Raw genomic sequence first — 141479 nt, forward strand, 5'->3', positions numbered from 1 at the left:
CCTGGCAGGAGGAAGACCTCTCTAATTTATTCTCTCAGTTCTGCATCCTGACTCACTTGGGGCAGGTCTCCATCACAGTCTCAGTCAAGTGAGTGAGGAAAGTAGCTTCAAGCAAATTGGAAACCATTTGGGAGAAGAGCTGGTAGGCAAAGAGGTTGAGCACATACCCAAACTGTGGCAACAAACCAAAATCAGAGGAAAACCCCACAAAACATCAAACTAGTTGTCAAATTATTTGCCAACGGCTAGTTTGTGCTGCATAATAAAGCTGGGCTATTTCCAAGCATTTTGAGGGGAGAGGGGGTCAAAACTGGCCGATCTCTTTGAACAAATGACTGATTCTAAGGCCTGGGCAGGAAATGCTCAGAATAAGTCTAGAGAACCGTGTAGTGCCAGAAAGCAGGAAAGTGCTCAAAGATCAAAAGGATGGGGCGTGTGAAAGGGACCCAGGAAGCACCTGGAAGCACTCCTGATGGCCAAGGCTGAAACAATTGGAGCAAAAGAGTAAGCAATACAAAGTGTAAAATAAGTATCTGTGAATGAATCCATATTGATACAAAGAAATGATTGGTGTAAGGAATGAATGAATAAAGGAGGAGTCAAATCTCCCACACAGATAATCCAAATAATTTATGTAGACATTCTCCCCTCAAGGAAGTGGAGCCTCAAACCCTTCCCCTTGAATGTGAGCTGCACTTCATGACTCGCTTCCAAGGGTACAGTGTGGGCAGGACAGTAGGAGAGAGTTACTCTGCAGGGCAGAAACCTGGCTGACACAACCTCAGTGGGGTGATCAGGATCAAGGTCACCAGGGGGAAGTTATGTTAATATCGTGGCCTCCTGATTTGCTGTGGTGAGAACACTTATCTCTGCAATCTTCCGCCCCAAAACCCATCGCCATGAGGAAGACATCGGACAAACCCAGTTGAGTTGCAGTCTACAAAATACCTGACCAGTATTTCTCAGAACTGTCAAGGACATCAAAAACAAGGAAAGTCTTGAGAAATTGTCACACTTCAGAGAGCCTAGGGAGACATGAGGAGTAAATGTAACGTATGCCCCATCCTTTTGATCTTTGAGCACTTTCCTGCTCTCTGGCACTCCACGGTACTCTAGACTTATTTTGAGCATTTCCTGCCCACACCTTAGAATCAGCCATTTGTTCGAAATAAATAAAAAGGACATTAGGGAAAAACTGTGGAATTAGAATCAAGTATGAGGTTGAATTAATTGTAATATACCAATCCAATTTCTGAGTTGTGACAAAATGGTATCATAGTAATGTGAGATGTTAACAATAGGGGAAATTGAGTGCAGGGTGTATGGGAACTGGCTGCACTGTATTGTAACTTCACATAATGTAAAACTATCCTGAAAGGAAGAGGTTTTTGTTTTGTTTTTTAAGTTAGTCTGACTTGGGTCTTAGAATCGCAGAATTTAGTGGTTCTGAACAGGGGAAAGGATACTAGCAAAGGAACCCCAGGGGCCTCCAGAGAGACTGCTGAGATTCATTTGGTGAGTTGATCAGGCAGAGTAAAATACTTTGGTTTTCAAGTCTCTTCATGGTCCATATAGAGTGAATTTAAAGCAGCTTGCGAGTTGCCCAAATAAAAAACAGTGGCATCCCCAAATTCCTTGTCGTGTAAATTTTTAGTTGCTTCGAAAGAAAGTGCATTTAAAAATGTGGTGATCCCTTTTACAGAAAATTCAAAAGCAGACAAAAGTAATCCCAGGTGTAAGGAGTCAGGAAAATGGTTAGTTACCATGACTGGGGGGTGACTGGGAGGGAAAGAGGAAGGGAGTTTCTAAGTACCAGTGATGTTCTTGTTTTTGACCTGTGAGCTGGTGATAGTTGATGAAGGTGTATGCTTATGATCCATGCACTTTTCTTTTTATGTAAATTATATGTCAAGAAAGGGTTTATAAATCAAAAAGTAAGTTGATTTTAAGCATTAAACTTTTTAAAAAAGATTATTACTATTTAATTCATTTATTTTTGGCTGTGCTGAGTCCTCATCGCTGGGAGGGCTCGTCTCTAGTTGTGGAGAGCAGGGCCTCCTCTCCAGTTGTGGCACGTGGGCTCAGTAGTGGCTCCCAGGCTCTAGAGCACAAACAGTTCCGGCGCACAGGCTTAGTTGCTCCACGACAGGTGGGATCGTCCCGGATCAGGGATCGAACCCCTGTCTCCTGCAAGGGGATTCTTAACCACTGAGCCACCAGGGAAGCCCCAAACTTTAAACTTTAATGCTGGGAGAGACCAACAGCCTTCTCGCCACCCTCCAGGAAGCACAATCTAGAAAGTCAAATAGTTAGCTGAAGGGCAGACGCAGCATGCCCTCCCAGAGCCCGGGTGTGTGGATGCCTGCTAACCAGGGCTTTCCTGCTGGACTGCTCTGCAGGGCAGCACAACCCCTTTAACCAGAGCACAGGGCTGGGCACAAGCACTTCTGTGGGGAGGGCACTGCAAGGAAGGGCAGCCCCAGCACCAACCCTGGGTGACCTTGACCAAACTTTTATTCCTCTGTGCCTCAGCTTACCTACTGTTCAAGAGGATCTCCCACTGCTGCATCTGTAGATCAGGCAAAAATGTTGCTCTGTCGGAATTCTCTGACCATCCAGGGGTTAGGACTCCCCTCTTCCACTGCAGGAGGCACTGGTTCCATCCCCAGTTGGGAAACTAGGATCCGCCATGCCCTGCAGCGTGGCCAAAAAAAAAAAAAAAAAAATGTTGCCCTGTCACTAAGTTAGACTAGTCTTGTTCCATCAGCTCCTTCAGATCCCACTCTGTGCTTAGATCCCTGGAAATTTTGTGCCTGGAAAATAGGGGCATGGCAGAAATGCTGGTGACTGTAGCTATGTCTCAGGGTGACGAAGGGGAGAGAGGCTGGACCAGAGCTGAATGCTCCGCTTGGAAAAGCTAATAGAATCTGAGGTTGTGTTAATAAACCTCTGGGCTTCCCTGGTGGCTCAGACGGTAAGGAATCCACCTGCAATATGGGAGACCTGGGTTCAGTCCCTGGGTTGGAAAAATCCCCTGTAGAAGGAAATGGCAACCCACTCCAGTATTCTTGCCTGGAGAATCCCATGAACAGAGAAGCCTGGCGGGCTACAGTCCACAAAGAGTCAGACGTGACTGAGCGACTAACACTTTCACTTTTGTGATGATAAAAGGGAGATGATAGTTCTGGTATATTATGGTGCTAATTGGAGAACTTTGTCCATTCATTCATTCACTCAGCATTCATGTGTGGGACTTTTCAGACCCAAAATGCTGTGATCTGGGTACCAACTTTCAATAGGAATGTTAACCAACTGAGAGCCTCCAGAGCACTGCTACAGGATGGTTAGGGATCAGAAATCCTGTTCTGGGTGAATAGCCCAAAAGAACAGGGCATGTTTAGTTACTAGGAGAGGAGGTGAAGGAAAACATGGTAAAATCGTCAAGAAGAGCTGGCATGTAGAGGGAGGTTACATTTGTTACGTGACTGCTAAAGCTAGGAGTTGCATGGATGAGGGGAAGTTATAAGAAGGCAAACCAGTTCAGTTTAGCGTCAGCCTTTTAACTAGAAAGTTTACCAAGAGAAGAGCAGGTTTCCTTGAAAACAGGGAATTCACAGTCTTGAACACCTTCAAACAGGCCGGATGATCTGATCTCCTATTGATCATTTCTAATGTTCTTCCTAATCCTGGGTCTATAATTCCTGAGGAATTAAAGGAAAGAGATTTTCCAGCATCTCTTATTTCAGGATGTAAAATTCCTTCTTTAACTACAAACGAAGTCATCTACCTCTTAGTATAGGAGGTTTTTTTAATCTATGACTCAACTTAAATAACACTGATGATTATTATTTTACAGCTAACACGGAGCTACATGTCAGAGATTTTCTAAATGTTTTGCTACATATACTAAAAAAGTATTAATTTATTTAATTCAGAATGATCCTTGATGAAGTTGCCATGATCATCCTCCCTATTTTACAGATGTGAACACTGAGGCACATTGCTAGTAAGGGGCAAAGCCGAGATTTGAACCCAGGTAATTTGATTCTAGATCACAGAAAAAGCAAGAAAGTACCAGAAAAACATCTATTTCTGCTTTATTGACTATGCCAAAGCCTTTGACTGTATGGATCACAATAAACTGTGGAAAATTCTGAAAGAGATGGGAATACCAGACCACCTAACCTGCCTCTTGAGAAACCTATATGCAGGTTAGGAAGCAACAGTTAGAACTGGACATGGAACAACAGACTGGTTCCAAATAGGAAAGGGAGTACGTCAAGGCTGTATATTGTCACCCTGCTTATTTAACTTATATGCAGAGTACATCATGAGAAATGCTGGGCTGGAAGAAACACAAGCTGGAATCAAGATTGCTGGGAGAAATATCAATAACCTCAGATATGCAGATGACACCACCCTTATGGCAGAAAGTGAAGAGGAACTAAAAAGCCTCTTGATGAAAGTGAAAGAGAAGAGTGAAAAAGTTGGCTTAAAGCTCAACATTCAGATAACGAAGATCATGGCATCTGGTCCCATCACTTCATGGCAAATAGATGGGGAAACAGTGGAAACAGTGTCAGACTTTATTTTGGGGGGCTCCGAAATCACTGCAGATGGTGACTGCAGCCATGAAATTAAAAGACGCTTACTCCTTGAAAGGAAAGTTATGACCAACCTAGATAGCATATTCAAAAGCAGAAACATTACTTTGCCAACAAAGGTCTGTCTAGTCAAGGCTATGGTTTTTCCAGTGGTCATGTATGGATGTGAGAATTGGACTGTGAAGAAAGTTGAGCGCTGAAGAATTGATGCTTTTGAACTGTGGCATTGGAGAAGACTCTTGAGAGTCCTTCGGACTGCAAGGAGATCCAACCAGTCCATCCTAAAGGAGATCAGCCCTGGGTGTTCTTTGGAAGCAATGATGCTAAAGCTGAAATTCCAGTACTTTGGCCACCTGATGCGAAGAGTTGACTCATTGGAAAAGACTCTGATGCTGGGAGGGATTGGGGGCAGGAGGAGAAGGGGACGACTGAGGATGAGATGGCTGGATGGCATCACGGACTCGATGGACGTGAGTCTGAGTGAACTCTGGGAGTTGGTGATGGACAGGGAGGCCTGGCGTGCTGCGATTCATGGGGTCGCAAAAAGTCGGACACGACTGAGCGACTGAACTGAACTGAACTGAACTGAATTTGATTCCAGAGTTTGTGCTTCTAATTTATTTATTTGACTGCACACTCAGGATCTTCGATTTTTGTTGTTGCATATGGGATCTAGTTCCCTGACCAGGGACAGAACCCCCCACCCCCTGCTTTGGGAGCACAGAGTCTTAGCCACTGGACCACCAGGAGAGGCCCAAGTTCGTGTTTCTAATTGTTACTTCTCATGCCATACGTTTTTTATATTTTAATTGAAGGATAATTGCTTTACAGAATTGTGTTGGTTTCTGACAAACATCAGGCTTCCCTTGTGGCTCAGCCTGCAATGCAAGAGGCCTGGATTTGATCCCTGAGTTGGGAAGATCCCCTGGAGAAGGGAAAGGCTACCCACTCCAGTATTCTGGCCTGGAGAATTCCATGGACTGTATAGTCGATGGGGTCACAAAAGTCGGACATGGCTGAGGGACTTTCACTTTTCTGCCAAACACCAGCGTGAATCAGCCATAGGTATGTATATGTATGCTGTCTGTTTTGACAGCTGAGGAGATGGTACCCGGTGGGATTTAGTGAGGTGCTCATGATCACAGGGCTACGTGGTGGATCTGGATGGAACCCCAGAGTGCTCAGTATGGAAGGTGTTTTCTCACCTGTGACCCACACATCTGATTAGAGTCCTGGACAATTCACTGCGCTGAACGAGAGGAGTCCGCCTTCAAGACTGAAGCAAATGCTTTGCTAACATGGTGAAGTGCTTGCTTGTCCTTACTTCCCAGCGTCTGAAATACCTGCCACACTTCCTCCCTATCTATAGAAACCCTACCATTCAACACCTGGTTATTGGCCATGAAACTTGCCGAGTCCTAAACTCCACCGGTACTTCTGCTCATATCCCTTCCAGAACATACGTCTCACCTGTAAGAGTGAGTTCATGGCAGTTTGGGCCAGCAAAGATTTGAGTATGTTTATGTTGAATAAATTTATCAATCTTTTAAGGTTAGATTTAGAAGACTTTTCCTTACTCTGAAATTTTTAGAGTTTCCCCTTGTGTTTTTCTAATATTATGGCTTTAGTTTTTATGTTGAAATCTTTGATCCATCTGGAGTTTCCTTTATTATATGAAGTGAATAACTGGTGTTTTTTGTTTTGCATGTCCCCATTGAGTTGTCCCAATGTTATTTATTGGATATTCATTTTCTTTCAAGTGATTTGAAGTACTGCCTTTATGTTTAACTAAACCCCATATATATATTTGAAATAATTCAGAGAATGTTCTCTGACTGCTATGAAATTAAGTTGTAAAAAGGGAGCTAGAAAGTCCCCCAAATATTTGGAAACTAGGCAACACACTTCTAAAATAAACTATGGGTCAAATGGAAAGTAGACAATATTTTTAACTAAATGACAATGAAAATACATCAAAGCTTATAGGCTGTAGCTAAAATTATACTGAAAGAAATGTATAGTTTTTATGCAGGTGTTATAAAAGAAGGAAGGCTAAAAAATCAATGATCTAAGTATCTAATTCAGTTAGGGGGAAAGAAGCATATCTGAAGTCCAAAGAGAAAAAGAACAACAGAACTCAGAACTCAGAAATTAACAGAATAGAAAACAAACATATAATATAAAAACTTATCAAAGCCATAAGTAGATTCTTTGAAAAGAAATATATTTAAACTGCTTTCTGACCTCTCCATTCTGTTGCATGGATCTATTTATGCATGTGTCAGTAAAAACCTGTTTTAATTACTAAAGCTTTATAGTATCTTCTTAATATTTAGTTGGGCTAGTCCCGATCCCTCTTCTTTTTCAAATTTTACCTAGCATTTGCTTTTCATTTGAACTTTGCTCTTAGTTTTATTAGCTTGGCCAGTTCCCCTGCACATCTTTAGCTTAAACCCTATTGACATTTCTATTGGGATTAAGTTAAATTATACATTAATCTGAAAAGGATTGACATCTTTTAACACTGCCCTCCTATCTAAGAACAGGGTGTATGTTTTCATTCAGGCAGGTCTTCTTTAGTGTTTGAAAAATGCCTTCCTGTAGATCATGCGTTATTTGTGGAATGCTTTCCCTAAGTATTTTTTGTTTGTTTATTTGGTTGGTTTGTTTGCATTGAAAATGGGAGCTTTTCTTCCATTATATTTTGTCCTTTAGGTTATCAACTTCTAATACTTCTATTTAACATATAATGAAGATTCTATTTTGGACATTTTAGCTAAACTCATGTGAATCATACTTGTCAACAACATCCTTCTCAAATATGAAATATACATTTGACCTTATGTTTCGATTTCTGACATATCATCTTTCAGCAACTGCTTTGTATAATCCCCCAAATTTCAACAAAACTGCTACTGATACCCCGAAGCAATAAAGTATTTGTCACCACAGTTACATAATCACAGATATTTATCGCAAGTGTCTCCACTGTGCCGTGAGTATTTTGTAGACAATATACATTACAGACCTGACTCATCTTCCAGGAGAGCTTTTTGGAAGTCTCCCCTATGGAACACCGCGTGGGTCACTCTCTGCCTGAGCATGAGACACATCTGCAAGCTCTATAGTCCTTTTAATATTGAATCACCATTTTTCTGAAATATAAAAGTAATTAATACGTACTCACCAAGGAACATTAGGAAACATGAAGAAGAACATAAAAATGTGCCTGTAATCCCTACCACCCAGAGGTAACCAACGGTTTGTTTCCTTATGACCTTTTTCCTTTTTCATATAGTGGTATCGTATTCCAAGATTGCGATCACTTTGGGCAGATGGTTTTGAGTCCTGTTTCTCATGAATATTTTGCCATGTCATTACATATTCTTCAAAAGCAAGCTTTTTATTGGCGGCATGGTGTTTCCTAACACAGATATTTTATAATCTGTTTGCTCATTCTGCTATTATTTCGCCCTTGGACTGTCTCCAGCTGTTCCAAAATAAGACTTAAGTCAACACCCTTATACAAACATCTTTGCCCTCTTCTCTTATTATGTCCTTTGAATACATTCTTAGATGGATTACTGGGTCAGAAATGGAAACACTTTTTAAAACTTGTGGTAAAATATACGTTACCTAAAATTTACCATTTAAACTATTTTTACATGTACTGTTTAGTGGCATTAAGTGTGTTCACATCGTTGTGGGACCATCGCCACCATCCACCTCCATGACTTTTTTCATCTTGCAGAATTAAAACTCCATACCCATTAAATACTAACTCCTCATTCCCGCTGCCCCCTGAGCCTGTTGCAGCCTCTGCTCTTTCTGTTTCTATAAATTTGACTACCCTAGATACCTCATGCATGTCTCACTTAGCATGTCCTCAAGTTTCATCCATGTTGTAGTATATGTCAGAATTTCCTTCGTTTTCAAGGCTGAATAATATTCCATTGTATTTCATTATGGTATTCCATACCACATTTTGTTTATCCACAGAAATATCTTTAAGGCTCTTGGTCAAACTCTCTACTGCTGGCCAGAAAGATCATACCAATTTATGCCAGGAATGCATAAAATTAAAATTCTGAAGTTTGCACAGGTGACTGTATCATAGTTAACAAAAGGTAAGTGTAAATGTGCACGCTCAGACATGTTCCATTCTTTGCAGACCCACAAACTGTAGCCCCCTGGGCTCCTCTGTCCATGGGATTTTCCAGGCAACAATATTGGAGTGGGTTGCCATTTCTTACTCCAGGGGATCTTCTGAACCCAGGGATCAAACCCGCGTCTCTTGCGTCTCCTGCACTGGCAGGCGGATTCTTTACCACTGCGCCCCTGGGAAGCCATATCACAGCCATGAAGTGAAACAGTGCAAGTCGCTCAGTTGTGTCCGACTCTCTGTGACCCCATGGGCTATACAGTCCATGGAATTCTCCAGGCCACCATAATCTAATTATTCATATCATGTTTGCATAAGCTTTTCTGTACTTGCAGATATGCAGCCGCAGGTTATTGCAAAAGGACCCTCAAAGTGTGGTCCTTCCTACACACCTTCCTAGTGTATCTGTGTGTTATACACATATACATACATATAGCTGAAGATGAATGTATTTAGTATTTATCAAAGGGTAAAGGAGCTTGTCCACAGTTTCGATCAGAGCCTCAAAATCTAAACTCATGCCCTATGGCACTTGTCAGATTTTGACCTCCCAGAGTTCCACTCTTTCAAATCTCATTCAGTTTTTTGTGTCTATCAAGGAAGGCACCAAAGATTTTATTTGGGAGGAAATATCTGGCATTTGTACGGCATATGAAACTTTTCAAAGGGTGTCGCTTACATGATCTCATCTGGTTTCTACAGCATCCTCAGCCTCAGGAGGCAGGCAGAGTGATACTGTTGATCATATTTGTGCAGATGCAGATTCAGAGAAGTGTTGCTACCTGCTGGAACTTGCGTAGCCCAGTTTGGGACCCCAGGACTCAAGCTCCCATTTCCTGACTCCTGTGTACTGCCTCTGCTCTCGCGCCTTTCCAGCTCACTCTTGCTGTTGCTAGAATATGTTTCTCCTTTCCTTGGCATGTCAACATTCTTGGGTTGTCCAGGAATGTACTTTTCTTGGAGAGGAAAAGGAATAGATATTTTTGCCACACACAACACACTGTGCTTGCCAGGCACCTAATAGGGACACTCAATAAATATTAATTAAAGAATGCAGCCACAGTGGCGTTCATGCTGGCTAGATCCTTTAAAGTGTCAAGAATACTCCATGAGGGATCGAGTGTTAGCCTAGAAAACTGGAGGCAGAGAGGACAGTGACATTCTGGACTAATGGAGCATGTTCTCTTGGAAGATGAAAACACTCCCTGGGGGCCCCTGTCTATCACTTGCAGAGAAGGAGGAAGGAAACTCAACATTTGTTCAGAGCCTCCTGGGACCTGTATTTGTCTATCTGGGTGGGATATATCCTGCCCCTCCAGGTGGTACTAGTGGTAAAGAACCTGCCTGCCGATGCAGGAGGCGTAAGAGAGTCAGGTTCGATCCTTGGATCGGGAAGATTCCCTGGAGGAGGGCATGGTAACCCACTCCAGTATTCTTGCCTGGAGAATCCCATGGACAGCGGAGCCTGGTGGGGTATGGTCCATAGGGTTGCAAAGAGTCCTCTACTTCTATGTCTGTCTCAAGCCAGTGGGAGATCTGAGGAGACAGCTGGCTAGGTAAAGGACAAGTATGATTTGAGTGGTATGGGGGGATAGGTGGAAAATGGAATGGTGTGCCCCCTCCTCTGGCATTCTGAGGGGATGTAGTGCCTACTGGGCATCTCTGGCTTGGCAGAGAAGCATCAGGAGTCTACTTGCATCAGCAGTTCCAGGCACACAGGCCATTGTTGGAGCCTCTCCTCTGGGCTGAGCCCACGATGGCTCCCAGAAGGCAGAGCTGGTGTTCCCTGAAGCCCACGGTCCAGAAGAGGGGACAGCTGGGCTGGGAATGAGTGAGGCAGAAGCCTGGGTCGTTGAGGAGCCACTCGGGGAGGGCTGTGGCCCAGATGGCTGACGTGCCAGGGGAAGGCCTCCTTCCTCATCCTGGGGGGACCGTAAGGGAGATGCGGACCTCTAACCCCACCCAGTGCCTGTGACCACCCTCTCTTGGCTTCAGATCTGTTAGATGCAAAAGCACCTGCATGGAACTTGGGGCTCATCTGGAAATGCAAGCACCCAACTCATGGTTTAGGACCCTGGGGTGTTTACCAGTGAGCTTGTTTCTGCTTTCCTTGGCCTCGTTGGGTGGCTTTTCTTTAGTTTTTTCAGAAGTAAGATTTGTGAGTTTGTGCAGTTTTAGACAAATGATCAATTTTGGATGATTTTGGTATCAGAGAGCTTCCTCGGCATCTTCATCAACAAATTGTACTTGATATATTCCTGTTAATCAAGGAGAATGAGAGGAATGGACATGAGCCATATGTGTATGTGTGTGTGTGTGTGTGTGTGTGTGTGTGTGTGTGTGTGTGTGAACCTGCCTGCCAATGTGGGAGACTCAAAAGATGCAGGTTCAATCCCTGGGTCAGGAAAACCCCCTGGAGGAGGAAATGGCAACCCATTCCAGTATTCTTGCCTGAAAAAAACCCATGGACAGAAGAGTCTGGCAGGTTAGTGTCCTTGCAGTCGCAGAATCAGACAAGAGTGAGTACACACACTACTAATATGTGTACACACACACACACACACACACTTATATTTCTACGACATAATAACAAACTTAATACACAAATGCTTTCAGCAGCAGTTCCACAAATGAAAGGTTTACTGGTCAACCAGCCTGTATAAATGGACACTTTTAGGCCTTGCTGCTGCTGCTGCTGCTGCTGCTAAGTCGCTTCAGTCGTGTCCAACTCTGTGCGACCCCAGAGACGGCAGCACATCAGGCTCCCCCATCCCTGGGATTCTCCAGGCAAGAACACTGGAGTGGGTTGCCATTTCCTTCTCCAATGCATGAGGTACCACAGAATTGTTCTATGCTGGGTTCAGAAATGCCTGATTGCGGTTTCTTCTTAAATCACAATTCTATAGACTCATCTCCACAATATTCTTTGATGTACATCATCTTATTTTTTAGTTTTTATTTTATTTTGGAGTATAGTTGATTTACAATGTTGTGTTGGTTTCAGGTGTGCAGAAAAGTGATTCAGTTATAAGTATATACATATAAATTATTTTTCAGATTCCTTTCCCTTATGGGTTATTACAGACTACTGGGTAGAGTTGCCTGGGCTGTACAGTCGGTCCTTGCTGACTATCTATTTTATATATTGTAGTGTGTCTATGTTAATCCCACCCTTGTAATTTATTCCCCCTACCCCTTTGGTAGCCACAAGTCTGTTCTCTAAGTCTGTGAGTGCTTCTGTTTTATAAATAAGTTCATTCGTATCATTTTTAGAGCCCACACATAACTAATATCATGTTTGTCTTTCTCTGTGTGAATCACTTCATTTGGAAAAATGTCCTCCAAGTCCATTCATGTTGCTACAAATGGCATTATTTCATTCTTTTTATGACTGAGTAATATTCCACTGTGGGCTTCCCTGGTGACTCAGATGGTGAAGAATCTGCCTGCAATGTGGGAGACATGACTTTGATCCCTGGGTTGGCAAGATCCCCTGGCAGAGGGCATGACATCCCACTCCAGTATTCTTGCCTAGAGAATTCCCGTGGATAGAGGAGCCTGGCGGGCTACAGTTCATAGGGTCACAAAGAGTCGGACATGACTGAGTGACTAAGCACAGCACAGCACAATATTCCACTGTATATTTTATCATCTCATTTAATCTCAAGACAACTCTGCACTGGTGAGTATCATCATTATTCCCATTTATCCATAGGGAAATCAAGGTCTTAGGTGACACTGCTAATGGTAACAGGGTTGATATTTGAACATGGCATTTCTGGCTCCTGTGCTGGGTGCTGTGTGCTTCCCCTGAAACTGTGATTGTCTCTATTATCCTGTGTTGGCTGGCATACTGACTTAACAAGCATGAACACCTCAGGGGCTCTACATGACCAACCCCACCCCACCCCCCTGCCGAGCAGCTCTTTTCCGCAGTTCTGATCACTCTGCCCTTGCTGTCACCATGCCAGCCCGGCTGGCCTCCCAGCTGTTCCTGTAACTTGCCAACTCACCTGTCTCAGGTTCCAGGCCCTGGCTCCCTCCCTTTCCTGGAAGGGTCTTACCTGATTTTTGCTCCTCTCCAGACAGGCCTTCCCTGATCACAGACCTGAAACAGCCAATCTCAGCCCATACCAGCCCTAGTCCCTCACTCTACTGCATGTTTTCCAAAGCTCTTGTAACTGTGTGAAATCATATTTGTGTGTGTGTGTGTTTACTTAGTTCTTCTCTGTCTCCCCCTAGAGTGCAAACTCCCCATGGGAGAGACCATGTGCCTGAGCGATGCTTGGCCCATAGTTGATATGAAGGAGAGCCAAGGAGTGGTCCTTGTTCACCCAGCCCACGGTATAGCTGGTGACAGGGCTCTGGGAGACTGGGAAACATGATCCTGTGACTGTAGGGTTCAGATGATGAGTCCCAGAAGAAAGTCAGAGTGACCAGTCATTCATGCCTTCACTCATTCACTCATTCACTCATCGAGCACCAACTGTGTGCAAACAGCCAGGGTCAGCCAGCTGAGAAGAGCCAGACTGCTTCTTTCTGTTCGTTTTCTTACCTGTGCATTTTAGACAGCTGGGACAGCTACACACTGCTGGGTGTAGAGACTTGTCAATGGAGGGATAGGTGAGTTCTGGACCTGAGGGTGTTACTAACCAGGTGTACGGTCTTAGGGGATCTTCTCTCCATCTTCATGGAACTCTGGCTGAGAAAACGCATGTAATGAGCCTCAGACAGGAAAGGGAGGGAAGGAGGGACACAGAATTGGAAGTAACTGAGAATTTTAACTATGCCCCCCTTGACTTTAGGGCAACTTATTCTTCAGGAAGGTATTTAGACTCCTCCAGGATTTCTGGCTCTGAGATTCTATCCTTGGGCTTTAAGCAGTAGTTTGTCAACTTTAGGGTTTTGCTTCGAGAGACCCTCCCTTCAATCGTCAACATTTAATTTTTCTAAATAAGTCTTTAAGTAAACACTGTCTATTATCATCGCCTTTCATAACAAGATAGAGCATGTTGATTCCTCGAACTAGGAAGGACAGTATCTCAAAAGAAATGGTTTACAGACTTCCCTGGTGGGAAAGCAGTTAAAAATCTGCCTGCTTATGCAGAGGACACAAATTCCAACCCTGGTCCAAGAAGACTGCACCTTCTGTGGGGCAACTAAACCAGTGAACCCCAACTACAGAGCAACTAAGCCAGTGAGCCCCAACTGCAGAGTCTGCCTCTCTAGAGCCTGTGCTCCACAACAAGAGGAGCCAGCACACCGCAACTGTCCGCCGCAACTAGCAAAAGCCCGTGCAAAGCAAGGAAGACTCAGTGCAACCAAAAATTTAAAAATGAAATGATTTACTCTCTCCTTATGGGTCAGTCTTCTGTTCAGCCAGTATTTGTTGAGTGCTTGCTCCTTGCCAGTGTTTGATGTGCTGGAATACGGGGCTTCTGCCCTCAAGGAGTCATCTGGGTAGGTGGATGTGCCTCCTAAGTTGCTTCAGTCGTGTCTGGCTCTGTGTGACCCTATGGACTGTAGCCCGCCAAGCTCCTCTGTCCACGAGATTCTCCAGCCAAGAATACTGGAGCGGATTGCCGTGCCCTCCTCCAGGGGATCTTCCTGACCCAGAATGGAATCTGCGTCTCTTCTGTCTAGCCTGCATTGGCAGGCAGGTTCTTTACCACTGGCGTCACCTGGAAAGCCCTGGGTAGGTGGGGAGACAAACATGAAGCAAGGACTTGGGATTAAAGGTGAGATTTCCAGTGTAGTAAATGCTACCGCAAGGAGATGCCTGAGGCTGCAAGAGTGGGGGCAGGGTGACCTAACTCAAAGATACAGCGGAGCATCCCAGGCTGAGAGACAGCACTTGCCCAGTCCCTGGGGGCGGAAGGAAGGTCCCAAGGTGACCACTCAGGGCTTAAAGGTCACAGAAGGGCTGACCTTGTTCCGAGGGCTGTAGGAAGACTGCTGGGTGGTGGTGCAGTCAGGCCAGCACCGAGACCAGCCTCAGCAGAAGGGGGTTGGCGGGTCTCCGTGAGCTGGATGCACAGGTGAGCGAAGTACTGTGGGCAGTGGTCCCCAGGGAGATGGGGATGGCTTGCGTCCTGCTGGCTGTGGTGAGGGGACCTGCAGAAGAGCAGACCGACTGAGAAGCATCTCAAAGGTAAAACTGACGGGATGCTGAGCCTGGTTTAGATGCGGGATGAAGAAGGAGGTTGCTTTCTGGGCTGGTCTTCTGATTCCCGCCACTGGATGGAGATAGGCACGCTCTCTTTTTACTTATTTTTTGGCCGCACTGTGCAGCATATGGGATCTCAGTTCCCCAACCAGGAATCGAACCCACGCCTCCCTGCATTGGAAGTGCAGAATCTTAAACACTGGACCACCAGGGACATCCCTGGGCAAGCTTTCTGAGGGTGGAGATCTGGAGAAGTAGGTTCTGGGAGGAAGATACTGAGATATGCCCTGTTTGGAACATAATGAGTTCAGGGTGCCTTTGAGCCATCCAAGGGGAGGTGTCAAAAAGGCAGGTGGCTGTGGGCTGAAGTTCAAAGCAGAGGCCAGTCTTTTCACTTGACTCACCTTCTCTGTTTGGCTGTGAGGGGGCCATCTCCTGAGAGAGAAGTCAGTGGCCTGAGTAGAAGCTTTACTTTTCTCTTCATGCCCTTTTGTCCTCTTTAAGCTGTGTAGCACTGTGCATGTATTACATATTTTAAAAATCAATAAAACAAAAATAGCAAAATTATCTAATAATTTAGCATTTGAGAAAATATATGGCGTTATGGAAACTTGACCACGGATCACAGGTTCTGAGGCCTGAACTGCTGAGGACGACTTTAAAATCTCTTCTAGCTCTCACTGAATGTTACTGCAATTTTTCTTTATGGGTCTACTAGATGTGAGCAATGCTGAATAACATCGTATTCCACAGACTTTGAAAGCCTGCAAAATAAATGTTTATGGAGAAAGGTGGGATGGAGACTTCACTGGGTAGCTCCTTCCCCCTGTCACCTTCCTCCTCGCTTGTCACCATCAGCAGCAAAATTATTTCTAGGACATAAGAAAATATGACTCAGAGTAATACTAGCAAAGAACACTAGATCGTGTTCTCACGTACCCCTCTTTCATTCTAAGAAAAAGATGTCCCAGCCTTACTAGTTGGCTTTTAAACTCTGATGCTGGCCGTGTTCCTTTGACAGTATCTCAACTGATCCTAGTAAAACCCACAAAAAGTCCCAGACACTAGAAAGAGTGGCTTCCTTCTTCAATACCCTATCACTTGGGACACTTATCCCAGCAAAAATTCATTTCCTAGGCTTGGAAGGTTAGGCAAAATTAGCTTATTGGGTGGCTCCTGCCGCCAAATCCATGATAATCATGACGATTAACATCTGTATACCAGCTAGTTTACATAGCACTTGTGCTGGCGGCGTGTCCCGCGTGCCTGCGCTGAGTCCCAGCAACCCCCGGGGTGAAGGCTTTGTTCCTGGAGCCTCTCACCGGGTCTGGCGTACACAAGACGTTGTTAATTCAGTGTTTGTTGTATGAGGAAGGCAGACAGACGACGGAAACAGCTTTCCTAAAGCCTTGAGGCTAGTAATGGCAGAAGAATCTATTTGATCCAAAAACTGGGCTGAGGGTCCTGTCTACTCCCCTGGGTCCTCACAGTGGAAATGCCTTGGCCACCACTCATGGGGCTGGGCTTCTTTGGTAGGGCCCAGGATGTGCCAGGAGCAGCGTGTGTGGTCACCTATGACTCTCCGCTCTACTACAGACAAAACATCACCCCTTCTGCAAGCTGCCCAGTTCTGATTCACCATTAACAGGATGTCTCGTCGCTATGAAGCTATCTGGCACTTACTACGCAGAATTTAGCTCCAAAGTCATCCTTTAATGACTTAGGGGAATGGGAAAGATAAAAATTGGGGGGGAGGAATCAGAAAAGAGTGAAGGCTAATTTGGTAGCCCAATATGACCAGGAGCTTGAAGTCCATTTGTTGGTGTCTTGAAGTTCAAATGCAGCCTGGATAATGAGGAATATCAGCAGGGCTCCCGGGGTGCCTCTGAGCAAAGCTCAACATTTATTTTCTTGTTTTGCTGTCTTTAAAATCAATTTTTTTTTACTGCCCGTGGAAATCAGCCAAATTGTATGTCTCTCTGTCTGTACTGCAATGGCGAATCCTAATTTTTCATCGTTGGCATTTGAAGCCATTATCTAAGCAGGTCCATTACTGAGCCATCACAGGCCAGCTTCATGCTGGAGGCACTTCCCTTCTCCTTGTGTTAACAACTGGCATTGTCTCCTGACATGAAGCAGTTTGCTTCAAGTGAAGCCTGACTGTTGGTTTGAGGAGTGGAGATCATGGTGATTTTCCCAGTTATTTGAGAAGAAACTTTTCTGTAGTTATAGATGATGTTGTGTTATGCCTGCAAATTCTTTCTACAAGGAAAAGCTTCACTCTGAGGAAGGTGAGCTCCCTGAACACCCCTTGCAGAAGCCACACCTCCATCTCTGACCCCCTCGAGGCTTAGGAGTGTTTATAAATGAAGTTATAGACTCAAAGTGACAAGCGCGGCTTGAGTTTTGAAGACTTATCTCAAAGTAGACAGAAAACAACCAGTTGTTTCTGTATCATGCTTTCCTTTTGAATAGTCATTCATTCTCACGCGCACCTCTGCCTGCCTGTCAACTCACCCAAATATTTATACCTTTAGGAAAATTTCTGAGATGCACCCCCCGCCCCCACCCCGACAGAATAAATCCCTTGGTTTTCTGTTCTCCTGGTCAGGGGCCTCTATTCTTTTTCTTTTTGGCTGTGCTGGGTCTTCACTACTGCACACAGGCTTTCTCCAGTTGCAGCGAGTAGGGGCTGCTTTCTCTAGCTGCGGCGTGCAGGCTGCTCGCTGTGGTGGCTTTTCTTGTTGCAGGTCCAGGTGCGAGTGCGTCAGCAGTTGGGGTTCCTGGCTCCAGAGCATAGTCTCCATGGTTGCTGCACACAGGACTAGTTGCTCCACAGCATGTGGGATCTTCCCCAGTCAGGGATCACACCCGTGTCTCCCGCATTGGCAGGTGGATTCTTTACCACTGAGCCAGCAGCGAAGCCTGGGGCCTCCATTCTTCCTCGCACTGTTCTTGCGGCATTCTTTTTTTTTTCTCTTCACTCCATTCTTGAAGGCTGACTATTTTCCTATTTCTAGCCCTCTCTTAAATTACACCCTTCTTGAGGGCAGAGGCTGTTTAATACACCTTTCTGTGTCTCAGAGGTCACGCCTGGGACCTGGCACCACCTCTTGAACCAGTGCTGGTGAAATGGATCGAGAATCACAAGAACCCCTTTCTGTTTCCAAGAGGTGCCACTCTCCTCTTCTCAGATGGGGCAGCCTCCTCCTTCCTGTGCCTCTGTGGTTGGGACGCCAGTGTTTGTGAGATTGTTCTCCCGGTTTAGGACTTGCACCTCACTGATATCTAGAATGACTTTTGATTAGGACTGGTGTGTTTCCTCACTGACTCTTGCCAGGGTCATGACAAGGCAGCCTCCACCCTTGCCGTCTGGGATGACACACTGGCCTCTGTTGTCATCAGCCTTCCTGTAGGAACTGCCCCACAGAGAGAGACGCTGTCTGCAGCCTCACTTCCACATGGGACCTCGCCAACTCGTCATCCATTTCTACAAGGACATCAGAACAGCAAATTTCAGGAAATGAGAAAAGCAGACATGGATTTAAAAAAAAAGAGTAAACCTTCAAATTAGTATATTTTTGAATGAATGGTACATTCACAAGGTGCAAAGTTGAAAAGGTACAGAAAGTTACATGCAGTTAAGTTTCCCTCCCAGCCGTTTTCTTCAGCCATCCCTGGAGGAACCTGTGACTGTATATTTGAATGTCTCTGTTGTCCTAGGTCTTTGCTTTTCCTGGATGTTTCGCTCGACTTCTTCATAAGAACATTCATTTCACCCTGCCCCTCCCCCTCTGGCCCCCAGGACCTCGCCAAGAGCCCCGGAGAGTCACCTGGCAAATGTTATAGATCAGTTGACAGCATGCCTGTAACACAAGCATGTCTGATGAGTCAGGACTTAGAGCATCTTTATTTGACTGTGAATTAGATGCATTTCATTCACTTACCTTCTCATTCTCCTAAGGTAAGCCAGAAAGTGCTGATTGTCACATCCGCCTCACTCACGCTGTCTTTCTTTCATGAGCCATCACTTCCAGTTGTATTGTTGCCAGTTTAGGATGGTTGAGGGTGCACACATTTTTCAGGGGACAGTTGCACAAGAAATGTTGATATTTTTTCAACACTTTTCTTTTTTTTTTTTTTTTGGCCTCTTCAATTGTTTCTTTTTTGGCTTCTGCAAAGAAAAATCCTCATCCCTGCCTTGGTCCTTGGCCCCAACACCAACATACCCACCTGCCCTTTGGGGCCTCTCTCGACCTTTCTTTTCCAAGAACCACTGAACAGGAGAAAAGTCCTGGGAGGAGGAATCCTGCCTTCCCCGAGCCGAGGTTTTTGTTTTAGTGATTGCTTAGCCGCTTGTAGCTGTAGAGGGTTTGCCAGTTCTCTTTTTCTGTTCTCCTGTTTCTCTTTCATGTCAGTTTCCCGCCCTGGCAGTTGTGGACAGTTCACCTGATTCTCCTCCACTTCCTGTGTATGCTCTGCTGCCCTCCTTCCTCCCGCACCCTGGGGCCCTGACTGCTCGAGACCACGGGCCTTGGAGCAATTTCCCTCCAGCTTCCTCTCTCCTCTAGATGCTCAGCCAGCAGTCGGTCAAATGGCGGGGTTAGTCAAATGGCGGCCCCCGCAGTCCTTCGGGTGCCAGGGGCCAGTGATTAAGTAGCCAGGTCTTTAGCTGACTCCATCCTTTTTTGTCATAACTCCGCTGCAAGTTATTTTGGTCTCTGTGACTTGTGGCCGCACCATGATTAGGGTTTGATTACTATCACCAAAGTGACTAAAAGATGAAAATAGAAGCCACAACAGGAAATAAACAACTGCAAATGAGACATTTTATTCCATATTCCTTGCCAGCAAGTGATTAGAATCAAACTCATTCACAATAGTTAGGTGAACTCCTAAACTTTTTTTTTTTTTTTAAGGATTAGAATAGTTTGAAACTGGGTGCTTGTTGGTTTCATTTGTGCCCATGGAAAGAAAAGGAAAGGAACTCCCTTTCTAGGCACACTAGCCAGTCAGGAGTTCCTCTACAGTCCAGCTTCTTTCTTGGAAAGGAAAGGAATAAGAATGTGAACAGGGTGGGGCTGGCTCTCAGGAAAGCTTGGGATGTTAACTGATTCAGGGGATGCCAAGGAGCTATAAAGCAGCACCAGCCACTGTAGGTACTTGCCCAGCAACCCACCCACTGTCTACCTAGGGCAGTAAAATGGAAGAGGAAAGCCATGCACAGAGGGGAAGACAGGAGTGACGCCTGAATTAAAGCACCCACAATTACACTATATGGAACATATCTTTGCAAGTATATGCATGTTCCTCCCAGACAAGTTGTGACGTCAGATTCAACTCCTGAAACACCCACTAAATCTACCTGCCCTGTGTGTGCTCCAGCCTCACATCCCAGAGTGTAAGCACCACGGGCCACATCTCCCAGAATCATCAGGTTCTCTATTTAGCCAAGAAGCTTAAGCAGAATTATGCCTTTTGCTTTCACTGCTTATTTAAGTCCTTGTCACTTTGCAGCCTGGCCTAGCCTCGCTAGGAAAGTGAACATCTTCTAGCGATGCCCAGAGCAGAGAGTGCAAATGGGACCCTGAGAGGGCAGCAAACTTAGCCAGAAACCTTTTTAAATCTTGCCAAGTGCTCTTCTAATGCGAGGATCACCTCTAGTGCAAGTTATTTAACCAGTGAATGGCAGAGACCCAGGGGCTTCCCAGGGAGCTCAGTGGTAAAGAATCCACCCGCCAATGCAGGAGACACAGGAGATGTGGGTTCGATCCCTGGGACAGGAAGACCCCCTGGAGGAGGAAATGGCAAGCTACTCCAGTATTCTTGCTTGGGAAATCCCATGGACAGAGGAACCTGGCGGGCTACAATCCATGGGGTCACAAAGAGTCAGGCACGACTGAGCACGCACGCATGGCAGAGTCCCAGGCAGGAATCAGGTTTTCTGACTTCTAGTTTGGCATTCTTTCTAAGCCTTTCTGAGGTGAGTGTATCATTTCTCAGATACTCCAAAATCCCATTTCTACCTCTTTTGCCTATGATGGTGGGATAACCCATTTTTTCCTGGGCTTTCTCGGCTGCTATCTTTGTAGGTTGCTTGTTCAGAAAGTTTCATACACATACACAGGTTTCAATGCCCTTTTCAATAAGCAATATATTAAAAAAAAATATTTATGCACTGGGTGTTAGATCCTGCATGTGCGATCTTTCAATCCTGGCAGGCAAACTCTTAGTTGAGGCAATGTTGGATCCAGTACCCTGGCTAGGGACCGATCGTAGGCCCCCTGCATTGAGGCATGGAGTCTTAGCCACTGGACCACCAGGGAAGCCCAGCACTATTTTTAACTGTAACTAACCTATGATCTTATACAATTGCAGCCTATGTGGCTTACAAAGTAAATGTTTAGAACCCCAGCTGCTGCCCTGTTCTACACCTTTCTGCTCTGCTTGGCCTTTCTGGCTCTTCTAGGTCAATGAGCTTCAGGGCCCCTTGCTTAGAGATGATAAAGATTTTCTCCCTTATATATTATATAATATTATATTATCACATAATATATCTCCAAAGGTGCTCTTGGTGGGTTGGGGTAGGGGGAGAAGGTCGGAATACCTATCTATCCAGCTCTGTTGATTCCTAAATACTTATTAAGCATCTATAGCATGTAGACGGCTTTAAAGCTGCTGGAAGGGAAGGGGCTGAGTTGAGGTTCACCAGTGCCTTTTCCTTTTATTATGTTTTCCCTTTTTGATGCCTTTTCCTTTAAAAGGGACATAATTTAGCTGAGAAAATGAAAACAGTTCATTTCACCTTTTTTAAAAGATTCATTAAAAAAAGTCATTAAAATCCCCAGTGAGTTTGATTGTCATCCTGACCTCACAATTCTAAATGACTTAAAAATATACATATATTATTTCATTGAATAAGATGTGAGGTTAGACCACCATGCCAACTAGTGGCCTCGTTGATACTAACGCTTATATATTTAAATCATGACGCTTCTCAGCACCAACAGCTTTCACGAAGTAAACGCTATCTGGTGCTTTGCCCCATCAACGCCTTAGCGTGTCTATGCACCAGTCGGCCAGGTGGGTCTATGCTTTCTCTATAGCCTGGGGTAAGGGGATAAACTCGCTGACTCTAAGCGCCACAGAAAGCTACGGGGCCGAGGAAGGCGAAGAAACAGGCCCCGCATGCATATGCATGCAGGTCTCCTCGGAAGGTAACCTTCCCGCGCCCGGAGGCGGAGTGGCGGAGGTCTTCCGGGCTCCGGAGGAAACCTGCCCGCGGCGGACGGGCGAGCACCCCCCACACACACACCCCCGCCACCTCCCGCCAAGATGCTGCCCCTCGCAACTCGTCAGGCAGCCAAATGCATTCCAGAGCTTTGCACAAGACACACTTCTCCAGGCAGTCCTAGAAACCCGAGCCCCGAGCGGGAGAGGGCGGGAGGGAGCGCGCGGCCGCCGCTGAGGTCACATTCGCGCCGCCTCCCCGCCCTCGCGGGCCGGCTGTTCCCTCCAGCGCGCACTTCCCAGGGCCTCGGTCCAGTCCGGTGTAAATGTCTTTTACGCGGAGACAGCGCTCTCCTCCCCCTTCCCTCCCGCGCGGCGGCCAGGGGATCCGTCGCCAGGGCCTTTAAAACAAAACGAATGAATGAAGCGTTAGGGCGAGCGCGCGCGGGACAGCCCCCGCGAGGCTCCGCCGGCTGCGTCTAAATCCGGCCACCGGCCCGCTCGCTTCGCTCCAAAACTCGCCGGCGGTGCCCGATCCGTGCTCTTGGGTCTTCCCATTTCTCCTGATTCTGCCAGGTCTCCGTCGACCCCGGGAGCTTCTCTGCTCCCCACCTTTATCCACCCCCGCTCCCGCCCCATATCGGTCCCCCCTCTGCAGACCCGGGAGGGTGGTGGTGGCGGGGGTTTGGTTGGGGCGGGGGGAGAAATAGCTTTTAGAAACCCGATCTGTTGTTTGCGAAACACAATCGCTTTTTTTTTTTTTTAAAGCGACAGGGTGTCTAGACGGCCACGTGACGAGGCCGGAGCCGGGCGCGCCACTGCGCAGTGGAACCAGCAGAGCAGAGGGCCCGGGGGGGGGGGGGGGGCGGGGTGGGGGGGTGGCGGCGGCGGGGGGGGGGGGGGGGGTTTTGGGGCGGAAGGGGGAGGGAAGGGGGCGGGGGCGGGAGGCCTTGCGGGAGGCGGCGAGCCCCGGGCACACTCGCTCGCCTGCTCGGCGCACGGAGGATCCTGTCCCCGAGCCGCGCCAGCCGAGCCAGCCGGGCGCCGTGCTCGGTCCGCTCGCCGCGCCGGAGAGAGCTGCCCGAGACGAGAGCCAGCCCGCCGGCGCCGAGCTGCCGAGCGCCCGGCCCAGGAGCCCCTGAGTGCGGCGCGGCGAACCCCGGGCGGCGGCAGAAGGACCCGAGTGCCAGGAGAGGGCGGACGGGGGGACAAGGAGGCTCCCGGCCGCGACGAGGAGAGTCTCTCGGAGAAGGCGGCGTGAGGGACAACCGGGGCCTCCGGTCGCCGCAGCCGAGTCGGGGCGAGCAGCCTTTTACGGGGAGCCCCGGCGGCCAGCCGCAACCCGGGGAGGGGGCGCCGGTGGCCCCCGCGCTAGAGAGCAGAGGGCGAGAGCGCGCCGCCCGCCAGGGGCCCGCCGCGGCCGCCGCGCCGCCCTCCCCCGCGCTGTCAGCCCCGCGGGGCGCAGCCGCCGCCGCCGCCGCAGCATCTTCTGCCCCTGCGCCCCCGCCAGCCCCAAGGAAGTCCCCGACGACGACCGGGGCCCCCGGGAGCGCAAGAGGAAAGGCCAGAGACTCCCCTAAACCACCCAGATGCGAAGGATTGAAGCAGCCTAGCCAAAGCTTTCTGTGGATTAAAAAATATATATATAGGATTTTTTTTTCTTGGCAGAAGAAAAGGAGAGGAAGACCAGCAGGGCTCTGCAAGGAAAAAAGGGGGATGTAACTCGTGGATACGTTTTTTTTCCACCCCTGAAACGTCTCGTTCTACTTTGTAAACATTTTCTTTTTTTAAACCCGAGCTCCAGCCGGACGCCCCCAGACCTCCGGGGTGCGAGGAGGTGGTGTTTTTCATTTGGGGCTTTGCATGTTTGGTTCTTAGATTTTGAGAGCCTCCTTATTTCGCCAGACATCTCATGTGGGGTGAAGTCCACTCAGCCCCCTCCCCCGAGTCTTCGTGTGCACGGAATTCAAGGAGATCCGGTTACTAAGGATATAGAGGAAAAAAATAAATCGCGTGCCTGCTTTTTTTTTTTTAATTGCTTCTCCCCACCCCCAAATTAAGTTGCTTAGCAAGGGGGAAAGAGGCTTTTTCCTCCCTCCAGCAGCCCTGCCGAACGCCTTTCGTTTTTTGCCGCCGCGGATCTTCCATGTAGGCAGCCGAGGCTGGCGAGCCCGACACTCGGGAGCCACTGCGGGAGGGCCTCTTTTTGGGGAGGCGCCGACCCGGGTAGGCTTCGCCGCCCCCAGGGAAGCGGCGGCCGCGTTCCTCCGGGGTGCGCCGGGGCCCGAGAGCGGCGCACGGCGCGGGCCGCGCGGGGTGGGGCAGCCGGAGCGCAGGCCCCCGAGCTCCGGCGGGCGCCCCCGGGCCCCCGCGCGCGCTCCGGCCTCCGGGAGACTGGCGCATGCCACGGAGCGCCCCTCGGGCCGCCGCCGCTCCTGCCAGGGCCCCTGCTGCTGCTGCTGTCGCCTGCGCCTGCTGCCCCAACTCGGCGCCCGACTTCTTCATGGTGTGCGTAGGTCATGTTCGCTCCTTAGCCGGCCAACGACTTTTCTCCTCGCCTCCTCGCCCCGCATGTTCAGGACCAAACGATCTGCGCTCGTCCGGCGTCTCTGGAGGAGCCGTGCGCCCGGCGGCGAGGACGAGGAGGAGGGCGCGGGGGGAGGCGCAGGAGGAGGCGAGCTGCGGGGAGAAGGGGCGACGGACGGCCGGGCGCATGGGGCCGGCGGCGGCGGCGCAGGCAGGGCTGTCTGCTGCCTGGGCAAGGCGGTGCGAGGTGCCAAAGGTCACCACCATCCCCACCCCCCAGCCGCGGGCGCCGGCGCGGCCGGGGGTGGCGAGGCGGATCTGAAAGCGCTCACGCACTCGGTGCTCAAGAAACTGAAGGAACGGCAGCTGGAGCTGCTGCTCCAGGCCGTGGAGTCCCGCGGCGGTACGCGCACCGCGTGCCTCTTGCTGCCCGGCCGCTTGGACTGCAGGCTGGGCCTGGGGGCGCCCGCCGGCTCACAGCCGGCGCAGCCGCCCTCCACCTACTCGCTCCCCCTCCTGCTGTGCAAAGTGTTCAGGTGGCCGGATCTCAGGCATTCCTCGGAAGTCAAGAGGCTGTGTTGCTGTGAATCTTACGGGAAGATCAACCCCGAGCTGGTGTGCTGCAACCCCCATCACCTTAGCCGACTCTGCGAACTAGGTAAGAAGTTGATCCACGCCCACCCGCCCGTGCCCCACCTTCCCCCCGGCACTCAGGTGGGGGGAAGAAAAGCCCGGTTGGGCTGTGGGTTAGTGCAGCCACCTCGCCGGAGGGGTGTGTGTACATTTCCTCCTGGGAGGAGATTTGGGGGACAAAGGTAGAGAGGGGACCCGGGGAAACTGGAAAGGCATTCCCTCGGGGTTCCCTTCCAGTTTTCTCTCCTCGGTGGCCCCAAGGGCCGGGGGGGGGGGGGCGTGTGCCGCTGGGCCCTACTCATTCATGCCCATATTCTGCAGACATGGGGTTATTTCCGGATCAGCCAAGGGGGTGCAGAGAGAAGTGAGGGGGGGGTCACGCCTCCCCCGCACGGAGAGCTGCGTTGAGGTGTGTGGCCGACTTGGATTCGATCCAAGCCCGCCAAGGAAGGCTCGGAGAAGCGGTAGTAAAGGCTGGAGAGGAAGGCTCCCCTTTAGAAAGGAAGGGGGAGCGTCACGTCGGGCGCAAGGGGCCAGGAAGCCTGCCCTGGCCGGCGCAGCTTTGGGTTTTGAGGCAGAGAGAGCAGGATAGGAGGCCGAGCTGGATACCTGCTCCCAGCTCCGCCAGCCCGGGGTGAGAGAGAACAGGCAGTCAGGGGAAGTTGGATATCTCCTACTTTGTTCAGCGCAGGAGAGAGAACAGTGTAATCGACCGTCGGATGGTTTGCCCCCAGACTACTGAGTTGGGCCCCGGGCTCCTCCGTTGAGACCCCGGGGCCCTTCTCCTTTATGCTCCCAGCCTTCTCCATCGCATCCCTTTTCTCTGCCTCTTTGTGCGGGGGCGGGGTGCACCTCGGGCGCCCACCGATCCAAGTTCCCCAGCGCCGTTGGGGTGCACCTTCCGAGGGAGCTGGGCAAGGGGGAAGCCCGTGATCCCCGCGCGGGTGCGGGGCGCAGCGGCGGTGGCGGAGATGAACTGCGCTCCGGGGGGACGGGTCGGGGCGATGGGCGGAGGGAGCAGGGTCTGAAGTTCTGGGACGCGAAGTGAGGGGGGGCGCTTCGTCGACCCCCGCCCCGTGAACTGCGACGTGCGGCGGCCGAGCCGGCGGTTTGCAGCCGGGCCGGCCGAGCGCGGCGGCGGTGGCCGCAGACGTGGAGGAGCGCCGCGCCGAGGCTGGCGCCAGGCGGCCTCTTTTGTTTATCTGACAGCTAAATATCAAGGCAATCACCGCCTCGCGGCCCTGCCTCCAACCCCCACAGCTAAGACAAACAGTTGGGCTAAAAGAATGCCTCTGTTATCATAAGTTTCTATCTCTCTCTCAGGGCTCAGCCTTTATTTTCTCTTTCTTTTTTAATTCCAGAGTCTCCCCCTCCTCCTTACTCCAGATACCCGATGGATTTTCTCAAACCAACTGGTGAGTAGCTGATTTTAAAAATATCCTTCCTGTCTTAAGTTAGAAATGGAGGCTGTAGAACGCGGATTTGTGTGTCTAGGCAGCGGCTTGGGGAGACTCTGGACTTGCCCTGAGGTGGTTATAGGTTTCCTCTGTTAGCAATTTAGTGGATTTTTTTTTTCTTTTTCTTTTTTTGTTGTGACTGGAGCTGGAGGTAATGTGTGTGTGTGTATACAAATATATCTTTCTTTTTGCAAAGATGTTTCTTAGGTATGCTTTCCATTTTGTTCCTTTTCTTCTTGTATTTGCACTCCATAACCCAAGCTGGTTCAACTCAGCGCATAGACTCTGGTCCATGCAGGTCTAGGGAGCCAAATGGGACAGGGTGATGGGAAACGTGGGAGACTCTGAGTGCCAGAAGTATCAGTGGGGAGATTGGAGAGCCTGATGGGAAGGAAGACTTGGTTTAGAAAAGTGTAGAGATGACCTCGGTTTGGGGCAAGAGAATAGAAAATTTAAGGAGTAAAGGCAACAGTCCCCTTCCCCCCTCCTAGTTTTCTCAGAATTCCTAGTGGGGGCCATAAAAGTGTTTAGCATAGCTCTGCCTGCCTGTCGCTTTGTCACTGGATGGCGTTCGGCCAGGGCAGAAGCCCCACTTGAGGCTGGCACCAGCCCTGTTGCATTTGTCTGCATTCAACTTCTGGCTGGCGGTGCAGGGGAGGAGGGAGGAGGAACCGCAGAGCTGGGAGGCAGCTCCGATGGGCCCTTGTTTCCTGGAGCCGCTTCTTACAGGGGGGAGGTTCCTGTGCTTGCAAGTCTGAGTTGTAACTGTGGTCTCTGCTGGTGCCTGAGAAATGCCTGTGACAGTCTTATTTTGCCAGGGTTCTGGGAGAAGGAGAAATGAAGGGTTGGGCCCCATTTCCCTCTTGGAATTCTACAGGTCCTTCCGCCTCATGAGTTTTGGCTGTTGGGCCTTTCCCCCCACTAATTAAAAGTTTTGCTGGGGCGTTGTCCTAAATTAAATACTTTAATGAATGGTGTAAGAGAAGCTCGTGGTCTCCAGCCAGCCCTCCCTGACTCCACACTCCCTCCAGTCGGAAGGCGTTGCTGCTTGCCTGGTGCCTGTCTAATAAGTGGCCTGTGAAGCATATGATATTTTGCTTTCGATTTACAAAACACCAGATAAATGGTCATTAATGAGGAGATAAACCAGCTCTGTATTTGTAACAAACGTTAACTGAGATTACCAAGGTCTGTTTTCTCCAAGAATGTAACTTGACTGGGTTTTTGGCATCAAGGCTCAAGAATTCTTTTATGAGCTTAGTTCTCCAAGGGGCCCTCTCTCTCCTGCTTTTTGTTTTCCCTTCGTAGGCTTCAAATGTGGAGGTTTTCCTTAAAAGAGAGAGAGGCCAGTCATCTTGGCCCCAGGGTTAAAGACGACTGGAGGAACTGTTCCGAGAGAAACTTCCTATAACCATAGGAAAGAAGGCCCACGTTCTGTTGGGTTTCCTGCAGAGATAGTGGGACAGATCCGTCCACCGGATTCAAGCAGTCACCATCTCAGGCCAGGACCTCATTTTCAGCGAATGGAGTGATATATTTATTCATTAGCAAGTGTTGACATTAGGTAGCAGAATGTGTGTAAACAGAGAAGCCACAAAGACAGGAATGCCCCATTCCAAGGGGGAGAAAAGTTCTCCAGATCAGCCAATAGGAAGTGATTAACCTGCCAGTCGGAAACTCAGACAGCTGGTTACTCATCCGAAATGTTTGTGTAAAAATAAAACAACAACAACAACAAAAACAAACAAAAAGGTAGCCCCCGCCCCCAGCCCAGAAAACCCTGAAATTAAAGAAAAAAAAAAGGAGTGAAAAGTACCGTCCTGCTGTAAGGACATGAGGGTGCTAATAGGTGAAGCCCCCATGTCTCCTGACACACTGGAGGACAGCCAGGGCTGGCTTTGCTGGCTGCTGTGGCCAGGGGCACTGAGGTCAGACACACAGATGGGATGCTGCCCCAGGTTTCTCTTTGCCTTGTACGTTGCGGAGAGTATTTGGCTGCGGAATTTAGATCAGCTGCTCTCACTGTAAAGTTTCTGAGTCCAGGTTGAATTTTTGGCCTTGGGTTACTAGGTGAGAAGCAGCCATAAGATTTACAATGGAACGTTATTAAAATCTTAACCAGTTGCACAACTAAGGGAATCTCTTCTGCAAAGTCTCCAGCATGGGCAGAGGTGGTGGGGAGGGGCTGGGGCCTGGTCCCCCTGCAGCCTTTGGAGGAACTGGTGGTTGTGGTTTAGTCATTAAGTCGTGTCCAACTCATGGACTGTAGCCCACCAGGCTCCTCTGTCCATGGGATTTCCCAGGCAAGCATACTGGAGTGGTTGCCAGTTCCTTCTCCAGGGGATCTTCCTGACACAGGGATCGAACCTTGGTCTCCTGCATCGTAAGCGAACTCTTTATGGAGTGAGCCACCAGGGAAGCCTTTGAGCGAATGCCAGGACCAGAAGTTGGGAGTTCCATTTTGCTATGGTTCAGGCCGCGCCACTGCGGCCTCTGGAATGGCCTGACTTTGGTAGACCTGATTGCTTCGAAGTCAGCAGGATTTTCTGAGAAGGGGTGCTCGCCATGGCTGAAGGAAGGAGCAAGGTGTCTGTGACATGAGGCTTTCAGAAGTCATGGCACCTCTCCACCCTTATCATACCAGGGGTGAGAGCAGGTTATTAGAATGAGATCCCAGTTTATGGAGTGGGGATGCTGTGTGGGCTCTGCTTCCTGTTTCCTCTGTATCTGAAGTCTGAACTATTTGAAGAATGTCTTGGGGTAGGAGGGGGCTGATGTTGCTGGGTATATGTGCCTTGCTTAGGCCGGGGACCCCAGTGACCAGTGCCTCTTGGCAGATCAGGCCTCCAAAGCCTAGTTGAGAAGTCTGAGACCTTGCTCTGCACTTACATTTTCAACTCAGGCCACTCTTTTCCAGGCCTGTTTTTAAATCTAGAAATGATCGAAGCAGTTAGATGATGCATTCATTCACTCATTTACTGGTTTCTTCATTTGTTCAGTCATTCTACAGGCCTGATGATATGCCTGCCTAAAATGCATTGATGATTCCAATGCACCGGTTTGTCCTTCTGTAACCAGGGCTGTGGGTTGGGACAGAGCTTAGGGTATAGTGGTGGGCGGGGGGACTCCTCTGTGCCAGATGATACTTAAGGAAGCTCAGAACTAAGTTGACAAGACGATGCTGGCTGTTGGGAAACCATTCTTTGAGAGAAGAGGGGGTCCCCAGCTTTGTCACCGTATCCCTTGCAGCAGCTCATTCCAGGCACGTGTCTTCAAGGGCTCTCTTGCTGCTGGGAGAGGGAAATGAGTCTCCCACAGAACCCAGCACTTCTGGGGAGCAGGTGACACAGCAGAAGCTGACACCCTGACTTGGGAGAGCTATCGCAGCGAAGCTCTTTTTTTTTGTGGGTGAGAGACGGAGGTGTGGCCTCTTGGCCCTTCACTAGCCTGGCAGGACCCAGATGATGCTGAAGACTGTCTCAGCTCGACTACCTGCAGGGAAGAGAGTGAGGCCTGCTGGGGAGGAGAGGGCTGAACCCTTGGGTAGGGCCCAGCTCACCGGGTGGCCCCTTGGGCTACTCAGTGACGCCTCAGTTTACCTAGGTGCATGTCAAACAGGTATACCTTGCTCCTTCACAGAGGTGGTAGGGAGACCTAATTAATGTTTGTAAATCCCTCCTAAGATCAAAGGCACTGCACAAAGAGCAGAGCACCATTTCATAGAAACGCTGTGGTTGCTGGTGTGGAGCTGGCTTACCTTTGATCTGAGACCAGCTGACAGCCCTGGTCGCGGTCCCAGCTCTACCCTGAGATGCCGGGCCCTTCCTTTGAAACACACCTTGCCCCTGGGATTCAGCCAGCCAGAGCTGGGGGCTGTGGGGGCTGGCCAAAATCATGTTTAAATGTGGGGGTGTCTTCCGTGTCGGGGGGAGCCTGTCTCTCCATCAGGGTGAAGGCCATCGGAGTAGTTTGGAAAGTGCAGGGTATACACTCTTTAACCAGCAACTCCATTTCCTGCCTGCCCCTATTGTTTTCCATTTGATTAAGTGTATCCTGTAACACTGTATATTCCTGTTCAGCATTAATCTTTACCCTGATACAATGAGATTACCCACATGGTCTTTTCTGTCTCCCCTGACTGATGCTGCCACTCCTCGGCCCGCCTTTCTCTTCTGGAGAAGAATTCTTGGAAAGTTGTTCTTCCAACCTGAGAGAGAATGCAAGAGCGGGATTAGAGAGAGAACCTGAGACTTGGGGTAGGGTGGGAGGGGGTAAGCCCAGCCCCATCCCCTTTTTACCCAGGGAATGGAGACAGCTGCTGGGTCCCTAGAGAGCTCCATGGCTCCTTGCCTCTGGGCACCTCTTTGCCTTGGCTTCCATTTGCCGTCTTGGCTAAGCGATTCCAGTGGGAAACTGGTAATGCACACTCCATGGACATCCTGCTAGTGACCTGGAGAAGGAAGGTCTGGGATTTGCACCATCTGATCTGGTGTGACTGCTTTGGAGCCAGGACACTCCTTTCCTGAGCTGGCCTTTCTCTGTGGATTTCCTAAGTTGGGCATTGGCAGTGATGCCCGATACACTTATGGGGTCTTGTGTGTTTTTGTTTCATGGGACTAATTAGTTGTGGTTCATAGCCATTATTTTTTGTTTTAATTGCTTGGAGGGAGGTTGTGGAGTCTATTTCTCAGCTGGAATCGTCATTATCCTCATTAACATTTAGGTCACTATGCTGAGCACCCGAGGGTGGCAAAGACATTGAAGAGAAGGTTATAGACTAGTTCAGGCAGACAGGATCTGAAGGTAAAAGAGCAGGAAAGACCGCGGAAGGCAACTCCACAAGTGCTGCGTGCCAGAAAGATTTTTATAGGGACAGAGGGCAGGGAGCCTTGCAGGTCTGGGGTTGCCCGGGAAGGTTTCCACACATGGGGAGTTTGGGGATTAGTTCTGGAAGGAGCTGGGAACCTTGCTGAGAATATTCTCTGTTCTCTTGACTTGAGGGGGCTTCACCCAGGTGCGTACATGAATAAGATTCTTTGAGTTGTACTTGAGATTTTCTTGTACTTACTCTGCCTCTATTAGAAAGGGAAACGCAGTTCCTTCAGCCCAACGCCCGTTTCTTCTTAAAGAACTGGGAAGTCTGTCTGTAAACAGGTGAGAGTGGTGGCGAGGGCCACTGGATCCAAGCAGAGAGGCCATGCCCTTGATCTTGCCCCGAGAAAGGTGGCTGGGAGAGAAGAACCTGGGCTTCCTTTGTTTGACCTTGGGAACTACCTGGTTTCCTCAATGGGGGACTTGCAATAAAAGAAAAAAATTCCAGCAGTCTGTGATCGAGTCTGACTTGACGAATGATTAACTGGCTGCCCGGAGCCCAGACGGGTGACAAGGTGCTGTGGTCTGTCTCATGATGGGTAGCAAAGCCTGAGCAGCGCATTAATAATCAGCATCGCGGCTGGGAGTCAGCTGTTTGGAATGTGTGGTTTCTCTTTAATGCTGCTTAGAATGTGCTTAAAAATTAATCTTGGTGTACTTATTTATTTATTTGTGTATTTATTTCTCTCTCCTTCTCAAATCCACAGCAGACTGTCCAGATGCTGTGCCTTCCTCCGCTGAAACAGGGGGAACGAATTATCTGGCCCCTGGGGGGCTTTCAGGTGAGACGCTTTTCTCTTATTTTCCCGGGGATTCCAAGGCCTCCTGAAATGACCAGAGATTTTGGAGGACCGGAGGTGGCCTTCTGCCACCCCAGCTGGTCTGGAGTTAATCCACGCTTTTATGTGCATTAAACTGGACGTATCTGCGCTGACTCCCGTCGCCCTTCAGCTCGAGGTTCTGGGCCCACCCCATAGATGTGGAAATGGGGGCCACCTGGGTGTGGGCTGTGTTTCTCAGTTGTTGTTACGCAGCTCCCGGCTGGAGGGGCTTTGCTTGGTGCCTCTGGTGTTCTTAGTTCTTGGGTTTAAGCTCTTCTTTTTCTCTCAGTGCATCAGGTGCCTTGAAGGGAAGGGATCCACCTTTTGGAAGCTTGTAGAAGACAGATCCTGGGTGTAGGATGGGACTTTAGAGAAGATGACCTCGGTGCTTCTCTGCCCATCCTGCCTCCCGGTCGGGCTTCCGGCCGGAGTCTACAGTGTGTGTTGGGGATGGATAGGTGGGTCACTGCAGATAGCAGGCGCTGACACTGAGCCAGCGGGGAAGGTGTCCCTCAGGGCCCACAGGTGTGAGCGAGGGGCCTGAAATTTGCCCCGGCTAGAGGGTTATGGAATTGGGTGAGGGGCACTGGGTAGCCTGAGCATCCTTGTCGCTGAGAGACGGGAGAAGAGAGTGATAAACTTGGAGATGCTCATTACCAATGTAAGTGGGAGACATTTCCATTTTGTTCTAAAGACGTCCTGTTTCCACCTGCTTTTCCCACCCCAGTATGCATGCCATCACAGGATTTTCTAACAACTAGCTAAAACAAGAGGGGAAGTAATCTAGGGGAGAAAAGAGAAGATCCAGTAGAGTTCTGGGCATTTGCCTTTGGGACATTCATGTGGGTAGGATCGTGGCAGCGCAGATGGAAGCTGTAAAGGCTTCTGAGAGGGGACTTCTGACTGGTCAAGTGCCACTCAGTCTTGTTCCTCCCAGCCAGTTCCCGCTGCAGGAATTGATCTTGCCGAGAATGTCTTCAGGGAGACCCTTGTTTGTTTTGATTTTAGCACAGTATATACTCTGGCTGTTATCTGAGACAGAGGGTATTGTTTACTCAAAGCTCCTAATGAGAGCTGAGCAGGAAAAAAAGAGGAACCCAGAGAGGGCAGGGGGCTAGGGGGCGTGAGGATGAGCATGGACCGTGGCCGTGGAGGAGGAAAGAACATACAGGAATGTGTGAGTTGTGTCTCTTCTGCTTTCTAAGGCTGAGAGGGTTCCGGAAAGAAAGAAGGCCAAGGAGGAGGAAAGGGTCTGGGTGAAATCGTGCACTCAGGATGTTGTTAGACGGTTTTATTTTTTAAATCCTGAATGTGCAGGAGTCCCAGCCCCTCCGAACCACATGAAATAAGCAAGGGAAGTGGTAGCTTTTGAAAGGGGGCTTTTCAGAAGGTTTGTTTTCTTGATAACATCTTGTCTGTCTCCTCTTCTGGAGGAAGTGACGACCAGCCTGGGCCACCAGCCTCCTTTCCCGGCCCCAGAGCCAAACAGTGTGACAGTGTAGCCCCTTCTGAGATGGGTGGGCTTCCAAGAGTTTTTCTAGTCCTGGAAAGAAACTGGGGGTAAAGCAATAATGAACCCCCCGGCCTCCAGCCCCATAGTAACTGCAGCCATTTCAATGAATGAGGAGCTGCTAGGAAGGAGTGCTTGTCTCTGAAGGGCTAGCATGGTTCAAGGGAACTGCAAAAAGAAAAAAAAAAGTGATGGGGGGGGCCTCCACATGAAAGAGCATTTGTTTTGAATTTTAGCTCTTGATTTACTAATTCCCAAGGCTTCAAAGTTTGAGCTCTTTCTTCTTTCCGTTCAGAGTTGGAGCAGTTTATTAATAATGTGCTGTGGGGGGAAATTGAAGAAACTGTTTCTTGGGTTGTTGCCAGTGGTTTGGGGGTATCTGGAGGGGAGGTGATGGGCACTGAGAAAACCCAGGGCTCCCATCTCTGCAGTGAGAATGCCGCGCCGCCGCCCCCCCCCACCAACGCCCCCCGGCAAAAGATGACTGTGGTGGCCCAGGTCCAAGGTGGTGGGTTTTGCAAATGGAGTATGCCCAAACCTCCTCCTTTCAAAGAAGTTGATCTTTCCATGGGGGGTGGTAGGGGTGGCGGTGGCCAGGATGAGGCCAGTTGAGGGGGGTGTGCATTGGCTGAATGAGGCAGGGCTGGGTAGGGGAAGAAAGAAGGCTGGAGGGGGGTGTGCCTGCTGTGCTGAGGGCCAGGCCAAGTGGGCATCAAGGTGGGAGTAGGGAAAGCGCCCACACACCCCTGCCCCCACCTCCCCCTGGAAATCACCTCTCTGAGTGTCTCTTTCACAGGCCCCCGTCTGCTGTTTTCCTTCCTGTCCTGCCCTGGCTGAGAGCGGGCTTAATGAATGGGGCTCAGTTTAGGGTGGGAGGAAGGTCGGCAGCGGGAGCCAGGGCTTGATTCTCTTGGCAGGGGAAGAAGGGAAAGAAAAAACAGTGGTGTGAAAACGTGGTGCCTCGGAGGTGGGGGTGGGGGTGTGCCTGAAGGCACGCCCCTCCTGAGATGCCGGGGTGACTCCAAGGCTGGCCCTTCCCTTTCCTGTGAGGAAGGGGAGTGGGCGGGCAGGCGCGCTGGGAGCCGGCCCGCTGGCTGCAGGTTGGAATTCCAGCCGCGCAGCACGGGGCTGGCCGGTGAGACACAGGCCCGAGCCTCTGGGACTCGGCGAAACAGACCCCACCCCTGCAAGTTTCCTCAGTCTGGGAAAACGGCACACATTTTTAGAAGGCTGTGACTCGGTTCCAGGAGATTGTACTTTCATTTCTGACAGCCGGCTCTTCGAGACAGATGGATTGCTCGGTGCTGGTTGTGTGTGTGTGTGTGTGTGTGTGTGTGTGTGTGTGTGTGTGTGCAAGCGCACGTGCACGCGTGTGTGCGGGCTGCAGACATACAGATAGACAATCCCGTGCACACACACATGAGCGGGCAGATGCCCTTGGGCAGGCTCTGGGTAGGCCTGGGTCCCTCTCACACGGGCGTTGGTGAACGACAGACAGCTCCTCCTTGAGGATGTGTGCTTGGGGCCCAGGGAGTGTTTATGGACTGGTTCTGAATCGTGATCGTAGGTGTGGTACTTCTTGAAAGACGTGTAGAACAAATTCTGTTGTTGGCATGCATCCTGGACCAGGCGTCCCCACCTTGGAGAGGTCTGACATCGATGGGAAGCTTCTGGGTTCAGCTTGGTGGTGGAAATGGAAAGGATTTACTTGCAGAGCTTTCTCTGTATCACTGGTAATTGAAAGCATGCATTTGAAACGGTCATCTTTGCAGCCTCCATCTGCAGTTTGGGGGGTGGGGGAGCTTTCATTCAGCTTGTCTGCTGTCTTGATTTGGGGCGGGGAGGTGGGGGTGTTGAAGGAGTACCTCCTCACTTGTGAGCTCTAGGTTGTTCAGCTGCAGACCCATCATATATTGATGTCTGAAGCTGGTTGGGCCTCCCTGGTGAAGGGCAGAGATAAGAGGCCAGCGTCGTTCATCTGTCATTTAAACTTCAAAATGAGGCTTCCCAGGTGGCACTTGTGGTAAAAGAACCCACCTGCCAATGCAAAAGGTGTTAAGAGATGCTGGTTTGATCCTTGGAGGAGGAAGTGGCAACCCACTCCAGTATTCTTGCTTGGAGAATCCCATGGACAGAGGAGCCTGTCAGGCTACAGCCCATGGGGTCATAGAGAGTTGGACACGACTGAAACAACTTGGCAAGCAAGCAAAACTTCAAAAACGGTGCCACTTTTGAGGAGGGCTTCCTTGATAGCTCAGTTGGTAAAGAATCTGCCTGCAATGGAGAAAAACTCCTAGTTTGATTCCTGGGTCTGGAAGATCCGCTAGAGAAGGGGTAGGCTACCCACTCCAGTATTCTTGGGCTTCCCTTGTGGCTCAGCTGGTAAAGAATCCACCTGCAGTGTGGGAGGCGATCGATCCCTGGGTTCGATCCTTGGGTTGGAAGATTCCCCTGGAGAAGGAAAAGGCTACCCACTCCAGTATTCTGGCAAAACTCATGGACTGTATAGTCCATGGGGTTGCAAAGAGTCGGACACAGCTGAGCAACTTTGACTTGGAGGAGGGAGGTGGGAGGCAGTGGAGACCTAGCACAGATGTGTCTGGGGGAGGGTGCTGAGCAAACCCTCTCTTGCTTGTGCAAAACCATGCTCATTGGAGACACGGTTCTATCTGCTCAGGGGAGGCCTGCTCCTTTGCCAAGGTCTTCAGATCCATGTATCGCTTCTAGTTCTGGGTGATGGGAGTGCCCTTAGGCCGGCATCCATTCCAGGAACAATTCTTTCCTCTTCTTTGATGCCTGCTGGCGTCTCTGAGAGCCTCAGACGAGAGTCTTCAAGAACACCTGGATAATGTGAAACCGTGGTCCTGGCTCCATCCACCGTCAACTTGGGCCCAAACCAAGTAGCTTAGGCAAGAGCGTTCCATCCTGTTTTTAAGGAACGTTATTCATCTGCGTTTGTTGTCTGGTTGGGAACAGTGATGGCAAACTGGGAAATTGGCCTGGGTGCCTCTGTGTGTGTGTGTGTGTGTGGGTGTGTGTGTGGGTGTGTGTGTGTGTGGGTGTGTGGGTGCCTGTGTGTGTGTGTGTGTGGGGGTGCCTGTGGGTGTGTGGGTGCCTGTGTGTGTGTGTGTGTGTGTGTGTTAATGTCTCCTTCCTGTGCCTGGAAACAGGCAACTTGTGGTTTCTCTGGCATCTCTAATGCCATGGGGAGTGGGGTGGGGGTGGGTTGAGTTCATCTACGTGGCCAAGAGCATGGGCTTTGGGGTTGTCAGACAGAGCAGTCCATGTGACCGTGAGCAAGCCCCTTATCTACCCACTCCCTTCCCTTCATGCCACTGTGAGGAGTGACAGTCTGGATCTCTGGGGACCCACACGTCCCCTGGTGCCAACCTGATGACTCAGGCCCAGGCCAGCTCACCTGGTGCACACCCAGTGGAGACCAGTCACAGACAGCAGCTGAGACTCTTGGCCTCTTCTGCAAGGCTTGAGGTCATGCACTCAGCCCTGGAGAAGGGCTCACTGTTAAACTCCCTTTGTCCTGGAGAGAATGAGGCAGTCAGGCAGGAGTTAAATGCAGGGTGACAGCATTTAAAGTCTCTGGAGCAAATTGGGGCTGCCCTGCCAGCCAGACTAGATGGGCTGCTGCCTCAGGCATCCTGTCACTGAGACAGAACCTGGCCAGCCCATGGCGGGGTGGGGGGTGAGGGGGTGCCGGGGGGGGGGTCAGGTGAGGGTCAGGTTCCGGTGTATCTCTTGGCCACAGTCTGGGACACCAACCCCCCCTCTCCAGGTAGGCTTTGCCTTAGCAGAGCCCAGCTATCGGCCTCTGGACCTGAAGAAATGTCAAAGGATTCGTGATCCAGTGGGCTCCCTGGGCTTCTTGCTGCTGTTACTGTCCCGCGAGGCTGCTCCTGCATACAATGCTCGCATTGACGCTCCCTTCACAGCCGGCGTCTTAACCCAGTGGGAGGAAAAAAAAGGCACAAGCAGGGGTCTCCAGACCTGCCTGCACGTTAGGACCCCTGGGGTCTTTCACCTCACAGTCTGCTGGCACAATCCCAGCATCAAGTGTTTTTTGAGGCTTCCCAGGGTGATTTCAAGGTGCAGACAAGTTGGGGAGCCTCTGATGTAAAAGGATAAAAGGATCTCTGTTCCCATGGGCAGTATCTCTGGTGGCTTCTCTTGGTGGCTGTGCACAGATTCTGTCTGTGCTCCTATGGTGAAGAATTCGAGTGTCTTGCTTGTTGAGCCTCTTCTCAGCTAAGACATTGGCTCGGTTGTAGGGGGTTTCCCTGGTGGCTCAGCGGTACAGGATCGGCCTGCCAATGGCAGGAGACGTAGGCTCAATCACTGGGTCGGGAAGAACCCCTGGAGAAGAAAATGGCAACCACTCTAGTATTCTTGCCTGGAAAATCCCATGGACAGAGGAGTCTGGCAGGCTCCAGTCCATAGGGTCACAAAGAGTCGGTCCTGATTTAGCAACTAAACAACCGCAAGAATTTGACAAGATGTATTAACTCTGCCCCTTCGTCCTGCTGGCTTTGCTGTAGTGAAGGACATTGTAAAAGTGACCTGAGACAGGGTTTCCTTTCGGGATGGTGAAGGTGTTCTGGAACTTGCTAACGATGTTGCTCAGCTCTGCGGGTGCTGTCAGTATCGTTAATGGTAAATGTTATGTGATGTGCATCTTGCCACAATCTTAAAAAATAGTGACCTACGGTAGCTTTTAAATACATGCAGGTATTTAGATAGTGCCTAAGAAACACTGGCTCTGGAGGATAAAACACTGGGAGCTATTGGAGGTAGACACTTACTTCCAAAGCATCTCAGGTCTCGCATGGTGGGGGAGTGGGGTGCAGGGAGTCGGGGAGATTGATCAAGGGCCTGTCTCTGTGGTTTTTCAGCCTTTCCTTTTCCATGCTGGTGGCAGAAAGGAGAGACAGGAAAGTTCCCTGTGGCTCATGTTCCATGGCTGACCTTTCAGCAGGGGAATAAGTCCCCTTCTTCCCTCTCTGCCTTGGACACTGTTTTCCTCTGGGCAGCCCAGGGTCTGGTAAGCAGCCCTGCAGGGGCTATCTCCCAAAGCCTGGGGTCCTCCTGGCTCCCGCTGGGCAATCTGGACCCCTCCTCTGGTCCTGCTGCCTGAGCCTCTGGTCCATGTGCCGTCTTCGCTGAGGCTGTAGGGCTGCAGAGGAGGCTAGTGACTCGCGGGAGCCCTGCCTTTGCAGGAGCCCTGCGAAAGGATACTGTACAGTGTGACCACTGGGAGGTCACCACTGGCCCAACCGTCTCTCTCGCTCAGCACTGAATGGCTAGCCCAGTCTGGCTGTGTGCCTACTGTCACAGACAGGCTTCCTCTCTGGGCTATTTTCAGCGGGAAGATATTATTAACTGCTGAGGCACAGTTCTCAATTTAGTGGCTAACACACCAAGAAAGCAACATTCCCTTGGTGGCAGCCGCTCTACCTAAACACATTGGCTCATGGTGGGGTGCTGCCCCCAGCCCCCTTCCGCTTCTCCCCGTGGGGATCTGCACTCCAGCCCACTTTCTGGGCCAGCTGGGACTGTAGATTCAGCAGCTGCCATAGAGAGGAACGAGGCTTTTTCTTAAAGCCGACTCAGTTAGAGGTGTAGACAGTGATCGTGGTTTATATTCTAAGATGAGGAGTTCTTTGTGACTGGGATGGGGCACTGCGCGGAAATAGGAACTTTCTATGGTGTTTAGGGCAGTTGTTTAAACCAGGGTGATAACTTTCACCTTGGAAGTGAACAGGAAATATTGGGACAAGACAGGAAATTGCATCATTCCTTTTATGAGAAGAACTCCAGAAAAAAGTGGTTCATGAAAGGTAGTGGCTGCGAGGAGGCCAGCCGGGTTCTGTTTTGTTTTGTTTCTTTCCTAGCCCCTTCTTTTCCTTCCACTCTCTGGAGAACTTTTAGGCCATTTTCATTTAAGAAAGAGGCTGTTTGAGAACTTTATGTTATTTTTATTATTAAAATTTTTTTTTTTTTTTTACCAGAAGGGTCACCTTCAGTTGAAATGTTAACGGCAGCCTTATTTCCCGGTTTACTAAAGAATCTTTATTGACTTTTTCGGCCTCCTTCCCTGAGTGGTGAGGCTGAGCAGCTCTTGGCTGGAAGCGAATTTTGGTTTGGCTACACAGTCTTCTTCGATGCTGAGCCCCACCCTGTGTCATTAGCTCAGTTTTAACTTGCAAAAAAAAAAAAAAACAAAAAACCATACACACACACACACAAACAAACATATTTTGGGGGGCAGGGGGTAGGTAGGAATCTACTGATGCCCATAGCCTTTTCACCCCAGCGTGGGCTTCCCTTGACCACGGTGCCTGACACCTGGAAGTCTGGGGCTATCTTTATTTACAAGCTCTGAGCCTCCTTTTGCTCAGGGAGTCCCTGCCTTAGTTTCCTGAGTGTCTAGTGCTGGGGTTCTGGTGAAAAGAAGTGGCAGACAAGAGGTCCCCTGGTGCAGCTGTGCCCGGGAGCTATGCTTTGCCCTGGGGCATGGGGGTATCGTGGCCCTCAGTCACCCAGCAGCTTCCCCCGGAAAGAGGGTTTGTGCATCCCCGCAGTGGAGAAGGTGGGGTTGTGCCGGGTGTGAAAACAGTTGTCATTTTACTCATCTCTGAGTTTCTAAGCTCTCTCTTTGACAGTCATTGTTCTCTGACGGGGGCGGGACATGGGACAGGACCCTGACCCAGGCTGCCAAGGAGCCATCTTTAGGATGGAGACCAGGAAGAAAGAGGTTTGTGTGTGGCTGGCTTGCTCCTTTCCCCGCCAGCTTTTTTTTTTTTTCCTTATTGGGCTTTGTTTTGTTTTCATAACACAACAAGGGCCCTAGGGGTGTGTAAAAGCATTGTGGAACACTCGGTGAGGGTAGCCTGTCCAGACCAAGCAGGACGCCAAGGCAGAAGGCTGTGGGCAGGTGGTGAGCCCACAGAGGTTGCCTGGCCGGCGCCTGGCTTGGAAACACCTCGTGGGATCAGCCGCAGCTGGCTGGCAAGGAGCTGAGGACAGGGGCTCTCTTCCTGTTGCGCAGGGAGCCTGGGGCCAGGCCTCAGCCTTTCTGGCTGACCCCTGCCTGGAAGGCACCCTCCCAAATAGGTGGGTTCACACAGGCCGCCTCCTGCCAGTTCTAAGCTGGGGTGGTGGTGGGGGTGGTCAGTGGGGGACCAACTGCTTTGGGAGAAGTCAGCATGTCCCTGTGGTACAATCACTTAGTGGTGATTTATTGAGCACCTACTGTGTGCCAGGCTCTGCCAGCACAAAGGATGTAGTTCTTGGACTCTGCAGAGGGTTACTGTCCGTCTGAAGGTGTTAGGGAGTCAGTGAGGTGGAGGGTCCTTGGAACAGAATTTGGCAGCGTCCGAGCTGTGGGGTGAGGTGTTGTAAGACACAGCTGAGGTGCAGGGGCGGGCCTGGGGCTGTGCTTTGGTTGTGTAGTCTGTTGAGAGCGGAGATAAAGCAAAAGCTTGTTGATAAACAGAGGTCTGTCTCCCCTGTTCTGTGTCTGTCCCTGCTCCCCACTCATCTTGTTGATGGTGAGATAACAGCCCGTAATAGCAGGAGGTAGGGTTGTAGTCCAGACCCTGGCCGTACCTGGGAGCACAGCTGAGCACGAAGTGGGGGCAGGGGACGTCTGGAATGGTAGCATTTATGTCTTTACAGCCACAGGGGAGGTGGGACGTTTCCAAAGCCCAGGAGTTTGACTTTTCTAACTCTGGTGGGCTTGATTCTCATGAAGGCCATCTCAGGAAGCAACACTTGGTTTTTAATTTAAAATCTGACGGTCAAGTCCATTTTTGAGTTCCCAGATGATTTGAGAGGCTCTGGCCCGCCTGCGGGTGGGTTTCCACGAGGTAATTTAACACCTAGTTACCAAGGGCTTTCATGTTCGCATGCATCCTGCCCCGGCTGTTCTCTGAGGCCGACTGATGGCTTCTTGGGAGTTCACTGGTTTCATTCATTCGTTCTTGCTCCTGTGTCAAGTCCGAAGAGCTGTTTTGGCCTGGGGTTTGTTCTCAGACAGTAAGGGAAAGGTAGATTTCAACTCCAGTTTCCCTCTTGCAAAATGGGGAGTTTCTATCTTTTAGACTCAGGTCACCAAGCCTGGACTGGTGGCTCTCGTGTTTACTCATTTCTGTGTTGCCTTTTTTTTTTTTTTTTTTTTTACTTTTTGACATGGGGTTAACAGGAACAAAAAAGGACGAAGCCCAGAAAGGACTGTGCTGTCAGTAAGCTCGCCTATCTGCCTTTGCCACCTGGAGTTTAAATATCTGTCGCCCTTTCCCACCTTGCGGTTGGTCTGCTGAAGTTGGCAGGTCTCCTCCAGTAGGCTCAGCAAGCTTCTGGGGCTCAAGAGAGCCAGAAGGAGCTGCTCTGCTCAGAAAGTGCCTGGGGACCTTGCCAGCCCCTGGGCAGCCTCGCAGCCAGTGCGGCCCCTCCCCCTCATTAATCAGTAACCCGGAGGGAAGAGCAGGAGATGTGTTCCTCCTGTGATCTGGGTGCACAGGACAGTTCTTAGAAATAGATGGGCCCCCACCTCCAGCTCAGTGGGATCAGAGTCAGAGCTCCGCTGCAGGTGTTTCCTGGGGAAGAGACCTGGCACTGGAGGGCTTGCAGAGATTCAGAAGCCTCCCTCATCCCCCAGCCCAGCGTTTGTCAGATGCCCAGGAGGGGTTTGGAGAGATTACAGTGGGAGGAAAGTGCCCACCCTCCAGGGTTCCATCCTCTGGGCTGAGGTTGGAGGCACAGCCACCAGCTGGCTGCATGGCCTTTGCAGAGCCATTTTTGCCCTGACCTTAGTTTTTTCCTCTACAAAATAAGCCAGTGGACCTGGTCCCCACGCCCCTTGCAGCACTGAATGGTGTCCTGTGATCTGTGAGTTTTGGTTCTTGGATTGGAAGGTGTTGTGAGAATGAGACCCCTATTGCTGAGGTGGTGGGTAGCTAATGGCCCCTTCCTTTGGTGAAGAAAAAGATTGCTGTTCTTCAGGTTTTTTTGGTTTGCAGACTCTTTCAAGAATGAATGAAAGCAGAAGGATCATTTCCCCTAGAAAAATGCCAATATTTGCAGGTATTTCCTGGGGTCCTTCCCCCCAGCACCCCCCACCATGGAATCCCCTGTACTCAAGAAGGCAGGGTGAACTGGAGAGGATTAGAAGACGAGCCTTTTCCCCCAGAAGTAGAATTGCTGGGCACGTGGCCATCCTGTGTTGGGTTTTTGGAGGCAGGGCCATCCTGACTTGTGTGTCTGCATAGATGGATCACAGATCACTTGGGGCAACCAGGTGGGCTTGAGGCTGAGTTCTGGGGCGGGGAGGGTGGGGGGTGGAGTGAGGGGTGCAGTGGAGGAGGAGGGGTGGCCTGGCTCTCCAGTCATCCAAGCCAGACTAGAACCCACATTTATGCGAGGCCCAGAGACCCCTGAAATGTGGGGCACACAGCACAGAGCCGTGGGGGCCCTTGAGAAGGGTGGTCCAGGGTGGGGGGACTGGAGACTAAGGGTGGGAGGGCCTTCGAGGAGTGCAGGGTGGGGGTTCAGGCCTAGGAGGTGTCCTGGGTGCTTGGGAGTGAAAGGGCTGAGCAGTGAGTGTGCCAAAGCCAGGGAGATTAGATTACGGGGCAGACAGAAGTAATGATTAACTTGTACTGTCTGTCCACTCTCTCCTCTCTGTCGAACTGTTGTTTTTCCCTGCAAGTACAGTGCAGCCCTGGCCTGGCCCTGCTGTTGGGTTGTAAAGAAAGAAGGAATGAGGGCTGGGAATGAGTTGGGGCGGGGGGTGGGGGGTGGGGGCCGGGGAGCCAGGGAGCTGGCCGGAGAGGAAGCCTTTTCCATCAGATCCAGCATTGGAATTTATTGGCCGGAATGCAGTAAACGTTCAAAATGCCATCCCGTCCAACAGTTTTCATAATTGTTATGGAACAAGGGGAGCTGGGGGAGGGGAGGGATGAAAAGGACTTTTGTTTCTGTCTGGATTTTTCCACATCTTCGGACGGTTTCTCTACCCTCTAGGAAAAAAAAAAAAAAAAATATATATATATATATATATATAGAGAGAGAGAGAGAGAGTTGAGCTGGAGGAGGGGGGGGAACGGGGTGGGGGCAGGGCCAGCATCTGGGGCTGGAATACCTTGCAGGGAGCCTGGAGGGTCACTGCGGGCTCCCCAGGCTTTATTAAATCGAGGACTGCAGCAAAAGCAGCTCCGGCAGAGCCTCCAGACATGCAGAATCAGACCAAAGAACTGCCCTGCACCTCTGGGGGTTGTGTCCTTTCACAAAATTGGCTTATTCTGCATCTGTGTTTGTTAAGATTCTTGAAGGTGTTAGCCAGCGAAACTTACAAGTGGTCTGTAACAAGAAGAAAATGCAGGGCTTTCTGGTGGTTTTAAGAGGAGTTTCTTTTTTTGTTGGATTCACGTTTGTGAGTGGCTGCAGACCCCCAGTTGAGAATCTTCCTGCGGAATTTGGGGGCGATTTCAGGACCCGCTGCAGGTGGGGATGGGGGTGGATGAGAGTTGTGGGATATTCCCCTCCTTTTAGTGTCTTCGTGGAAGTGGCCAGGATCCTCCCCCCAGGGGAGCAGGTCGGTGAGCAGGTGACAGCTGTGCAGGTCTGAGGGGCCTGTGTGTGCAAGTGTGTGAACCCCCTTTCTGAAGGGAGCTGCTGAGCTACGTGGGGAGGGGGGTGAGGGTGAGGACTTGAGTGTTGCACCATGGGATGGAAGAGACTTGAAATTCAGACTTGCAGGATGAGGCTGGATGCACACTAACCAACAGCCAGGGAGGCCCATTTACTGTAAATATTATGAATGGAGTTGGCCGGGCTGGGAGTCCACACCCTTCCTCTGAGGCCTCTGGGAGCCCAGCAGAGCTGGCCTCCTCAGAAGGCAGGCAGCCGGGTGCACGCTATAATTTGCGTGGCTGAAGGCTGGGGCACAGGAAGCCGAGTCAGCCGGCTGGCGAGACAGATGGGAGCTTTTGATATGTGTGGCTTCCCGCCCCTGCCCGGCGCTACCCTCAATTATATCCTCTGATGGCAAAACACTGCTCTTAGGAGGGACCCCTGGGCTGGGGGCCCTCTGACTGGGGCCATCTGAGGGGCTCTGGAGGGTGGGGCTGGGGCCCATCGTGGGGGAGCAAGGAAGTACATTTTACTTCTAGTAACTGATTACTCATCACAATTTTTAAGGCACAGTCACGAATCTTCGAGACTAGCAGGATCTGCCAAGTGTGTAAGCTCGGGGAGTTTGCAGGAGGAAGGAGGGTGACGACGAATGAGAAACTTCAGGGCACCAAGCCCGGTGGGCATTGGAAATAAAGTAGTGATACAGGCCACCCTCCCCTGAGGACTCACTTCTTCGTGGGGGCCATGAGTGGTGGGAGACAGGAAGAACGCAAGTTTGTAACTCTTTGCAGTTAGGGGAAAAAAAAAATTGGGTTAGAGATGGACCTGGCCAAATCTGACTCCCATCTCCTTTTCCTTCGGATTTTGTTTTGTTTTTGTTTTATTGTTGCAAATGAAATGCAAAAATGTGCCCTGATCCTCAAAGTGATTTTCTTAACTCTCCGGAAGGTCGTAAAAATAAATGGAACCAGTGTTGTTTAATACTGAATCTCCCTGAGTGGAGCCGGAGCCCAGCAGAGCCCAAAGGGGGCCCCTCACCCACCTTCCGGTTAGCTATGGGCAGGTCAGACTGTGACTCTTGACGGAGCAAAGCCGCTTGACCAAGGTCACAGAGCAGCGGCTTATAGGTAAAGAAGTCTTTTCACTCCTGGCTTCTTGGTGCTAGGGAGCCGGATTCCACACTTGGGGACAGAGCAGGCATAGCGTTTCCAAAGTGGGCTCTGAAGGACACTTTGTTTTTCCCTCTGGCGTTTCCCTCTGGCGTTTCCCTCTGGCGTTTGGAGAGGACTGGTGTGGCTTTAGAGGCCTGAGGTGGCTGCCCACCCACAGCTCACACAAGGCCGTATTCTGGCCTTGAACCCAGCTCTGCCTCCACCTACCTCAATTCCCCTCCGTTATCATCAGGATGCTAACACCATGCAGCTTCACGGGGTCCCCTCTCTGTGAGCCCCTTTCCACTGGGTGTAAAGTGTCACCCCCAGAACCCTTCTCCCATTTGGGGTGAGGTGGGGGTGGGGTAGGGTGTGGTCTACATTTTCTGAGCACTTGGAGAACCTCCGAGGTGATACGCCGCCTAAAAGTTGAGAACCTCCAGTATGGCTGCTGGCCAGGCCCGGACCTCTCACGGACTTCTAGCAGATTTTCATAACACCAGTGAGGCCACTACTTGGGAGCTCCGTTTTAGGGAGCCTTGGGAGGCAGATTTGAAGGGAGATGTCTGACTCCATAGCTGGGAGATTGGGCCCAGGGATCTGAAGAAGTGCCCTGACCTTTGAAGGAGAGCTGTTGGGACCCCCTGCCCATCCCCAAGTCCAGCCACCTTGGTAGAGAACCTCATTGCCAAGCTCTGGGAAGGAAAAAAAAAATCCAACTTTTTCCTTCTGCCTTCTTCCAGCCAGAATTCATTCTTGATCCCTTTGATGCAAGAGCTTGGGGTGGTGGTGATGCGTCTCATCTCAGCATTTGCCAGGTACCTGAGAGTTAACCTGAAGCATTTTGAGTTAGTTTCAGCCCCCATGGGGAGCTTGTGCTAACCCCCAGAGCTGTCTTTGCTGCCCCCGGAGTCTAGGGGAGCAGCTCTGGCGTCATCTTTTGAGTTCCGGATGAGGTTGTCAACGTGGCCAATTAGAGCTGACCCCAGAACCCAGACTGAGCTCAGACGGCACAGCAAGTGTTTATGTGTTTCTTTTAGTTTTTGGCCATTTGCTTCCCAAAAACTGAAAACCAGTGAGAAACTTTTTGTTAATTGTGTTGGGGGTGAGATTGGATGGGATGGGTTGGCACTATTATCTCAGTCCCTGTCTCTGGAGTGGGCTGGCTGCTCTCAGAACAGCCAGTTTCCTGCCCAGGGTGGGGACCCAGGCTGACGGGAGCTGTTAGTTAACCTTTGGGATGACTGCTTAGGGGGAGGACAGGATGAGGCAACCCTCGGTGGCGCCGGGAGTCCCGAGGAGGGAGGACCCTGGACCTGAGAGGCGAGGCGTGGCCGTGTTTGCGTCCCAGGGTTGCTGGGTGTACTGCTGGGCCTGCGTGGGGGCCCTCCCGTTGCCCTCCTCGCCTGGGTTCCATCCCCAGCCACCTGCCCCGCTGGACCACTGCGGGGGCGGGTCGAGGAGGGTGGTGGCTCGCAGACCCATCCCACTGTTGGTAACAAGAATGTTGGATAAGAGAGGTTAGTTTCTTTATAATCCAAGTGCCTCTCAGAGAAGAGCATTCCAGCCCCCTGCAGCCCCTGGCAGTGGGCACGTAGGGCTCAGTGGGTGCCTGCTGCTGTGACTCTGTGCTATCTCCGTTTCCCAGGAGCATCCTTGTGAAAAGTCAGGTGCCCCTCCCCCACCCCATCAGCACCCCTTCTGGGTGTGGACTCAGCTCGCGTGCGGTGGCCTCACTCCAGATGTTCACAGGATCCCCCGGGGTGCTTTGGAACAGCTCTGCCTCTCTGGCCTATGGTCACCTTCCTAAGCTGGAAACTGGACACGGTACCATCGAGGCCCTGACCTTGACCTTTTCTCTGTTCCTCCATATTTTTCTTTTCTTCATCACCTCCTCACATCTTCAACTAAAGAAAAAAATTCCTCTCTTGACATACAGTGTGGCCTTGAGGTCTGGTCACCCTGTGCCATTACCATTCCAGGCGTGAGATTCATTCATGAGCCTCTGGCTTTCTAGAAGGGTCTGGTCTGTTCATTCATGACCAGGGTAATTAAATAACTCTTTGTGCGAGGCAGGGAGCTCCTTGTTAAGTGGTCTTCCCTAATGCAAGTGCAAACACGAGGCAAAGTCCTTCCCCTTCTCCACACCGCCTCCCCCCTTTTCCTCTTAAAGGGTAGATTTTTATGCTTTAAGGGAAATTGGGAAGTAGGGGGGAACAACCTTAAAGGAATTTTAGGCCGATTCAGCACTTTTCTGGGGTTGCTCCAAAAATTCCCTGCACTGTAATAAAAAGAAAAAATTGTGAGCAGCCATCTGATTAGTTTGCTTTTTACAACACAGCTTTTCTTTTGGATGCTTTAAAATGCACAAATACAGTTTTAAGACAAACCCCTGTACAGTTTTCTGAGGAGGGAGAAGTTGTTGAAAATACCGGAAAAGGTTATAAAAGCTGAGGGAAATTAATAAGGGACAGCGAGTTGTGCCTTTGGAGGAGATTCAGTATCAGCCCCCAGGATATGAAGACCCTTCCTTGGTCCTTCTAATGAGGTGGGGGGACTTGTTTTTCTGTACAAGGCCCTTCTGGCTCCTCACCTCAAAACCTGGGAAGCCCCAGGAGCTGAGCGTCTGCACAGACCTTTGTGGGGAGATGCTTGTGGGCTACGGGCCTGGTTCAGGGAACTGTGTTTCTCTAAAGATGCTGCTGAGGGCTTCCCAGAAATGTGCCCAGATGCCAGGAGTTCAGGGCTAAGGAGGGGAATCCAAAGTGGCAGTTTGGGGTATTGCATTGTGCTCCTCGACACGTGCTGTGTCCCCTCTGGCGAAGGGTTTGCGTGAGAGCCTGTTTTGTGCTCAGGGTTAGAGTTCAGGAGCAGCAAGGAGAAGAGGTATCAGGGTGCCAGGGGACTGCAGGGTGACATGGGAGGGTTGGTGGGGGTCCTCCTACCCCCTACTTAGGGCACTTTCAGTGGGCTTGCAGGGGGCCTTGTTCACATCCAGGGACACCCGCACACTGCCGTTTCTCTGGGCTGGGCCATTCATTCACCCCACAGAAAGAGGCTCTTTGCAGGGGATGTCTGGAAGCAAATTGCTGGGTGGACTGGCGGCTGCACAGATGAAAGAGAAACCCACCAGAATGCACCCCCCGCCCCCACTACTGTCCGGACATCAGGCCCCAGCCCCCACCCAGCTTCCCCTGGCCCCTGGGGGCCTGGTACAAGGGCCACTTGATCTTCAGCCCCCTGCCCTCCTCTTCCTCCTCCCCCCCAACCCCCACAAGCCCTCTGCTGGAGAGGGTGCCAGGTTTCAGGGGAGCCACGCCAAGGGTCTCCTCAGCCTCCCTCCCAGCAACTCCTTCTTTTCCAGGCCAGTTTGTTGTCCCCAGTGGGGATAATAGCACTTCTTACAGTTTGAAACACTCCCCCTCCAACAAGCAGGAGGGGAGGGCAGGCGCCCTGTGTCTTGCAGAGGAGTGCCTTCTTCCCCCCCCCGCCCAGCAAACTTGGACGCCAGAGCGTTTTTATTTACGTGGCTGTTCTGGGTCTTTGGTGTAGCAGCCGTCAGAGCCCAACTCCCTCAGCAAGAGGGTTCAAAGATTGCCAGCGCTCACGAGTTTATTAGCAGTTGATGGATACTTTGCAGAAACAAGTTAATGCCTGATGATTCACCTTCTGCTCCGAGCCCTTGTCCCTCTCTTGTTTTTCCATATGTTCCCGTGTGTGTGCACGCAAACACACACTCAAAACACGCAGTTGAAGCGAATTCACATTCAGGCACATAGCCTCTCTCGTGCTTGTGGTTCAGAAAGGCCCGTGAGGGCGGCAGCGGACGGGCCAGGTTTCTGGTGTTGATTTTAGAGGTGGGGGTTGTGGGGAGGCTGGACCCTTAGTCTCCCCATTTTGTGTAGCTGGTGGGGCAGACCTTTGAGAAGGCCGGGTGGGGTGTCTTGGGGACCACTGCTCAGGCTGTCCCAGGGGGTCACCAAACACATTTGTACAGACTTATTCACGGGACAGCATGCAAGGCAGGCTGCTGCTTTAAAAAACAAAAAAAAAGGTAATGGAGCTGACTGGTTCCCAGGTCCTGACATGTCTGTGAACGTTGGAAGGAGTTGGTGTACTGAGCTGCGCTGGTTACCCAGCCTGCCGGGGTAGCAGGACACGGGCCCCATCCCTGCTCCAGCCCTGGCCTCTGTGCTGATACCCCAGCATCGCCCAGGCGCTGAAACACAGGGGTTCCACAATCAAAGAGTCCCGAACCAATCCAGAGATGTCTCACACCACCCCCAACCTTGGTGTCCCAAGCCCCCCACCCCGGTACGTGAAAGGCAAGGACTGCAGGAGGGCGGGAGGAGGAGGAGGCCGCCTGCCCGGCCTTTCCCCATTTTTGTTAACAAATACAAGACTTCCGGTCTCCGCCCTGCCACCACAAACCACAGCGTTCCTGCAGCCTGGCCGGGCTGGGGGAGATTTATGGTTCCCAGTCTGAGGCCTGCCCCGCCGGCTCCAGCTTAAGGAGGAAGGAGGAGTTGGAATGCCAGCCGCTGGAGGCCCCCCTTCCCTTCCATGAATCCCCCTTTTAAAGACACCCACCCCCATCCCCAGAGCCTGTTCAGGAAAAATCACCTTGCCAGAATCACCCCAGTCTCCCCTGCTGCCTGTGGGTAGAAGCATCATCTAGAAAGGCAGGGGTGGGGCCTCCAGGGGAGGAGGGGGATGGGAGGGGGCAGGGCGCAGGGTTGAGTTGCTTCTCGGGAGGGAGGGGGAGAAGGGGGATGCCGGCGAGAAGGGCCTGCAAGCGTGGCCGAACCCACTGTAGACGTGCTGTCTTCTGTCTGGGCTGTGACACCACGGTGCATGCTGTGATTTGGCGTGGAGACGTGAACTCGCCCTTTGTTTACAGATCTGCTGCTGACGGACATGCTGAAAGTTGTGTTTCTATTAAGAAGCCAGTGTTTTTTTGTTTTTTGTTTTTTTCACCCTAAACCACCTCCATTAAAGTTTTTCCAGACAGTGATCCCTTATGACCGAGGCACTGATCTGAGAACCAGGTGACAGGCTCAGAGACTCTAGCAGGTATTCCTGGGGTCCAGGTCTGGCTCTTTCGTCCCTGGAGCCTGAGGGAAAAAAAGCTTTCTGAGTCCAGGTTTTCTCATGAGGATGACTTGAGGCTGGAGCCTCTGGCCTTCAAGGTTCCATCCCGTTGAAAAGAACTGAAATTCTGGACCATCCATGTATAACACCTTCTCTAGCCCTAAAACCAGGGCCAGCCAACTTACTGAGAGGTCTTGGCTTATGAGCTCTGCAAGGATGGGGCTTTGGCTTTGGCCAGGTGGGCACATGTCCTATGTTCTTGATAGAGTCGGGGGGGTGGGGGGAATGGAGGGAAGAGACTCCCCAATGAGCCGCCCCACACATAGAGGCAAGGCTCTTCCATCACGGGGTCTAGCTTTCCAGACTCCCCGTAGGAGGACTGTCCAGCCTGCATCACAGCCAGCCACCTCATACCTCCTCCTGTCTTGCACCGAGACACAGACCAATTATGGGGGTGTATGTATGTGTGTGTCCTGGTTTCAGGAAGAAGAGGAGAAGGCCAGTCTCCATCACCACTGATCATGTCTGCCTTTTTTCTGTCTGTTTTCCAGATTCCCAACTTCTTCTGGAGCCTGGGGATCGGTCACACTGGTGCGTGGTGGCATACTGGGAGGAGAAGACGAGAGTGGGGAGGCTCTACTGTGTCCAGGAGCCCTCCCTGGACATCTTCTATGATCTACCTCAGGGGAATGGCTTTTGCCTCGGACAGCTCAATTCGGACAACAAGAGTCAGCTGGTGCAGAAAGTACGGAGCAAAATCGGCTGTGGCATCCAGCTCACGCGGGAAGTGGACGGCGTGTGGGTGTACAACCGCAGCAGTTACCCTATCTTCATCAAGTCGGCCACACTGGACAACCCGGACTCCAGGACGCTGTTGGTACACAAAGTGTTCCCCGGTTTCTCCATCAAGGCTTTTGACTACGAGAAGGCGTACAGCCTGCAGCGGCCCAACGACCACGAGTTCATGCAGCAGCCGTGGACTGGCTTCACCGTGCAGATCAGCTTCGTGAAGGGCTGGGGCCAGTGCTACACTCGCCAGTTCATCAGCAGCTGCCCGTGCTGGCTGGAGGTCATCTTCAACAGCCGGTAGCCACGCGGGGAGAGGGCAGAGTGGGGGCGGAGCGGGCCCAGTCCAAACTACTTTGCTGCTAATATTTCCCTCCTGAGTGCTTGCTTTTCATGCAAACTCTTTGGTCATTATTTCCCCCCTCAACTGCCCACCCTCCTTCTCATCGTCCTTGTTTATGTTCTGTTTTGTTCTTTGAGAAATAGCTTATGAAAAGAATTCTTGGGGTTTGGAGGGGCAGAGAGTGGTATGGTTGGCAGAACACTGCGATACGAAAAAGGGGAAGCAAAAAAATCAGTCCCACCGAGCACCATGTAAATGGGGAGCAGGCCCCACCCTTGGGGCCATCACTGCCCTTGTCGGGGGGGGGGGGTGTGTGTGTGTGCGTGCGTGCGTGCGTCAGTGCGTCCATGCGTGCACGTATGTAGACGAGGGAAAGTGGTGTGCTGTTTCCTACGCGTGTTGTCTGCTGAGAGGTTTGTGTCTCCTTTGCCCTTTGGACAGGCTCAGTGGGGCAGCGGGTGTCCCAGCAGAAGGCTCTGTCCCCAGAGCCTGGGGAAGCCCCCACCCTGCCTCGCCCCTTCTCGGACATTGGCTTGTCCGAAGGCTTCTCCGAAGCCGCCCCTCCAGAGGCCGGACCAGAACCCGTTTCCCCGTGCTGCCTCACTCCCCTCTGGCCACCCCGCTGCCATCGTCATAGCTGTCTGTCTGGACGTCTCTGGGATGGGCTTCCCAAGGGTTGCCGGGGCAGCCCCGTCACAGTATTGCTCACCCAGCGCCCTCTCGGGCCCCTCCGCCTCTCCCCTGCCCTGGTTACATCAGGTTTTTCCTGGACTCACAAAGCCAGCTCAGCACTTTCCTCCCCTCCACAGCCTGTGTGTTGAGCTCTGCTGTTAGACCAGCGAGGGGAGCAGCCCTCCACCCCCCACCCCCTACCCCTTCCCACCAAGAAGGAGTCGGTCCATCTTAACCCAAGGTACCATCCTGAGCTGACACCTAACCCTGTCATTTCTTCTACAACTCATACACTCGTATGATACGTTGACACTGCTCTTAGCTCAATGAGCATGTTTAGACTTTAACATAAGCTATTTTTCTAACTACAAAGGTTTAAATGAACAAGAGAAGCATTCTCATTGGAAATTTAGCATTGTAGTGCTTTGAGAGAGAAAGGACTCCTGAAAAAAAAAAAAAACCTGAGATTTATTAAAGAAAAAATGTATTTTATGTTATATATAAATATATTATTACTTGTAAATATAAAGACGTTTTATAAGCATCATTATTTATGTATTGTGCAATGTGTATAAACAAAATAAAGAAAAGATGCACTTTGCTTTAATATAAATGCAAATAACAAATGCCAAATTAAAAAAAGATAAACACAAGATTGGTGTTTTTTTCTATGGGTGTTATCACCTGGCTGAATGTTTTTCTAAAGGAGTTTATGTTCCATTAAACAATTTTTAAAATGTATACTTGATTCCATGTTGTCCTCCAGCTCCTTTTTCTTCTGACGGGAGGGTGGGATGCAGCCATCAGAATCCAGGACTCTTGGGAGTCTCCCAGAGCTTGGTGGGGGAGGAACCTTGGTCGGGGGAAGCAGAGAAGGGAGAGACATCCAAAACCGCTTGGTCTTTCTCAGATCCTTAGGCAGGTGTCCTCAATTTGTAACGGGTCCACCTTGGGGAGCCCTCAGTTGCAATGGCAGCTGATTTTTTAAAGCCTGAAGAGTTGAGAAAAGGGGATGTCATCTCAAATGACGGGGAGGAGGTTGCCCTGAGAGAGGTAAAGCCCCAAGCACTTGGGCCCCTTGCTTCCTTCTTGTTAACGCCTCGATTTACATTAAATCCTGAGACTAGTGCAACTTTCCCAGAGGAAGGTCACTGCCACCCTGGGTTCCAGGACAGATTCCCTGAGGGCTGAAGCCCTGGGGTTGAGATGAGACGGGGGGCTGAGTGTTGGTGGGTGGAGGTCTCTCCAAGGTCTGCCAAGTCCTGTGCTGGGCACTTGGGGAGCTGGAGTTGGCTGGAAGGAGTCCAGTCCCACTCTGCCTCTGCAAACACTCTTCCAGATCTCTAATCACTCGGCCCAGACCAGCTTAGCTGTAGTGGCATCTGCTGGTAAACTGCCCCTTTGGGACTGCCCGTGGGATTTCCACTGCTTGATCTGAGCCACATTTTAGGCCTCTCGCACAAGAAATTGTCCAAATCAGGTGTCAAACGAGGCTGTTTTCGTGTCTATCAGAGTCTTGAACCTTAAGATTTTGGATATTGCAAACTGATACAGTTTCAGAAAAAAAGTTTTTGGAGGGCCAAAATAGGATGGCCAAGTTTTCATTTTGCCAAATGACGCAAAGCATTACAGCCTCCTGGCACCACTACTTTAATTCAAGGGAATTCTACAACTGTAGCAAGAAGTGTGTGTGTGTGTGTGTGTGTGTGTGTGTGTGTGTGCCTAGTAGCTCAGACATGTCAGATTCTTTGCAACCTCATGGACTGTAGCCCACCAGGCTCCTCTGTCCATGAGATTCTCCAGGCAAGAATACTGGAGTGGGTAGCCAGTCCCTTTTCCAGGGGATCTTTCCGACCCAAGGATCGAACCCAGGTCTCCTGCATTGCAGGCAGATTCTTCACCATCTGAGCCACCATGGAAGCCAAATGATCATTTGGGCCAGCTTGTTCCATGAGGTGATGGGGAACTCACCACCACTCGAGGCAGCTCTTTATCAGTTGAACTGAAACCTGCCTCGGTTTATTCTCGTTCTGCAACCTGGAATAAGTGTAAAATCCCATGTCTGGAAAACACCCAAGGAGGGCTCTAATTAACTCCCGGGTGGTAGTGGTGGAGGAGGGGTGGGGTGGAAGGTGTTACATTAGGGAGCTGTCAAAGGCATTTTTGTTTGCTCTTAACTTGCATCAGCATGCCAGGAAGCTCTTTAATAATAATAATAGCTACCATTTATTGAATGCTTAGCTGGTTGCCAGCCATGATGTTAAGCATTTAAGAGAATTATTTAATCCTCACTAGACCCCCTGCAAAACTGAAGGCTCTGAGAGGTTAAAAGACTTGCCCAAGGTCATCTGGTGAGGAAGTGCTTGGGGTGGAGGGCAGGGCCCAATTCTGGCCCTACTTTTTAGTCTATACTCTGTAGAGATGTTATTTGCGGTGCCTCAAAGCAGGCGGAGGTGGGCCCCTTGCCGCGGGCCAGGCAAGCTGCATGGGCAGGGCTTCTGGGTCCAGAGGAAAGAACTGTGGCATCACCTTCACGCCCTCTTCTGTCACCTGGACTTGACTCTCAGCTCATCAGGCTGGAACTGGGCTGCTGGCAAGTGGACTCCCATGGGACTGCTGACTCTGAGTCAGGGAAAGAGGAGTACTTAGGGGAGACCCCATATTTCTAGTATGCAGCACTGAGCGGCCGTCACCAGAGCCAGCCCCTGGGCACCTGCCGTGTGCCAGGACGTGTAGGGGGCACGTGGCCTCAATGGTGCTGGAGGACAAGACGCCTGCACCTGAGGGTGGTCAGCAACACGGGCAGAATTTGTTGAGCAAGGAGCTAGGACCTCCAGCCCAGATGGAGTTCAGATTCGTGGAGGGGAGGACCAGACCAGACGCTCCCTAGAAGGGACGTTTTCCTGCCGCCTGATTCTCCTTCCTTTCTCAGCTCACCAGTCAGATTTGGGGTGCATCACAGGTTCTGCCCTCTGCTCTCTTCTCAGGCCACATCCTGTCCTGAGGGGGCAACACCACTCAGGTACCTTCATCTCCCCCAAGCTGCGAGGCCTCAGCTGCCCACTCCCATCATGAAGAAACAAACCAGATCCTGTCCTCCCTGCCTCAGTCCGTCCATGGTTAGAAATGCAAACCTTTCTCACGTATGTTGCCTTGCTCTGTCCCCACTAGCACGATTTAGTTCAGGGCTGTCTAGAGCCCCCTTGGCCTTCCTTCCTCTGCTCCAGGTTCCCCTTCAGCGTCTGCCCCCACCAATCTCATGCTTTAACCCCTCAACACACACACCCTCAGTCTTGGTACCTGCATGCAGGGTGACTTGCAGTTCACACCTTACTTGCGTGTTTCTAAGCAAGAGCTTTCCAGCTCCTTCTTCAATTGACTTCTTATCCTTCAAGATGCAGCTCAGACTAGACCTCCTTCAGGGAACCTCTCCCTTAAAAATTTCTGCTCTAAAGAGACATTAGTGGTATAGGAGCTTCTCTTCCCTACTGAACAGTAAATTTTTGTCACTCTGGGATCTCAGCTGGGGCCCCTCTTAGGATCCAATGTCCTAAAAATTTCTGGTATGGTGTTCAGACAGGGCTTGTCCCAACAAGGGAGGGAGAGGCAGAATTGTGGGCTTAGCTTGGAATGGAAATAATAATACCCAGCACTGATTGTGTTCTGATTATGCAGTAAGTAGTGTCCCAGGCATTTTACATTAGTATCGTCCCGTATAATTCTTACAACCATCTTAAAAGTAGCTACATTATCGTGAGGCCCTGTTCGACATGAAGAAATGGAGGTTAGAGAGCTGCCCAGGTCCCCCAGGTGGTAAGTGATGGTGTCAGCTTTCATCACTTCTGTGCTATCTCATCTCCATGGGCAGGCTTGGGTCAAGAGTGATGGAATAGGGCTGATATTTTTTTTCTAAAACAAGGTCCAGTTGAAAGGACCAGGCTGATCTGATTGCTGAGCACCTGAGTTCTGGACAGGTGCAGATCAGTGTTCACCAAGGGTCTTCCCAGTGCATGCCCTGCTGGGGCCCCACTGTGGCAACGCAGAAGCCGACCTTGGCCAAGCTCTGGAAGAGGCGGCCCTCCCACAGGTGAGTGACTTGCCCAGGACACCCACATATATAGTCTGGGGGCAGGGAAGGATGGAACTGCACCCAGGCCCACAGCAAGCAGACTTCCTGATGGTGAGGCCCCCACCCTCAGTCTCCAGAGGATCTTTCTGTCCGCTTGCGTGTTGTCAGAGCAGCTGCCCTGGAAGCACGGCTCTAGACAGTGACCGCACGAGTGCCGGGGCAGGTGGGTGTGGGGTCTGACTCATGGGATGTGACTCAGGGTCCTGGGTGTTGGAGTCAGAGAGACTGCGGCGGGGGTGCTCACTTGGGTAAGTCACTAACCTCTCTGAACCCGTTTCTGAAACATCAAATGGGCATTATACCTGCCTCGTGGGGCCAGGGGAGGGGGGGGGAATTAGTAAGGAAATACAATTGAAGAGCCAGCCATTGGGTGGTTAGGCTGAACCAGGTGGGGTTGCTACTATCTGACGGTTTAGACCTCCCCAAATGGCAATTTCATATCATTTAATCTACTGGATGCTCAATTCAAAGCAGTGGCAGTTAGGAGTCCCCAACCTTCTTTTTCCCTAAGGAGCTACAGGCAGGGGCTGTGCAACCAGAGGGCTGAGAAAAGGCAGCAGGGGTGATAATACTGAGGCCATTCCCTGCTCCTCAGGGTCCCAGCGAACTGCCAAGTCCAGGTCAGAGCAGGCAGTGAGGGCCGGCGGGAGCCCGGGGAGGGGCCCTGGGGTGCCCCAGGCTCCGGAGAAGGGGGCATGGGCCCCAGGCAGCGCCCATCGAGCTGAGCACCCCGCATGGCCCTGGGTTTCCTGGCGCTGGAGCAGCAGGCTTGAGTTGCCAACTCAGCAGTTTTCTCAACCAGAAGCGCGCCCCTCTCTCTTTCTGAAAGTAATGATTTTCTAAAAATGGATTCCCTCCCCTCCCCCCCCCCAGCTGCAATTAATCCAGTGAATGTGAAGTAGCCGCTGGAGGAGGCCCTCGTGAGTTCAGACCAGCACAAGCGCTTTGATTCAGGAACAATTCACGGCTAGGGATGAGGGGTGGGAGAGGGTGCATGTCCTGGGTGCCAGATTGGACTCACTGTGGGGTTTATTTAGCGCCCTTTGGAGCCACAGAGATAAGAGCTGCGGGGTTCTTTCTAGGGAGACTGTGTGAGGAGACTTCCTCAGGGTTTGAGAGTGGAAGAATCTCAGTCCCAAGCTCCGAGGTCATCCAATAGACACGCATGCCCGCCCCAGGCCAGCCAGACGAAGTTGATAAATAAACCTGGGGCACTTGTCTGGAGCTGCCTTTAAAAAAAAAAAGAAAAAATTAAGTTGAAGTATTGCAAAGAGTTGGACATGACTGAGCGAGCGACTTTCACACACACACACACATAGTTGATTTATAATATTGTGTTCATTTCTGCCATACAGCAAAGTGCAGCAGTTATTCACATATACACATATGTTAAGTTATACACATATACACATCCTTTTAAAAATATTATTTTCAGTAGGAGCTGCCTTTTTAAGGAGCTTTGGGGGAGAAAGAATGTGATTGTCTTATCCTAAGACAAGCCCGAGTGTGTTATGTAGAACAACGCAAACGACGTGAATACGTCAGTGAAATGACAAGACACGGGGAGAATGTGTCTTTGTTCCCACTGTTGCTTTTAGCATGGGTCCAGGCCCATGTGGGCACTTCAGTGGAGAAGGATAAGATGGAATTTATGCCCTGGATTTACAGGTGGGACACAAAGGCCCTGGAGGTAGAAACAGACTGTGTCTCTTAGGGCTGCACTGAACCTAAGAACAAATATGGCTGATCTGTAGACAGGGATATTATATTTGTTCTCAACAGTGCAGAGATTCCTTTCACACACATTCTCTTAAGAGAGTCCAGATAGGACCTTCTGGAAGAGGGAACAGAGGTTGGACTTGAGACACCCAGCCAAGAGATAGCAAAAACACACCTGCAGTTATCCTGAAATCTCTCCCAGGGCTTTTCCTCACCCCCCGAGCATGGCACTTGCTTGCTCTGTGCAACAACCCTTTAAAACTCCTTCCACTCCATCAGCCTTCGGGGTCCCGGTATCAATAAGTGGCTGTGGCAGAGACATTTCATTCTCAGACATTTTCTCTGTACCTCTGAGGCCCCCATTTCCCAGCCTCCCTTGCAGTTTGTCTACGGCCATGTGACTAGTTCTGGCCAATGGGCCTCAAGGGGAGGTACCTTGTGCCCCCTCTGGGCTAAAGCCCTGAAGAACTAGTGAGTGGTGATCCAGCGTCTCTCTCTCTCTCTCCCTGTGTCACCCGGAAGAGGGAGGCATGAGATGAAGTCACTGGATCCCTGAATCACTGCCCTGGAAGCCACTGTGCCTGCAGCAGGCTGTGTGAAGGTACTTTTTTGTGTCACTGACTGAGATTGAGTGGCTTGCCATCCAAAAGAACCCATGGCCCATTCCACCCATGCAGACACTACACCCAATCTGTCTTGCTTTCCTCTTTTCATGGAGATTTGTCCTGTATCTCTAACAGCACTGGAGTTCCTTGAGGTCAGGCAGCAGCTTATATTCTTACTTGAATCACATCTTTTATCACCCCAAGCCCAGCTCTGGGCTCATAGTAGGTGCTTAGTAATTGCTATGATTGATGTGAACTGAGGGGCTTTCCCCACTCGTGTCCCTGGAGGAGTTGCTGGTTGCCCTCCAAGGGCAGTCTCCCCAGGCTCTCCAAAGCTGCATGGAAATTCCCCCTTGCCCACACTTAACCTCCTAAAACCCACTGGAAGCCCCTCCCCACCCTCCTCCTCAAACCACTCATCTCCACAGGAGCAAGAAACTGTTCTAGCTCAGGCCACTGTCAGTGTAGATCCTGCCAAGGCCAGAGCCTCCTGAGCTCCCTCACTCAGCCTAGGAGAGAGAAATTTCCAGAGCTCAGTTGAATGTGTCAGAGAGCATTCCCAGCACACAGTTCCTCAGCCCTGGTCTGCATTACTTGTGCCATATGAATTACATGTCTGGGGCTTCCTTGGTAGCCCAGATGGTAAAAGATCTGCCTGCAATGCAGGAGATACGGGTTTGATCCCTGGGTCAGGAAGATCCCCTGGAGAAGGAAATGACTACCCACTCCAGTACTCTTGCCTGGAGAATCCCATGGACAGAGGAGCCTGGCAAGCTCCAGTCCACGGGGAAAGAATCGGACATGACTGAGTGACTAATGCTTTCAATTTCACTTTTCATTTACATATTTAACATTTTGTTATCTATCTGTTAGTCTGGTTATTGTCTGACTCCCTTAGCAGACTGTAAGCTCTGTCCTGCCACATCCCCAGTGTCCAGTACAGTGCCCTGGACATAGTAGGCACTTCACAAATGTTCCTTGGATGAATCAGTGTGGAATGATTAGTCAACTTTCCAAATGAAATACAGTCAAGTTTCAGATGAATTCAGTTTTCCCCCAAGAAAAGTAGGTTTGTACTGTACTTGCTTCATAATATTTGTGAAAAGAAAGAGTACATTCTTATAGTTTTTCCCCAAAAGGTATATGCAAAACTTTTGCCTCTTGGGGACTTCCCTGGTGGTCCAATGGTTAAGAATCTGCCTGCCAGTGCAGGCAGGCAATGAAACCGTTCTGTCTCCAGTCTGGGAAGATTCCACATGCCACGGGGCAACTAAGCCCAGGCACCCCAACTACTGAAGCCCTCATGCCCTGGAGCCCGTGCTCTGCAACAAGAAAAGCCACCGTAATGAGAAGCCCAAGGACCACAACTAGAGAAAGCCCACGAGCAGCAACAAAGACCCAGTGCAGTCATAAATAAATAAATAAAAACTCTGCCTCTTTGAGTAATGGTAACAGCTGCCACCACAAGCATAATAATAACAGCAGCCTGTATATAGAGTTTTTGTACCAGGCACTCTGAGCAGAGCACTTGGTGTTGTCTCTAAGGTAAGGGTTGTCATTAGCCCATTTTACAGGTGAGGAAATGGAGAACCAGGGAGGAACAGGGCAGGAATCCCTGTCTGCTTAACTCCACGGTTCTTGTTCTGAGTCCTGAGCCCCCATGGGAGGCTGCAACTTTGAAAGAGCAGTTTTTCTGGTTTCTTTCCTTGAGGTTAAGATACATCCTGAGGCCAAGGTTCTGCAACTGGAGACTCCAGGGGTATCTCTCCCAGGAGACTTGCTACGTAGTCAGGCTGTCCCATTCCATCAGGGTCTGGAATCTTTGCTGCGTCAAGGCCCCATGTCATCAGCACCAGATCTTCTAATGACACACTGAAGCCTGGGAAATTACAGTGCCCAGGAGACTTGTCCCGGAGGCCTTGCTCAGGGTAATTCCAGAGCAGGAGAGAATGCCGGGAATAACAAGAAAACCAGAGTCAGGCTGCCAGCCTTAGGTAATGGAACGGTGTGCTCTGGCCATGGAGCATGGAGGATGGAGAATTTTATTTTCTAAAACAGACTTTTTTCCCTAAATTTTAAAAATACTGAAAAATGAAAAATCAAAAGTAAAAATGATACTCAGTCTTATCATTTAAAATTATGGCTTTCAATGCCACTCCCCAGAAATGATGACTATTACAGGAGGCTTTGATTCATCTCCTTCTGAAGCTGGCCTCTGCTTCTACATATGCACATAGACAATTTTCATGAATGGAGTCAAGTTTTGCATATTGGCCTGCAAACTGCTTCTGTCACTTAATGATGCATCAGATATTTCTTGCTTGACTAGTATTGGAGCTGAACTTAGAGGATGCTAGTATTCATTTAAAAGGTGAATACCACTTGACGCTGAACCGGAGTGAAGGTATGGAGCAACTGGAACTCTCTTTTGAGGATGGTGGGGATAACAAACAATTGGTTTAACCATTTTTGGAAAACTGCTTGCCACTGTCTACTAAAACTAATCATACCCGCATCAGAAATGCATACATACATTTAGCAAAAGGCCTGGGCAAGAATATTCCCAGCAGCACTATTCAAATAGCTGCAATTCAAAAGTCCATCAAAAACAGAGTGAATTTTTATTATTTATTTATTTATTTTCAGAGTGAATTTTTAAAAATGCGGTTTATTTATACAGTGGATGTCATATAGCAGTGGAAAGGAAAGAACTATAACTGCACACAAGAGCAAATCTCACAGGTGTGGTGCTCAGCTAAAGAAGCCAGACACACAAAACCCATACGGTATGATTCCATTTGTATAAAGTTCAATGTCAGGCCAAATGAGTCTATGGTTTTAGATGTCAGGAAGGGGCACGAGAGGAACTTCTGGGGGCTAAAGTACTGTTTCTTAATCTTAATCTACTGGCTACTTACATGGGATGTTCCATTTGTCAGAATTCATTGAGCTGTATACTTACACTGAAGATTTGTGTACTTTTCTGTATGTGTCATACTTCAGTTAGAGTCTATTTTCCAAAGAGAGGCTCAATGACATTCAATCCCTTCCCCCGAAATCAGTCCTGTTTCCCCTAGGTTTGCCCCTTTCTTTCTCTCTTCCAGAACCTTCGGAGCGCACACAGCAGGGATGGTGTGTTGCCATTGGTCCTGTGGGGCAGAGAGAGGAAAAGTCGACCTTCAGGTCCTGGAAGCCCTGGTGGGACCCGGTGGCCAGCCTTGGGAGAGCACTCAGGCTGCACCGCCCCCCAGGCTTGCTCCGATGGTCAGTGGGTAGCAGGGGGAGGAGGAAGTGGAGGAGGGAGAGCTATGGGAGGAGGAAAAGGGGTTACTGTCCTCGTGACTGTTTTGGGGCCTGACAAAGAGGCTTGTGGCTTGGCAGCGTCCTGAGTGCTGGAATTTCTGGGGTCCAAGGTATCATCACAACAAGGTAACTACTTCTACTACTGTTATCATTACAAATAGTAGCTAATGCTTCTTGAGCACTTAAAAAGTGCCAGGTGCTGTGTAAGTGCTTTATATACATCTCTCCATTCAATCCTTTTTTTTTTTTTTTCCCATGCCACGTGGTATGTGAAGTTTTAGTTCCCCAACCAGGGGTCAAATTCATGCCCTCTGCAGTGGAAGCATGGCGTCCTAACCCCTGGACCACCAGAAAAGTCACCATTTTAATCCTTCCAGTGTAGAGTTATATGTACCCCATGTACATGTGAGAGGCTCACATATGTGCAGTTAGGCCCCTGAGTACAATATTCCACCCACCTCTGCTTAATTTTGATTCTCTAGTTGTTCATTTGGGGGCCTGCTAGGTGCCAGACTCAACTGGACCCTGAAGTATACAAATTGGTGTGGTACATTCTCTGCACTGTCTCAGCAGGATAGTAATCAGTTGCCTGCTTATTCAAACCAATGTTCATTGTTCTACGTCATATGTTAAGGTGCTCCAAATAGGCAAATGTGTAAATAAAATTTCATTTGTTTTGCTGTTCAGCAAAACTTGGCAAGTTAGGTTCACTAAAATTTAGACTAAATTAACAAAAAGGAAAAAGAACTTTAAAAATTATCTTTGGTTCCACGATTACGTTGAACCTGTTGACATCCGAGCACAGGACTTTTTAAAGAATACATTCACATGTGACCACCATAGAAGTAGGTACTCAAAGAAAAGTTAAATTGTTATAAAATAACACTATATTGTTTTGTAAACTGTACCCTCCTTCACACACTTGATAATCTAATGAGATCATGTTCAAGTAGCACAGCTACTTCTAATGTTTTTTTTTTTATCATTAGAGGGTGAGGTGGTATGTGTATCAGTTTTTTTCTATATAGTTTGCATTTCTTTTGTGAATTTCTTATTTGTATCTTTGGCCTGTTTTTTCTTTGGTTTGTTATTCTTTGTAGCCACTTATTTTTTAAGGAATTAAAAACTTTTTTCAAGTTTATGCACAAAATTTTTAAAGTCAAAGATAATTGAAAGTTTTACAGTGAAATATAGCAATCCCTTGTCCTTTCTTTCTTCCCCTGAGTTTCCCAGAAATAGCTCTTTCAACTCTTCCAGCTGTTTCTTTTGGTATTTGTCACCATATCTCTTTTTTATTTTAGTATATAAAAGTATTTTATTCATTTAAAATGTAAAAATAATTTATGTTCACTATCAAATATTCAAAAGCTACAAAAGTATGTTAAGAAAAATGTTAAAGCCCTTTCCAGCATCTTCAGTGTTACTTTTCAGGGGTAAATTACATTACCACTATGATTTTATCACCACATTTCTAAATAATATTATGATATTTCTTGATGCATTAATTTCAAATATTATTTGTTAACTTTCTAGGTCGAGATCACTGTCTTGAATCTTCACACTACTTGTCTCTTCATCAGTAGTCAACACTAACACTATTGGAGCTATGCCCGTCTTGTTCACTGTGATGGATGGAGGGTCCTAGGGTTGCATTTCTTTCCTTACACACCTCTGGTGTGCTTGGAGTTAAGCTTTGCCTAGATTCTTTTCATTGGTTTAGAGTTCACTGTGGGTTTTGCCGTTGCTTTCCACGCCCTTCAGGCACTTCTCAGTGTTCCTCCAGCCCTTCTAGACTTTTCCTCAGGGTCAAACATATCAGACAATTTGCCAGCACGATGTCTTTCCCCCTCAAGTCTCCATCCTTCTGCTCTGTCTGGACAGGTTGCCTTATGGACCTGACGGATGCATGGCAGTCACCCCGAATCCCCCGTCCAGCTCTCTGTTGGCTTGAGTCTCTTGTTCCCCAGATCCCATAAGGGCACCTCCCTTGATTGAGTCCCTCATTTGGGTGCCAGTTATCTTTGAAAACTGTACCATGCTTTCTTTCTTTCCTTCCTTCCCTTCCTCCCCCCTTCCTCCCCACTTCCTTTCCTCTTCTTCTCCTTCTCCTCCTGCCTGAGGACTATGCTGCTGGAGGACAGGGAAGGGCTCCCTGACAACCTCAGCCTTCTCTCTGTTGTCTCAAGTGCATCCTACAAAGGGGCCCTGAAGGTGGCGTTTAGTCCTCAGATCCACCTGCCAGAAAGCAGAGTCACCTCCCTCCCTTTCCCCTCTGTTCCTCTCCATCTGGTTTTCTCTTGCCCTGGACTGCTAGTTTCTGGGTTTTGTTTGTTTGTTTTTGGCCATACCATACGTCTTTCGGGATCTTCGTTCCCTGACCAGAGATCGAACCCACCCCTCATCAGTGAAAGTGCAGAATCCTATCTACTGGACCTCAAGGGAATTCCCTGGGCATTTCTGGATCTGAATTAGTTTTCCTTTCTCTGCCACTCCCTCAGCTTAGGCACTCCTGGCCTCTGAGCCATTGTCCCTGCACCCACACTTGTCTCCCTGCTGACTGATCCTCCTGGGTATGGCAGAGGGCACTCTGTAAACCCAGATCTGAGTGGTTTTATGTGTAAAAGCCATGCACTTTCACATCTCTAAGCTGTTACACAGACTCTTGGTCTGAATGCCTTTCCCCCTTTCTTTAGCTGATGAACTCTCTTCTTTCAATGTCTGGCTCAAGTATCTATCTGCTCCTCCAAGAAGCCTCCCAGTCTGTCCTGTTGGCATGAAGCAGATTCTGCAGCAGTTTATATGATGCTTTTTTGTAACCCCTGTTCTTGTCTGCCTTGGGCCAGATCCTGACACCAACTAGCTGAGTCCCAGGTCACCTTCCCTCAGTTCCTGCATCTGCACGCTCCCTGGGGAGAACCCGGCTGTGCTCCACACCGACTGTGCGCCATGCCCTCTGCTGAGAATTTTCCCTACACAATACAATTACACACTGGGCTCTAAGTCCTTCAGCAACACCCCTCTGTGCTGCGTGCGCTTTTGACAGTCTGGGCAGGGAGTGGGATGAGCAGTGACTTGGAGGAGATGGGGGAAGGCGAGCCAGAGGACATCTGTTATTGGTTTGCCCATAGATCCCCTGGGCTCTTTACCTGGCTTGGGAAATGCTCTTCCCCTGAGGCTGTCGAGCGATTAAAGAGCAAGACACTTGCTTCCTCAGCTTCCCTAGCGGCCAAGTATAGGCATGTGACCTGGGATCGGCCAATCAGATGCCCCTGCTCTGGTCTTGGCGTCAGGATGGGGGGTGGGGAACGACTCTAGGGATGGGCAGTGGCTACATCCTGTTTCTGGGGAACAGCCGCCTCCGTGGGGCCAATAGCATGGTCCAGTGTTTGGAGTCCAGTGCAGACGTCAGTGGGGAGAAGAGAGTCATCTAGGGTTCCAGGGGGCCCTTGGGTTCTCAAGAAGCTGCTCTGGGGTGTGGGTTTGGCAGCCTTCCCCACAGTGGAGTTCTCCAGCCTACCGTTGATTCTATGACCTACCCAGGGTCCTGTCAGAACTTCCCTTTCGTGTTTAACTCAGCTAGACTGGCTTCCCAGGTGGTGCAGTGGTAAAGAATTCGCCTGCCAATTCAGGAGCCGCAAGAGACAGCGGGTTCGATCCCTGGAATGGGAAGATCCCCTGGAGTAGGAAATGGCAACCCACTCCAGTATTTGTGCCTGGCAAATTCCATGTACAGAGGAGCCTGGTGGGTGGGCGACAGTCCACGGGGTCTCAAAGAGTCGGACTCGACTGAGCATGAGCACACACAGCTAGAACAGTCTTTTGTAGGTTGCAGCTACAGAGACTGACTGCAGACAGAGGCCAGGAAGGGCATAGGACATGGTTGGCTCCCAAGCCATCCCACTGGGACAGGAGACCCGGGAATCTCTGTCCTTCCTGATAGTGATGAGGGCCCTGGCATGCTCCCGACCTGGGTGGTCACTCAGATCCTCAGGCAAGCAGAGGCCACTCAGCATGGGCAGGGTGGTAAGGTTACAGAAGCCCTTAGGGACACCCCAGGAGGACTCGGGCTCTAAATAGAAATGTCGTAGGCAGTGTCCCTTCATCATGAGACCCACGCAGCTTTAGAGCCTGCGCCACCCTTCAGAGCAGCCGCGGGCTGGCCTCCCCCGGTCAGGAGGCCTGGGTTCTTATCTGGCTGCAGGTAACGCCCCGTGTGGCTTGGGTCAGTTGCTCCTGTTCTCTGAGCCTCAGTGTCCGTGTCCTCACCGGGAAGCCTGGGACAGGGACAGATAACTGAGAGGTCCCCTCTAGGACTGGGGCTTCCAGAACCAGCACCCGGAGCCTCTGGGACCTCATCATCCCCACCTCACCCCCTGCCTCACCCTGTGAACTCCTGTGAGCTCCCTGATAGCAACCCCCTGCCATACACATAGTAGGCACTCAAGAAGTGTGAGTTGACAGCACCAGGGACAGGCTGGCTCCGTTAGGGGTGTGGGTGTGTTGTAGGGGGTCTGTGGTGACGCTCAAGGATCTTTTCCTGGGAACTCCAGCCCAGCCTCCCAGTGGGTCTTTATGGAGGCGGAGGGGGAGGAGGAAGGGGTGAGTGGCAGCCTCAGCAGCGCCCCGAGGCAGCCTCTGCAGGCACTTTCTGGGAAGCCGCCCCCAGAACCTAGCCTTGCGAAGGCTGAGGAGGCCCCGTCTCCAGCCCCGTTTCCCTTGAACTGGAGCCAGGCGGTCCTCACGCATTACTCACTGGCGGGGCGGCCCTGGCCCAGGGCCAAGGCAAACAAGGCCTCCAGCCTGCCTGGGGGCTGGTTGGCTCGGGCTTGGGCGGGGAGGCGCCCACGCCTGGCCCCTGCTGTGGCCAGCCCGCTTGTGTCCCCCAGCAAGCCCAGCCCCAGCCTGGCCCAGGGGTCAGGCTTTGGGTCCCCCTCACCCCCAGGGTTGGGCCTGGCTGTCCCTCTGGAGCTGATTATGCTGAGGGCCCTTTTTCCTCCAGCGTCTGGATCCTCCTTCTCTGCCAAGGGAGACGCTGACTCGTACCTGTATGGCCAATGAGGAGGCTTCACCCAGGGCCTGTCATTGACCAGGCCCTGGGACAGCAGAGGAGGAATAAGCCAAGACCTTTACCCTTCCTGAGTCCCAGCTCTGCATCTCAGGACAGGGACATCAGGGAATGATCAAGGATGACCAGTCCATCAAATATTGTACATTAGACAGAGTGTAGGAAAGGGTCAGGCTAGGAAGACTTCCTGGAGGAAGTAGAGCCTGACAAGGCCATGAGAAATGGGGAAATTTTGCATAACCTTGATGGAGGAAGAGAGAAGAGGCTGTACGGTGGGTGTCGGTCTCTGGATGTGATGGGTCTGAAGATGGGGGGTGGGTAGGAGGAGAAGGATTGCTAGGTGAGGAGGATGAAGCCAAGTACTAGTGGTCCTAAGCAGGACCAGTCAGCTCCTTTCCTGTCCACCCATCTAGACATTCATCCACCACTCCATCCATCCATCCATCCATTCATCCATCCATCCATCTATCCATCCATCCATCTATTCATCTATTCATCCATCCATCCATTTACTCACACACATACCCATCTACCCATCCAATCATCCACCCACCTGTCTGTCCATCGATCTATTCATCCATCCATCCATTTCTTCCATTCAAACTACAAATATCTATTGAACACCCACAAAGAGCCAAGACCTGTAGTAAATATTTTCACTGACTTATGGATTAGGTAAATAGGCTCCGTAAGTGTTTGTTTAAATAGATGGAGAAGTGATGATCGAGAGAAACCTCTCTCTGCCCTCGAGGAGATTACTGTGTTGTAGAACAAAAAATATAACTTTAGAACTTGTGACAAGTGCTGTAAAGGAAAAGACCAGGGTGCCAGGAGAGACAAGGAGGAGGTCAAGGCTGTGGCTGTTAAACTGCTATGACATCCTTGACAAGTAACTTGATGTCTCCAGGCCTCATCGTCTGAATCTGTGAAATGGGAATAATGATAGTGCCTACTTTACAGAGTTGTCCATCAATTTTTTTTTCAGTTATCAAAGTCTGAAATCTTTAATATTGACCAATTTTCTAATCCATGGTCTATATTTAGTTTCCATTTTCTTAAAAAAATTTTAAATAGTTTTATTGAAATATATATATAGGTCATATACCACACCTTTTCCTGCTTGTGAATAATGCTGCTATAAACGTGCATGTAGACATTTCTGTGTGACCGTATATATTCATTACTCTTGGGTATAGACTTATCTTGAAGATGTTGAGGGCTCAGTTCCAGATCATTAAAATGAATATCGAAATAATGCAAATCACACAATTTTTTGGTTTCCCAGCACATACAAAACTTATGTTTTGACTTCTCTGGTGACGCAGTAGATAAGAATCCACCTGCCAATGCAGGGAACAGAAGTTCGATCCTTTGTCCAGGAAGATCTCACAAACTGCGGAGCAACTAAGCCCCGGTACCACAACTTCTGAGCCCACCCTCTCCAGCCTACGAGCCACAGCTACTGAAACCCACTTGCCTGGAGCCTATTCTCTGCAACAAGAGTACCCACCCCAATGAGAAGCCTCTGCTTGTTGCAACTAGAGAATGCCCACTCACAGCAATGAAGACCCAGGGCAGAAACAAACAAAAATCACAATTGTTATTAAAAATATTTTATGTTATGATGTGTCTATTAATTGTTTAATAGCATCATGTCTAAAAACAAAGTGCATACCTTAATTAAAAAAACACTTTATTGCCGAAAAAAGGCTAACCATCACCTGAGCCTTCAGTGAGTTGTAATCTCTGATCACATTGATCACAGATTACCATAACAAATACAAAAATATTGAAAAAGTTCGAAATATTTTGAGAATTACTAAAATGTGACGCAGGGAAGACAAAATGAGCAAAGAATGGAAAAACCAGTGCTGATAGACTTGCTCGATGCAGGGTTGCCAAAAACTTTGACTTATACAAAATACAGTATCTGTGAAGCCCAGTGCGGCAGAGTGTAATAACACAAGCTATGCCTGTGTATACACATAGTAGTGGAATTGCCGGGACATATAGTAACTCTATGTTTAGTATTTTGAAGAGTTGTCAGACTAATTTACAAAGTGGCTGCACCATTTAACATTCCCACCAGCAGTGTACGAAGGGTTCTGATTTCTCCACATTCTTGCCAATTTTTGCTATTATTAGACCTTGTGAGTCTAGACATCCTAGTGGGTATGAAGTGGTATCTCATTGTGGTTTTGATCTACATTTCTCTGACGACTAATGATGTCAAATATCTTTTCATGTGCTTATTAGCCATTTGTGTGTCTTGGAGGAATGTCTATTCATTTCCTTTGCTATTTTGAAATCAGATTATTTGTGCTTTTATTGTGGAGTTGTGAGGATTGTTTATATATTCCGGATGCGAGTCTCTTATCAGTTATATGTTTTGCAAATGTTTTCTCTGATGCTGTCAGTTGTCTTTTCACTTTCTTGGTGGTGTCCTTTAAGGCACAAAAGGTTTTTTATTCTCCTGAAGTCCAACGTATCTATTTCTTCTTTTGTTACTCATACCTCTGGTGTCATACATAAGAATCCTTTGCCAGATCCAAGGTCATGAAGGCTCACCCCTAGTTTCTCCTAAGAGTTTCATAGTTTTGACTCTTATATTAGGTCTGTGACTTATTTTCCGTTAGTTTTTATATATGGTATGAAGTAAGGATCCAGCTTTACTCTTTGCCCTGTGGAAATCCAGTTGAAAAAATTGTTTTCCTCCCATTGGATAGCCTCGACAACCTTGTTGAAAATCGGCTGACTGTAGAAGTCTGAATTTATTCATGGATTCTCAATTCTGTTCCATTGATTTATTTATTTATCCTTGTGCCAGTATCACACTATCTTGTAGTAAGTTTATAAATCAGGAAATGTGAGTCCTGCTCTTTTGTTCTTCTTTTTCAGGATTATCTTGGCTGTTCTGTGTCTCTTGCAATTCCATCGGAATTTTAGAATCAGCTTTCCAGTTTCTACAAAGATGTAAGCTGGAACCGCACTGCATCTGTGTAGATCACTTTGCGAAGTAGGTGCCATCTCAACATTGTGGAGTCTCCTGATCCATAAACATTTTTCCAATTATCTAGATCTTCTTTCATTTCTTTTACAGTTTTGTAATTTTCAGAGTATAAGTTGTTGTACTTCTTTGGTTAAATTTACTTCTAAGTATTTCACTCTTTTTGATGCTTTTGTAAATGGAATTGTTTTCTTCATTTCCCTTCTGGATGGCTCATTGATTTTCAAACAAATGCTTATTGTGCTCAGCACCGTGAGAGATGCTGGGGATGTAGCAATGAGCATATTATGAGGATGAACGAGATATTAAAGTATAATAATGGACCCTTATTATTGCTTTCCTGTATCTTCCCTTTTCTCTAAGTATGTCAACAGACGGCTCCTGCAGAGGCAGGAGGGGAGCTATGGAATTCTGAGAAGAGTTGATGTGTCTGGAAGGAGCTAGGGGACGTGACCGTGGACAGTGGGAGCAGACCTGCTCAGTCCGGGCAACTGTGAGGCCAGAGCAAGACCTCGGGGAGGCCAAGGGTACTGCTCTCGGGAAATGGGCATCCTTGGGAGGCCTGGGAGCGGCCAGAGGGAGGGCGCAGTGGAGGCCTCTCAGGAGTTTCTCAGGAAGCAGCTCACTCCCACCCCACCCCCGACGGGGCTTCCTCCTCTGCGGGTTTTCATCATCCGTCTTGAGGCTTCCCCTAGTTTTCACATCCGCTAGAGGATCTGTCTTTGGTTTCGTCCTGTGTCTCCTTGGGGCATCTTCCCCTCCTTCCCTCACCATGCCTCTCTAGCAGGCACAGGATGGGCGGCAGGATCTCTTGGGAATGCTTGGATCGTGAAAGCCCTGCCCTTCAGGTGAGGTGGGAAGGAAGGTTCCCTCCTTCCGCACCGTTGCCCCCGCCCCAGAAGCAATGGGCCAGCAAGCGGGGAGATTTCTCACTGCACCAGCTGGCTCCTTCCCCTGAGTGGCTGCAGCCGGGCCCCTCACCCCAGCCAGCTGTCTCACAAGTGGGGGAGTAGCTGGAGGCCCGGCCAAGCAGGGGCCTGCCTCCTCTCCCTCCCCCACGACACAGGGCCTCGTTCTCCTGCCCTGCTGTCTGCGAGGGCCTGGCAGGTTCCTCATTCCGAAGGCCGCTTCCTCTGTAGCCAGGCCCTGCGGCGCCTGGAGGTGGCCTGGCAGCCCTGGCCTCACGGCTCTTCTGCAGTCATCCCCGTCTTAAGTCTGGGCTGGAACGTCCACACTGACACCCTCGTGTCGGAGGTCGACCACAGAGGGCTGAGTGAGGCCCAAGTGTGGGCGGGGCCTTGGGCCTGGAGCCGGGGGGGGGGGGGGGGGGCAGGAGGAGGCGTGGGCCCTGCTCCCAGCGCCTTTCTGCCCTCCACACAGATCTGCACGTAAGCCGGCCAGGCCTCACGTACGGGGCTGTGACCCCCAGTTCAGAGAAGTGAGGTCGGCGTGGGCCGCAGCAGGCCGGACACAGGATGTCCCGGCTTCTCAGGGGGCGTGAACTGTGGCTAATCACCCTGGGTCTCTCAGCCGGGCCCTGACGGGCCTCTTTCTCCCTCTGATGGACAGGTGATGCCAGCGGAGCACACAGGGCTCTCCACAAGGAAGGGATTCCTGGCCACTGGGCTGACAGGAGATGCCCCAGAGTGAGCCCCCCGACTGTCTGGGTTAAAACAACCTGCTGGCTAGCTCCGTGACCTTGGCAAAGTTACTTAAATTCTCTGAGCCTCCGCTCTCTCAGGGAGACGATAAGATGATAATCATAGACAACGTCTTAGACCCTAAGGTCTAGAGCAAGGCTTCTCACCCTCGCCCCTGCCGCTATTTGGGGCAGGATGACTCTGCGCTGTGAGGGGCTGTCCCGTGTGTGCCATAACCCCACTATTCACTGGATCCCAGTGGCATCCGCTGCCCCTTTTGCCCCCCACGCCGCTGCCATGACAACCAAAAAGGTCTCCAGTCATCGCCAAATGTCCCCTGGGGGCAAAACCAACCCCCAACGGAGAACTACTGGCTTATATAGGACTCAAAAGAGTTAATACATGCCGTGCGCTCACAACAGTCCAGAGGAGTCACCCAGTAATTCTTATCTGTTATTATTACAAGCAGGGAACAGTGGGGAAAAACAAAATGCAAAACAAAACACAGACGCCAAGCACAGAAGAGCATACCTAATACCCTAAGTGACTGGAGGGCTTGGGGTGAAGCGGGGGAGAGACTGCATGTGTTATTTATTTGAAAAAATAGATTTTATTTTTATTTATTTATGTATTTGGCTAAGCTGGGTCTTCACTGCAGCACACGGGACCCTCGATCATCATTGTGGCATGTGAGATCTTTGGTTGAGGCGTGTGGGGTCTAGTTCCCCCACCAGGGATCAAACCCAGGCCTCCTGCGAGGGGAGGGAGGCATCTTAGCCACTGGACCATGAGGGAAGTCAGGAGACTGTGTATTAGTTTTAAAAGAACACCATTGGCTTGACCACCTCACCCCACTATCAGGCCCGTTCACCAGAATGTGGGTCTGGAGCTCCCCATGGGTGCCTGGAGGTGTGCTGGGGCCTCCAGGGACACAGGGTGAAGGAGACTCAGCCCTGCCTGGCTTCTGGGGCCCAAGTCCTCTCAGAGAAAAGCCCAGACACTTTCCATTTCCCTCCAAGGGTTCAGAGGACAGAGCCACCGGCTAAGGCGAGGTCCCGCTGGGCAGGCCCTGGTTCTCTGACCACCCACTCATCTGTTCATTCGGGAAATGCTCACTGCGGTCCCTACGAGCCAGACACGAGGCTGGGGACATCAGCAGGAAGCAGGAATGGGAGCAGTGGTTTGAAAGCTGGCCAAGCTTCCCACGGAAGGAGACGAGGAGGAAGATGCCACTGACCGTGGACAGGGTGATGCTGGCGGTGCTGGGAGCTGATCAAGCAGAGGCCCTGAGAAGGTGACTTTCTGGAAGTGCAGTGTGGTCCGAGGGGCACATGGAGTCAGCTTGTGAGGAGTGCTGAGTACCAGGGTAGAGACGCAGTAGCTGGAGTCCCTGAAGGGTTCTGAGCAGAGGTCTCAGTTCACTTCAGCCCCTCAGTTGTGTCCAACTCCTTGCGACCCCATGGACTGCAGCACACCAGGCCTCCCTGTCCATCACCAACTCACGGAGTTCACTCAAACTCATGTCCATTGAGTCGGTGATGCCATCCAACCACCTTTCCTCTGCGTCCCCTTCTCCTCCTGCCAGTGGTCTGGGGAGCCCCAAGTCTGCTCCTGGGAGACAGGAGTCTTGGTTGTGTCCCAGCCCCAAATGTCTCCCCAGGCAGGGGTCTCAGGGTGGGCCCTTCAGGCAGGGCTTGGGCCTGGGTCCCCACTCCTGCCCCCGCCCCAGGGGAGGGCCCTGAACAGAGGCCCCGTGAAGCTGTCCAGGCTGGGCCCTGGCCCGAGTGAGGCTCCACCCATCTCCCCAGCTGAGCAATGGGACCATCCACCTGCCTCCCTAGGCCAAACCTCCACTTGAGCATAATTGGACATTGCCTCCAATCGCTTTGAACCCCATGGCAGTCAGACATTTGCTAGTGGAGCAAAGACACCGGGCCTGACCTTCAGAGGTGCACGGAGACTTGGGGGCCCGAGGAAGAGGCAGGAGCCCTCTGAGGACTGGGCAAGCCGGGCAGCAGGAAGCCAAGGCTCGTGAGCACCTCCGTCTCGGCCTCTCACCTCCTCTGGGCCGCTGTGCTCTTGCCCAGGGCACCCGGCAGGCATCCACCTGGGTGGGGGCCACACCCACAGGGTTGTTAAAACCACCTGGGCCTGGCCTGGCCTTGGGGAACAAGTCACCAGCTCGCTGTCCTCTGAGGGGCCGAGTTCAGATGTGACTGCTGGGCTGGTGGGAAACGAAGCAGGCGCAGAGCCAGGCTCCTGGAGGCTGAGCTGAGGTTGGCCCAGGACTGCCGGGCTCTCAGGGACCCCGCCGACAGAGTCACCCCCCGGGGCGCCGCATCCCTCGGGCTCCAAAGAGAACTTGGGAAAGGTGAGCTGGGCTTTTCTGAACACTTGGCCTGCCCCTTGGCTCCAGCTTGCCCTGGAGAGGGCGGAGGGCCCAGCGGAGGCCCGTGTGAGGTCCATGCAGAGGGCCAGCGTTCCAACCTGGGGCACAGGACTGCCATGTCACCAGGGCGGGCCTGCCTTCTTGAGCCCGTTTCCACTGGGGCCAGTGGGAGTCATGAGGTTTGCCCTCCCTCCCTTCAGGATGATTGTGAGGATCAAATGAGATCACAAAGATAAAAGAATAGAAAAGAAGAAAGCTCGGAACACACGTAAGTGGCTGTTTTTGTCATTGTTGTTATCCTTAGCTCCTCAGCAGCCCCTCTCGGAACAGAGCCATCTGGCAGGTTCTCAGCCCTACCTGGGGTCACCAGAGGGTACCAGGCTGGCCTGGGCCCTGCCACACCCGAGCTCTCTCCAGGGGCACCTTGGGGGTCCAGAACCTCCTCTGTCCCTCCCAGTTCTCCAGCACCGCCCTGCTGGAGGTGGACAAGCGAGGGGAGAGAGGCCTCAGACTGTCTGTGTGTGGGCCGGTCCCTCTGGGCACTGCTGGGGTCACATGGACACACACGCTCCCAAATACATACACACGTGCTGACACGGACTCATCAACACACATAAACCAGCACCCGCCCATGAGCATTCACCAGATCTTGACTCAACACAAACACACACACACACACACACGCACATACCCACACACAAGCAGATGCCTCCTCCATAGCAAATTCCATTATCTTGGCCTTCCATCCAGAGGCCAACGGGCAGGCAGGGATATTATTACCTTGTTGTTATTATGATCGTCCTTAGAAAAGTCTCAACTCGGCAGAAAACATCAAACAGCGGCCAGCAGCCTCAGAGAGCAGAGGCGACAGGCCCTATGGGGCTCTTTCCAGTGCAGACCTGCCTCCTCGTTTGCAAAAATGACTTATTATTAATCTGCGATTGAAACTGTAATTATGCCATCACCGTGTCAACAAGCCGGAACACGGCGAGGACTGGCAGCGCCGTCTGGAAATGTGTTCTTTACCCTCCACCACGACCATGCTGGCATCTGCCTCATGCCATGGACGAGGACGCGCACACCTGCCAAGCGCGGGGCCCAGCTTCCCACAGGATGCCGGCTGTGTGTGTGTCTGCCCCTCACTCTTAGGTCTGGCAAGGTGAGGTCCAGGAGTGACCCGAGGGAAGAGGCACCCCCAAGAGGACCCCAGGGAGCTCTGGGGCTCCAGCCTGGGAGTCCAGCGAGGAGACACAAACATCCACATGTGCTTCAGGGCGTGTGGGCTGCCAGGCCCGATCCACAGGCTCTGCCTTTCCCTGCATACCCCACAGGGTGGGCCTGACTCAGGGCACCTCACAGTCCCCAGGGTCCTTCCAGTTCTGTCCCAGCCTCTGTTGGCCCTGAAGCAGGGCTGGGCAAAGACCTGCTCATAAGCTGTGACCACCTACTAATGACCGACTTGTATTGACCACTTACTTACTAGGCACCAGGTCTGGTGCGAAATACTTTTATGTTCATTATCTCATTTCATCTTTCAAAACCGTTTAAATAGAAAAAGGAGTAAACCTTATATTTGTATGAGTTTCACAGGGGAGGAGACTGTAGCCTGGTGGAGTTAGGTGGTCTTCCCAGATCCTGCAGAGCTGAGCTTTAAAACCCCTTTAAAGGGGTGATCTGGCTACCCACCCCGCCCTCCAAACTCCTCTGATGTGGCTCACACCCTCCCCACGAGCTTCCGGAGGCAGAACTCTGACTATATCCCTGCCTGCCGGTGGCCTTGGGTGTAGCAGATGCTCAGGAAACCGTCCATGAGTGAAGGAAGGAGGTGAAGGTTCAAGTTCAGGATAGGGTATTCGGGACTGGCTTGAGAAACATGACCTTTCTCTCCGGTGTTGGCACTCTCTGGGGGCACTCCACCTGCAGGCACTCAGGGCTGAGACTTCTGGGTTCCGGAGGGGTCCTTTGGTGCCAAAGACCACTTCTTTGCCACCGAGTGGATCCCAGTGTGTGCAACTAAAGAAATGACAACCCTAAATCACCTAGAAGGAGAGACCACGGGTGTGTGTGTGTGTTTATGCGACTGTACCCACATACCTGTGGGTGTTATTTCAACAGACAGCAGAGACGGAAGGTCACAGAGCCAGATGGCGAAGATGAGGTAACAACACGGGGTTCCTAACTTCCACCCAGGTGTCTTCTAGGCTTTAGACTGGGAGGATCCCAGGCCCAGTGCCTGCGTGGTGGAGACAACGTCCACAGGCTAGCCCTGTCAGAGCTCATCTGGAGGGTGGCCACAGACGCTGAGTCTGCACTGGGCCACCTCACAGTGCTCCGTGGGGGGGAACCATGGGTAGAAGAACTATGCGTGTGTGTGCCTGCTAAGTCACTTCAGTCGTGTCTGACTCTTTGTGACCTATGGACTGTAGCCAGCTCCTCCGTCCATGGGATTCTCCAGGCAAGAATACTGGAGTGGGCTGCCATGCCTCCTCCAGGGATCTTCCCAACTCAGAGATCGAACCCACATCTCTTATGCCTCCTGCGTTGGCAGGCGGGTTCTTTACCACCAGTGCCACCTGGGAAGCCCAGAAGCACTATAGTTGATGAAAAGGGCAGGGAGGTACAGAGCAAAGAGGAAGGGCACTGGAGTAAGGTGGGCCCTGGGTTCAAATCCTGACTCAACCACCTTCTAACTGCGTGTTCGTGGGTAGAGTACATCTTCTGAGCCTGTTTCTTCATCTGTAAAACGGGGATAAAAAGGCCTGTCTTACAAGGTTCTGGTGGGAGAAAATAAAATAACATAATATGAAGTACTGAAATGGATCCTACGTTCGTAGTGTCCCCTGTGAGACTAGCTGTACTGGCCTGGAGAGTTTCGAAGGGGATATTCCAGGCAGGTCAGAACTTCAGCAGCACAAGCCACATCCTTAACTACAAGGCGGTCTTAGGTCTGGAAGCAAGTGCCTGGACACTGTGATACCCCCTCCTCCAGAAGGCCACTGCTCCCCACTCCATGTCCCACAGTATCTCGTCACCTGCCAGGCCTGGCCCACCCTGTTCCCTGGTGTTTCATTACTCTGACTTAAGGCTTAATGTAGCACCTTTGTATGAGAGCCTAGGCCCAGCGCCAAGACTATTCAGATGTAAATGTCCCCATTCATTCATTCCATCAACAGGCAGTGAGTGGGCAGACAATAGGGAAACTGAGAGGAGCCAGGGCATCTGGGAGCAAGAGCTGATGGCAGGGTGGGACATGGGGCAGGGGGAGAAGGGCAGGAGAGAGCGAGGGTCTGCGCTGAAACCAGCCTTGTGCTGTGCTTAGTCGAGACAGACTCTGTGACCGCATGGACTGTAGCTCTGTCCATGGGATTCTCCAGGCAAGAATACTGGAGCGGGTTGCCATGCCCTCCTCCAGGGGATCTTCCCAACCCAGGGATCGAACCCTGGTCTCCCGCATTGCAGGCAGATTCTTTACCATCTGAGCCTCCAGGGAAGACCCAGAATACCGGACTGAGTAGCCTATCCCTTCTTCAGGGGATCTTTCCAACCCAGGGATCCAACCCGGGTCTCCCGCATTGCAGGCGGATTCTTTACCAGCTGAGCTACCAGGGAAACCCTAAACCAGCCTTAACTGGGCTTAATTAGTCCTCTGTAGGTGCTGCAGAAGCAGTTCAGAGCAGGGCAGAAGGAGCCGGCCAGACAGGGAAGATGCTTAGGAACGAACAAAGCCGTCTTTGGGGACACATTTTTTTTGGGGGGAGCCTCAAGAGTCCAGGAGTGAAGCCACTGCGGCAGTTTGAGGCTCACCTTTCCCAGGCTGGGCTCGGGTGGGCGGAGCAGGGCCCTGGTGGTCTGGTGAAGAGGCAGCGGCGTCCCGCGCGCCCCGGGGCCGGCGGAATGCGGGCTGAGCTCGGGTTTGGAATCCGGGGCGGGAGGGCTCCGAGCCGGGGGGTGGTGCTGAGTGCGGATGCGCGGCGGGCAGGTGGGTGGGGATCCGCCCGCCCTGTCTACCGATGGACTACGCGCCGGAGCAGAGGCCGCGGTGACGGATGGCCCGCCGGCTCGCCTGGGAACCGACGCGGCGACGCGTCTGCGCCAGCCCGAGGGAGCTGGGGTCAGATGGGGGGCCCTCCCCTCGGGAGGCCCAGACCCCAGGCGGGGGCGGGGGGAGCGGGCGAGCCGAGTCGTTCTCAGGCTGGGGAGGATCCTGGCTTTCCTCCCATCCCTTCTCGTGTCCTCCCAGCCTCTGTGACTCCGGTCTCTGGTGCCCGGGGGACCTTAAGGGCTTGGATGGAGGCCTGGGATGCTGGCACCCTCAGGGCCTCGGAGAGCGCCCCCCTTCCCACCTCCTTTTACAGGAGGAGCAAACTCCTCCCAACCCCCACTAGGCCTCCCAAAGCAAACCCCACCTTCTCCTTACAGGAGCAGGGACTAGGCCCTTGGCATCCAGAGAGTGGAAGTGACTTGCTCAAGGTCAAGCAGCTGGAGAGAGGCAGAGGGATGACTCCATTAACTTTCCTCCAGGTCCAGGCCACCCTCAGGAACAGAGCTCTGTTTCCTAGAGACGCATGTGACCGTGGCAGGGCTGGGGCCACCCTGATGGCGAAGCCCCACCGGATGGGACGTCGGGAGGGGCAAGGCTGAGCCCTGCCCTCCCACCCAAGACCAGGGATTCCCAGTGTCCCGGAGAGTGAACAGGCAGGCCCGGGGCTGGTGTGTGCACCTGATTTTCCTCAGAACAGGGCAGATCTTGTGCTACGTCTGCTCAGTGACTCTGAACCAAGCTCGGTGAGCTCCAGTGATCCCCACTCTGTTCAGCCGTGTTCCCAGCCTTGGGGTTGGTGTCAGGGTTGACAGAATGATAGTTGCACCTGCCTCCCGGGAGCCCGGGGTCAGGTATCTGGGGCTGGAAAGCCTCGGGAGCGCAAAGCACCTCTGACTGATGCCATCTCCAGAGGTACCTCCTCTGTGCTTGCCTGACCACACTCCCAGGTGCCACCAACAGTGCTTTACGGGCGAGGAAAGAGCCCACAGGCAGTCACAAAGTGGGAAAAAACTGCGCCTGCCAGTGCAGGAGGCGTAGAGATACTGGTTCAGTCCCCGGGTCGGGAAGATCCCCTGGAGGAGGAAATGGCACCCCACTCTAGTACTCATGCCTGCAGAATCCCATGGACGGAGGAGCCTGGCGGCCTATGGTCCATGGGGTCACAAAGAGTCGGACACGACTGACGCGACCTGGCACTGTGCAGGGTGGAGGGGGTGCCTGCTTCTCGTGTACGACACCTGCCAGTAGGCGCTGGGGCAGGAGAAGGGCGCTGGGATTCCGCATTTGGGGTGTAGATGTGTTTGTGGCTTTGGGCAACATGTTTCCCCTCTCTGGATCTGTTTCTCGTGTGGAGTCTGGGGAGAGCTGTGTTCTCCTTTCTGTGTTGTCTCTTCCTGCTCAGGGCTTATGTGTCGAGGGCGGGCCCAGGCCGGTGCCCCTAATAGAGGCAGGGTCCCACCCCTTCCAAGAGCTTCATGCATGGACTCTGGCCCTGTCCCCACAGGGTGGGGAAGGTAGGGGCGGGGTTCTCAGCCCCTCTGGTTCCGGGGTCCCCTCCCCTTCAGGTAAGGGCAGATATTTTAGAGAGGTGGGGCCCACCCACCTCGGATCTTTGCCCCTGGGGCTGGGCAGGCTGAGTCCCCGAGGCTGACCCTCCTGGTGATGTGGCCCGTCGGGTGAGGGGCCCAGGCCTCAGATGGCCGCCTAGCCTTGCTCACCTGCTCTGTGTTGACACGCGTATGCAGAGCTGACTGGAACACTGACGCCGGCTCAGGAGGCAGAGCAGACAGGCGATAAGCTTGATTAATAGAATCAGGACATAGAAATAGTCTCTCCCTGCCTCCACTGCGGCGGGCTGTGCCAAGGGCTGGCTTGGCATTCTGGGGAGCTGCCTGTGAATCCAGAGACTCCTGTGTGTGCAGCCTCTGCTGTGGGAGGCAGAAGGCAAGACGTGCCTCTTGGGAGCCCAGTGCTGAGTGGGGATGAGACATTTAAACCACTTAGGTGCCTTCCTGGGTGGTGGGATTCTAAGAGACAATGAGATTCCAAGGAGGAGGGAGAGGGCTGTGTGAGTGAAAGCCAGGAAGACTTCTCGCAGGTGGTGGCTGCTGATCTCAGGGATGCTCTGATAGGAAGTGGTGAGGAGGGGTGGGATGGAAGGAGGAGAAGCAATGGGAGAGGATGAGACAGAGGTCTGTGTGTCCCCTATTAGCAGAGGTGGGCCTGGCGTGCTGGTCTCTTCCCCAAGTTAGAACCTCCCCAGATGCTAACGTTCTAGGCCCTGACTAGCTGCTTCATTAGTCATAATGGACTCCTCACTACCTCCTCTGGAAATGGGTGTTTTATTCCAAGGAAACCAAGGCATAGAGAGGCTGATCTGTTTGCCTGTGGCCTCGTGGGAGTGGGGAAGGTGGTCAGGGTTGACTTGAACCTCTGACTCTAGTTCTCTAGCCATAGGAGCAGAAGTAACCCAGGCCCTAGGGCCTGTACACTGGAATCCTCCTGGTGTGGCCCATAGGCTGCACCCACCCTGGGATTGGGGTGGTGGGGGTGGGAGGGACACTGAGGCAGGAGGCAGGTGACTCACAGTGGCTCCTAACAGCCTTGCTGAGCCTTCCTTAGACCGTAGTCCAAGGTGCTTCCACCCAGACTTCCCTGCTTGAAGGTCTCTTTCACACTTTCCCATCATCTCCCCCATTTTCTTTCATGCTTCATCCCATTTCCAGAGGGAGTGTCTGAGGACTCTTGACTCACACAGCTAAGCCAGGGCGCCTGACCCTTGGGTTTTCTCTCCAGTCCCGTCTGGAGACACCCTGTCAGGTGGCAGCACGTTATACCCATTTTACAGACGGGGCCGTGGGTCGCCCTCCTGCAGTTGCACTGGTGGGACCTCGAGGAAGGGCCCTCTCCACTGATCCCCGCTCCCTCACCTTCCTCTGTCCTCAGCTCTCAGGGGAGAAAGAGAGGGGGCCAGTGAGGAAGGGGTGGGAGGCATCTTCCCAGGCTCATCCTGGGAGGCTGGGGGTTGCTGTGGAACCCCTGGCCTCGTCTCAACTCCCCTGATCAAGCCTGGCTGCTTCTCCTCATAAAAGCTAAATTTACTCCTTTAACAAGTCCGGCACTGCATTAAAACACAATGGAATGCTTGGGAAGGGGGGGATGTAGTCTAGGGCCTGTGAATCAGGACCTCCGGGCTCAGCCTCCTCAAGGCCAGCAGCGCCTCCTGAGAGAGGAGGGGAGGGTCCACATGCCCTGTCTCCTCCTCCTGGGAGGTGGGGGTAGGGTGGACCAGAGTCCTGGGTTCCTTGTCCTGGGGCAAACCTTCCCAAGACTCTGCAGACTCCAGTTCCTCCCTGCTCTGGGTGAACCTGAGGGCTGCAGTTCTCCTCCTTGGTGCTGGGTGTTCATCGGAACACCTGGCGTGTGTTTGCAGGTGGAGATGCCAAAGAGCCAGCAGTGATGACTGAGCTTCCTCACCCACCCTGGTAGACCACTAACATGAGTCCCTTCCCTGCCCTGGACCTTGAACTCAGTTGGACTTCGGAGACACTGGGGCTCTGATTCCATCTGATTCCCTCTCGTCCCTCTTTCTCTCCATCCTGAAAGGAGTCCAGCTTTCTACAACTGTTCTGGACTCTCACCTCTTCCCTACATGCCTGACCTGACACAGCTTCCTGGCCCTCCCTGGACTCTGCCCCTCCAGATGTGTGATCACAGGTGTGCCTGGCCTCAGCCTCTGCCTCCAATGTCCCCAGCTCCCCACAGACTCTACTTTTCCTGAAGTCTTCCCGCCAAGGACTGCTTTTCTCTCTTGCACATCCAGCTAAGGACCCACAGGTGGGTGGACACCGTTTTTATTCACACTATCACTTCTTTTTTTTATTTTTTATTTTTTTTTCACGTCTTTAAAAAAAAATTATTTATTTATCTTAATTGGAGGCGAATTACCTTACAATATCGTGGTGTTTTTTGCCCATTGACATGAATCAGCCATGGGTGTAGACGTGTCCCCACATCGCACCGCCCCCCCACCTCCCTGACCATCCCATCCCTCTGGGTTGTCCCAGTGCACTGGCTTTGAGGGCCCTGTTTCATGCATCGAACTTGGACTGGTGATCTGTTTCACATATGGTAATATACGTGTTTCAATGCTTTTCTCTCAAATCATCCCACCCTTGCCTTCTCTCACAGAGTCCAGAAGTCTGTTCTTTACATCTGTGTTTCTTTTGCTGTCTTGCATACAGGGTTATCATTACCATCTTTCTAAATTCCACATATATGCATTAATATACTGTATTGGTGTTTTCCCCTCTGACTTACTTCACTCTGTATAATAGGCTCTAGTTTCATCCACCTCATTAGAATTCACTCAAATGTATTCTTTTTAATAGCTGAATAATATTCCATTATGTATATGTACCACAACTTTCTTATCCATTTGTCTGCCGATGGACATCCAGGTTGCTTCCATGTCCCAGCTATTGTAAACAGTGCTGTGATGAACATTGGGGTACCCATGTCTCTTTCAACTCTGGTTTCCTCAGTGTCACTCTCATTGCTGACCCTCTCCCCTCCCTCCTCCTTCTGAAACCCCAGCTCTTTCTGAAAATCCCCCCTGCTCTTGCCTGTGTCACGCACTCTTCTGCCTCCTCCCGGCTGTTACCTGCTGACTTCTTGGTCACAGTTGCCCTCTTCATTGTTTAGGACGCTGACTCTGTTACCACCCACCTGGGACTTTCCACATGGGTGATCAGTTCCTCAGCTGCCTTGTCTCTTGCACACACATCCTCCCTAGACTGTCCGAGGCACAGCCTGACCCAGCTCACCACCAGGAACCGCACACCTCAGGACCCTGATCTCAGGCTTCTCTCTCTCTCTGACCGCCCCTCTCCTTCCCCTCCAGGTCTCTAGCTCTGTCCACTGACCCTCAATGGCAATCATCCTCCAATCTCACCATTTTGCTCTGAACCACCACCTCCCCCCCACCCCCCACCCCACCACCACTTGTAGCTTCTTGAACTCCCTTGTGTCTCCCTGGAGAATCCCAGCCTTAGTTGAATCCATCTCTTTCCCCAAGAATTGAACTTTGCCAGAAAATATCCTGTGGAGAAGGCAATGGCACCCCACTCCAGTACTCTTGCCTGGAAAATCCCATGGACGGAGGAGCCTGGTAGGCTGCAGTCCATGGGGTCACTAGGAGTCCGACACGACTGAGCAACTTCACTTTCACTTTTCACTTTCATGCATTGGAGAGGGAAATGGCAACCCACTCCAGTGTTCTTACCTGGAGAATCCCAGGGACGGGGGAGCCTGGTGGGCTGCCGTCTACGGGGTCGCACAAAGTCGGACACGACTGAAGCGATTCAGCAGCAGCAGCAGCAGCAGCAGCAGCAGAGAATATCTTGTAGCTGGGCTGATGACCTCCAAAGGGCAGGCACTCACTCTTGCCTGGAAAGTCTTGACATGGGTTCGATCCCTGGTTCAGGAGAAGTAAGATCCCACAGACTGAGAAGCAACTAAGCCCACGTGCTCTGGAGCCCAAGCTCCACAACTAGATAGAAGCCCTCATGGCAATAAAAGATCCTGCATGACGTGATCAAGACCCCGTGTGCCACAACTAAGACCCAATGCGGCCAAAGAAATAAATATTTGTAAAACATCTGCCGCCCGTCCGGACTCCACACTTCCCTCCGCCATCCCTTCCCCTGCCCACTCTCAGTTGATGACTGTCCCTCATGCTTCGATGAAGAAGGAAAAGCAGAACTTCCTTCTCGCCTCCACACCCTCAAAACTTCCTTGTAGCTTCTGTCTCTCCACCGTCGGAGGTGAAGCCTGTGGGCACCTTTCAACCTCTCCACCTGGGTGTTCCGGGTACTTTTCACATGTGAATGGCTTAGCTGATTTGTTATCTCCATGTTTGTTACCACTAGCAAGGTTCTATCACAGTGCCTGGGACAAACTGGGCACTCAACATGCATCCATTCAATGTATAAATGGGTATGTATTAGGGACAGTTAGGTTGACTTGATAGCATTTTCAAATTGCAAAATTAATGTTTCCACACTCAATGCAAAAAAAGTTCAAGGCAATAGAAAAGTAAAAAGAAGAAAAGGTACAAGTGAATCAGATTCTTTTATCCCTCATTAATAACCACTATCAACATTTTGGTATTTATGCTTTCAAAGATTTCTACATATATATCTTTTTCTTCACAAAATGGTAGTAGATACAGATTATGACAGAAGGGGATGACAGAGATGAGATGGTTGGATGGCATAACTGACTCAATGGACATGAGTTTGAGCAAACTCCAGGAGCTGGTGAAGGACAGAGAAGCCTGGTATGCAGCAGTCCATGGGATTGCAAAGACATGACTTAGCGACTGAACAACAACGTAACAAGTGCTTACAAATATTTTTCTACATTTTAAAATATTCTAAATATTTTAATAATGACACAGTATTCTATTGTATGGATGCCCTTAATTTACTTAACTACTTCCGTAACACTGAACATGTATATTGTTTTCATACTTTAAAAGGCTTCCCTGGTGGCTCAGATGATAAAGAATCTGCCTGCAATGCAGGAGACCTGGGTTTAATCCCTGGGTCAGGAAGATCCCCTGGAGAAGGGCATGGCAACCCACTCCAGTATTCTTGCCTGGAGAATCCCATGGACAGAGGAGTTTGGCAGGCTACAGTTCATGGTACAAAGAATCAAGACACGACTGAGCGACTAACGTATGAGATATACTTAAAAAATTCCCTAGTCTGTATCCTTATACATAAGTATACATTATTTTTCCTGTAGCCGATTCCTAAGTGGACCTACAGTTCAAAGGGCATGCATATTTTAAGCTTTTGATTTACATTATTAAATCACAAGAGACCATTCGCTTTGGAAACCAAATAAACACAAAGACAATCTTGTACTACGCCAAGCACAACAACCCTTTTCTGAGGCTCTGGAAGCTTCATCCCCTGTTATCTTCATGGCTGGTGCCATCTTTTCCTTCTAGATTTTGCTGCAATCTCCCCTTATCAGAGAGGTCTTGGTGTCTCCCCCATACAAAACCACGTGTGCCCTTCCGTTTCAACATCCCTTTTGCAGAGGTGTTTTCCTCAGCTGCACCCAGCACCTCTGACAGCTTTTATGTTTGTGTCTCTCTCTTCCCAGATCCAGTGAGAGCAGGGGCTTGGTCTACTTTGTTCTTCCTATATTCCCATGTCTTCTCCATGTCCAGCACAGAGAAAGTATTCAGTAGGCAGGCATTTTATGCATCAGTGACTGAGGGTTGATACTTCTAGTTTCAAACTAAGAGTGATGATAATACTCAGGGCTCCATAGGGGCTATTTCCAGCAGTAGAGGCTATCTATAGATAAGAGATAAGCAAATAGACCAATAAAGTGACTTCTTAGTGGAGTAAGCGTCATGAAGGGAGATGTGATTAAGGCAGGATCATCCGGGACATCTCCTCTGAGATGGGATGCTTGAGCTGAGACCAGAAGGATGACTAGGATGTGAGAGGAGCGTGGACGAATGCCTCCCAGGCACACGGAACAGCTTGTAAAAAGGCCTGGAAAGGGAGAAGAGGTTGGCAGGTTACAGAGTAAACAGAAGACGGGTGGCTGCTCAGAGAAGCCGGTGGGTGAGAGCCACAAGTGGGAGGTAAGGAGGTCACCCGTGTGCTGTGAGTCAAGGACACGAGGAAGGATCCCTTCCTCCAAGTTCCTCTCCTCAAAGGCCTCCCTGCACCTGAGGTCCCACCACCAGAGAGTCGTTCCTGGGAATTAAGTGCTGCCCTATCCCTGCACTGTCCCTTCCGGAACACTCCACTGATGACTTACTAGGTGCAAATGAATATATCAGACGCTTCTCTAGGGTGGGGTGGGAACTGAAAGGGTTTTTGTCTCCTGCAATGGAGTGGGGAATCTAAAATCTAGACACTTTCCTGGAGGAAGAGCTCCAGGTCTGGAGACAGATCCAGGGGAAGTCAGCTCCTGACAACGGAAACAACGCCGTTTGTCCCATCGCTAAGTGCCCACTGGGCACCATGCACACAACACCGTCTCCTTTAATCCTCATCACAACACCATGCCATGTTTATAGATGATGAAGCAAACTCAGAAAGGTTATGTGATTTGGGTCAAGGTCTACACACAGTAGGAGACAGAGCAGGATTCGGGCAGCAGGCTCCAAAGCCTAATATGCCATGGAGCCCATCAGATTCATATTTAAGGCATGAGGCTTCCGGCTTCTTACCTTTTATGCAGTTAAATGCAATTAAGTAAGTTTTACATATGCACTCTTTTTTACAGACTGTCCAGTATTACATACATACACAAACACTTCACTAAAGTGTGCTCTACATACTGTGCTTTAAGGGGGGTTAATTTAGGGTTGTTTTTTTTAAGTGACTTTTTTCTTATGCTTGATTTTATTTTCTATCAAATTTTCTCACTGTGCTATGGTGCACTATATATATATATATATATGTATTTTAAGATAATGCTGTATTTTATTATTTTTTTGGCTACGCTTTGTCTTCACTGTTGAGTGTGGGCTTTCTCTAGTTGCAGTAAGTGAGGGTTATTCTCTAGAGCGGTGTATGGGCTTCTCATTGCAGTGGCTTCTTTTATTGCGGAGCCCAGGCTCTTGGGTTCACAGGCTTCGGTAATTTTGGCACATAGGCATAGTTGCCCTGTGGCATGTGAAATCTTCCCAGACCAGGGATCGAACCCATTTCCCCTTAACTGGCAGGTGGATTTTTAACCACAGGTCCACCAGGGAAGACCCAATGCTCTATATTTTATTGTGCCTGTTTTCTGGTTCGTTAACAGTCTATTAGCTGCATCTTCATTGCATTATTTTCTTTTTTATCATATGATTACATTTGTTTATTTATATTTTATTATTGGAGCTAATTGCTTTACAGTGTTGTTGTAAACAGAGTCCATTGCACAACACAGTGAATCAGCTATGCGTATGCATCTCTCTCCTCCCTCTGGAGCCTTCCTCCCACCCCCAATGTATTATCGTTATGATCGCTGTAGTTTTCATTTCTAGAATTCCATTTCTATTTGATAAATTTTAAAAGTTTCCAGTTCTTTGCTTAAATTGTTTATCTTGCCTATTTGTAAAATTTATTAATCACAATTATTTTAAAGTCTGTTGTTTCAATGCCAGTATCCGGATCTCCTCTGGGTCTATTGCTATTGTATGTTTTTTTTTTTTTTTTTTTTGCTCTTGGTTTCAGTCATATGGTCTTTTCTCTTGGTGTGCCTGGTAAACTTATATTGACTGTGTGTACTTATGAGATACTGTGTTTGGAAAAATTGTAGAGGTAATCTGAGACTCTGACAGATCCAGAGAGGCTATACTCTTGCTTCAGGAAGGAAGTTAGAGGCAGCTCGACTTAATCCAATCTGGAATTAAGTTAACTTGAAATTGGGTTTAAATCTTTGTGAAGGCTGATCTATTTCTAATGTGCTCTTCAAAGCTCCCAACTGAAAGCCCTTAAAAAAAAAAATAAGGGTCCACTTTCCTTGGAGATGCTTGAACTCCCCAGCCCCTCTTTTTCCTAATTCCATGAGACTGCAAAAACTCAGTCTCCACTTTCTGTTCATATTCTCAGTTTCATAGCTACTACTTAGGGGAAAATTAAGGCCAAATGTTGACATTATCTCTCTAGATTTCTCTTCTCTCCAAGATCATGGCCTGCAGACCTCTTCAATACCTTCAAGCAAATTTTTAAAATATATTTTATCCGTCTGTTCTGGTTGTTTCGGTGGGAAAGTTGGTGTGAGATAAACTAGATAAGCAGTAGCTGGAAGCAGAAATCTGCACAGACCGTAGAACTGATCCCTGCAAAGATATAATTCTAGTCCTCGGCAGCAACTTGAATTTTCAAGGGGCTAGCCTCACCCTGCGTGGAGTCTTCCTCTTGCCCTATGCACGGGCTTGCCCTTTGTGTGGAGCTTAACTGCTAGCCCACAGGCTGCCTCGAGGCTGGCTAGTTCGGATGGTGGTCTGGCTTCTGTAAAGCCTCTGTCACCATGGGAAGCCAGGCCTCCTTCTCTCTGCTGACCAGCTCCACTCAAAAGCCACACCTTCTACAGACTGGGCCAGGTGGCGCCAGGCTCAGAGTTCAGTGCTCAGCATAGGTCGTCCCACTTATTTCTTTAGAAACGCCAGCAAACAACTAGAGTTATCTCCATTTTACAGACGAGGAAGCTGATGCTCCCGAGTGTTAGTCAGAGTCCCTGCCCATCTCATAAAGGTACATACTTCTTTCTGTGTTTACTTGTTAATTTTCTTGTGCTCTGCAGACTCTAAATGACACAAGGGTGGGGACATGTCTACATGTCTCTCTTATTCCTCACCATGTGCCCATGCTTGGCACAGAGTAGAAAGGATATAACAAGCCTGGAGTGAATATACCAAGCCTCAGCTCCTAAAGTTGTTTATGGTGGAGGCCAGGTCCAGATCCTTGACTACTAGTTCATCATCCTTGCCCCTCATGTCACAGCTGAGATGGAATATATTCATCCACCTTAGAGTTATCTAGCTCCACCTTCTATGTATAAAGATCTAGTTGAGTCCCCTGCCATTTTATTTTCTCAGGCTCCAAAAATCACTGCAGATGATGACTGCAGCCAGGAAATTAAAAGACGCTTACTCCTTGGAAGAAAAGCTGTGACAAACCTAGACAGTGTATTAAAAAGCAGAGGCATCACTTTGCCAACAAAAGTCCGTGTAGTCAAAGCTATGGTTTTTTCCAGTAGTCACGTATGGATGTGAGAGCTGGACCATAAAGAAGGCTGAACGCTGAAGAATTGGTGCTTTTAAATTGTGGTACTGGAGAAGACTCTTGAGAGTCCCTTGGACAGCAAGGCAATCAAGCCAGTCAGTCCTAAAGGATATCAACCCTGAATATTCATCAGAAGGACTGATGCCGAAGCTGAAGCTCCAATACTTTGGCCACTGATGCGAAGAGCTGACTCATTGGCAAAGACGCTGATGCTGGGAAAGATTGAGGGCAGGAGGAGAAGGGGGAGACAGAGGATGAGATGTTTGGATGGCATCATTGATTCAATGGATGTGAGTTTGAGCAAACTCTGGGAGACTGTGAAGAACAGGGAAGTCTGGCAAGCTGCAGTCCATGGGGTCGCAAAGAGTTGGACATAATTTAGTGACTGAACAACAAGCTGCCACCTCACACCATTTCCTCCTTGATGTCAGGGGCTCTGGAAACCTTCACCAGGGTCTGTGGACCCACATGGAACTGAGGGATGGACTAGTAAGGCTTCTAAAACTATAGTAGAAATCTGCAAGTGTGTCATTATTTTTCTCAATAAAAGGTCCATGGTAACCCTCAGATTCTCAGAGATGCCTGGGAACCACCAAAATTAAAAGATCCTGGACATGGGGCTTGATTTCTATCTACTTCCCAACACTGTCTGTTCTGCCAGGAAGGGGTTTCCTGTAACCATCCATAGGTGGATGGGGGCGGGGGGTGTCTGGAGAGGTGTCCAGGGTATGAAGGGGGAATGCTTCTGCAGCCCATGCTGGGTGGATGGAGCGGTGCCCAGAGCTCTCCAGCTTGCTTCCTCAGAAGCCCCCATGTTGGGGGTGGGGTGCCACTTGCCAGAAGGCTGTGAATAACAGTGGTCTCTCCACACAGCAAAGCTGTCCTGCTGGCTGGGCGGCATATTTGTGTGGCTCCTGGTTCCAGCCAGTCCCGTGAGGCTGGGGTGGGGATGGTCTCCCAGGCCCCAGCTCACGGCTGCAAAGCCCACGCAAGGAGGAGGAGGGACCCTGAGTCTCTGGAGGATATGGGTCCAGGAGCCAGGCACTCCCCCAGCCTGGGGTCTGCAGGGCCTTCTTGCTTGGTCTTCTTCAGCATGTGAAATTATGGGAACGTTATCTCTTAGAGATTTCTACAGGGTTTAAAATAGATGTCCCGGGGTTTTCACGCGTTTCTAAAGCAGCAGCAATCTTTCATGGTTCCCATCACCTCGTGTGTAAAACAGTAAACCCAACGGTTCTGGGATGCACCAGCCGGACCCAGCTTTCTCTCCATACCCACCAGCCTCATGTCCCAGAACCCGCAGTAAAACCTCACCTCCGGTCAGCCTCTTGGTTTTCATGGAGGAACTGAGGCAAGGGGGTGAGACTGGCTCAAGGCACCCTGGGCAGCAGGTCAGTCAGCGCAGTTCTGGAGGGTCTGTCAGACCCATCTGCCTGCTGTGTGAGAGAGGCTGGCAGGGAGGGGGCCCTGAGCCGCAGGGGCCAGGGGGCTCTGGTCAGGGGACTCTGGTCAGTGGGCTGCAGCCCTGGAGCTGTGAGGAGCTTGCCGGCCCCGTGGATGATGTGGGTCCTTGGCTGGGGTGGGGGGGGGTGTTGTCCAGGGGTCCTGAGAAGGGGACGAGCCTCTGCCTTCTTTTCAGGGGGCTGAGGAAGGGTCGAGACAGCCACCCACGAGAGCTGATGGAGGGGTGTGAGAGCTGTGGAGGGGGACAAGGAGGGAAGGTGGCTGGAGAGGCCACATGCAGGAGGGGAAGAAGGGTGAGCAGGTGGCCTGGTGGGGAAGGGGTGGGCGGGCGGCAAGGGGCACCAATGTCCTCCGCACATATAGACTCTACTCTGTCCGCCCCGGGCTCCCTGCTGCCCCACAAGCACCCAGGGCCTTCCCTGGGCCATCGAATGCCTGCATCCCACCCCCCTCCCTTCCTTCCCTTCTTCCAACCTGACTTTGCTCCATGCCATGCTCTCTCGACCCCGGAAGATGGCCGTGGCTCTTTCTTTGACAATGGGGCAGCATCCTGCCCAAGCTGGACAGGGTGCCATGGGAAGAGTGTGGACTAGGACGGCCCCAGGCCCACCCATTACTCAGGGCCTGGCTCCCCCCTTCCACTCCCTCCAGCCCAGCCCAGCCCTGGCCCAGCCTCTGAAACAGGGTCCAGATCTAGACCGGCCTTGGCCCCTAGTTTAGCAGAAGTCTCTCTTACGCAGAGCTTAGAGCAGTTTAAGGAAGAGGAAATGTTTAAGGAAACCTAAGAAAGCCAAACTGTCACCTTTGTCCAGGGGTGACATGACTCGGTGCCTGTCCTCCGACCTTGAAACCTGTTCCCCTCACCGTCTTGTGCCACCCTGGGGTGCAGTGGGGGAAGGTGCCAGTAGAGTGGGCGGTCGCTGGAAGGTCACGTTGGGGTAGGCTCTGAGTCTCTGGTGTTCTCCGTGCTCCTGAGTGCTCCCTCTGTGGCTGGCCTGAGGGACAGTGGCATTGCTGGGCATCTGGGCTCTGGGAGGGTCCTGACTGGGCAGCATTACCCCAACAGTGTGGTTGGGTCATAGTGTCAAAAAAAATATGTGACCCTCAGTGGTACTGATTGATGGGAAGTGAGCTGGAACAGGGCCTCTGAGTCACTGGCTGTGGCAGCCGTGGTGACGGTGGTCACTGGAGGGGTGTGGGGGTGGGTAAGAGGGACAAGGCTAGACAGATAATATTTAGCAATTTCTCTGGAAGATTTTCGAGTTTGATAACACGTGCACACATGGTCAGCCAGGGGTTGGCTACCTAGATGTCGCCACCAGCACTTGCTGGTCACCTGTTCTCATCCTGTCTAGTACTGTGTGGAGTGATGGACACACATCAGCTCATGTGATATTTGTAGAGGCATCTTTACTGAGGCGTAAGTTGACGGACAAAACATTGCATATGTTTAAAGTGTACAATCTGATTAATTCTGACACAGGTATATACACAGGCTTTTGGTGTCCATGGGGAATTTTTTCCAGGATGCTTGCAGATGTGAAAATCTGAAGATTCATGAGTCCCTTGTACAATACAGAGCAGTATTTGCATATAACCTACACTCAGCCTCTTATGTACTTTAAATCAATTCTGGAATACTTATAATACCTAATATATTGTAAATGTTAAATAGTTGTAAATACAATGTAAATGCTATGTAAATAACTGTGGGTGTGTGGCAAATTCAAGTTTTTCTTTTTGGAAATTTCTGAAAATTGTTTTCCTGAAAAATTTTTTTCTGAATATTTTTGAACCCGGCTGATTGGATCTTCAGAGGTGGAAGCTGTGGGTGAAGAGGCCCAACTGTGGGCCTTAAAATCATCTTAACTACAGTTAAGATAATGAATAAATCCATTTCCCTCCTAACCTTTCCTGGCATTCTCAGGCAGCCATGGATCTGCTGTCTGTTATAGATGGATTTTCATTTTCTAGTTTTGTAGATAGAGGTAGTTCATGTAATGCTTATAACATCCTCTGAAGTAGCTGCTCCTATTATTGTCATCATCCCCCTTTTACAGATGAGAAAACAAAGGCACAGAGAAGATAAATGACTTACACGAAGTCAGGCCGCGAGGCAGGGGAGGAGCGGAGCCAGGATTTTGACCCAGGGAGCGGGGCTCCAGAGTCTAGCCTCCAAACCGCTGCACCCCACTGCCCCTCTCATAGCAGCCCCCTCACTGCTGGCAATCAGGCTCACTTCCAGGGCTGAGCCCTATCCAGGTAGCAGGAAGCACAGGTGGGGTCCCTTCCTGTGAGGAGCAAGTAGGAGGATGAAGGGGACCCTCACCACTTACCTTCTCTGGGCCTGTTTCCTCATCTGCAAAATGGGAGTGCTCATCACTTGATGAATGAATAACAAATTGTGATACATCCATACAACAGAATATTCAGCCCTAAAAAGGCATGACATTCTGATACATGCTTCCATGTGGATGAACCTCAAAAACTTTCTGCTAAGTAAAAGAGGCCAGACACAAAAGCCCACAGGTTGTTTGATTCCATTTATGTGAACTATCAGAATAGAAAGTAGATTAATGGTTGCCACGGGGTTGGGGGAGGAAAGGAAAGTGTCTGGATGACGGGTGCAGGTGGGTGGGAGGGTCATGTTCACGAAGACAGACATGAGGGGGCCCTCCGAGGCACGCAGCACGTGGGAGCCCTGGGGAGGCTGGTAGATGCGCACACGATTCTGGCACCAAGGATGAGGGGCAGGTTGGACCCAGAGGGCAGGGGCTCCCCCAGTGGGTGAGAGCGCCATTCCAGGTCCAGGCCCAAGCCCAGGAAGGTCTCAGAGCCTCCTCTGAAGGCTGGTCCTCTTTCTCAGAGCTGGAGGGGAAGCGAAGAGGGTTTGGAAGAAGCATCAGGGACCCCAGGATGGTGAATCTGGTGAGAGGAACGTAGGTCTTGGCTGCAGCCAGCACGGGGCCCAGAGCATGGCCTGCTCATGGTCCCAAACCAGGGTCTGAGGAACATCTTACTAAAGGCGGAGGAACCCCCTTCCTGCCACAAGAAGGGGCCAGGAGGGTTTCTGCATGTCCTTGGGGACCACTCTGCCAACTGCAGTCTGACCTGGCAGGCTGAGGACAAGCCGGGGGGTGGGGGGCGGTGGGTGGTCTTGAGGGTCCCTCTGGGTTCCCTCTGCCTGGGCTTGACCTCTGGATGAAGAGGCTGTGGTCGTCTAGAGTCTCCAGAGCAGATGGCTCAGGGCTGGGCACATGGAGTGGTGTCCCTTTTTGTCTTTATCATTAAAAGTTTATTTATTTCTTATTTGGCTGCTTTGGGATCTTCACTGTGGCATGTGGGAACTTTACTTGTAGCCTGTGGGGTCTGGTTCCCTGACTAGGGATCGAAACCACGCCCCCTGCATGGGGAGTGCGGAGTCTCAGCCACTGGACTACTGGGGAAGTCAGCATGATGTCTTAAGGTACACCAAGACCCTAGCTAAAAACTTGAAAACCCTGTCCATGCACCTTTCCAGAGCAGACCTCAGATGAAGTAAAAGAGGAGGTAGACCCCTTGGGTGTCTCTGGGGGACTCAGGAGGGGTGCAGAGGAGGTGAGTTTGGAACAAGGCCACAAGGAGGGCTATCGGACCAGGACCACGCGGCAGTTGCGGGCTTTCCAGACCTTTGCGATCATCACCAGGAGTTAACAGCCAAACTCGAAACAATAAATACTGACAAGAGGGCGGTAACAATCATGGTTTCAGTTCAGCTAGCATGTCGCAGGAGGGGCGAGGACTGGATGGTAAATGATGAGCAGACGCCGTAACTCATGCTGGGAGACCTCATTGATCTGGTGAGATGCTTGACCCAGCTCCCTGACCCGGGAGGTGTCGGGGCTCATCCCAAGGGAGATGGCTGGAGAAGGGGAAACCCTCAACTGGGAGACCTGAGCCTGGACTTCAGCCTCTGCTCTGCCAACAGCTTGCTGCCCTGCCCAGGGCTGGCCAATGTCCCTTTCTGGGCTCCTCTTCCTTCAGCTGTGAGACAGCAGGCTCTAATATTCTATGATTCCAGGTCCCTTCTACTCCATCCAGTTTCCCAAGACTCCTGGGCTCCGTGGACCCTTTTAGGAAGGGTCAGCCCTCTTCAGCCCCCTAGGTAGATTAAGTAAGGACGGAGGGGCGGGAGTGAACAAGGGTCCTGCCAAGGCCCCTACCCAGCCAGTGGCAGGAAGACAGCGGATCATGGCACCGGGAGAGATTTTACTGGAAAGATGAAAGGAAATTGCATCTTTAATAATTCACCGGGCCGGTTTGGAGGGAGGCAGGTTGGCGGGGCCGTGGAGCCGCCGGGCGATCCCGGCATCTGTTCCTGGAAATTCTCTGGCTCCAGAGCCTGCCCCAGAGAGACCCGGGGTCCTCCATCTCCTCCCAGCCGAGGGACAGCGGGAGCCCACGGAGTCTAGACCGGGGTGAGAGGTTAAAACACAGCCATCCCAGGAACCCGCTAGATTGATATCCCCAGCAAAAAGGGAGCTGAAATAATCGATACGACAGCAGCCCAGGAAAGCCGCCAAGCCCAGGCCCCAGCCCTGTGGAGTCGCTGCCGGAAAGAAGAGCTAGGCCTCTGCAAACTGCATGGAGCTCCAGAGAGCAGAGCCCAGACTGGGGGCCTCTGCCAGTGCCCATCCGGGCTCAGAAGGGGCCCACATGCAGGGGCCATGCTGCTGGGCAACCTGTCCAGCTGGAGGGCAGGGTCAGGGGGACACACGGCCTCGGGCCTTCAGCCAATTACCACTTTGCCTTTCCTCCTGGTCCCGCTCAAGTGGGAGGGCCCTCAACTGGTCTGCAAATGGCCCGACCCCCTTTCTGCTTCCCTTCAGAGGGACTGTCCTGGGGGCCTTGAGTGCCAGACAAAGAAAGCAGTGGACTGAAGCCAGAAGAACTGGCCCGGGACACAGGTGGAAGGTGCCAAAGACAAAAGGAGCTAAAGAATTGTTGACTTCAGAAGCTGAAGATGTTGCTTTGACTCTTAGCAGAGCCCTTCGCCCGACTGCGGTCCCTCCTGTGAATGGGATGATAACTCTGGGTGGCCAGACCCTTTGCTCTTGGAAAGAGCTTTATTTCTGTTGTTGTTCAGTCGTCCAGTCATGTCCAACTCTTTGTGACCCCATGGACTGCAGCACATCAGTCTTCCCTGTCCTTCACTATCTCCCAGAGCTTGCTCAGACTCATGTCCGTTGAATCGGTGATGCCATCCAACCATCTCATCCTGTAGGTTGTTATTATTATTAGGCCTTTCGCCCAAGGCCTGTAGACTCTTAGTTGACTAGTCTGAAATTTAATAGCTTTCCTGGGTGGGTCATAGGGATGAACTAGGTTGGGGAAGGGGTGCAAATCCAGGGACTGGGGAGAATCTGGGGGCCCCAGGTGGGGCTCAGGCAGAGCAACTGTTAACATCTCCCCTCTCTCCTTCCTGTCCTCCTTCCCTGCCATCCCCTTCCCTCCGCCCACTAATGAGCAAAGACAGCTCAAGAATTACAGAGAGGATTCTTCACAAACGAATATACTCATCCTTCTCTTGCAGATGGAGAAACTGATGCCCAGTGAAGCAATGGCTCCGTGGGCGCCCAGCTGGTGAGTCTGGCACCAGGACTAGACTTGGATCTGCTCACTCCCAGTGCGGGGCTCTTTCCATCAGTCCAGGGGCCTCTGGTTCCCTCCCCCCACAGCTCTTAAGGAGGGAGGTCTGGTGGCCTTGAGGCAAGGTGACCAGGCCGGTCCTGAGATTCATCCTGACTCACTGTCTGACCTTGACCCACCCCAGCCCTCAGGCTCAGCTTTCCTCCCTGAGGAAGGAGGGTGAGACCCACCCCGTCAAGCTCTGAAGAAGAAGCTCACATGGGCTGATACAACTTAAGTTCGGCCAGATCTTATGTATCTGGCTGATCCACCACTTTTGGAAGTCACGGAGGAGGGGTAGGGGGGAGGACAGAAAATAGGCAAAGACGGTTCTGGGTGGGTGAGATGGGTGTTTGACACACTCATTCAGGCAGTGAAGCGCCTCCTCTCCACTCATAAAGATGTCAGTTGGGCCCTCCCTCAGAGTCCATTTGCTCCGACTCGACAAACAGTGCTGACAAGTTTGGTGGTCTAGTGTCTCAGGTCACAACAGGTACACTGGCAGGAGCCAGAAGAGCTGTCTGATGAGAGAGGAGGCAGAGAAACTGTAAAAGGCAGATGCGGTAATTAAAAAAGCAAAGCAGACTGGATATACCTTGATAATCCCTGAGGGTAACCCAGTATTACAGTCCAGTCTACTAATTAGTGGTGTCGAAATGAGCCTGAGTCATCAGGAAAGGGCGAGACACATGAGCCCTCTGTGAGAGGACTCGGGGCTGTGTGTGATCCCCCCGTGGAAAGCTTTCTACCAAAAAATCAGTCATGACAGTTTTTCTGTTTAAAGAGGCAGATTACAGCAACAGACAGCAAATGTATGTGTAACAACATCTCTGCTCTGGACAACGCCAGGCGCCTGCGATGGGGAGAGCTGACCTTGGGTGACTATCAGAACCAGGGAATTCTGGTTTAGTCCCCCTTCCCCATCGAGGTGCTTCCTGCCTGTATAATTAACTGGTTTTCTTGATGTTTTCACTGTTTCTCTTCTCTTTAATCCATTCTGCACGTGGAAGGAAGATTAACCTCCCCTAATTTCATTTCTTCTCTGTTTAAAAGGAGCCTCCCGTGACTCTCATTTTCTCCTGCAGGGAACCACCCCTCTGCCCACACACATACACACATTCACTAATTCTCTATCACATAGGGGGCCTCGCAAGGAACTTCTCCTACCTACCCACCCAACCCCCTCCCACAGGGTCTGGCCTGTCCATCCCTCCCATAGTTTGGCCACCCGCCAACTGTGACCAGCTTTAATCGTCATCTACCTGACCACCTGGCACTTGCTTACACACTGAGCCCACTCTGAGGTCAACCTCATGTGCTGGGTTCCAGCCCTTCCAATCAGATCACACCAGGAGACAGGGTCTCCAGGTCACCGCTTCGCTGGGCTCCCCCTCCCCTGGAATGATGACTCTTATCACCAGAAGGTGTAGCTCTGGGTGGTTACCCGCCATACTTGGCTGTCCCTTCCTTACATGCCCGCCTCCTCTGCCTGCAGCCCCCACTGCCCGGTTCCCCGCTGTGTTCCCATTCCAGCATCCAGCATGAACCCGGCACACACTGCTTTATCGCATCGGCCTGGACGCCTCCTGGTTCTGAGTGCGGACAGGGACCTAGGAGTGAGGTCTCTCTTGTGTGTCCCCCGGGCGCTCAAGGTCAGCTGATGGATGCTCGGAGGAGAGTTGTGTGCAGGTAACAGGTCAGCTCACCCATCAGTGTCGCAGGACGAGTGGCAAGGCCAGTGCTCGAAGTCCTGCCTCTAGCAGCCCTCATGAGGGCAGCCACACCCACCCAGGGTGGGTTTACTTCCCTCCATTCCCTTTACGTGGGAGGTGATCCACATGCCAGGAAGGCCAGAGAGCTTAGGGGTCAAGAGAAAAGAGCTGTCATATTTGAAGGACGCAGAAGACAAGCACTTTTATCCCATACTTCCCTCAAGACGGAAGGTAAATCTCATGTTCCCATTTTTGGTAGAGGAAGCTAAGACTCAGAGACACCAGGTGACTCACCAGCCTCACTAGACTTATCCTGGCTGTCATCACTGAGAAGGACTGTCTGCATTTCTCAGTGGACGTACCTGATTTTATCGCTGTGTGTGGGATACTGAGGTATGAGGTTCAGGTCACCAGCAAGGGCTTTGGAAGCAGTTCCTATCCTGTTAGAACCCTGCCCCTCCTCTTTCTAGTGGTAGGACCTGGGGCAAATGACCCTCCCTTGGTCTGGGTAAATTGGAGACTGGACCCTCAGGAGTTGTAGTGAGAAGCTGGGAAGTGCTCAGCTGGGTGCCTGGTTCAACAGGTGCCCGTGAATGTTGGCACCACCGTGACCTTAAGCAAGCCCCTTTTCTGTAAGGGCCTCGGTTTCCTCACCTGTCACATGGGAGGGTGGGCTCTAAGTTCCCCTCCATTCCCTGGTAGCCTGGAGGGTTTGGAGGGTTAGCTGGGGGAAAAGGGACTAAATAATGTCCAGGGCTGAGGGCAAGTGCAGTTCCTGGAAGGGAGCCATCCCGAGAGGCCCTGCTGCCGTCTCAGAGCCTCAGAATGGAAGGGATCTCTTGGTGTCTTTCCTAATCCACACCCTGCCCTGCAAAGGGGAGCACCCTCCGGCACCATGGGGTCCACATTGGGTCCCGGTTTCTGCTGGATCATGTCCAGTGTTGGGGGCTGTTGCTCAGATGCTTGTGTTACCCTCAGCCACCCCCTGCCACCAGTCCGAGGGTCCTCACGGTGTCCTTGGATCTGGGTGTCCGAAGTCCACTCTCTGTGTCCTCTCCCACATTGGCATGTATGTCTTTTGAGGTCAGAGGAGCATACCTAGAGTATCCTCAGGTGCCACAGTCTCGGCTCCTCCATCTCCTTGGTCGTCAGGCTGGCTCCTGCCTGGCCTGCTCCCCATCCTTGGCCATGTGCCTAAAACAAACCAAGGTCCCAAAGGGGAATCCAATATTCCTGGTGCAGCTTGACCAGGAGGAGCAGAGCAACCTGTTGCTTCTAGATGCTCCGCTGTTCTGCCATCGTTGTTGTCTGGCTGTGCTGGGTTTTCATTGCTGTGTTGGCTTTCTCTAGCTATGGAGGCGGGGTCTACTCTCCGTTGCTGTGGAGCCCAGGCTCTAGGTGTGTGAGCCTCAGTGGTTGTTCTCGCTAGCCCTAGAGCTTGGGTTCTGTAGTTGCAGCTCCTGGCCTTAGCTGCACTCCTCAGCATGTGTAGTCTTCCTGGACCAGAGATCAAACCGATGTCTCCTGCACAGGCAGGCAGGTTCCTATCCACTGTACCACCAGGGAAGTCTGACCTATGTTGTTTTTAGCATATTTGGCGGGGGGGCATTATCTCCCCAGCAAAGTCAGTTAAGGGCACCTGCTCAATCAAATTCCCTAAGGGTCACAGATGGCTTTCCAGGACTGCAAGATCCTGGCTCAAGTGCCAGGTGAGGATCAGAAATATGAAAGAAGAAGCTGCCTGTCCCCTGGTGGCCTGTCCTTAGCATCACTGGGAGAGATGGAGACACAGGTCCTGCAGTCTCCAAGATCCTGTTTCCAGAGCTATTTCCCCTCCCAGCGTCTGACACAGGGGCTGCTCGTGAATAGAAGCCGCTGCCTGGGCGGCTAAGACTGCCTAAAACAGGGACACGGAGCGTTCTGAGCTGGAAACTGGAGTTTTCCTTTGTGGTCCCATGTGAGCCTTTGTTGTCCTGCTGGGTGGAGCACCCTGGCCCCAGATGAGTCAGGCTCCCTCCACTGGCAGGACCTCTGGTGACCACAGGAGAGGCCCTTCCCGGTCTGTTCCCCTTACCAGGCCCCCTGACCCCCTGGGGAACACTTTGCTCCTTTCCCCTTCTAATTCCTCTTTCTTCTGCCCAGACTGTTGCCCTTACCAACTGAAGAATAAACAGAGGGAAGGAAGGCCAGCTTGTGGCCTGCCCACTGGGGACCAACAGCATGTTCTCAGCATCTTTCAGGATCCATGTCAGCCCTGTTCCCAGAAAGCGGGGTGAAAGCCATGGGGACTTCCTCTGAAAGACACCCTGTGTCTCTGGTTCTGGGAGGCAGGACCCCCACACTTCTGCTTCCCACCTCTCCTTGCTCAGAGGCCAACCAGCCAGGGAGATTTAGAAACTGCAGAGCAGATTCAGACACATCAGAAACACATCTTACACACACACACACACACATACACACACTCACTCCGTGCATGTACTTTACACACCCTAGAGAACCTCACGTGCACACACTCATACACACACACACACACACAAACACACACAAACACACACACACACACACACCACACATACACCTCACATACCCCAGAGAATCTCTCAAGCAGTGCACAGCTGTGGCCTCCCCTACCGGCCTAGGGGTCCAAGCAACTCCCAGGGTCCTGGGCAGGGCTGGGTGCCCCTGAGGGAGGAAGGGCACTTTCTCATTTGCACAGAGGCTGGGTCTGTGCTCCCCGGGCCTCTGGCCTGCCCCCCACGGCACAGCAGTGCCCCCACCTGCAGCCCTCTCTGCATGGTTGGATCTCAGGGCCCTGGGGGCACCCCGGCCTCCTCACTGGAAGTCCCTGTCCTGTGTGGGGACCCCTCCACTGCTCTGTGTGCCCCTCCTCCAGGACCTGGCTTAAGGTACAGCTCAGCTCTTCCCTCCCTGTGCCCCTATGTCCCTTATCACCTGGACCTCACTGTCAGGGTTCACCTGTTTAGCCCCGACAAGCTTGTTCAGCTCCTGCTTGAGCCAGGCCCTGGGCTCGGTGCTGGAGATGCAGCATGGACGAGGTCAAGTTCAGAGTCAGTGGACATCAGCTCCCTGCAGGCCAGCGGTCACTCACAGTGAGCTGGGTCTTGGTCGAAGCATCCATGGGGGCTGCAGGAGCCCAGAGGGGGCCCCTGGAACCCTGACTAGGGGAGCAGTCTTGGAGAACTTCTTGGAGGAGGTGCATGCCTGTAACTCCAACCACTGTCCACGGGACATGAGACCATGCTTAGGTCCTCTGCCATCCAGCCAGTGTCATCCAAACCCCAGCCCATCTGCAGACCTGTAAACAAGAACGGTGAACATCTATGTTGTAAGACATGAGATTTCAAGCTGACTGGTTACACAATTCGTTGTGCAGAGTTGGGTGGCATAGTTAATGGAAACAGGCCCCAAGCACCCTTCCTGTCCCTGGCATGAGCCTCAGGAGTTCCTGACCCCCTCCTTAGCCCGGGCGCGTCTCCTTTCCCTCTGAGTCAAGCCTGCGACAGAGGCCTCTCCTGGCCCTGCTTAAACAGAGAAAGCAGATTACACATCAGTCTGTGCAGCGTTGAGGGCCACGTCCCTGGATGTTCTGGTAGGTCACCAGGGGGTCCAAGAGCCCTGACCTGAACCCTGTTCGTCCCTGGGAGCCAGCAGGCCAATTAGAGTTGGGGGACACAGAGGGGTGAGGAGGCTCAGGTCCCAGGACAGCCACCAGTCCCAGAGGCCAGGAACCTGCATCTTCAGCCTGGTCCCCATGCACGCCCACCAGGCCCCTCTCAGGACTAAGACGACAGCATTTCAAGGCCTGGCCCTTGTGCGAGGGGCAGGGGGCGGTCACATGACTTGGACTTGCCACTGCTCCCCTGAGTCTGTTTCCTCTATGTTTCAAGCAGAGTGAAAAGTGTCTGTCATCTGCCAGAACTATATGTGAAGATCAAACAAAATCATCATTTATTTTAAAACTACAGGGCACTGTCCAAGCAGATGGCGTGGTTCCCTCCATGTTTCCCCAGATGTGAAATGGGTGTAAGAATGGTATTTACTTCCCTTGCAGGGCCCTGGTGAGGCCAGATGATGTGTGTGAAAGGGCGGTGGCAGGGAGCCAGGGCTGTGTGGCGGGTTGGGCTCTCTGGGCCAGTCTCCTTGGCCAGGCAAACACAGCTGTTTGCCTCACACTCCAGGCTGGCTGGCTGGCGGCCAGTCTGGGCAGAAGCAGCTACCGCATCTGCTTCCAGAGTAGGCCAACTGCTTCCTCGGGAGGCGGCGGCGTGAGCAGCCTTCTGCCCACCCTCCCCTGCCCAGGCTCATGCTGAGACCAGGTGGGCAGGGGAAGGTGAAGTTTTTGGCTCAGATAAGATGTCCACACGGAGTCAGCCTATGCCTCAGGCACAGTTACCTAGGGCACGAGAAATTTAGGGGCCTGGAAGGGGTTTTCAGCTTTTTAAAAAATTTGTTTTTGGCTGCTCTGGGTCTTCACTGTGGCTCAGGCTATTCTCTACTTGCGGCAAGCGGGGGGCTGAGGTCTAGTTGCAGAGCTCAGGCTTCTCGTGGCGGCTTCTCCTGTTGCAGAGCACGGGCTCTCAGGCACCCAGCTTCTGGTAGCTGCAGCCTGTGTGTTCAGCAGTTGTGGCTGCCAGGCTCCGGAGCACAGGCTCAATAGTTGGGGTGCACGGGCTTAGTTGCTTTACCGCATCTTCTCGGACCAGGGATCAAATCCGTGCCTCCTGCATTTGCCCGGTGGATTCTTACTGTGAAGCCATCAGGGAAGCCCCGTTTTCAGCTCTTTAAAATCAGAAATAAATGAATTTTTAGATTGAAAAAAAAAGTTTTAATAAGGAATATTATTATCTTCATCTTTGTGCCAAGATAGTCATAAAATACAATTTTTATATATTTTTTAAGGAGGATGGGCCTATGTAAGCACACAAGGGCCCAGGGCCTGTGAGAGTCATAACGTGGCCTGGAGTCCATGGTGTATACTCTGTCCACACTCAAGGACTGGCCTGGAGCCCTTTCCACGGTTGCTAATGTGCTGGGCAGCCTCGTCTCAGCTCCGACGACAGGTCCCAGTACTACAAACTGAGGTGAGAATGCAGCAGCATGGCCCGCTGTTCCCACGGGCTAGTTCCGCCCTCCTGAGAGCACTCTCAGTGGCCCGCACATGCCGTGTTCGCTCCCGTCACTCAGAGGGTACGGCCCGTGTGTGCTCACCAGTAAGAGGGGCCCCCTAACACCAGAATTCTGAAAATGTTGGCATACGTGTGTTCTTTCTCAGCATGTAGTTGGAAGAATTTCCCAGGCAATTTGAATATTGATCTCAGGCCTGGATGTGCCCCTCTGCAGGAGGGTCTCCCTCACCTCCCACCTACCTTGAGGACCTCTGGCTTGGAGGAGATCCAGTTTGCAAGATGTTACAATGTATTCTTTCACAGAATAGCAGGGAATTTTGCAAGCTGGCTCCTCTTCCTCCCCACTCCTCTGCAATCATCTGATCTGAGGGTGTTTCATCATGCTCCTCCTTTCCTTGGATGAGGAGGAAAAGACCATGTAGCTTGCCCATGGCGGGCTCCCCATGGAGGGCTCAAGCCAGCAGCTGGCTGCTTCTTCCGCCTGGTGGGTGGGACTGGCTGGCTCCCTGGGACTGTGCTCACTGCAGTCAGAGCGGAGGCTGTTGAAGACACTCTCACTTTCTGGGCTGAGGTGGGGGTGGGTGGCGGCTAACTCTTCCACTGACTGGCCTTGGGCTCTGGGTCAGTCACATCACCTCTCTCAGCCTTGATTTTCTCATCTGTAAAATGGGAATCAAAAATGCTCACCTGCCTACACCCCTGAACCACCTGCGACAGTGTATGTAAGGCCCTGAAAAAACCATGGGGATGAGAGACAAGCTTTAATATTAAAGTATAACCACTTCCTCTTTACCGTCTCAATCCCTGCTTCTTCTGCTATCTTTGCCTTGGTACTACAAGTCATGTGTGTGCGCACACACGTGTATTCTAGTTCATTCATCCAAAATAGTCTTCCTGTCCCCCCCTCCTACAGACCTTAGGACAAAGGTAACCCACGCTCAGCAGGACAGATAACACATATAAGCAGAGGTAGTGGTGAGGTGCAGAATCGAAACATTTACTACTCAGAATATTTTTTTTGTAGTTTTCAGTAAACTTCAGGAACCAGAACGAATTAACCCCGAAAAATCTCTTTTGATGAACAGCTTTTGGTAGGATTTCTCCTTCCCTACCTTTTCTTCTGGGCTTCTCAAGAAACACTAGTGGTAAAGAACCTGCCTGCCAACGCAGAAGATGTAAGTGATGCGGGTGTGATTCCTGGGGTGGGAAGATCCCTGGAGGAGGGCATGGCAACCCACTCCAGTATTCTTGCCTGGAGAATCCCATGGACAGAGGAGCCTGGCGGGTTACGGTCCATAGGGTGGCACAAAGTTGGACACAACTGAAGGGACTTCGCACTCAGGCACACTTTCTTCTACCCTCTAACACCTTGCATTTTGACCTCACTTTCTACGCCAACCCTTTTGCATTTTTGTAAAACACTTCAGCTTCACAAATGACAATGATCTAATTAAAAAGTTATCTCCCTCTACCAACTGGTGTACTTCAGGCCAGAGCTGCCCTGCTTCATGGGGGTCAGAAATCTCCACATACCCTCCACAGGCTGCTGAGCTGGCCTGGCTGCCATCCTGGCCCAACCAGGGAATCACGAGGGGTGTGGGTGTTCCGGTTGCCACTCTAAGGAGTTGAAGGCCTGGCAAAGTCTAGCCAGAAAGAATTCCCGGGGGAACTTGTTACCAGGAGGCAGTGTCCCCAGTGTCTTGTCACCGACGGGATTGTGCAAAACCAAGAACATGTCACCACAGGAAAAGAAATCACTGGGCCCTTTGGGACCCTCGGATGAAAGACTGACTTGATCATGGGGGCGGGACGGCCACTTGCTGCTCACTTCTGGAAGCTGCTTTACCCGAGCTTCAGTCTTCTTCAAATGAGTCATTGCCGAGTGTCGCAGTGACGTTTTCACAGGAGGGGTAGGTCTGGGGAATGAGGTGGAACCATGCAGCAGACCAAATCTTCTTCGGTGGAAGAGTTTCATGCAGGACTGAGTTGCTCCTCTTACCTTGGACAGGCCACGGTTCCCGGCTTGGGGACGGCATCTGTCTCCCTCCCCCGTGATCTCCTGGACCACCCCTTCCCAACCTTCTCTAGCCCCTGGGCCCTGCTCTCCGCTGCAGCCCAACTCGGGGAATCTTCTCACCAGCTCATCACCTAGGTAGGGGCTCCTCCGAGGCCTCTGCCAGGACCCGCTGAGGCACAAAAGCTTTTGGGAGAGATTTCCTTTGCTGACCGCGCAAAGAACAACAGATTCGGGGCATTTCTGTTTTTTGGTGTGGTTTATTTTTAAACCCACTTGTAGTTTGGGTTGAGCTGGAAAGCAGGACATACCAAGGGAGGGAAGGTAGTCGTCGCACGAGCAGGGTTCTGCCGCAGCTTTGGCGGGAAGCCCCCGGCCCCCTGCTCTGGGGAGGTAGGACCCATCACCAGGCGCCCAGCTGGCTCAGGCGAGGCAGGCAGCCCTTATGTGCCAGTGTCCCAAGCAGAGGAGGAGAGTTGCCGTTTCTCTGATCTGTGTCCTCAAAGGCCCAGCCTACAGTTTCCCAACAGAGCGCCTGCAGCTGAGGGACAGGACTTCGCGGGCAGGCTGGACAGTCTGTCGGGATGAGGAACACTGGCCGGCTTCTGATGCCAGATAAGAGCCTGGGGCTTGGCGTCTGTGCGGCCCCTCGGGGCTGCTCCTGCGGCGGCCTGGCTGTCTGGGCCCCCGCCCCTGCAGCTGCCCAGGGCGTGATCAGAGCGGTATGTTTCCCACACCCCCTCCCTCCCCAGCCACCAGAGAAAATAAAATAAAAAATAAAAATTAGAATAAATACTGACTCGGCCCACATTTACATTTACACGGATGGACAAGACGATCCCCAAACCTTAAAGGTGTACAGACAGGTTAAGGAAGGATGAGTAGACGAAGATGGGTTTGGGGGTGCACACCTGCGGGGGAGGGTGCTGGGAGCTCCCGCCTTGTCCAAGGGAGGCTGCAGGTGGTGAGGGGATGCCTTCTTGGGGCTGCGGTCCCGGAGCTCAGGCAGAGCCATGAGGCCCGTGGGAGCAGGACTGTGGCGAGCAGGCGGGCTGCCTGCCAGGAAAACCGTGACTGCCTCGTCTTGACTGGCAGGAGAGACAGGACGCGCGTCAGGATGGCGGGACCTCCTTAGAGCTGTGGGAGCCACAGGCGAGGAGGGAAAACCCACACAAGCCTTAGAAGAGGACTGAGTCCTCAGAGGACTAAGCAACACCCGGTTTTGCCTCCCATCAAATACATTCAGAGGTCAACTCGGACACGGCCTCCATGTCAGCGGGGGGATCTGGCCTGGGGAGGGGGCGGAGGTCTGAGGGCACCTGTCTGCCCCCGAGTTCCTAAGTAGTCTCCCGTGAGAAGCTGCCTCAGAGTTTAGGCTTTACTCTTATTTCCTTAAAAAAAAATTTTTTTTTTTGGGGGGGGGAACGTTTTCCTTCCACATCTGAAAAAGTGGCAGCAACCTGCATTTAGAAAAACAGCTTTGACAGTTATGCGGATCAGCCAGGAAGCGCTCTCAAGCAGTGGAATCAACTAAGCGAACAGTATATGTCTGGAGGCCACGGTGACACGACACGTAATTAAAAATATATTTATATATGTATACATATTTATAGCTCACTCCTTCCCACTCTGGTCCTAACAGTCAAGGCGGGGCTGGCCCTGAGGCAAGACCACCAAGGCAGGCTGTCGGGAGGAAGGGGCCCTTAGGAAGGTGGTGCCCGAGATGTTAACTTGCCCAGCCGTCCAGGGAACATCGCCCCCGAGCGAGCGCGTGGTGTCTGGGGCCCCTTCAGGAAGCCTGCTGAGCCCAAGGCTGGGGTGGGAGACCCCCTCTTCTGCTTCCTCTACTTTCAGCCTCACTTTTAGGCTTCAGCGTTCTTCCAGGGCCCTGCTTCCTTCTCAGCAGATGCACTCATGTAGACACACACACACACATTCACACGCACACTCACACACACCTCACTTGAGGGAAGCAGGACCTTCCTTCAGCCCAGGTGCGGGTCTCGGAGGGCAGCCAGGGAGCGGCTGCTTGCCGGGCTGGGGGCTGCTCGACCCCGTGGGGCCGCGATTTCCCTGGTGCCTCTCTGAGCATCCTGACGTCAGCCCAGCTCTTCCCTCAAGGCCTCCTGTGGGGCCTCTGGTGTCCCTGGGCCCAGGCTGAGCCAAAAGGTGCAGGAAAGGCAGTGAGAAGATGGAGGAGCTTGGGAGGAAGGGGAGGGGGGCAGAGAAGGCAGGGGTGGGGCAGTGTGGACTCCTTGGCAGAGGCCACTGACCCCTTCCAGGTAAACTGTGCCCCTCCCCTCGTTCCCCAACAGGCTCTTCCTGGGGACTGGCGGGCAGGTGGCGGCTGGTGGGAGGGATAAGCCAGGGGTACAGAGGAAGCCGCCCCCCACCCCCACCGGTCTGCTCTCCTAGACTCAACAAGGGGACATTTCCTCCAGCCTGATCAGACCAGTCAGCCAGGGGCGGGGGTTCAAGGTGACCCAGGCCTCAACCGAAGAGCAAGTGAGGACACTGCTGGGCTCTGAGGCCGCCTTCTGGGGCCTCACGGAAATGGGGGCTCCAGACCAGGAGCGGGGCTGTGCAGACACCAGAGATGACCTGAAGCCAGCCTCCCAGGGCCCGCCCCTCATCCTCCCCCCAGCCGTCAGAGATGGGGCTGCCCCCAGGACTTGGCCCCTCCAAATGTCCCCAGCCTATATGCCAGCCTGGAAAGCGGGGGGCTTGCTGGGATCCCCTGACAGTCCTGCTCATGACTCAGCAAACACACCCCTCCCACCAGCCCTGGGGCAGTAGTACCCAGAGATAGCCCCCGCCCAGGGGGCACAGATCACGGCTGAGGACTCAGCTCGTTGAGTTAGTCCCAGGGAACCAGGGGTCCCCCTCTCCCCTGTATCTGCCCCCCAGGGAGAGCTTGAGACAAGACCTGTGTGTGTGGCACGGGGAAGCATCACTGGGCTTTTCGGTTTTAATTCAGCAGCCTCTTTCTGAGCCCGGTTCACTACCAGGCCCCAGGCCAGGACGGGTTTAATGCTCTCCCAGCGGCGACAGTATCGGCCCTTTGAGGAAGGAAGCTAGAAACGGAGAACAGAGAAGCCAGGGAAGCCAGGGGCCGAGGAGCACGGGGTTCCCGCGGGGACCCCTGCAGGGGCAGAAGTTTCCAATTACCCTAATTGGCTACTGGCAAGCTGTCTGTGGCTAGGATCCTTCCAGAGGGGGGCCAGGTTTGATCTCCCACTAATCAGGGGGTTCTCGCGGGGCTGACTGTGTGATCACATTGCGGGGCCCTCGGCACTGAGAGAGGAGACTTCAAAGCAGCTGACTTTTGAAAACAGTGAAACACAGTAAAACAAAAGAGTGCAAGTAGAACGGCAAACTCTGTCTCCCCTCGAGGTCCCTGGCCCGCTCTGGGCCTGCAGCTTGGGGGTGGGGGGTGCTGAGGGACGAGGCTGGAAGGCGGGAGGGTGGAACGTGAAGGTTAGAGGAGATCACCCCGTCCCCCAGCCCGCCGGCCGCGCAGACAAAGGCCGTCAATTAGGGGCGGCTGGTGGGGACTGTGCCTGCCTTTGTCCTCCCGGACATCTGCTACATGTCGCCTGCTGCCGGTTGGCGACTGTGGCTGACAGCGCGCGGGAACAATGCAAGCCCGTCTCCGACCCACTTTCTCCAGCCTTCTGAGGTCCTTTCTGACCCAAGCTGTACCCCAGCATGCGGGCTGCCACGGCCTCTGAGGAGATGAACCCCTGCACACCGCACAGCCCGGCGGGGGGGCGGGGGGCGGGGGAACGCCTTGCATGGGAGGGGGCGGGGAGGAGGAGGGCCGGGCCACCGTGGAGAAGACACATGCTGCCCTTACTGGTGCGAGCTGCCGCATGCTCAGGCTGGGGGGCTCGTCGGATGGGGGTTCGCTCCTCCTAGGGCTTCGGTCCCTTCCCCGTCTGGCTCCAGGCTGGCCGCCGGCTCTGCCTGCCTTCCTCCCCACGCCTCTCTCCCGCCAGGGCCACCCCTGTCTTCCTGCCTGTCCATCTGGCTCTGAGCACCAGGGCCCCAGCTGCCCTGCGGGCTGCCCGCCAGGCCCCCGAGCTGTCAGGCGGTCAGTTTCTGGATGGTTCTGTTGTAGTACTGCGTGATGGGGGGCGTCAGGGGGTTCCAGCTGTTGGCGTGCAACTCGATGACCTCCAGCAGCAGGGACCGGGTCAGCATGGATTCCGAGGGGCACAGCATCTTGTCGCGGGCACTGGCCAGGAGCTCGGCCATCATCTCGGGCAGCTGCTCCTCCAGCAGTCGGCCTGTGCTTTGCAGCTGCAGGCAGAGAAGTGGAGTTAGGACGTGCGCTGGACCCCGAAAGGACTCCTGCTCTGTTCATCTTGGTTAGGGGTGCTTGCTGGGAAGCAGGGACAGGAAATCGCTGGATTATCCCAGGAAGGTGCCCAGGGCTCTTCCTCCCAGGACAGAGGGACGGAAAGGATGGAGAGTGGAGACAGCCAGTGTGAGAGCCCACCTTTAACACCCAATCTGCTGGAGGAATGAGAGGAGTCAGGATACTGTCTGCTGTCCGGGGCTGTGAAGAGTCCTTACCAGGAACATGATGCTTCTCCCTTCATCCACTTGCCTCCCTTCTTACAGGAAGCCTTCCCTGACCACCGCCCACACCCTCAATGGGTATGTGACCTGCTTCCTTCGAGGGTGACCAGGTGGCCCCGCATTAACCTTCTCTAGCTAGGACGTCTCTCTGGAAACGAACTTGGTCATTGTTACCAGCCGTGTGTCCATGTGGAACCCGAGAGCATGGATGAGGTCTCCTGTTCCTCTCCTCTCTAGCCCCTCGATCCCCACAACCGACCTCTGCCCACACTAATGACATGACGGAGGAAACAGGATCCGGGGCAGAAGACCAGCCAGAGGGCCTGCCCGCCAGAGAGGCCTCGATGGTCTTGAAAAGCCCCTGGAGTTAGGAGGAGCCCGGATCTCCTGGATCAGACCGCCCTGCAGGCAGCCCCTGGAATCCAAGTGTCTGTTGCTGCCCCACCCCGGCCTCAGCCCACCCACTTCTCAGGGCTCTGCCTTCTTCTCCAAACTTTCCTTGAGCATCCTGGCATAACCTGACCTCTCCCCTAACTCCTCAGAGATGTGAGCTCTGTACCCACATGTTTTCTTCACATTGCTTCATCCATTCACGCACGTGAGCAAGATCTCTATCCGCAGCCAGACCACGAGCAGCTTGGAGGCTGGAACCATGCTTTCCCCTCCTCTCTTATCTCCCCTGCCTGGAGCCCCATGCAGGGTACCAAGCTAGAGCCCTGGCACGTCCTGGGTGTGGGCCCTGGAAGCCCCTCCCCTCACCACACTTCCCTCTGAATGTCCCTGGGCTGTTTTCTTGTCTTTTTTTCCTTTTGGCCACACTATATGGCTTGTGCAATCTTAGTCCCTCGACCAGGGGTTGAACCTGTGCCCTTAGCAGTAGAAGCACAGAGTCTTGACCACTGCACCGGCAGGGAGGTCCCCTTGGGCTGTTTTCTGAGGGCACAGCTTTGTCCCTGTAACTGAGCCCTAGCCAAGTGACTGAAGCAAGAGCTCGGAGAGCAGCCGCCACACCTTGCGAACAGGGGTGGGACCTCCCATGGGGGCAGCTTGGAAGTGGGGAGTGCGACCTGGGGGTTCAACCCCAGTACCTCCCCTCAAACCCCCCTGCCACCAAAGCCAGGGGAGGTATCTGGGGGCAGGGCATCACTTGGGATCTTCTAAGTCATTTGGCAGGAGCACTGGGCTGAGGAGGAGGTGGTCTTGGGGGCAGAGGGAATGCGAACGAGGCTAGCACCCCATCATTCCCGCTGCAGTGGACAGAACCCTGGGTCCACTCAGGAAGCCATCTCCCACTACCAGCCCTGGACTTGTGGACCCCTCCAATGGTCCTTGGGCCCCTCAAACTGTTAAGCTGAGAGGGATGCACAGGGTCCGAGGTGGGAGAGGTCTAAGCCACCCGCTTACCTCCATTGAGCAGCACAGGACGGCATCTTCTTTCACATCCTGAGATTGCAAGAGCTGGAAGAGAGGGCCAGAGAACAAGCGCTGAGTGGTGCTGAGCTGCTCTCAGCCCCCTGCAGCCTGGAACAAGCATCTCCCAGGGCTGCCAGGCTAGAGAGACAGCCCACGAAGGCTGAAGGGCAGCAGGAGCACTGCTCCAGGAAGCAGTGATTTCTCTGATGGGACCAGAGCAGCTGGAGGACCACTGTGGTCATGGAGCATGGGTACGTCGGCCAGGACAGAAGGCCTGCCTACATGCCCTGGCCCAGCAAAGCTACAGGTGGGTTTGAAAGCGGTGGCAGGCATGCTGGGGTCCCTGGCTGTGAACAGTTGGTCAGCAAAAATGAAATTTGTGTGCAAAGATTTCCTGATCAGTGCGAGGGGCTCAGCTATGGGCTCAAGGTGCTCCTGGACCCTGGCTATGGGAGGACTTCCAGAAATCACAGCGCTCTTCCCCATGGCCCAGCACTGTGAGTCTGCAAAACCACGCACACCGTTCCAGACTGGAACTGCTGGAATTGCTTCCTGACTAAGGCCACGGCCAGGCTGCTCAGCGCTGGGACCAGTCACCCTCGATCCAGGCTCCCCTCTGCTTGCCGCGCTGCATTCTCTCCATCTCTCTCTATTTAAATTGAGCTAAAACTCAGTCACAGCAAGTCCACAATTTCTAAGCATACAATTCAGTGGCTTTTAGTAGATTCACAAGGTTGCCCAACCATTGCCACTAACTCTAGAACTTTTTCATGGTCCCCAAAAGAAACCCGAAGAAACTGGAGAAGGCAATGGCAACCCACTCCAGTACTCTTGCCTGGAGAATCCCATGGAGGGAGGAGCCTGGTAGGCTACGGTCCATGGGGTCACAAAGAGTCGGACACGACTAAGCAACTTCACTTTCACTTTCAAAAGAAACCCGAACCCATTAGCTGTCAGCCCTCCTCCCACGCCCACCCCCCCGACAACACCTAATGTCCTTAATCTCTACACATTTACCTCTTCTGGATATTCTATGCAGCGGAATCATAGGTGTTATTTTGTGATTCATCTCCTCCACTAACAATGCTTTCAGAGTCTGTTGTAGCATGAGCCAGTTCTTCATCCCTTTTTGTGACTGGAAGATACGACACTGTAGGGTGTATATGATATTATGCCACATTTTGTTTGTCCATTCATCAGATGGCTTGACATTCAGGCTGTTTCCACTTTTTGGTTCTCATGAACGATGCAGCTATGAACCCTTGTGTATGAGCGTTTGTGTGGACATGTGTTTTCATCTCTCTCGGGTCCATCCACGGGAGTGGAACTGCTGGGTCATATGGGAATTCCACACTCAGTTTTCTGAGGACCTGAGAAACTGTTGACAGCGGATGTGGATGTTTTACATGCCCTCCAGCAGGGTCCAGAGTTCTGATTTTTCCATATCCTCACCAATATTTGCTGTTTTCTGCCCCTTTCCCCATTTTTCCTTGAACCACTCAGTAAAAATTCTCTCCAGGCACAGCTTTACAGAAACTTTGTCATCCTCTTCTCCCCGAGCCCCATAGACCACTTCTGCAGGTCCCTCTGCTGGTAATGCTTCCCTCCTCAGCCCCTAAGTGCATCTCTACCCCAATCCCACCACACTCACCAGCCCATCCACCAGACCATGTAAGTGATTTTTCTACCTGCTGGAACCCTCCATTGCTACACTTCCCATCCTTCAAGTCCCGGGTCATGTTCCGACTTTCCCTGGAGACTGTGGATTGCTCCAGCATGGTGCCCACTCCTGCTTCTCACTCCCAAGCCCCCCGGCTTCCCCCACCGCTCCGCATCCCACACAAGGAGCAAGCCATTTCCAGGGTGAACTGCGCGGCTTCCTGAGGGCAGGGCAGTGTGACGTTCATCTTGGCTGCCCTGTAACACCCAGCACAGCTCCTGGCAACAGCAGGGCTTCGCTAAATGTGGGTCGATGTGATTTATGCATTGTCTTTCTTTTAAAGGAAGGGGAGGAGAGTAAGGAGAGGGCACAAGAGGAAGGCACTTAAGGTCAGCTTCCTCGCCCCACTGACCGAGAAATGGAGTCAAGCTTTCCGGTCTGGGGCACGACGTGGTCAAGGAGGGTGAAACGACACACCACCCGGGGACTGCTCCTACTACAGGCTTGGAATCCAAACTCCGCACACCCACCTTCCCTTCTTGCTTCTCCTGTCATATCACAGTCATCCAACCCCGGCAGAGGACACAAGCATTCACATCAGGGGGCTGACAATGCATTTACTAAATGTAAAAAGAGTCCTGGGGATGGCTCAGTGTGGGCTGCAGTGACCAGAGTCATTCTCAGGGACCGGACCTCCTTCCACTGTATCTGTCAGAACCGGGCAAGAACGGGTCCCACAGTAGACATGCCGAAAAGAAAATCATCTGGGGATGAAGGAGCAGAGGTGGGTTTCAAGCTGCTCAAAAGATGAGCTGGTGGAGAGCAAGGGACAGTCTGGAAAGGTAACAGTGTGGGCCTCGCAGTAACAGGTGCAGATGGCCACTGGTGGGCATGCCTGCTGGCGTTCTGCTGACTCTAGGCTTTTGTGCTCTTGCACCCAGGATTTCTCAGCCACCACCAATCTGCAGACCTTCCTTCCTCACTTTACTCGGGGCTCAGCCCCGCCATGGCCTCATCTGCCAGGGATTCCCTGATCAGCTTGCGTGTAAGTGACCCTGCCGCTCACCCTCTGGCTTATTTGCTCCCTAGCACCTCTCACCTCTGACAGATGACCTACTCCTTTGCCTGCCGTCTCCCCCAGGAGAAGGCAGGCTCAGGAGGGCAGGGCCTATTTGGTCCATTCCTCACCATGGACACACAGCAAGCACTGGAAGCATTTGTTAACACATGTACCTTGAGTGGCAGGGGGAAGACCCACCTGGCCAGGAGGGTCTGCAAGTGTGGAGGGACTAACCTGAGAGGTGGCCCCCGGGCAGCTGACCCCGGTGCACGCGCTTGAAACGGCAGCACTGAGTGGGACGTGGATACCCCCACCCCACAGACTCCTCCTGCCAGAGAGGACACGGCGCAAAGTCATAATCCATACATCTGCAAACATATATGTTTGTGGAGACAGAAGTTGGTAAACTCTCTAGATGGCAATTTGGGGATAACTAGCTCAGTCGGTAAAGAATCTGCTTGCAGTGCAGGAGACCCAGGTTTGATCCCTGGGTTGGGAAGATCCCCTGGAGAAGGAAATGGCAACCCATTCCAGTATACTTGCCTGGAAAATCTCATGGACAGAGGAGCCTGGTGGGCTGTAGTCCATGGGGTCGCAAAGAGTGGGGTACGACTGAGCGACTAACACTTACTTACTTACACTTATCACATGACAAGTGTTCAAACCCTCTGACCGGTGATACTGCTTCCAGGAATTTATCCTACACATGCCCCACCCACATACGCTCCATGAGCTGGATGGAAGGTTTTTTTTGTTTCACTTTTGCAAATAGCTTGAATGGCCACCAACAAGGGGACTGGTTCAATGATGATATGTGTGAGGCTTCCCTGGTGGCTCAGTGGTGAAGAATCTGCCTGCCAGTGCAGGAGATGCAGGTTCTATCCCTGGTCTGGGAAGATCCCACATGCTGTGGAGCAACTAAGCCCGCGGGCTGCAACTTCTGAGCCTGCATGCTGCAGCTACTGAAGCCTGCGCCCCCTAGAGCCTGCGTTCCACCACAAGAGAAGCCACCGCGACAAGAAGCCCCTGCACTGCAACGAAGGATAACCCCTGCTCACCGCAACTGGGGAAAAGCCCGCACAGCAACCAAGATCCAGCAGAGCCAAAACTGAATTAAAAAAAAAAAAATGATGCGTTTGCACAGAGGAATATCCTGCAGCACACAGCTGTCTCCCACTACGCCCCCTCCCCAACACCCCCCCCACCCCGCCCCCAACACACACACACTGGTGTCTGCTTCTGAAGTCTTCTTGCCTCCCAGGGCTGCAGACCCCCACAGGGAGCCAAGGGACACTTGCAGTGAGAGTGTCTGGGGGGATACTGGGGGTCACACTAGGAAGGGCCTCCCTCATCTAGAAAACCCAGGAGCCCAGAATGAGGACCAGGAAACAGGTACAGAGGTGGCTCACCTTGTGGCAGGTGTACTCAAGTCCAGCATCCAACCCAGCCTGCTCTTGGGGAGTGGGCAGGGCTGGTTCCAGGGCTCAGAGGGTCCTGACTGTCTAGGACCGCATGGGGGTGGGGGTGGGGGGAAGGTGGGCCTAGCCCCATTTACTCTGCACGGTACATGAGAACAATTAAGAGAACTCTCTGAGGTTTGCTGGGACTTTGTCCTGATGGTAGCTTTGTTCCCACATAGGTTTCCCATAGTGCTTAGCAGGAAGAGAATCCTTAAGATAAAAATGGCTGGTAGAAATCACCATAAAGGGGGAAAGTGGGGTGTCTGGGGGGATGAGAACTCCCAGAGACACAGTGGATGCTGGCAGCTGGTTGGGGATGAGGGGAGCTGGCAGAACTGGGAGCTTGTGGGAAGGAAGAAAGGGTCCTGCTTTGGATGCACCTAGCATGTTGGCAGGGAAAACCGCAACCCACTCCAGTATTCTTGCCTGAAAAATTCCATGGACAGAGGAGGCTGGCGGGCTATGGTCCACGCGGTTGCAAAGAGTTGGACATGAATGAGTGCAGCATAGCATGTTGGCTGACACCTAGGAGGTGCTCAGGCGTGCCTGTCATGGGGAATTGAGATGAACCTGGGCTCACGTTCTGTCTTGAGATCAGTTTCTTAGGGGTTCTGGGGCTTTGGGACATGGGAGGTTAACAAGGGAAATACTTAGAGTTGGGGCCAGATGAATACTGAGTGCTCTGAAATGGGGTTGTTTCTCCCTCTAAGTGGTCCTCCAACTTCTGGCTGTGTGGACAGCCTCGTGGAGCCTTCACGTTCCTGCCAGTTGAGCACTTAGCCTGGATGAGCAAGCATCTCCTCTTCCCTTCTACGGCCCGAGGCCTGGCCGCCTTCCACCTGCTCCCATGTGCAGGTTCAGAGCTGCAGAGTGGGCCCAGGGCTTCCTGTTTTTCCTTTCTGCCCCTCATCGCTGTGACTAGAACACATCCTTTCCTCTGTACACCCAGGCTCCCTCCCTGGGGGGGCTGGGGCTCCTGGTTGCCAGGGTCGGGGACAGACTCAGGGTAGGGGCGCTTGGGCAGGGCTGTGGGTGAGCTCTTATCCCAGAGCCTCTCCGCCAACCTTATCTTTCACTGGTGGTTTGGGAAAGTCTATGTTCAGCCAAAAATCACATCGAGCGATAGGCCTTCTGCTGGGTTTTCTCAAGGAAGCAGGAGGCGGCCCCGGGGGCTTTCGCTGTACTTTTCCTCTGCAGTTGCTGAGATGCAGGGTTCAGGACCGGAATGGGTGCTGCAGACCATGTCCCGCTCTCCCCCAGACACTATCTCGGCCTCTTCACTCCAGCTTTTGGAGGGGGACTCTCAGAGCCTTTGAGCAGAAGAGCTGCAGAGAGGACATCCCCCCAGCATCCCTCTGAGGCTCCAGTGCCTCTGCGTGATCAATGGCTTCTCAGGAATCCATCTTTCTCTCTCTCTCTTTTTTTTTTAATATAATTTTGTTTCTCTCTGTCTGTGATGGGCCTTGTTTGCTGCTCAGGCTTTTCTCTAGTTGCAGCGGGCAGAGGCCTCTCCCCATTTGCGGTGCACAGGCTTCTCACTGCAGTGGCTTCTGTTGCTGTGGAGCATGGACTCTAGGGCGCACAGACCTCAGGAGCGGCTCTAGAGCACAGGCTCAGTAGTCGTAGTGCACGGGCTAGTTGCTCCTCGGCACGTGGGATCTTCCCCGATCAGGGATCGAACCCGTGTCTCCTGCACTGACAGGTGGATTCTGTACGCCTGAGCCACCTGGGAAGCCCCAAAGGACAGCTGGCTTTTAAATGAATGAATCGCTGCTGTACACTGAGGGGGCCAACTCCGTGGTCGATGAGTGTTCTGTTCGGGATCTTCGGGAGACGACGCTTTATTTAACTCCCAAGACGAGTCTCAAAGAGTAGTGGCAACTCGAACAGATCCTAGTCCACCTGAGTTCACAACAGCATTATTCACAATAGGCAAGAAGTGGGAGCAACCCAAGAGTCCATTGACACATGAATGGATAAACAAAATGTGGTCCATCCATATAATGGAGTGTTATCGGCCTTAAAAAGGAAGGAAATCCACGAGCCTTGAAGACATTACACTGAGCGAAATAAGCCAGTCATGGACTAATATTGTATAATAGTAATAACCAAGTCACTCAGTCATGTCCAACTCTTTGCAACCCCACGGACTATACACAGTCCATGGAGTTCTCCAGGCCAGAATCCTGGAGTGGGTAGCCTTTCCCTTCTCCAGGGGATCTTCCCAACCCAGGGGTGGAACCCAGATCTTTACCAGCTGAGCCACCAGGGAAGCCCAAATATTGTAGGACTCACTTATATGAGGGGCCGGGAACACATTCATAGAGACGGAAAGTTAAACGGTGGTGGCCAGGGACTGGGCGAGAGGGAAGTGGGAGTCAGTGTCTCATGTACAGAGTTTCCGTTTTGCAAGATGAAAACGTTCTGGAGATGGTGGTAGTGTCACAACAACGTAAATGCACTTAATGCCACTGAGCTGTACACTTTACAATGGCCAAAATGGTCAGTCTTCTGCTCTTCTTGTTGTTGAGTCGCTAAGTCACGTCCGACCCTTTTGCGACCCCCTGGACTGTAGCCCACCAGCCTCCTCTGTCCATGGGATTCTCCAGGCAAGAATACTGGAGTGGGTTGCCATTTCCTTCTCCAGGGAATCTTTCTGACGCAGGGATTGAACCTGCATCATCTGCATTGGCAGGGGGAGTCTTTACTTCTGAGCCGCCGGGGAAATCCATGTTCTTTTTAAACTACAACTTAAAAACGGCTTGAAAACAGAGGGCAGTGAGTAGGTACTCTTTGGTGGGTAGGCCATTCTCTGCATGGACAAGACTGTCCCTTTGCCTTGCTATTGCTCACTGGAAGAAAATCTGTATGGATTGGAGGGGGCTGCCGACCTGGGGGCTGAAGGCCCGGGGTCGGGGAGTGGGGGTGGGCAGCGCCCACTCATCAATGTCTCTGGCAGAGAAAGGGGTGTGGGCCGGCCGGGGCAGGCAAACCACCCGCACCCTCCAACAGCGAAATGTGTTTCTTGGAAGAGAATGCAAGGCAATTGTGCGAGCCCACACAGTGTTTGTTCGGAAGCTAATGCATTCCTGTCCTATTGTCTCCGCCGGAGACTTGTTGTGGGCACACCCATCATATCCTCCCTCGGGGAGAGGCCAAGGTGCTTGGAGTCAGGCTGTGGGAGGCCCGACAGCAAAGGGAGAAAGGCAGCCTGGTGAGAGCTCCGCAGAGTACCGCGGGAAGGTTCCCAGGGCAGGGCCACGCTGCCCAAGGCGTGCCCAGGATGCAGCCAGGCCTGGGGTGCTATGCCGTGGGGAAGGAAAGAGGGTGTGGATGGAGGGAGCCTGAGGCTGTCTTCCCATGCAGGAGGAGAGCAAGCACTGGTGATCAGAACTTCTTCCAGCCCACCCTGAACACGTCAGCTCACCCACAACACCGTCCCAGCCTTAACAGAACAGACCCAAGGAGCCGAGTGCAGCCACACTAAAAGCTCAGCCAGACCCCACCTGCAGCAGCCCGGTCTTGGCTCAAGGGTGGGCTGGGAGCAGCAACAGAGTGGCAAAAGAGAGGGCAGTTCAGAGCACATGTGATTGGCTAGTTTGCTGGGGAACAAACCCAGAGCTCTGACTGGTTGGCTAGGCCTACAGAAGGATGGTGGCAGGATCCCTGGCAAGGCTGGAAGAAGTCTTGGGAAGAGGAGAGAGAAAAAGAAGAGGCCTGAGTGGGAGGCACAGGTCTCCAGTGGCTGAGCAAGCCACAGTGATAGGGATGCGCCTTGACAATGGAGAGCTGGGGGGAGGGACAAGAATGAGGCTGAGCTGGAGGAGACGGACGGCCCCGATGAGTGGCACGCGGTCTAGAATGGTGGCCACGGTGAGCAGCTGCCCAGGGCCACCTGCAACTCAGGAGCACCCTCAGGTTGCATTAGGGCGTCTCTACGTTGTGCCTCTGGCGGACCTGCACTTGCATCTACAGCTGAGTCTAAGAGGACAGCTCCTGATAGTGGCCTTGACTCGTCAAGAAGAGCATCAATTATGTCTGGGTCTCTTGGGGCAGGCAGGGAAGTAGATAATCTGGCCATAAAAAGCTGTCATCAAAAAACGTGCAGCAGGTTTGGAGTCAGAAGACCTGCTATTCACAGGCATGTCACTTAGTCACTCTGTGCTTCAGTTTCCTCACTTGAGAATGGGGCTAATACTTGCCTAGAATTGTTTTGAGAGTCAGTTGAGATAAAGTACGTGAAAGAGTTCTGAAAAGGGCAAAGCGTGATTCAAATGCAAGGTGTTATTATTGCTATTAAGTGTTTATCTTCATAAACAGGTATCTTTCCTGAAGATCTTGACCCACTCTGTAATGTACCATCCCATTCGTCCCCGTGACATTCTTGTGGAAACACGGAAAGGCCACAGGCATCATTATCTCTGCTTAGTAGACAGAGACACTGAGGCTGAGTAGTTCTGTGGCTCACACAAGCCAGACAGACAGATAGCAAATCTGAGAAGAACTGGAAGGAGCTTAGAAGCCCTGGGTCAGCATCCTCTTTCTTGGGGAATTACTTTCATTTCTCCCACAGTAGCTTATTCTTACTTTGCTGGTTGGAGCTCATTCTTAGTTTTGTTGACTGGTGATGATAACCCATCTGCATCTGCACAAAACTGACTTGATTTTACCTATTCTTTGTCGGCACTGGCCACCACAGGTCCATTCATCCATCCCCCCACCCAAGGCATCCAATCAGCTGTCCATTCTTTTATCCACTCACACATCACGTCTCCAACCTTCCAACCACTCACCCATCCTTTTATCCATCTACCCATATACCCTCTTGCCCACCATCCAGCCAGCCAGCCATCCTTTGACAACGTTTATGGAACACTTACCGTGTACTAAACCCTATGTCAGTATCTGGGTAACAAGAATAAGACTTGTAACTTAGAGTCTAATAAGAGGAAGCAGAGAGCTCATGCTAGGTATATGGGATTGGAACATAGGTTATCATGGTGGTGGTGAAGAGCAGGCCATGGCGTAAAGAGCAGCACATGGCATCACGGCACACACATAAAAGGGAAAAAAAAAGTGACCTAATAGAGTGCAGTGGTGAACAAGTATTTCAAGAGACTAAAGTATGTGATATGGGGTGGGGGGGCGCGAGACAGCATAAGATGATAAATGTGGCCTGGGCCACACCCTAAAGGGCTCAAGATGCCAGGCTACTACTGGGTTTGGATTTTATCCTAAGGGACTGCACAGCCACTGAAAAGACTTTCAACTGGTGGGTAGGATCATGCTCTTTGCAGTGTGGAGAGTAGACAGGAGCTGGGGTGATGGGAGAACCGGAGGCAAGGAGGCCAGTGAGAAACATGGAGGCTTGAGTGAAGGCAGGAGCAGTGGAAGGAGACAGGTTTAGGGGGCAGAAGTTAGGGTGAGGAAAAGGACAACGCGGAAGACGGAGAAGGGGCATAGCAACCGAATCGACTGCAGTGCCACCAGTGATACTAGGAAGGCACAAAGAGTTGATTTCGGAAAATGGGAATGAGCTCAGTGTGAGAAATATTGAGTCCACGGTCCTCCGGGGTTATCAGGGAAGATGACTATCAGCAGACTGGCCACCCGTTGTTGTCAGGCCACGGGTGTGAGTCAAGGTCTTGGCAGTGACCTGACCTGGGGAATGCCGTGGAATAAGAAGAGATGAGGGGAAGAGCTCCGAACCAGGAGACAGCAACACTGAAAGGGTGGCAGAGGAGGAAGAACCCCCAAGGAGGAAGAGGGTGGTCAGAGCGCTGGGCAGAGCAGGAAAAGAGTGACGTCATGGAAGCTGCGGGAGGGCTGAGAAGTCAAGGTCACTTCTCAATCGTGTCAAAGGGTCAGAGAGGTCAAGTGAGATGAACAGTGACCAGGGAGAGCCCCCTGGATTTGGTGATTAGGAGAGCACTGGCGACCTCTGCCATGATGACTTCACGCGGGGAGGGAAGCCTGGGTAACGTGGGGCTGGAGAGGCAAAGCGAGGTCAAGAAGTGGAGACAGAAAGAGCGAACCGTTTCTTTTTTTTCAGGGGTTTCTGTTCTCAGAGTCAAGGGCGATGGGCCGCACAGCAGGAGAGACCTGGATGGAGGCAGACGTGAGTGGGTACCATGCAGGAAAGAGGAGAGTCCAGCACATAGGTGAGCCTTAAATAAGAGAAAGGCTATCGTTCCTCTGAAATGGACAAGAGGTGCTAGTGTGGCCGCGGATCCAGGTACGTGTATAAATGCTCACACTGCCCGGCCTGTTCAGGCAACTAGGAAACGAGTGTTGGTTTACCGTCAATACTTATTATGGTCCTTCTGTGATGGCCTGCATTTCAGACATCCCCAGGATAGCGGGATTTGCCCCAGTTGTCCCTTCTCCACTAGCCCAGGAAGAAGCCCCGGTGTGGCAGCTCTGGGTCAGATGTCAAGGAAATTCATGGTTCTGAACCGGACTTCGGTCCAAGCTTGTGCCCTGTGGTCTGGCTGTCAGCCCTCCTAACTTAAGATGGGCAGGCACCCTAACTGCGGACGAGGTGCCCTGGAGGGAATAATTAACCTCCTTCCTGCAGAGCTTGCAAACCGCTCGTACAAAGTGGCCACAGTAAATGTCACACAGGGGAACGCTCCATCCCGCAGCTGGCCCAGGGGATGGAAACGTAATCTGGGGCTCAGGGCAGACACAGAATCCTGCAGACGCCAGAGCCAGAGGACGGGGCCGTGGCTCCAGAGGCTCCTCTTGGGGGCCAAGCCCTGGCCGGTGGCCCAGACAGGAGGCGAGTTCTGTTCGCGGAGTCCCTGCAGACGCGAGTTCCCAGGACCCCGCGTCAGGGCTTGAAACAACAAGGACGTTGGCCACCACTGCTATCAACACCTCCCAGCTTCTCCTTTAATGTCCTTGCCTTCCCTTCTAGAAGCCTTGTCTGTCCTCTTCTGTATTCACCGCCCTGATGTCCATGGATCTCTCCTGAAGGGTGAGCACAAAACACCAGAGGCAGCCCCGAGGTTTTCCCTTTCAAGAGGGGGTCTCTGGGGGCTGAATCACATCTATAGGGCCTTAATCTGGCTTACATTTTTGCAGCGCTTACTTCAGATGCCAAGCTCCATGCTTGTGCATGTTTTAAAATCCATTTTTATACTTATACCAGTTTATCTGAGTTAAATATTGTAATTGTGCTTCATCGCTTCAGTTGTGTCCGACTCTTTGCGAGCCCATGGACCGCCTGCCAGGCTCCTCTGTCCATGGGATTCTCCAGGCAAAAATACTGGAGTGGGGTTGCCATGCCCTCCTCCAGGGGATATTCCTGATCCAGGGATCAAACCCATGTCTCCGGCATTGCAGGAGGATTCTTTACTGCTGAGCCACTGGGGAAACCCAAATAACACTGTAATTATCCTCACTTTATACCTGCAGGAACTGAGGCATGGAGAGTGAAATGAAGTCCTCATGAGCATGAGTAATGGAAACTGGCTTTGGAACCCAGGTAGAGTCTGCCTCCAAAGTCAAGGACATAACAGCTGCCCCACGAGTAAGCCCCACATCAATAAGGCTAATGGGGAGAAGTCAGCAAAGATGGGGTGACCACACACCCCAGTTTGCCTGGGATGGTTCCAGTGTTCACCTCAAATGACTAGTAATATTCCTTTAGCTTTCAAAAGTGCTCTTATTAGGATGACACATTATAGTTAATAGCCCAGACAAGGGGAAGGGCTGAGGGGCTGGGAGCCCCCTGCTCCCCAGTCATTATCTGCTCAGTCAGGACACCTCTAGCCTGTTCTACCTCCTCCCCTGGTGCCCAGGTGCTCATGCTTGTCTCTGGGGGTTCAGCAGGTGGGGGTGGGGAGGAGGCCCTAAAGGTGACAAAGCAGCCCCGCTCTCAGTGGCAGGCAGTTCTTACTGCTAGTCAGGATGCCTGCTGCAGCACCCCGAGCCGGAACAGGACAGAATTACGGCAAAACGAGCACCAGCCTCCAGCTGAAGCACAAGCTGGAATCAAGACAGCTGGGAGAAATATCAACAACCTCATATATGCAGATGACACCACCCTCATGGCAGAAAGCAAAGAGGAACTAAAGAGCCTCTTGATGAAAGTGAAAGAGAGTGGAAAATCTGGCTTAAAACTCAACATTAAAAAACACTAAGATCATGGCATCCGGTCCCATCACTTCATGGCAACTAGATAGGGAAACAATGGAAACAGTGAGAGACTTTACTTTCTTGGGCTCCAAAATTACTTCAGATGAGGACTGCAGCCATGACATTAAAAGATGCTTGCTCCTTGGAAGAAAAGCTATGAACAACCTAGATAGCATATTAAAAAGCAGAGACATTATTTTGCTGACAAAAGGCTGTATAGCCAAAGCCATGGTTTTTCCAGTGGTCATGTATGATGTGAGATTTGGACCATAAAGAAAACTGAGCGCCAAAGAATTGATGCTTTTGAACTGTGGTGTTGGAGGAGACTCTTGAGAGTACCTTGGCCTGCAAGGAGATCCAACCAGTCCATTCTAAAGGAAATCAGTCCTGAATATTCACTGTAAGAACTGATGCTGAAGCTGAAGCTCCAATACTTTGGCCACCTGATGCAAAGAACTAACTCATTTGAAAAGACCCTGATGCTGGAAAGATTGAAGGTGGGCGAAGAAGGGGACAACAGAGGATGAGATAGTTGGATGGCATCACCGACTTGATGGACAAGAGTCTGAGCAAGCTCCGGGAGTTGGTGATGGACAGGGAGGCCTGGCGTGCTGCAGTCCATGGGGTTGCAAAGAGTTGGATGCGACTGAGTGGCTGAACTGAACTGAGCACCACCCACTGCTCCTCACCGCCGGTCCCGGGGGAGGGTGGTTGCAGGGGAGGCAGATGGAAACGAAGCTGTTCCCCAAGCTCCCTCTGGGGGCGCCTGGCCAAGAGAGCAGGCCTGGACACACTGGGGGCACCTGGGGCCGTCACTCCACTATAGCACCTCGGAAGGAATGTCTGACTCAGCATCTGATGCTCTCTGAGATGGGGCAGGGGGTGGTTTGGGCTGGCTGCGGACCAGGCCTGAGGCCCGGGGCAGTGGGCAGACACCCCTCACGGGGCCAGCCTCTGAACTCACAGGTCTCTCCTGGCACCCACCAGCCCGGGCCCCCTCCGGTGGACGCAGGCAGGAGGGCAGGGAAGGGGAGGGCAGCCCGGCAGCCAGTCTGCTTGGAGCCGGCTGTCCTGGAGCCCCTGGCTCCAGGCCTTAGCTCCTGCCGCTCGCCCCACCACAACCTCCTCCCACCTGAGGCCTGGACTTGACCTTGCTAGCTTTGGGGAGAGGGCGTGATAAGCGTCTTGGTGGAGAGAACTAGCTGCCTGCAAAGGCATTTTCCGCTCTCTAAAGTAAACAATCAAACAGGAAATTAATCGAGAAACCCACATCAACGGAAGGTTCAGGTTGTGATTTTCACAGCCCCAGAGCCAGGAAATTCAAAGTTATAGTTCCCATAGCAACTTGCCTGTAGAATGGGCCCCAGCCGCTGGGCTGGAACGAGACCTTGAGGGGTCAACTAGGCCAGCCCCCTGCCTCCAGGAAGTGCAGCCCAACAGCAACTCTGAATATGCTGGGGCCAGACTGTTCTTCTGAGGCTCAGCAGTGGGCCTGAGACTGAGTTAGGAGCAGCAGGGCCGGGGCTCTACGTTCAGCTCTCCTGAGCCTCGTAAACTGTGGAATCAGCTGACATCCCAGTTCTTCAGTCTTCTCTCTTCCAATTATCAGTCCTGTATCCCAATACTCTGTGAACTGGGAGTAAATACCCAGGCCTGCAAGATGCTGGAGCGAGAGGCTGTGTGGTACACGCTTATTCTTAGGTCTCCCACCCCTTGTTCTACTCAGTCCCACAACGACCCCCGTCTCTTATCCCAGTCACCCCTGAACCTAGTGGTTGGCCTTTGCCTGCACTCCCCCTTGGCCTGCCCCAGCTGGGCTGTTTTTCCTCCAAGAGAGATCTCAATATTTGTATAGCTGCTTCACTGCGCTGTACTGTAGAACTAATGCTACACTGTAAAGCACCTAGACTCCAATAAAAATCAATTAGAAGAAAAGATCTGCAGTATGGCGTGGGGGGAAAAAAAGACGGATCTCAGCTTATTGACAGGGCCAAGGGATTTCAGACAGCCTCCATGGTGGCACCATTTTTTGGTGGTTCTCGTCTCTTCGACCTGCCCCTCCAACCCCTTCTGGACCCACGACATAAAATAAGCTCAATGTACACTGACAAATGGGTGGCCTGAAGGAGCCAGTGGCGAGCCCTCCCCCTTCAAGCCCATCAGGGGGGTCGTGGGGGTTGTGCGTCTTGGGTGGGGTTTTCTTTTGTGTGACTATTAAGGAGTCCCGCCTGGCAGGAAAGGAGATAAGGGCGGTGGAGCTCAACCGAGAAGGAAACAGTCTGGAATCCTTCCCCGAGAGTCACCCTGCCCTCCCACCCGAGATGGCCACGACAGCCTGCGGGCTGGCCGGCCTAATCACAGTTCTGCAGCCCCGGCCCAGGGATCCTGTGACAGCTAGCAGGGCCGAGGCAGGAGCAGGCGTTCCTGGGCACTGGGCCTGCGGCAGAGGGTGCCCGGCTCGCCCGCCTGCCCGCCTGGTCCTGGAGCCGGGCCGTGAATTGAGCAAAGCAGTGGAAAGAGAAGTGGCGCCTGCTGGAAAGCAGACAGAGCGGCTCCTGGATTTCCTAACAGGCCCAGCCGCGTGCCAGGGCCGACGGGCCAGCTCAGAGCGCCTGCCCGGCATTGCTTGCGCAACAGGCCTTCCTCCCGTGGGTGAGCTTTTCTGGGTGGCCAAGCCGCTGTCGAGCCACATGCGTCCCTGAGGGAGTCCGCCCCTCACACCCACCGCCTTCCCGCCCTCTCCAGGGTGTAAGCACATCAGAACACGTTGGGCCCTTTGGGAAGACAGGAGGCCTCCTGGGGTGCAAGACATTCCCTTTTAAAGAAGCCAAAGAAATCTTAATCAGAAAGAAGTGGTAGGGAGGCAGGAATGGACGGAGGGCTGACTTCTCTGCAGGCTCAGAGGGGACCAGGCTGGGGGCACTGCTACAGAGGGTCACCTCCTGGTTTCTGAGGAAAGGCTGCCCTGTGCAGAGTCCAGGGGTGCGGCCCTGCTCACTGGTGGGCACAAGGTCATCTGAAGGCCAAGCCCAGCCACCTTGTCGTGAGATTGGGAGGAAGCTTCTCAGAAGTTCTTCATAACACGCCCAAGTCAACCAGAGGCCCCTGCTCCCAACTCCAGACTTGGCAGGGGTCTGAGTGGGGGAGGGCACCAGAAACCAGAGGGGAACCTTGAGGAGCTGGGACGTGAGCACACTGGCCTCTTACTCTGTCCCCAAGCATGGAAGGCTGAAGAAGCGTTTGCTTAGACCACGTCTTTCTTCAGCGCCATCATCTTGGCCTGCCCTACAAGGAATAAAAGCCGGGTTCCAGGCAGCAGTGCCAGTCTTCCCAGGGTGGTAGAGGTGGATGGAGTTTGAAGCCACACTGCAGCAGCTGGGCAGAGGGGTCTGGCCATTGGGTGAAGGAGGTTAGCTGGTTCTGTGGTGGGTTTGGGTGCAAGGTGGTAACCAAGGACCCACCGGACACGAACAGCTGGGCCAATCAAGTTGGGACAAACAGGGCTGTGCCAGGCATGACGAGGATCTGCACTCAAGAGCAGTGGCCACCCAAAAGGAGGGGCACACAGGTCTGGGCTGAGAAAGGGTCCAGGGCGGCCTGGGGACAGCAGAAGTACTCACTGCCAAGTCCAGGGTTGGAGATAAAAGAGTATTTAATGGGCACCTGGGAGTTGGCTTGGGTTTCGAGCCTTACCCTTAGCAGAGTATACATTTTCATAATAGGTGAGTCTTTCTAAATTGAAATGATCTCTTTGGGTGAGTGAGCACGTGAACCCATGATCTGTGTTACCCACGCATCGTTACCTGGTCCAGCTGACTGTGAGGGATCAAGAGCTCAGCCCACTGACCCACTTCCTCCCCAGGGGCCCTTCTTGCCTCGCGCCCCACTCCCCCCCACAGATCTCTGGTCCAGCCAAAGCCATCTATGAACACATCTGGTCCTTATCTGCCTCTGGCCTTTGCTCCTCACTGACTCAGCTGGGTCCGCCTTCTCTCCCCTTGGCTCCGGTTACCGGATCCCTCAAGATAGGCTGAGAGATGTCCCTCCCCCGAAAGCCTTCTTTGACCTCCTTTCCTGACACCCCTGGAGGGAGAAGCCTCAAGACTCACAGCCCCAGGGCAGTTATTTGGTTCTGCCCAGTTCTACCTGGAGTCTAGACTAGTCTTTGCTCACATGGGAACTCGGTGCCCAGTGGGCCCTCTCAGAAGACCCGTGAATTGGATTTGAAGGAAAGCACGTGCTGGCTGGGGCCAAGTCACTCAAGAGCCTCTCTATTCCCTGGACGCAGCCCCACCAGTGACACACAGGTCTGAAGGGATAGAACATCATTCATTCGTTCATTCACCCACTCACTCATTCAGCAAGGAACATGAGTCCTGTCCTCACCTGTAGACCTACTAATCTAATAAGGAAGACAGACTTTGCACAAGTGGGACAGTGATGGCAGCTGGGCCTGTAAAGCAAGACTGCCTGGGCTCTAATCCTGACTCGATCACCTGCTGTGTATGTTGCACAGGTAACTTTTCTGCATCTCGGTTTCCTCATCTGGAAAGTGTGTGTGTCGGGGTGGGCTGTGGGTAGCACTAAACGAGATAATCTATGAGACATATTCAGAGCAGTATCTGGCTTCATCATCAGCAGCTCTCAGTTCTGCTCAGAACTAACGGTGGTGCGGGGTGGGTGGCAGAAAGGACCATCTTCATCTGTGCGGGGAGAAGAAGCCCGGAAGAGGCTTCCTGGGGGAGCTCTAAACTGACACTCTGATGTGGAGCTGGGCAAACAGTGGGATCAGGAGCCAGGGGGGGCAGGGATGAATGTTCCAGGCAGTGACCCCTCGAGAGTCCCATCAGTCTGGAGTCCACAGAGACGGGGATGAGCCCGGGTAGAAGGCTGGTGGGGCAATTCCGGTGAAAGGTGACTGAGACAGACAGAGGAGAGCGAGCAAAGTGGTAGCCAAGAACCATACCAGAGCTGCTGCCCACAGTCCCCGGAACTGACGCGGTGGCAGCCGGTCGGGACACCCCTGAGTCTTTGGGCCAAGGGGGAATGTCCGGTGGAGGCACCCAGGCCTGGAGATGCGCATCTTGCGTCTGTGCAGGTCAGGTGTGAGTGCTGCGGCTGCCCTGAGCATCTGCCTGTGACCAGCTTCCAGGCCTTTGTCAGGGGTCTCACTCATGGCCCACCTGTGTTAGCTGTGTTGCCTGTCCTTTAGTAAATCCCAAAGGACATCAACTTCTCCACGCTTCTGGCTAAGAGGCCATCAAATGAACTTCTGGAGAAGGACTTAATGATAAACACCCACCCTCGGCGAAGGCTCCTACACCAAACTCAAGGTGATGCACGCATCTGGAGCCAGTGTACACGTGCGTGTCTCCACACTCACCCACACATTATCCATCTACGCGTGTTACATGAAGCATGACGAGAAAGGAGACTAGTTTCAGGGGGACATTAAAAAAAAAGTCAATCTTGTTCCTCTCTTTCCTTCTAGCATCTGTGAGAGTACCTGCACCTGTGCAAGGACCCAGGCGAGACATTCTCCAGGTGGAGCTGAGCCCAGAGTCTCACCCAGGCCTGGGCAGCCTAGCACACCCAACTCAAGAGGGGCACTGGCTTGGAAACACCTCTGTGAGTTCCCGGTGGCGGCACACCTGCCTTCCAAGAGGCCTTTCATCTAAGATGAAGAAAAGTTGGGCAAAGAGGTAGAGAGGACCAGTTTGGAGTTATTTGAAGTCCAAGTCCAAGGTGATGGTGGCACGACAGGACAGAGGGTAGATGAGCTGCCTATTTGGGGGCATGGATGCCGGCTGAAGCTACAGGATTTGTAGACAGCAGCAGGGGGAAAAGGGAGGAATTAAGGGGAATGCATTTGAAAAGACCCTGATGCTGGGAAAGACTGAAGGCGGGAGGAGAAGGGGACGACAGAGGATGAGATGGCTGGATGGCATCACTGACTCAGACGTGAGTCTGAGTGAACTCCAGGAGTTGGTGATGGACAGGGAGGCCTGGCGTGCTGCAGTCCATGGGGTAGCAAAGAGTCAGACATGACTGACTGAACTGAACTAAAGGGGAACTCCCGAGTTTCTGGCCTGAGTAAAATGGGTGGCCATCTACCAAGATTGAGGCTAGCTAGAGGGAGGAGGAGGTTTGGCCATTTGGGTCTGGAGGTCAAAGGAGTGGTCCCGGCCAGAGAGAACATCTGAGAGCACTGGGTGCAATGGTACTGAAAGCTCTGAGGCCAGATGAGATTGTTCAGACCAGGATTTCTCAGCCACAGTACCACTGACATTCGGGCCAAACAATTCTTTTCTGTGGGGCCTCCTGTGCATGGCAGGACCCTGGCCCCTCTGGCTAGATGCCTCTAGCACTGCCCCAGTCACATGGACCAAAAATGCCTCGAGATACTATCAAATGTCCCCTGCAGGGAAAACTGCCCCTAGTTCAGAATTGAGATCAGGGGTGGTGGCTAACCTCTAGTCCACCGGCCAAATCCCACCTGCGGCCTGCTTTGGTACGGGGCCAGAGAGCTAAGAATGGTCTTCACGTTTTTTTTTTAACGGTTGACAGAAAATACCAGAAGAAGTACAATATTTTGTGACACATAAAAGTTACATGAAATTCAAATTTCAGTGTCCATAAATAACATTTTGTTGGAAGGTAGTCACCGTCATTGGTTTACAACTCATTGTGCGGCTTTTGTAACAGCAGCGCAGAGGCCCTAGCAAGCCTCTGGATGTGATCACGTGGATGGGGACCACACTGTTGGCTGGATGGGGTGGAAGCAACCCAGAGACCCCATGTGGGGAGACGATTCTTTTGAAATTTCTGGCTGTAAGGGAAGAGAGCAATGGGGTGGCTTCTGAAGGGGAACGTGGGGTCAACGGAAGGCCTGCCCTACTGCAGATGCGTTTAGTGGGTTGATAAGAAGAAACCACTAGGAGGAGGGAGTGCTGTGAAGTGGGAGAGAGAAGAGAAACCCATTAGATGGAAGAAGCAGAGAGGTGATGGGACAGGCAACGCTCTGGCATCAGGGGTGCGCTAAGCAGAGTCACCACCACAGAAGACAGGCCACCCAAAATAGGCCAGGTCCATCCACCATGGCCGTGAGGCCCGAGACAGCCTGTGGGCCCCACAAGATAATTAAAGAAAGCAGAAGTTACGTAAGCAGGCTTAGATAGCACCTTGGGTGTAGAAGAAAGATGCTTAAACCTGGCCTTTGGATTATTTTAAAGTCTTACTCTCTTATTTATGTTTATATATAAATTACTCTTTCTTCAAGCTCAGTGCTAACTTAACTGCAAAATGATATAGAAAAATCCCACAGAGGGGTGGTGGTGATTTTAAACTGTGTTTCTAATTTTCTCAGCTGCATGTTTTTTGAGAAGACTTTTGGTTGACGTATCACCCATGCAAAAACATGCACAGATCCTAAGCATGTAGTGAGACGGATTTACACAAATCACCATGGGCACGTGAGCTCCGATGCCCTGACCAAGAGCGACAACCTGGTCACACCCCACAGCCCTCCTGTGCTCCATCTCTTCACTGACCCTCCTCAAGCATCACCACAATGGCTCCTTATCACCAGAGCTTAGTTTTGGCTACTTAAAAATCCCCAGTATCTACGGGACTTCGCTGATGGTCCAGTGGTTAAGACTTTACCTTCCATTGCAGTGAGTGTGGGTTCAATCCCTGGTCAGGGAACTAAGATCCCCACATGCCTCCTGGCCAGAAAAACCAAAACATCAAACAGAAGCAATATTGTAACAAACTCAATTAAGACTTTTGAAAGATGGTCCAGGTTCAAAACATCTTTAAAAAAACCAATCCACTATTAAATTGGAAACAAATACGCTGACCCTCAGGGGGACCTCCTGTGACGCCCCTTGCTCACCTGGCCCCCCAAGAGCCTTGCCTGTTCTTGGCTGCCCACTCTGGGTTTCCCTTCATGGGAAAAAGAAGTTAAGATCTGAATGAGCTGACCTCTGATGGGCCCAGGGCTACAGGTCAGCAGGATCAGGGAGCTGATTTCCAAATCCAGGAATCTGTCTCAAAAGTCTGAAGCTCTCTTCTGTATTGTGTTTATAGATACGTGTCCTGTAACCTGGAGAAGGCAATGGCACCCCACTCACAGTACTCTTGCTTGGAAAATCCCATGGATGGAGGAGCGACTTCACTTTCACTTTTCACTTTCATGCATTGGGGAAGGAAATGGCAACCCACTCCAGTGTTCTTGCCTGGAGAATCCCAGGGATGGGGGAGCCTGGTGGGCTGCCGTCTATGGGGTCGCACAGAGTCAGACACGACTGAAGTGACTTAGCACCACTAGCAGTCCTGTAACTTTCTCTTTGGGCGGGGTGGGGCGGGGTGGGGGGTGGGGGGCATGGAGCCCTTTGAGGATCTGATGAAAACTGACACCTCTCCCAGAAAAATGCACATTTTCACAGATGTCAGCGTACAATGTCAGTAAGGCCACCCACCCAAGCGCCCCCAGGGACAAATTCTGGATATGAGCTTTACCCCTAAATCAACAATGAAATGTCACAGAAACGAAGGCCAGAGAGATCAACACAGCCACAGTCTCAGGTGTTGCCTTTTTCCGTGGTTTTCCAAGCTGTGGCTGAGTAGCTCTGTGGTTAAGGCTCAATGTCAGAGTGGCCTATAAAGAGACCATAAAAGTTCTGTACCGTGTGCCAGACACTTGACAGACGTCATCACCAATCCTTAAGACAACCCTGCAGAGGCAGAGGCTGTTTCCCCATTTTACTGATGGAAAAATTGAGGCTCAAAGAGATTAAGTATTGCCTCAGGCCCCCAGCTAGTACAAACAGCGTGGGATCTGAAATCGTGTAAATCTGATGTCCAAGCCCTTGTTCTTTCCATTTCCCTTCTCATCGGGGAGGCTTGCTTCCCTCTGGCCCCCTCTGTGGATCCCCGAAGCTGGCAGGGACTTTCTCTAAAGCGCAGGGCAGGGTGGTCAGGAGGGAGCTGACCGACAGCAGGGGGGTGCCTCGTGTACACTGTCGCCACTCACACTGACTCACCGGAGCCCTGCCACTCTGGGACTCCAGGGCACACAGATGAGTTTCCTGCGCCTCAGATAGAGCCTCAGGCAGCACGCACTGAAGGCAACCGGAGACAGAAAGCCACCCAGCTCTGCATCTGGAACAGACAGCCTCCCTGGGCTCATATGAGAGAGCTAAGTCACATCTGGGCCTCAGTTTTGTCATCTGTGAGGTGGGGGTGGATTTCAGACTAGCCCAGACCTACTTGGTACACAGTACTCCTCTCCTCGGCATCAGCATTGCCTGAGAAACGGCCAATTCTCCTCCCAGACAGCGATTTCCAAATTTGAATGCGCATCAACATTACCTGCAGGGCAATTTCGCAGCTGAGAACCACAGATTTAGACAGAGAGTCTGTAAACTAAAGCCCACTGGCCAAATCTGGCCCACAGCCTGATTTTTATGGGTTCATAAGCTGAGAAGAGTTTTGACATTTTTAAATAGCTGGGGAGAAAAAAAAATCAAAAGAATAATAATATTCTGTGACACATAAAAATGATATAAAATTCAAATTTCCGTGTCCATAAATAAGGTTTTGTTGGAACACAGTCACTCTCAGTCATTTACATATCATCTCCGCTGCTTTCCCATTACGAAGGCAGAGCTGAGCAGTTTCTACAGAAACCGTTCTCATTGATTCGCACTGCTGCTCAGCGCAGTCCAAATAGCAGGGATGTGGTTAAACTTGACTTTGCCTCTTGGCCTGCAAAGCTAAAATATTTACTCTCTGGCCTTTTAGAGAAGTCTTCTGACCTCTGATCTGGAGAGTGGAGAGGAAAGCTTGTGCATGAGCTAGGATCTCTTCTCGAGGAGGGGAAAAGTGAGCTGTCAGGGGCTTTTGGAATCCACGCCAGTCTTTATCGGCACTGGGTCTGCCCTCGGAATCCTGACACTGCCGCTTTGAGGCCGGTGTGGAAGGCCCCTCTGACCATCTGCCTGGATGAAAATCCTAATTCCACTTCTGGAGCAGAGGTTCCCAGAGGGCAAGCTCCAGGGGTTCTCTGCAAGCTTTAGTGCCTGTGGGTATTTTCTGAGGAGACCCCTGAAGGTGTTAGTCATCTCCTTCCCTTCCCACAAAACTGAGCATCACTTTTTCCTTTGGGGCACACATTTTTTTTTTTTTTTCTTCTCCCAACCTCTCCTTTCAAAGTAGTAAATTCCCTGGAAGGGTAACACCCTACACACACATCCCTCCTACCTAGAAAACGGGGAGGTTATCTGATGGCACCAGGCTGGCCTAGGGAAGTCCTAGGCGCCTGGTGGGGCGGGGGCAGGCCAACCGAGGTGGAGGAGACATAGTCACCAGAACAGGGCCTGTTTCCCGGACTCCCCACGCTGGAGAATCTACTTCTCATCTGCAAGAGGCAAGAAAGCACATGGGCCGGGTGGGCCAGTGGCAGGCAGCCTCACTGGGGGGCATCTCCACGCCCCGGAGCCCACGTGGTCTCCCGCCTTGGGCAGGACCCAAGCAAGTCTCAACCCTGGCCCTGGGATTCCAGGTATTTTCCCAGCCAGCCCCACCTCATCTAATTGCTTTCCAGTCAGCTAATCCTTGGCCCACGCCCTCAGCACCAGCCAGGCGAGCCACCTCGGTGTGGCCGGCAGTAGCTTCTGAGACTTCCCACGGCTCGCGTCCAAGCCTGGGGCAGCCAGCCTCTCGGCTCCCCTTGCCCAAACCACATCCTCCTCGCTCTTCACCACACCTCCTCGGACTAACGTTTCCAAAGCAAGCCGAGCGCAGTCCAGTCCAGACCGAAAGCGGCAGACAGATTCATCCTCTGCTGTTCCCCCCCACAACCTCTCGCTCTCCCCTGAGACTGGCCATATCCTGGCGATCAGGGGAGAACAATTAGCAAAAAGTGGAGTCGTACCTACTGTTCAATTCCCGGAGCTAATTGTTTTAAGCAGGGATTCGGCCTTAATTAAAGGATAATTAGTTAGTGAATGTATGTTTGCATTTCCTAAGTCTGGCTTTTAACCCTGGGAAACCAGATTCAGCAAATACTTTCATGTTTCAATACCTCTGAGTAAGGGACAAGGTCTTAATTACAGAAATGGCAGTCCTGAGAACAACAGTGTAATCAAAAGGGCAATGGGAGAATGAGCTAATTGTGCCTTCCACCGACTGGGCCGGGCTTTGTTAAGTCATTGTGAGCAGGAGCCGGCAGCTGCCTGCCCTGCCGGGGTTGTCCCCTCCTCGGTCTGTGGATGCCGTTCTTAGCTCTGTCATCCTGGCCATCCACGGCAATCGCTTTGTGTTTTTCTTCTATCTTTTTCGCACTGCCCCCAACCCACCCTCACTTTCTCTCAACCTTTCTTCATCCAGGGGTCAAAACATTGCTTCTGCAGACCCCATCAGGGAGCTTCAGCCAACCAAGCCATGTTCAGTTCAGTTCAGGCGTGTCCGACTCTTTGCGACCCCACTGACAGGCTTCCCTGTCCATCATCAACTCCCAGAGCTTGCTCAAACTCATGTCCTTAGAGTCGGTGATGCCATCCAACCATCTCATCCTCTGTCGACACCTTCCCCTCCAGCCTTCAGTCTTTCAGAGCATCAGGGTCTTTTCCAATGAACTGGCTCTTCGAATCAGGTAGACAAAAGTACTGGAGCTTCAGGTTTGGCATCAGTCCTTCCAATGAATATTCAGGACTGATTTCCTTTAGGATTGACTGATTGGATCTCCTTGCAGTCCAAGGGACTCTCAAGAGACTTCTCTAGCACCACAGTTTGAAAGCATCAATTCTTATGGCGCTCAGCCTTCATGATCCCAATTCTCACATTCATACATGACTATTAGAAAAACCATAGCTTTGACTATATGGACCTTTGCCAGTGGAGTAATGTCTCTGCTTTTTAATATGCTGTCTAGGTTTATCATAGCTTTTCTTCCGAGGAGCAAGCATCTTTTAATTTCATGGCTGCAGTCATCATCTGCAGTGATTTTCTATAAAGTCTTTCACTGTTTCCGTTGTTTCCCCATCTATTTGCCATGAAGTGATGGGACCAGATGCCATGATCTTAGTTTTCTGAAAGACTTAACTGGAGCGAAATGTGGGGACAGCATTTGGGGAGCTTCACTGGCTGACAACAGTTTTTGCTCACATTCCAAGTACGTTCCTTGAGCTGGATTTCAGGGGGAGTGTTCCTCTTCCTTCCCTCATTCTGAGCTCATCTCTAGGGACCACGAGCAGCCAGCCCCACCCGGCTTGCTCACCTTGCCTCTTCAAGGATTCTGGACTTATTGCCCCTGAGAAATCTTCCTTAGTTAACTCCAGAAGGGCAACTGTTGTTCCGCACTTCTCTCAGTCTAGACATTCTATTTCATTAATATATTCCACAGAATTTATTGAGCATCTATGCCATGGCAGGCACTGGAGATCCAGCTATGAACACAGTAGAACAGTCCCTGCCTTGGGAAAGTCTCCACGCTGGTTGGGGAGACAAAAAACAAGCAGATTAACAAAGAAAACTCCCAGGTGGAGTCAGGTATCAAGGCTGTGGCAATTAAGAAAGCAGGCTGCAATGGGTATGTCATGAGAGGACCCCTCTGAGGGACTGACACCCACCCAGAAGAGGCCTGGAAGGATACCTGGAAGAACCATCTCCCAGGTCGAAGGGCAAGGACAAGGGCTCTGAGAAGGAATCCACTGTGTTCCTTCACACTTCTCATTGAGAAGCACTTTATTTCTATGATATAGATGTGCTGCTTACTTTATGCCATGCCTTTTGTTTATCAAGTCTTTGTTCTGTGTGTCCTGCCACAGGGAAGGGAGGACGTCAACTTGTAATTAGCAAATCTCCTAAATTACGATTAACCCTCATTCCAATAAGGAACTGAGGGCCAGAGTGGGTAAGCTGCCCACGTCCATCTGGCTCTGAAGACCATCTCTTCCTCTAATCACCCACTCAATGGACATGAGTTTGAGCAAGCTCTGGGAGATGGTGACGGACAGGGAAGCCTGGCATGTTGCAGTCCATGGGGTTGCAAAGAGTTGGACACGACTGAGTGATGGAACAATAACACCCTTCTTTACTGGCCTGGCCCGGGCCACCCGTTACCAACTGTCACTGCTGGCGCCAGTGACAACGGAGTCCTCCATAAGGGACTGGGCTCTGGCTAGGACCTGACGTGCACAGAAAAAAGGACAAGAGGTGGTTCCTAACCTGGCTTTCAGACCAACAAGTGCTGCCTAAATGTCACCTACCCAGCAGGGGCATCAGTGAAGGAGTGGGTGGTATCGGCAGCTGCTGGGTTTAAACGGTTTGACTCTGATAGCTGGAGCTGGTTAAAGGAAGCTCAGTGAGTGTTCTGAAGAGAGCTGTGTGTGATTTAGGCACCAGCTCCCAGCAGAGGGGACTTTGTGTTTGCACTTCTCCTCCCCAGGAGACAGCAGCTCTGCAAGAGCAGGGCCACGTACAGCACATTCAGGCCCAGGCCCCAGCAGTCCAATCAGCCCTTGACACTCAAAGACACCCAGACTGCTAGGTGGAGGGGACCTGAGTTGGAGCAGAAAGGCCTAGCCGAGCTGGGATAGGGGACGGGCAAACCCTGGGGTGCCGTTCTGTGGGGGTGCAGATGGGTCCTGACCAGGCCAGCAATCAGTGGGGATGCTTACTTACAACCTCCTTCTAGGTAGGAAATGGGCTTCTTTGTTGTTTTTGTTTACTTCTGGGTTATCTGAAGTTATGATGGCTATTTTTACCCCACAATGCCTGGTTTCTTATCCTCTAATTATAAAGATCATTCCTTCTCCCTCCCAGCAACCTCCCCTCCCCACCGATCCACACACTCAAACTGTCCCAGCCTGACTCCCCTCGTGCTCCCAAGCGGGCTGAGCAGGCTCTGACATCAGCCCACTGAGAGAACGCCACGAGGAAGGTTCCTTTCTTTAAAATCCGAAGGATTTAAAAGATCTATGGGCAGAGGCATGCGTATGTGTACACGCTGTACATATATATGTTTGTGTGTGTATCTCATACCCACAACTCCAGCGAGAAACAATTTATCCTCCACCTTCCGCTCGCCAGCCTAGAAAAAATCCGAATCCCGGCCCCTCCCCGTTCCCCGCCCGCCTTCCGCGAGACTCCGCAGAAGGCAGGGGCCTCTTGAAGTTCAGACATTAATTACTGAGTTAAAATATTTTTCAAAATTACAAGGCATGGTCCCAGGAGAGGAGAGGAAGGCAGGAGAAGAGCGCGGAGCTGGGGGAAGGCGGGGAGAGCCCCTCCGCCCAGGGCTTCAGGGGCGGGTCTGGAGGCTGGGGCGGATGAGCCCCCCACCCCCAACCCATAAGGCTGGGCGCCCCCTGCAGGCAGCGCCGGGATAAGGCGAGAGGCCGAGCCGCGGGGGCTCCGTGGGGTAGGGGAGGGGCTGGAGGACCCCTCTCTTCGGCCCTGAGCAGAGTTTAGCCAATTCTCTCACCTCGCCATTCCAGGGCTTAAACGTAGAATTCCTGCTAGAAAACGGTTATGTTAATTAAAACTGTCTTCAAGGAAGGGGACAGAGATCAAATCACTTCCCCTCTGTAATTAGGAGCATTGATGGGGCTAGGGGCTGGGAGGGAACTTGGAAGAAGCGGCGGCAATTCGATCTAAACCTTAAAATATATATATGTATCTCGAATGTTTGCCGTTTAAGAAAAACCTTTCCCACCTGTATATCCTAACACAGCTAACAGATTCTCAGAGAGCCATATCCTTTCTGTATTTCTAAATTTCTTAGAGAAAATACCGGAAGCATGCAACCGACACCCGCCTTCCAAAGCGGAATTGAAGAGATGCCCTCCTGAGCCGTGTTGAGATGGGTTTGGAAATCTCTTTTGAGTTTTAAAGACGGTTTAAAAACGGTTCTGGCGTGGAGACTGGTTTCCCTTTGGAAACCAGTGTCTGGTGGAAGCTGGTATTTTTATAACTCCAGGCTCTCTATCAGATCCTGTGTTACCATGGTTGCTAAGGGGAACACTGGCTTCAAATTTCACATTTCAGTTTGCAGAGTCTGGCTAAGGAAGTAGGACAGTGGGTGGGGGGGGGGGGGGGGGGGGGGGCGGGGGGGGGGGGTGAGCCCTGAGTTGTATCTTGAGGAGGTCAAGGATCAGGGGAGCCTCAGATCCGGGCACATCAGAGAGTGAGTGAGTGAGTGAGTGAGTGAGTGAGTGAGTGAGTGAGTGAGTGTGTGTGTGTGTGTGTGTGTGTGTGTGTGTGTGTGTGTGGTGTGTGTGTGTGTGTGTGTGTGTGTGTGTGTGTGTTTTTTGGGGGCTGTCTGAGTAGGTCAGCCGCGTCATACCACAGAGCATCTTGGCTGCCAAGTGGAAGAGGGGACAGCAGTTCTGGAGGGGACAAAAAGGGTGGGGAGTTATTTCTGTGGAGGTTACAGGCATGGTTGCTTAACCTGGGTATTCATAACGGCAGCTGCCAGCCCTGGAGGGACTGGTGGCTAAACTGGTGTCCAGGCCCTGTGTACCTGCCCCAGGAAGGGATGCATTGTCAGAGGAACATTCCACATGGGGTCTATGCCTAAGATGAAGGCTGGAATAAACTGCTCACAGAGGAGGAAGGTTCTCCTGAATTTTCAAGCTTCCTTCCAGCCCTTCCCTTCCTGCTTGTTAGCCTGCTTGATTGACAGTTCCAGTCAGATTGCTCTCAGCTAAGGTGCCCTTGCCAGGCAGATCTTGCCTCATCTGCCTCTGGGCGCCCACATTCCCGCTTCCCACTCTCACCTTATTTTGAGCACTGTACTTTCCGCCATGCACTGAGTGACTCGTGGGTCTTTCTGGCTAGGGAGTGCCCCAGATTTAGTTGACTTTAATCTTGGCACAGAATCGAGCAGGAAGTGTCTGAGAGACTTTTGGGTTCAGTAAAGAAGTAGCATTTTTCTCTAAGTGTTTGTTGAATGAATAAACAAACTCTCCTTTATGCTCTCTGTGGTGTCACTCTCCAGCTTAAAATGCTCTCAGAAAGGGAGGTTCCCAGCATCACCTTGTGTCCACCAGAATGCCCCTGCTATGAGTCAAGGCCAGCCCATGGCCCACCCACCAGGCTGTCTCTTCACACAGATGGCCTGAGCTCTCCGCCCTCCCCTCAAGCTCTTCTTCATGGGGGCCTTTCTCATTCCCTGCCAACATCTGTCCGAAGCCCACTTCCCCTTAAGCTCTAGCCCCCCTTCCTCTCTGCCCCCAGCGGCTGCCCACACTCCTACTTCCTCCACCTCTGTATTTGTACAATGTGTACAACCCATCATAAATGTTCACAGACCACTGCACATGTGGTAGCTACTGCTGCTACTGCTAAGTCACTTCAGTCGTGTCTGACTCTGTGCGACCCCATAGACGGCAACCCACCAGGCTCCCCCGTCCGTCCCTGGGATTCTCCAGGCAAGAACACTGGAGTGGGTTGCCGTCTCCCTCTCCAATGCATGAAAGTGAAAAGTGAAAGTGAAGTCACTCAGTTGTATCCGACTCGTAGCGACCCCATGGACTGCAGCCTACCAGGCTCCTCCATCCATGGGATTTTCCAGGCAAGAGTACTGGAGTGGTAGCTAGTGGACTGCAAACTCCTTGCAGGAGGGTCACAACTTACATTCCTTCTTTCCAGGACTACTAGGTAACTTTTGCAGTTCAATAAGAAAGTAGCTTTGGGACTTCCCTGGTGATCCAGTGGTCAAGGACTCAGCACTTGCAGTGCAGGGGCCTGGGTTCCAACCCTGGTCAGGGAGCTAGATCCCATGTGCTGCCAACTAAGACCCAGAGCTGCCAAATAAATAAATATTAAAAAAAAAAAAAAAGAAAGTAGCTTTGTTGCAAACCAAATGAGCACAGAGTCCCAAACACAATGCAGTTGGGGTTACATGCTAAATGAGACTCGGCCTATTCTCAGCTCCCAATGGAAGACTGAAAATGATTTAAAAGCAACCCAATTGAGGTCACAAGGCATTAATACAACCACTGGTAAAGGACATGTCCAGAGGGCCTGTGTCGGCAGCTCTCTGCAGATGCAAGTTCTAGAATGCGCTGCAGAAAGAGTAAATTAGGGTCGGGTGGGGACGCGGTGGGAAGTGAATCTGGTCTTGAAGGTGGATTGGAGTCAGGCAGGAGGAGGAGGAAGATCACGCTGGAGGCAGGAGGAATGTCAGAGATCTTTTGTGGAAACGCAACAGGAACTGGGTGGCTGGAGCTGTGGGACTCATGAGAGGTTCTCCAGGAAGAGGGGCTGTGATCGTGAGGGACCATGGTGCCCAGTTAGGAGAGTGGATCTGACTTTCTGAGGCTCCTGTGATGCGATTCTTCTTGTGAGCAATGCCTAGAATATGGTTTGCTTTCACCAGAAGTTCACAATGTGTCAGCTTACTGAGGGGCTATCACACACCACTTGCTTTATATGAATATCTCACTTATTTTAAGCCTTAAAACTAACCTTCAGACTGAGTTATTCCCATTATTCCCATGTCAAGATAGAAACTTGAGGTTTAGAACGATGAAGAATTAAGTTAAAGCCCCATAGCTAGGGGCTTCCCAGGTGGTGCTAGTGGTAAAGAACCTGCCTGCCAGTGTAGGAGATATAAGAGATGTAGGTTTGATCCTTGGGTTGGAAGATACCCTGAAGGAGGGCATGGCAACCCACTCCAGTATTATCGGCTGGAGAATCCCATGGACAGAGGAGCCTGGCAGGCTACAGTCCATACGGTCGCAAGAGTCTGACACGACTGAAGCGGCT

The 141479-nt window shown here is 51.8% G+C and overlaps 2 protein-coding genes across 5 annotated transcripts in view; one reads left to right on the top strand and one right to left on the bottom strand.

The window, feature by feature from the left end:
* Positions 1-24605: 24605 nt before the first annotated feature.
* SMAD7 (SMAD family member 7) lies at positions 24606-73755 on the top strand. Of its 3 annotated transcripts, XR_005725181.1 has the most exons (6): positions 24608-25346; positions 26683-26736; positions 32358-32432; positions 51422-52650; positions 57272-57273; positions 73744-73755. XR_005725181.1 is itself a non-coding variant. In XM_040264522.1 (4 exons), exons 1-4 carry the CDS (start codon positions 24734-24736, stop codon positions 51958-51960), a joined length of 1278 nt encoding a protein of 425 aa, XP_040120456.1. In that variant the 5' UTR covers positions 24606-24733; the 3' UTR covers positions 51961-53419. The 3 variants fall into 3 exon arrangements, 2 of the variants coding, with proteins under 2 accessions (XP_040120456.1, XP_040120455.1); XM_040264522.1 differs by lacking the exons at positions 57272-57273; positions 73744-73755 and having other exon boundaries at positions 24606-25346; positions 32361-32432; positions 51422-53419; XM_040264521.1 differs by lacking the exons at positions 57272-57273; positions 73744-73755 and having other exon boundaries at positions 51422-53419.
* Positions 73756-105625: 31870 nt separating this feature from the next.
* Positions 105626-141479, bottom strand: part of CTIF (cap binding complex dependent translation initiation factor) — a 324153-nt gene continuing 288299 nt past the window's right edge. For both annotated transcript variants that reach the window (XM_040264524.1, XM_040264525.1), the window contains exons 11-12: positions 111374-111427; positions 105626-109687 (exon numbers count right to left, since the gene is read on the bottom strand). In XM_040264524.1, the coding sequence (XP_040120458.1) occupies positions 109472-109687; positions 111374-111427 (270 nt within the window). In that variant the 3' untranslated portion in view covers positions 105626-109471. The remainder of the gene's footprint in view (positions 109688-111373; positions 111428-141479) is intronic.

Source organism: Oryx dammah, unplaced genomic scaffold (genome assembly GCF_014754425.2).
Source record: "Oryx dammah isolate SB20612 unplaced genomic scaffold, SCBI_Odam_1.1 HiC_scaffold_22, whole genome shotgun sequence".
Taxonomy (NCBI): Eukaryota; Metazoa; Chordata; class Mammalia; order Artiodactyla; family Bovidae; genus Oryx; species Oryx dammah.

Coding starts and splice junctions, on each gene's coding strand:
- SMAD7 (XM_040264521.1), top strand. CDS start 24,734: ATGTTCAGGACCAAACGATCTGCGCTCGTCCGGCGTCTCTGGAGGAGC. Junction 25,347..26,682: donor TAGCCGACTCTGCGAACTAG/GTAAGAAGTTGA, acceptor TTTTAATTCCAG/AGTCTCCCCCTCCTCCTTAC. Junction 32,433..51,421: donor GGCCCCTGGGGGGCTTTCAG/GTGAGACGCTTT, acceptor TCTGTTTTCCAG/ATTCCCAACTTCTTCTGGAG.